The following is a 132,351-nucleotide window of genomic DNA, read 5'->3' on the forward strand; positions in this document are numbered from 1 at the left end:
GTTAACATCGTGCGTAACAACTGCAGCTACAAACATTTCCAATGCAATTGATTTGATTATTTCAAACCATCTAAAAAGCAGCAGCAAAATCGACTACTGCAGACTATGCAAACTTGAAAGCAATCCACCTAGAGTGTTCAGCAAGAAGTGTGGGCACGGGTTTTGTTGTCTAAATTGCTTTCCAAAGTACATGGAATTTGTAAGTGCTAACACTGGTGAACAAATTGTTTGTTTGAAATGCAAAATACCATATGATTGTCACACTGGTTGTTTTGGACCAGGTTATGTCATTTTTGGCTAGCAATGTATCAATAAAATCTATGTTACACCTTACATTTGTGTTTTTGTGTTATATGATTATACATAGAGTTGTGAGTGAAAGAATCTGAAAATACTGAAAACTGCCATTTCACACAATCAGACAAGTAGAAGGTTGTGCTTGCTAGCAGTAATAGGCTCTCGGAATGGCAATCTCTTTTTGAACCAGACCAGTTATGTAAGCCGAGTATGAAAATTCTCATCTTCTTATTCATATAGACGACTAAAACAAATCTGCACAAAAAATTGACTTGTGGTTGTGCTTGCAAGGTCACACACACACTGTAATATGCGCTCGGAATGGCAATCTCTTTTTGTATGAGACCAGTTATGTAAGCCGAGTATCAAAATTATTGTATTCTTAATCATATAGACGACTAAAACAAATCTGCACAAAAAATTGACTTGTGGTTGTGCTTGCTAGCTCAAGCAGACACTGTAAATTGCATTCAGTGATTTCTCAAATCATATCAGAGCTAGGACTTGAACCTAGATTTCCTTCTGCGAAAGAAGGCGTTCTTCATTGAACCACTCTGAGAATATGAACTGAACATCACTTCACACATAACACACACAATGAGTTTTGTGGACAGACATGAATGTGCTGACAGAAAACCATATTTTTCTAAATTGCATTTATATACTTTTTTTCTCATCATTTGCATCAGAAATCTTATGAGAGCCATGTATAAAAATTCTCATATTCTTATCCATATGCATGAATAAACCAAATCTGAACCAAAACATGGCTTGTGGTTGTGCTCGCTAGCTCAAGCAAACACTGTATGATGCGCTCAGTGAATCACAGTATCACGGCACAACAAACACACACAATGAGTTTTGTGGACAGACATGAATGTGCTGACAAAAAACCATATTTTTCTAAAAAGCATTTATATACTTTTTTTCTAAGCATTTGAATTAGACCAGTTATGAGAGCCATGTATCAAAATGTTCAAATATTCTCTTATGGACCTCAATAAAACAAATCTGAACCAAAACATGGCTTGTGGTTGTGCTTGCTAGCTCAAGCAGACACTGTTAGATGCGCTAAGTGAATGACTGAATCACTGCACAACAAACACACACAATGAGTTTTGTGGACAGACATGAATGTGCTGACAAAAAACCATATTTTTCTAAATAGCATTCATATACTTTTTTTTCATCCACTTTCATCTGAAATTGTTATGCGTGCTTGCTTGAAAAATTTGCAAATACATACACTATAGGCAATGATAATAAAAACTGACTCGGGACAGACTTACAAATGGGTTTGCTTGTTGATACACACATTTGTGTTGACTTGAAAGAAAGATTGTTGTGACCAAACATTCACATGTTGGCAAAAAGCAGAATTTGCATTTTGGTGTGTATATAGATTTTTTTGCAGTTTTAGACATCAAATATTTTTGTGAAGAAGACTTTGAAATGGACAATTATGCATTCTATGGATAAAATATGAAAAGTGAGCCTACATAGAAATATGAAAACAAATCAGTGCACATGTTTTCTTCACATAAACTGTCATACTCAAATGTAAATTCTGGTAAGAAATTATTCAACATATGACAAATGTTTTACACAGTCAATACAACATGATAAAATATCTGTGTCCAATACAGTTACTGTACTGACCAACATGCAAAATTTTCATTTTTTGTGTTACTAACTTTTTTTAACTTGCAAAACCCACAAATGTTATGCCATTTTTGCTTCTAGATACTTACAAATCCATACCATAGGAACTTCTTAAAAAAAATAACTCAAACAGGCAACCATTGGGTTTTGCTTGTTGAAATTGAATCAAATATTGTTGTGACCTTGAACATTCACATGTTGGTAAAAGAAGCAGAATTTGTAGTTTTGTGTGTTAACAGATTCTATTTGCAGTTTTTGACAGAAATGGTACTTGCGGTATAGATTCAAAAATTGTTGAATATGTTTGATATGATTCAAAAATGAAAAAAACTGACCCTTGAAGTTTAATGACAAATATTCTGACAAATTAGTGCACATGTTTACTTTCACATAAAATATCATATTGAAATGTAAGTTCTGGTGAGAAATTGTTCAACTTATGACAAATGTGACATTATTCAATCACAGTGTTAACAACACACAGTTACAAATAAATACTGATTGTTCATTCATTCTAGAAATCAACTTTGTATGGCAGATTTTGATGTGTACAAATAACATTCAAGTCAAAAAAGTCTGATGCAGCTAAGAAAACAAAACAACACAAATCAAGTTCTAAACTGACTGACTTTGTATAAATCAGAAGTTTTCACAATAATCTGAATTGCAAAACACATTTTGTAAAGAGCATATAACTTTTGGTACCAAAATCTACACAATATGATTTATCATGTACTTCATTTTTCTTTGTTTACATTTGAGATGTGTTGACATTTCAACAATACACGGTTTTGTCTTTCACAAAAAAACAAAACCATTTTCGTGGTACTTGCTTGTCATATCATCCATGTTTTGACAGAATTCATCGTTTCTTGAACTCTCAATCCAAGAAAGAAAGCCTTAACATGCCTCACATAGATGTATCGATACTGTACATAGAACAACACCCATTTTTCGGAAGGTTCGGATGAAACTCATATCTTTGAACGTTGTATTTCTCCAAAAAGCAAAGTAAACTACAAACTTTTTGTCAAGCATGAATTAAAACTATCTTTTCTAGAACTAATGACACCGCATATTCCGCAAAATTCGGCTTGTTGATAAAAATACTCGTCGATGAAAACATAAAACACTTTGTTTACATACAATTGGGGCTGTTGTCGACTTTGTGAAATTTCATGTTCTGGGGAAGGGACATGCATTTCGAGTTTTATGCTGTTGAGTTGAATAACGGCATACTATAAAAGGGCGAATTGCTTGTGTTTGAATCATTTCGATTTTTGAAACCGAACGAACAACACGCATAATGAGTGACAGAAAAGCTTGCGAGCAATGGATGTCAGGTGTGGAGAAAAGTGGAGGTTTCCAGGCATGGTTAGAGAGGCAGAATAAGCATCGTGAGAATGAGTCGTTAGCTGGAAACAACAAAGCAGCTTGTGACAAATGGATTAAGAGCATGGGCGAAATGCTGCCAACTGTTTATGACACTACGTTAGTGATTGTGTGTCATAGGTGCAAAAACTTTTTTTCGATGGTGAACTTTTGCCGTAGATGCGAGGCCCTCAGCTGTGTGTCATGTACGCGGATCGACGATCGCTGCGAATGGTGTGGCGAAATTCAGGGCTACGGTCAAAACAGAGGAGCGAGGCTTTTGCATTTGTGATGGACTGATCGAGTGGACTATGTGGGCTGATCTAGTGGACTATGTAAACTGTTGTACGTTGTTGTTGCGAAAGATTGAATGTTTGAAATATTGATTGTTGCAGAATAAAATCGTTTGAAACTACATATACATAGTTGTTTGTATTTGATTTTAGTAGAGTTGGGTAATATAGATATGAGAAAACATACGACACTGGGTTATATCAATAACTAACGCAATAGAGAAATCAAACATTCGTGCACACAATAGTAGTTTTTCAACTTTGCGTTTGGTAGTTGCATGAATAAGTATATGTTACTACAAGAATAAGAACAAAACGAATTGAACGGTTCATGATATTTATTTACAACACGATCATACAAAACCTACTCATGTGTCTATCAATAGTCTTGTTCCTGGACCCACCATTCGCAAAAACTGGCAATTCGGTGAATGTTTATGGTGTTCCAAGAACGCATCGTCTGTAGATTTCCAATGATACAACACAATGCCACAACGAAAACATTTGCAACGGTCGTGTTGTCCCAAGTAGTACAACCCGCAAGAAGCAAGCTGGTATTTGTTTGGTTGTATTTGGGGAGACCAATGCTCAAAAGTTTTCAGTCTATCGATATAGTTGTCCATGTAAATACTTGTTCGATACATGCACACAGCGTCGGTATCATCCATGATATGATATGATATTATATTACACATGCAATTGGTTATTTCAACATCTTTATACATTTTTTGTCTCAAAAATACTCTTGGTCAAACGTTACGAGTTTTGTTCTCTTGGCTTTTGAGCTCAACAAAATCCCATTTATGGTTTGAAGTCGTTTTGTGGGATCTTGGTGTGTCCAGCACAAATCATATTTCGGATTGATCAGAATAACCTCAATATCGACATAGTACACAATTTCCGTATCTGTCGCTTTCCAACATTGATCTCGCTGCGAAAATGTAAACTTAGCATCTGGATAGAGATCCATGATGTACATTTCGACAGCTTTGTTCCACTGTTCGAGGTTTAAACGTAACATGTGTCGAAAAAAACCTAAATCTTTGAGTTCGACGGCTAGCATTGTTTTGTGTGAAGTGTACTAAGTCAAATTACTGCTATATAACATTTTTCTACAAAACAAACAAACACCTGTGAACGTTTCAACAATTTTATTCAATACTTTGAACATGTACAATTGACCGGCACGCAGCGACAGGTCCAGCATCGGTTTAGTCTGTTAATTTGTCTCTGCGTCATTTTGCCCACGCTGAGAAAGAATGGAGGACGTTTCGCCACCGCAATTTCGGCATCCCAGTCCTCAGTTTTTGGAGTGACGGTTTCTGAAACAGAACAAGCAAAAGTTAGTTACAGCATTCAACGTTTACAATCAAACCTCCAACACTAACATATGAAATTCTTAACAACATACTTTTTATCTCAGACAGCCTAATCTCCATATCCCAGTCCTCAGTTTTTGGAACCCGGAATGTAGTTGCTGGCACAGACATGTTATCGCTTTGAAGGTTAGATCAAGAATGATTTGATCTACCAGTCATGTAGCGCCTTTTATTTGCAGCGACTCTTTGACAACCACTAACCCAAAGCTGTTGTCACTTGTGTTCGTGTACAGAATATTGAGAATTTTGTTTGCAGTATTGTATTGACAAGAAACAAAGTTGTACTTTGTTTGCACCAAACGCTCAATTTCATCACGAAGTGTTGTTGAGTCATCTTGTTGTGAGACCTTATCTATTTTATCACGAATGTTTTTTGTGCGAAATGAGTCAAGTTGTTTGTTCCAAAACTCAGTAGTGCATTTGGGTACGAGTGTTTGACCGTAACGTTTGATTAGACACGAAGCCAGTTTGTCATGCGTATTCTTTGAAAATGTTAGTACTCCAATCATACTTAAGGCTTGTGTCAAGTAATAGCTCGTAGCTGCCATATCTTTGGTACATGTTCTTGAAAAATAAAGGTGACACTGATGAACCTCATTGCCGTAGTTATCTTCGTAATCGGTTTGTTCGCAAAGCAGAAAATCAAACCCATTGCTGTGTGAATCACTAAACCTGAGCTTCACAAACTGTATGTATTCAGGTTTAGATATATGAATGACAACTTGTTCTAGGTCTGTTTGTGTGAAATCAACAGGCAAAACATGTTTTTCTTTGATAACAATGTAACACGATGAATCGAAACCAAAGTTTTGATTAATGTGTGTAGCTAGCAACTCGGGTTGGTTTGCTTTGATGAGTGTATTCAATTTGCTTTCGCCTTTCCTTTCGATGCAACGAGCCATTTCTGTTATTCAAATTCAACAATTTAGGTTTTTATCATGGAATTTGTAATACGACGACTTGTATAAATACTGCAACAAAAACTGAATGTGTCTCATTTACAATCTGACAACAGAAGCGACAACATGTCGGTCCAAACATTGTGCGAAAAATTCATTCGTGAGAAAAGAAATTTCAATGCGAATGGTCACCAAAAGAAGTACATGTTTAGCGTTACATGTCCTTTCACAGATGTCGAGGGACTGCGTTTTACGTCGATAACTAACAGTCCGTATGACTACTTGAACTACAAGCCAACGCTGGACCATGTGTTTCTCGATGAACCGACACTAGCTGCGTTTGAACGATATGTTGACTTGATGTTTTCTGTTGCCGATGAAAAGATTGATATGTGCTACTTCAAAATATTGAAAACATTAGTACCAGAACATTTCGCAACTCTAACCGAGCGCATAAAGAAGGGTAGATACATGCAGTCGAATCCCACGTTAAACTACAGACTGCCGATATGCATAATACCAGTGTTGGAGTTGCACGGAATCGAGGAGTTTAGCAAAGTCTATTCGGTGAAATCCACTTGCCTATCTTTGGAAAGGACACAGATACGATTGAAGCTGAACACCTACTTTCGAGCAGTCATGACATTACTCGATTGTTCGGAAAATGATATCGTGGAAATATTGGTGAAAAAAGGAGTGCTACCGAGTAAAAACTTTCAGCTTGTCAGTACACAGAAAGAGCTCACAATAGGTCTGAAAATTGTGAGAAGCTGTGGTGAAATATACGAAGCGTTGCAAACTGGCATCGAAATGAGAGATATGAATGCTAACGTATACTCACTACAACCAAAATATGGATATCCAAATACAAATTTGTTTCAGGCGTTAGAGGTTTTGTTTGTGATGCATCCTTTGTACCGCAAGCACATCAACAGTCTTCACATTGAAACGGAGCTGATCGATGGGGGAAAAGGTAGACTAGTCAATGCTATTCCTAATCGTAAACGCAAATTTGCTGAACATTCAAAGGATCAGTCCAGTCTCCCCAAAAAGATGCTTTGCAAAATTTGCAAAACAAATGACTTGCCTTGTTCTGATAAGAAGGCGTGTTCGGAGCAAAACGAGATAATCAGTATGCCGGTCGATTTGGCAGTCGTGAAAGAAGAAATCGTGGAAACGTTCACCCCAGAACAAGAGGTACAAGAAAACCCGATGCCCGTAAGCGATATGTTGCCCGAAGAAGACCCATGTAAAGTTTACTTCATCAATCAGTGTCAAAACGAAGAACACGAAGATATGCTCTCTCAAGCGGTTAGAACATGCATTCCCAACATTCACATCCCACCGAACTTTGTCGCATTTTGTGTGTCGAAGGAATTGCTGACAAACGGCCTCGTTTTGTACATTCCTGCAGATTTTGTGTTGTAGTCTGTTGTGTGCAAATTTTTTGTTATATAGCTATTACATGTGTTTTGTTAGATGAATGAAATAAAAACCAGCTATGTTGCGCTTCATACTATTTGTCTTGTTTGTGTCTCTATGTAGCTGTAACGATAACTGCTTCAAGAAATCGCCAGAGCGCGATCTGGGTATATACAATGGTGCATTCTCGATCGTTTCCTATGATGATGCGCTAGACAAGTTACGCAAAATTGTATATATTCCTGAGAGAATGTACACAACGCAATATGATATTCTCGAGGCCATACGAAAAGTCATAAATCAAAATTTGGGCGTGAAAGACAATTATTTGACCATTGATAATCACAGGGACAGGTTTTGTTTCCAAATCAAAGGCACACTCTTTTTGATTTTGACCCCGAATATAGGTAGGATGCTAGCTACTGATTCTCTATGGCGATTCTTGGTACCAGACAATACATCTAATCATGTTGCAGACATCGAAAAACGCAGTAGCGATAATGATTTTGTTACATCGACAGTTTCAAACGAAATTGACACACACACAAACAGCGAAATGGAAAACACAACGCTTGCTTATATCCCCAACAATGGTTCGACAACCACAAAGGTTAACAAAAAAAGCACGCAAGCAACACTGAGAGTTGCACACGAAAATACCACTAAAACATTAAGTAAAAAACATAACACATCAGTTGTCAATGCCCTTAGCGATGGTTCAACAACCACAAAGGTTGAAGAAAATAGCGATCTTGGCACATCGATAGTTGCAAACGAAACTAGCACACAACAAAACTACAGTAAAATCCATAACATAACGAGTGGTAATATCACAAATAATGGCTCAACAACCACAAAGGCTAACGAAAATAGCGAAACAGGATCTGTCCTTGTTATAATCGAAGTTGTGTTTTGCATTCTAGCCGTGTTTGCAATCGTTCTTGGACTTATAGGATTTGTGTATAACGTTATAAAAAAAACACAGGAACTAAAATAAATATAAAACACACTTATACAAACGGATCTTGTCATTCTTGATGTTCTAAGCCAACCATGCGGTCGTTTATCATTTTGTGTTTTTTCATTGTTGTCCGCGCAGACACAACAGTTCAAAGCGTTTCTTCTTACGGTTTACAAAACTGTTATTGCAATGTGTGTGATCCGACTAAAAGTATTGGTAAAATATATGATGGATCTTGCTACTTTATCAGTATTGAGCAACAGTTCAAAGTTGGAAACCAGTTTTCAACGAACGTCAATGTACGTAAAACTGTAAACAGCGCCGACTATAATGCATACGATGTGGTCATTTTTGGACATAAAAACATTCATCTAAAAACGGTTTTCACTCAAGTAAGCAACGAATTTATTTTAAACAACATCCAAGGTTCTATCAAGATAGCGCTGTTCAACAACAAAGATAGGCCTGCTCAATGCGTTCATTTGTTCAAACGAAAATATTTGGGCATTTCATGCGAAACGGCTAACGTAGCGCTGCTAAAAGCGGATCGAGGAGAGTTTGTGACTGTGTCACCTTTCAATCCGCGTGCGTACAAGACATGTTCATTTGACGAAAACGCAGCAGCGTCGATCACATCACCTAAAACTTGTTTCGTGGTGAGTGAAGATGGCCAGTGCTTACCAGCAGTGCTGCAAACAGAAGAAGAGTTTCAAAACGCTTTTGACTATCTGATTAACAGAACGCACGACCCGAAGGTGAATGCAATATCTCAAAATTTGATGTTCAAAATTGACAGTCTGAACGAAACGCTCGAATTAAACGATTACGCGATAGTCTATTCGCGAGTGTCATATGATGAGAACAATACGTGCTTGTATATCGACGTGAATGAAAAATCTATTTCGTATGAAGATTGTACAACAAAACGAACTCTGTGTCAGATTAGAATTCCTGGTATGGGACTGGATTCACCGAGTGACGATGATTCCAAAATAAACAGCTTTTGGGTCTTATTTATTGCACTAACATTTGTGGTTGTTTCTTTGGTTATAGTTATAGTTATTGCGTATGTGTTGCAAGGATTTCAATCTAGACGTTTACAAACTACTACAACAGTTCAAATAACAAGCGCCTAACTCGAGTATAAAACCATTCACGCAAAGTCAGTAGTTGTCATAACGTAAAAAAATGTTCAGCTGTGAGTTTGTGGCTGCGATGGTAGCAAATTACTTGGAATGCAAGCAGTTTGAGGACTCAAATGACACTCTTTGTGACATCGTCGAATGTGTGATTTTGCTTGTAAATAGCACTGTTACGATGCATGTTCTTACAAAAGATGAACTGACCATAGCTTGTTTTGATGAAGACTATTTCGCCGAGTTGCTTGAACAAAAGCTGAACAATGGTTTGAGCTGGGATGTGTTTGTGACAGCATTTGTTTTGTTTGCGGCCGTCGTACGTGAAATATCGAATTACAACGCTGAAGGCTTCTACCACCTGAATAAACTACAGAACGTGTTCCGTAAATATAGACTTACTGACTGGGTTGCAAATCAACCTGGTAAATGGACATCGTTTGTACAGTATTGTAAGCGAGTTTGTTGAATAAAAAGTAGAAAACAGACAAATTTGTGTTAAGTTGTTTTATTCAGTATTACATTCACATTCAACTTCACTTTCTATAGATAGCGATATGTTTGAAATCAAATTTTCGAATAATTCATACTCATCGATAATGTCTTTGAGACCAATCATATCGATGATTTCTTTGCACATATCAGCACCATTGGTTTTAAGCAAACCGTGTTTCTTCTCAACCACACCATCGCGGTCAAAAATGTTGAAAAATAGTTTTGTATCGTCTGGTCTGTCCATAACAAGCATCAAGTCGTCCTCGTCGTCATCTTCACCCAATCTTACATACACAGTCAAATGAACTGTAAGTCCAAAGCATGTGATTTTGACCTGATAATCGAATTCGGGTGTAGGTTCATAGTCCGGAGAAAACAATGCATATGGTTCAAATGTTTCAGATTTTGACATGCGAAACAATTTCACCCTAGGCTCGTCTGTGGATATTATGCTCATATGCTTTGATATGATGTCCCACAACTTATTCGCAGCAGATTGAGATTTGATTTTCCATTTTCTTTTCTGTATACGTTTCTGCTCTGGTGTTTTCGAACGAGCATTGAAGCATATGCATTGAACGTTCTCCATGTTCTAAAATGTGACCAATGTGGCAACGTTTACAGACAAAGTGAAACGGTTTGTGAAATAGATCGTTACAAAATTTGCATATAAAAGCTCTGCACAAAAAGTAAGCTTCATTTCATTTGTTGATGTTTGCGACTATATTTCTTGGCATTTTGCTTATTCGATTCATCATCGAAGAACGAAACCCCGATTTTTGGGATCGCAAAACGACTAAACTTGACAACAACAAGAAGCCATGATCGGTGTTACAATGCTTGCGATGATCTGTATTCAAGACTTACGATGGTGGTTTTCTGTTAGAAAAATACGAAAAGAATGCATACAGGTTATGAAAGAACTTCGTGAACGCTTTCAAGCAAATAGTTGCTGTGATTGCAAAGACTGCAAAAAACGTATGGCTCAACTTCACCTGGAAAAAGAACAAGCAGTGAAAGACTCGCGTACTTGTATAATTTGCTGCAATGAAGAGAAAACCTTTGCCGTAACACCATGCATGCACCTTTTCTGCGTACACTGTTGCTGGCACATGCATATATATGGGAACAAATGCGCTGTTTGTAGATCTGAAATATTTGATTGGAAGCGGATTCATTGGACTGATTAGTGTTATGACTTTTAGTGCATGCTTGTGTGTGTATTTGTTTGAATAGTATCGTCAAATAAAATGTTGAAATGCATTTTATGTTTTGGTTGTTAGTTTGGTAGAGAAGATGCAAGTATATTGACGTTTTGGGTTTTATCTTCTTTCATGAAGAAAACAAACACACAAGTTTACTGTTTTTGCTCTTTATTTTCAACATACAACAAACAACATACAACATTTAGTTCATAACATTTTCTTCTCTGCGCTTTCGACTCAGACTACGACTGAACACTTTTGTAAAGCTTCTCTTTCTAGTTCTCGACCGCTTTTCATCGTTTTCGCTAGGTTCGTTGACAGACTTCGGTTGAAGGTTTTCCTTAGACTCGTTTTCTCTTCTGAGCAATTCGTTATCATACGCGGTTTTGTTGTGAAATGTAAGAAGTTGTGGAATGCGTTTAAGAAACATCACCACTTCTGTCATGCCTAGGTGCTCAGCGAGTTCGATCATGTTTACCAGACTAGAGATTGACTGCCAATCCGAGTAATCTAGCGTGAGACCGTTACATTGGTACTCAGACAGGTTCATGAGAATTTCAAACACGTTCATCAATTCTTGAACACTGTACTTCGGCTGAATCTTGACATGATTTGTCTTAACGTTAGTGAACATTTTCACAATTGCTGCTGGGTATGATTTTTGTTCTTTGCCCACATAAAATACAACCCTGTCTTTGCTTTGTTTAAGCGACTGAATGAGCTTTGAAGAGATTTCAATACCAATATCGTACTTCAGTTTAGTGAACAAGCGATTAGTGGCTTCGGTGTCAGTGACCCGTTTAATATCTTTAACGTTTATGGTTGACATGGTTGACATGGTTGTGTGTGGTTTGAGTGTTTCTATAGAAAAACTAACCTTAAATAGATTTTTATCGCAGTTTTCCAAACCGTAATTTGTGATTGTATAGACAGTTGAACATCCACAAAAAGTCATGTTTTTTCTTGAGCTGGGAATCACATCCTATAGTGTTAATCATAACAAGAAAAACATAAACTCCTAAAAGCGAATAAGGACAGAGTGAAGTGTTTCTCGAAGTTTTGTATGTATCGTAAATAAACTTTATGTATGTGGAATTGTTAACCGTACTTTCGTCAAACAGAGAGAAAAAATTGTAAGCTTTAAGTCGGTTGTATCCACAAATAGGATCGCCAAATACTGAATCAAAATGGCTTGTAATTTCGCTAGTTGTCAATTTTTTGAACAACGACATGCGTTCATCGTCTTTGAACTCATTGAGAACCATTGTGACACACGTTTGAATTCCACACCCGAGTTTTGAGTTCATTTCTACTAGCTTGCTTTCGAATATTCGTATTGGTTCTTCATATTCTGTTATGTATTGAAAAATGCATAGCGAGCATTCGTGGTGATGTCTAGAGTACATGGGTGAAAGCAAGTAGGTGTTTTGTGCTAACTGTTCGTCTTCGTCAACAATCAAAACCTCGTCGATATCCATTGATAAGGCAACAAATGTTTACAGTTCATTGATACAATTTATTTACAACATATACAAAAAATGTAACACACACAAGTCAACATAATCATACAATATTGCAACAACGTAGTCATTCGTCATCATCGCTCAATTCTAGATCACTGAGTATAGTCTTTTCCTTTTTCGGTTTCTTTGCAGCTTTCGTTTCACCAGATTTGCGCATTCTTTTAACAGCCAGACCGTTCATAATTTCCTTTTCATCATCGTTTAGCGTATCTGAGATTTCTGTATCGGAGATGTCGATATCGGCATATTTGCGTTTTTCCTCAACATTGGAAGATTTTATTCGCTCTATTAGCGCAAACATGTTTTCGTCTTCCCCAGAACCGAGTATTTTGTTAATCACATCAATTGGAATTCGATCGAAAACGTTAGAGCTCACAGTCTTCACAACATCGTTCTGCAGGTTTTTTGTTTTCTTGATGCCCTTTATCAGATTCTGCGTTCTTACTTTGAGGCTTTTGTACTGCGCTAGTTTGGCATCAATCTGTTTTAGTTTCTCTGAAAGTTCTTCTATCTTCAAATAATCGTTAGGCGACAAGAAGACACCTGACTCGACTTCAGACACCAAATTCCTTTTCACGCCGTGATTCAGTACAGTGTTCGCAAACTGCTGTATTCGTTCTCGGTTGTTCGTTTTTATAGCATAGCTCGAGGTCAACATTGCTTGTGCCATCGTAGAAAGTGATTGCGAGTGTGCTTATTTTGTTAACTGCAGCTATATATATACGCTTGAAAAATAATGCACGCCTTACTTGTTCATCATTGGCTTGAATAATCGAATGTAGTACGCCTCTTTGGCTTTACGCACGTGCTTGTCTCGCTCTGTCTCCAAAACGAATACAGTGTACCGTTCCTTAACATCGCACAAGTGTTTCCCACATTCTATCAAATGGTCAGTAGCTCGACACAAATGCTGCTCTGTTCGAATATGAGAGTTGTGTGTATGAATGCGTTTTCTCAGATTAATGGTCTCTCCAATGTACTCACCGCCGCAAGTGTTGCACTTCAGAACATATATAACATCTTTTGATTTACAAGTCAAGTTCTCTCCATCTTCAACAATGTATACAAAACCACAATTGAACTGAAAACTGTTTCCACTCTTTATTTGAGAACATAGAGTGCAGCGCTCACCGTTACATGGTTTAACTTTGTAGTCCATCAACAACTCAAAATAGTGAAATTATGACTGAAAATGTGTTTATGCGTTTTTTGTTACAAAAACATGAAGATCAGCTGGTACCGTGAAATTTATTCCTTGTTCCTGCATAGCACAAGTAATGTCAAAACACGAACAGTTTTGCGAATTTAGCTGACTGATATGTAGAGTTTTACTAATTGTTGTGAAACAAAACTCGATTGTCAAGTCGAATATGAACACGTTTTCGTCTCCAATATCGTCTAGTATGGTTTCAAAAATGCTTTCGAGCAGTTCTTGTTTATTGATCAAAACGCTGATGCATTTAAAAACGTGGATGGAAAATTCTTGAGTGTTTCCAATGCTCTCGCGTTCAATGGTATACATGTTGTCATACGAAGTCATTGTGAGTTATGACAATAGCGGATACAAACGCTTTGATATCTGTTAACTCTTTACAAAAGTTTCGTTATGCCGAGCTATGCTGTGTAGTACAATTATGAAGCAAATAGCAGCTATCACAAGCACAATGAATCCACCAACACAAACAGCGACAGTTTCCCAAAACGTTAATTTTTTTAGTCCCGGTTCGTCATTCAATGTACTTTTACCCAACAAAACCTCGCAAATCGTGGGACTGTGTTTGCATTTTTCGATTGAAATGGTCTTTGATCGCATATCGACATACGTGCATTCTTGTCCACTGTTCGTCCTTTTGTTGTACACAATGAAGTGATCGCTGGTTACAGAAGTGTCATCTATATTTTTTATTTGAAACTTTGCCTCACTCATATTGTGTGCCGTGTTCTGAGTAATGCTAACCAAATATGAAACAACCGTATTATCCAAATCGTAAACACTCGCAATACTTGAGTGCGAACAATTTTCATCAATCCGAAAACATTTGCCATCATTCGCTTTCACAGCACCAATATCGCAGTATGTGAAATTAGCCAATTGTATGTGTGGTACGCGAATGAAATGACCATTTCTCGCTATAAGCACAGCATTCGTGCTCTCGGTACAATTCTCAATTTGATACGTATTTCTATATAACGACATACAAATCTTATCAACAGCTGTGCCATCTTTGGTGCTGAAGACAGTAAGTCGATATGATGAAGCCTTTTTCGCGAGAATAACTTCGTTACTCACTTGTTTCACTATTTGACTTAGCATCGCACGTAAAGCATGATTACGTTCGTTGATAATCAAGAGTGTGTATTCACGAAACGGAGAAAAATGCGTATTAGAGGAAATCTTGAATGATGAATCCAAGTTGATGAAATAGCAACGATTGTTATGTACTTTACCGATTGTAGTTGAACGATTACATGTTAGGCAGTAACAATTTTGCAATCCATACGTAGATACTTCTGCAACGGTCTGCTTGTGGTGCTTAATTCCCATTTTATGCTTGTTGATAGCATCTTGCATATTTTGAAATTGTTGGTTAACGATGTTATCGTTTTTAACTGGCAGACTAACGGTGAGTTTTGGCTTGGTAAGAGCATTTTGAATTTTGTGAGAAGTTTGGTTAACAACAGTATTTTTTTTAACTGGCGGACTTATTTTGTTTTTTGGCTTGTTGGTAGAAGTTTGAATATCGTAAAATGTTTGGCTAACGAAAGTATTGGCATTTTGAATATCGTGAATTTTTTGGCTTACGATAGGGTCAACGATAGGTTTGTTTGTTACTGACAGAACTTTAGTGTTTTTGAAAAAAAAGTTAGAAAAATCGATAATTGGTACATTTTCAGCGCTTTGCTTTTCATCCAAATTATCGTCAGAGTAATCCTCATCAAAGTTATCCTCGTCAGAGTAATCCTCGTCAGATTGATCATAGTCAAAGTCAAACTTATCATCGATTTTTAAGCGGATCTCACTCATTTCCTGCTCTATTTGTGTAATTGTGTCTCGCAATTCTTTGGACTTAGAAGGGATTATTTCCAAACCTAGATCATATTCTTTGATATACTTGGCGACTGACAAATCATTCATTTTTCTCTTCAATAACGCATTTTTGATTCGTGTTAACGCATGATCCTGTTTCTCGGGACTAGCACCTTCTAAATTCACATCGCACCATGTTCCGAACGTTTTACACAGTTCAGTATTAAATCTGATGAAGGCATGACCGTGCATCCCATTTGCACAAATTTCACTTCCATCATAGGTCAATGAAAAATTGTATGGAAACAAAGGTATCCAAGCGTGTGTGTAAATCTCAGTAAACACAGATTCCACAAACTCACTGATAGAGTACGTTTTCGGCTCAATTTGCAATCTAACTAAAAGACTGGGTAAGTCGTAAGTGATAAACATTGATCCCGCTACAAAACCATCAACTACACTGTATACCGGTTTCGAAAACGCTTTTTTCTTGTTCGGACATCTAGATAGACCTATGGATTTGCATTGTTGCTCATGACCTTCTAAACTAAACTCTGGGTTTTTCATCCATTTGTTGAAAAATTGTAAATTTTCTTTGACATCGTCGTATAATGACAAATACTCATAGGTTACGTTTATCAACACATAAAATAAACCATTCGTAACGTCAATCGGTTTGTCCTGTATATGCTTGAAACAAGACGGTTCATAAAAATTTGGTTTAGGACGTCCTAACGCATTTGTTTGTAAAACTAAGGGACAAAACAGGGCAACTATATGCACAAACATATACATGACGAGTTTTTGATGCATTGTCATTTTGGAAAGTTCCTATATAAGTATTTTCTACAAACAAATTGAAGTTATTTGTCTTCCAGTCATTCACATGGATTACACCACAAATAGCATTCCTATGTGTCTGTGGACAGATTTCCAGCATGTAGAAATAAATACAAGAGAACATTTTGCACATCGATTCGAAACGTACGCAAGACTCAAAGCTTCTCTACAACCAACGAAGTTGATAATGTGTCTATTTGATGAAATTGTTGAATTCGTTTGCAGCAAAACAGACATAAGCAAAATCAAGATTCAACATGCGCTGATGGACTCTTGTACTTCAAGGAAAACCTTTTCAGTTTGGTCGTTTCTGATCAAAGATGTGACAAAAGAAACCTTGAACGTTCTTGCTACGAAAGCGAACCTGTGTAGATTCGATTTATTGTATGGTTTCATTCATGCCGAAAACTGGATATGTGGTGCAATTGATTTTCGAGGTGCTGAAAAGTCAAAAGATATTGCCAAAGATATTCTTGAAACAGAGCACGTTTTTGAAATGTTTAGCGCGAATGCGATGACAAGATATTCCAATAAAATGTCCATGAAGAATATTCAATAAAACGTATTGTATCATAGCTTGTGTTTTCGTGATTTGTTCAGAACATACTCAAATAACAAACAACACGCACAATTGTTTCAAGGTTTTTTATTAACATATACAATCGAACACAACAAAACAAACATGCATAAAATTTGGGTCGTTGATTAGCATGTGTTGATTTTCATATCCATCCTTGTGCTACGTACTGATGGTATAAATCTTTTGGTTCGTTGATTAGCATGTGTTGATATACATATTCATCCATGTATCGATCGTATGCCTCATCGAATGCCTCATAATCAGAAAAATAAATATGGTGGGCCTCTTCATCCACCTTTTTATCAATCAAATATTCATATGGCGATTGAACATAGGGTACACGTTCAATTTGATTTTGTTCTTCATCATCGACGCCACCGATTTCGTCGTTTCTGTCCTGGCAATATATTTGTTTTTGATTTCGCTTTGCATTGCGTATTTTTGTTCTTCGTTTAGAAAGTTGCCTTTGCAAACGCCTTTGTTCAGCCTTTTTACGTTGCTTTTCAGTTTGTTTTTTATAGGAATTGGGGCGGGTACGAGTACAAGTCTTTTCAATTTTCGCCGTAAGCAGGTCATCGAAATCACTGTAATTATCGTATTCGTCATCATTTTGGTTATCTTTGGTTTGAAGGATATCAACCGATTTCGTTGAACATCGTTGGTTATTGCTTTCTGTTTTCGCAATTCCATTGTTTGCTTTTTGATATAGCTTGGAAAACTCATTTTGTAAGTACCGACCGAATGATTCATTGTCAAAAGGACAAGCACGGCTAAACCGTCGCTGACTAAGTTTCACTTCTTCTTCTGTGTTCATGACCCAATCGAACACAAAAGGGCAAACGGGGCACAGCTGTCGATGCCTCAGTTTTACATCTTCTTTATCCATGTTCCAAATGGAAATGTGCACATGGCAAAACACGCATCGAACGCACTCAATAGTTTCGGAGATTACACAAGTGTCGTAGATGAACCCTTGGCTAGCCAGGTCTTCCTTTGACACGCCGTAACGACCATAGCCGCTTATATGCGGATTAATGCTTCGTTTTGATGGCCTGTTTTCGTAAGATTGAAGTCTTTGATACAACGACATGTTTGCAAACGAACGTTCTTAGACTGAGTAAAGCATTCATCTGCTATTTATACAAAAAATTGTAATGTAAATTTTATGTCCATCCATGTAGCGATCAAATGCCTTATTGTCAGAAAAATAAAACGCCCGGCAAAATTAGCGGGGGGGTCTTTTTTAAAACCCCACCCCCCTTATTAAACCGTCAGAACATTTTCCGGGCATATCATATAGCGCCGCATCCCGCACCAAAAATGCACACAAGAAAAAAGTGGCTGTGGTTATATTAATAACGGTATCTACACATGTGCAGACATGTGATGACACCAATGAACGCTTTTAATTCACCTTTGAGATCGAATGCCTAGTTCTCCTTTTTTCAACGAGTTTCGTTTGATTTGTTCGAAAAAAAAGCGGAAATGAAATAAGGCAAAAACGGTGTGAATAGGTTTTATGTGACTCTGACATTCGGTATCCATAAGTTAGATTAATTAAATATATACCATTTCAAACGCGGAAATGCGGTCTTGACAAGAGCAAGTGGAAGCTTCAATGTGTAGAATTACCGAGATCACCCTTATGGAGCATTTATTTATTTAAAAAACTGGAAATGTTATGTTAGAAATAACTACGCATTATTAAGTATAAATAATGTCATGTGTGCTTGTAAAATAATAGAGAAGATTGGTACCAACTGTGCGTAACTTAACGAAATCCCTAGAAACTACAATTCATTTTCAGAAAAATATAATGTTTCTAGCCATCGTTTCTTCGACCAATTGAACACTTAAAAACACAATGAGATGTGCATTATACCCAAACACAAGCACACAACAAACACTGCTTAACACCACTTGTCTTCGACCGCATGGGACAACTTAAAAACAATTCGAGATGTGCATTCTTCCCCAAAACAAGCACACAGCAAACGCTGCTTGACACAATATACTTTAGACTGAGCGCTTTTACAAATTGCGCACTGTGATATATTGGATTTCGTATTTTCCTTTCATGTCGCCATTCATGAGAAGTTGCTACTAGGAATCCCGTCGGATTGACTAATGACCACTATGCTGTAATTGCAGCTTCAGAGGACAACTTGTCAATGCGTATTGTGATGAATTCGGATTGTACAAATGTTTGATTGTAATCATACAGAAATACTACGAATATACATAATACGTTTAGTGTGTTATGCATCAAGAACCTTTTCCCACAACAATATGTTTAAGGTATATGAATCGCTATAAGCAATCATACTGAACAAACACACTTAAAAGTGCATCATTTTTGGTATTTATTCGTCTTTATTGTAGAATGAAGACCTATCTCCTTACCTTTGCTAAGATATACAGTTTTGAAACCTTTATTCAGTTTGGGGATAAATTTGGATTCAACTTGATACTTACGCTTATGTTGCTTGGATTGCCTGGAAGAACATTATAGTATCAGGTGTTGGCCTATTCATGGTTTTCTTACAATAAATAGGTATCAAGAGAATATGTAGGAGTGCGACATCTTGATTGGAGGACTCTTACAAAACGGGGATAAAAATACTGTAGTTTGAGTCGGTGTAGTTAATTTCACAGGTGATTGTAAAAGGTGATGGATGGTTTAAAACGTATGGCATAAACCGTTATTGAATATTCAGGAAAAAATCCTATGCTAGTTGTTTACGTTTTAAAATCCGAATCAAGAAGCGATCATGGCGAACATAATACGACTTCTTTATTAAATGTGAAGTTAAGAATTGCTTGTTTAATCATGGCAAGAGTAAATACCTAATTTCACTTTCAACGTAATGGGGACATATAATACCGGTACGATATCGCACTAATTCGCACTAATGTTATGCGCGGTTGTGTTTAAAAGCGCAGATAAAATAGGATACTCATTGCTTTACTCCAAACAAACGCACACATGTTGAATGAAGTCTCATTTGCATATTATTGTCAACAGCTTTCAGGTATACAATAAATGCCCACATAACAATGTATACAGCTGAGCAAATCTCTGTACTGCAATTTCATTTGAAGACGTATCTACAAGCATGATTTCGTTGACTAGTGTGTGTATAGCGTATTAACTTTATGCGGACAACACATGGATGATGGTTTAACTGGATTTCAGGTTCAAACAAACAGTGGACTGTAAACGTCAACATGGTTCAAATATCTATGGAGTGTTACATTGTAATGGTGCGGAATAGTGTTTGTGTGTGTAGTTTTCACTTCACTTCGCAGTAAAAAAAATGGTCATTAAAATGTGTTGTGATTGCGATTAAATGAAATAGTAACTCGACTCATAATTTAAAATCGTGACCATTTGTTTGTTCATGAAAAGTTTCTGGATACACGGATTCCGCATTAGTGGCTATTCTGCTGCTGATCTGCCGCGAAGTAAAGCTGTAGCAGTAATGTATTGAAGTTTCATCCATGTTATTCCTTCGAAAGCATAAGTGTGTTTGTGTGTTTTAACATCTATAGCATTGGTGTTCAACATGCACGGTTTTATTTTTTCGTCATGTGTTAAATTAATTTGTGAGTATTTCTTTAAATAAATCTTTATTGTCTAGTTCTGAATGGTCGCGTATGACTTTATAAATGGTGCAGGTAATTATAGTATAGTGTGTAATTATATTATAGTATCATAACAATTGTTAATGTAAAATAGAAGATAGTTTTACAGATTTGAATACTCATGATTAGCTTAACTCATGTACGGTGCATGCATATTGTTTGAATCAATTAAAATACGTGTGTGTGTTGGTGAACAACGCTGTACCAGTAAACAACCGATATTGAAATTCATGGCCAAAAAATGAAGAAAGTATTATATGATTGACATATTTTGAGACATTAATTGAAAATCAAATGGTTTTGGATTACGTTTTAAGTCGAGATTTAACGTATTAATGACAAGTGGAACAATGGAACAATGATAAACAACTTGGTACCTAATACATGCAGTGGGTGTAAAAAGGTGCAGCAAGTAGCAGTCTTCCTATGTATGAGAAATCGAAATACACACACACTGCTTATATAACTACTTATACATTAGTTAGTATGCAAAACGATATTATGTTTAGAAAGCTAATTCAACGTAAAATCAGTACTACGTTTTTGAGACAATTTAATATATTAATTATACGTTAGCGCTTAAACCATAATTTAAGCAATATTTTCCATCCATGTTTCTTTTGTACAGTATAGGTTAATGGTTATATGTGTATAATATATGTTGATATACGTTTCTTTATCCAACCACACGGTATTTGAACAGAAAACTTGTATTCACCGCTAAATCGCCTTGGTTTGCAACCTTTCAAAAGTAAACCAATAATTCAAAATATTAAAAATACATTTGTATTCCCCACAAAAATCAATGCTGCATACTATTTCATTTTTATGGAGGACAGCCACTTATTTATAAATATCTGCTGGTATCTGTTTAATGTAAATCTTTGATAGAGTTTATGTAGTCGGAAGGAAAACTTGCGAATTTATCAAGCTTTTGAACGTGCCAGCTAAATTAGGTCTACGTTTTATATTTTCAGAATCTGAAGCTGAAAATTATAATTATTTTAATTTTCAAATAAGTAAAGCTCAATAGTGCAGTTATTTATCACATGTTTATAAATTTTACTCGTCGTAGGTAAACTCGCCAAACGCGCGCTTGGTTGGGAAATTCATTAATGACATGATTCCCATTGTATACTAGTATATATACATCTTGTTTTTATTTTCATAACGGGCCTTTTTGTATTGCCGGTTTGAATAGCACTGCGGCGGGCTTTTAATCATTTGCAAGATGACTTTTGTTAACAGTTTTTACTATTTATGTAAATATTTTTTATTGTGAAACGTTCTGTGTCATAAACATGTTTGAAGCGATAAAAAGTTTTATTAATGTTAATGATAAACATTCGACCTTTATCAGTATTCCGTTATCGCAAAGATAAGAGCAAAGACAAAACATGCTTCCAAGCCTCAATTTTCATATGTTGTATCGCTTTAAAATGTTTTCCTTTGATAGCTCTGTCTGCTCACAAGGCCATGTAGATACATTTCCAATAAATGTAGAGCTGTGTCTTACTAGTTGGCGTTTCATTCTAGGATTGAATGTTTGACCGACGAATAATGCGGCTTTGAGATGCTTTCATGTCTGAATAACGTGCAAATAGATATTCCATTAATGCGTTGTGAATATGAAAGCAAAATTTTGTTAACTACGATATTGTTATTTTTTACATTATAAATTGAGACAAAAAATGCACATGCATTGTTTGAAACTAAAGATTGAAGTTTCACACAGTCATAACAAATATTGGTAAGTTACTTTTATTTATTCATGAACTTGATATTAACTTTTATTTAAAAAAGTTATGTAACGTTTATTATAATATGTGTGAGTATGCAGGGTTTATCACGCACCACATGTGTATTTTATTTGCAATACAATGTTTTTGCGCAATATAAACCAGTATAAAACCGACTGTTAAAGTACACATATATTTCAGAGAAAACATATTTGCACTGCCTTATTACATATCGATAGTTTATTTATTAGTTTCATAATATATTTACATGGTTTCTTCATTTATTCGTAATAGCAAGTCAATGGGTGAAAAAAAAAGAATTGTGTAATATTATATTTAAAACTGAAGAAGAATACGACAGTGTCATTTACATTTAATCGATAAAAAGACGCATCGGCGTAATGTTCGTACTTTATGTTCCCTTAAACAGTGTATGACCGCTTCTGCTTAATTTTACTTGTTTACATTAAGCAACTACAACGCTAACTTTAAAAAATTAATTTTTAAATGCACCCAAACCTGCACGTATAATAAATAAATACGAAATATAAAAATCTGACTTCTTAAAAAGTTTCTAAGAAACAGATATTTATAATATGTCAAACACTTAAGGTATCCCTTATTATAAATCTAGGAATGTTAGTAACGAAAAATATAACGGTATTACTTTAACAGATTCGTTCCACGAGATTCTGTGTCGAAATGAGTGTCAGCGTTCAAACGTTTGTTAACATTACAGTCCCATTTAACAACTTGTTTTATGATTACTTGTTTTCGATCAATTGCTAATCGAGGAAAACTGTAGAAACAATTCCTTTGTATCAAGTACCATCGTTTATCTTTACAACTTACACTTAGCAAACGTAGAGATTTCTCTTCTGAAGTTCTGAGATGGACCTTAATGTTTACATACTCTGACTTTAACACTCAAAACATGTTTTTATTGGTGGGTTTGTTTGAGAATCAATGTTTACCATATGAACGATGCATTATTACTTTCCATATTATCATGTGCACAATTTGTTCGACGAGTTGCTATTTTTGATGAATAACAGAGTTTGTTTCATTATCTTTCCTCAATTCAATACACCTTTTCAGATCATTAAAAAGCGTCTGGCGCGATGATTGAAAAGAAACCGGAAAAGGTGTACGAGTCGTTTTGTAAATATTTTAGTCGTGTTTTATTTAAGCGATTAGAAAAGCTAAAATAGTTTTATTTATGTGGAAACAACTACCAGTTGGCTTGTCTATGGTTATTTTTGTACATGCATTATGGACATGTGAAACTAAAAAAGATATTCATATTTTGAACGTGTTTATGCTATAGTGGTCGATTTGTATAATAATTCGAACTGATATGCAATATGCAATATATATTACTGCGAGAAAAACGAAACGCAATTACACTGTAGTCTAGCTCATCTCCGGTAACAAAACAGCAGCAAGCCATAGGACGAGCGAGAGTTTTTGTGTGTGTGCAAAAGCATGTGTTGTTTTTCGTATTTAATACAATCAATACTGGAAATGTGGTGTGCAGTTTGAATCAAGATACAGACAGATCGTGTTTGAAAATGGAATAGATTAACTCATACGGGCATGGATAATAGCAGTATTTTTTGGTCAAAGAAGATAGATAGATGTAAATAACTCCATATATATGGTGTGTGTCAATGTCTATCACTCCGTGTTTAAAACATATAATCGGACTACGTTATAGTTAAAGACCATTGATGTCTTTGCATTTGATAATTTAGAAAATCCATTATATTCGGATAAAAGTTCATACAAAGATTTTTTGTTTTGTAAAGGAATTTCTTATTTGCAAATTATATGTTACATATATCTTATTTTAATTCAAAATGTTTGCGTGTAGACACACACAAAATCAATGTAATAACTTTGTATAAAAATCGTTGTTAAATACTCCGAAATGGGGCTAATTTCAAATACTAGTCGATGTTGTTGAGAATAGTGGTGTTCGATTACAAGCGCAAAGCTAACATTGTTACTGCTCCTTCTTGTAATCTATGCTGAGGTGTGGTTGAATTATATTACCAAGAAATAGTTCCCTGATAGTGATTTATAATGTAGTGGTTAATATCAACATGAAATTATCTTTTTTATACTACTGTAACAATTCAGTTATAGTATTTTTAGATTTTCCATTGTAAGTAAAAAAGATTAAATTATCATAATTATATAAGTTCCGAACTTAAGTTGTTAAGAAGTTATACGAGTTAGGCGTTCCCATTGGTGAAAACCATTTGTTACGTAATAATAAGTGTAAATGTAATTTTAATTGAAACGTTTTCATTTCAAATGTACATTTTTTTCCCCGCCCCAGGGTAAAATTTATGAATGAATACATTGAAATAGAATTAAATGCGCGAATAATGTCGAGTGTCCAAATTAACGATTCGATGACCGTCAGCAAACCGTCCCATAAATGAAAGGAATAATACCAAGCGTTTTACTTACAAACAGTACAATTGTTAAAATCATGCATTATTGGATGTAACGTCAGTACCCAATGTATGTATTTAATCATTTACAGTAAGGCATGGATAGAAATATACAAAATATAACTTCACATATGCATTTTTAATTTGGAATACACAGTTTCGTTTTTTATCTATATATACCACATTTTGACATTTCTTATAAGACAATACTGTTGCAAGAAGATAGATTAAATGGTTTTATTATAGAATGTACGATAACTTAAATACAAGCCTCCTTTTCTCATACAATTGTATTGAGAATCTAGGTACATTTAAGGGTCAACACGGCACAACTTGTTAACAATAGGGTCGGGATACAAAATTGTTATTATAAAAATTCAAATTCAAACTACGCATAAATACTCTTTACTGTAAGAAGACAATATATGACTTTCCTATAAACTTTCAATCTAAATTCGAAGCAAGATTGGTAGTTATTATATTATCAACTGTTTTTGTTGATGTTAAAATACACTTAATAAGTAACTACAGTTCATTTTCAGAAAATATTATGTTTCCAGCCATCGTTTCTTCGACCAACGGAACACTTTAAAAACGCAATGAGATATGCATTCAACCCAAACACAAGCACCCAGCAAACACTGCTTAACACCACGTTTCTTCGACCGCATGGGACAACTTAAAAACAATTTGAGATGTGCATTCTACCCCAAAACAAGCACACAGCAAAAGATGCTTGACACAATAGACTTAAGACAGAGCGCTTTCACAAATTGCGCACTATGATATATTGGATTTCGCATTTCCCTTTCATGTCGCCATTCATGAGAAGTTGCTACTAAGAATCATGTCGGATTGACTAATGACCATTCTGCTGTAATTGCAGCTTCAGAGGACAACTTGTCAATGTGTATTTTTATGAATTCAGATTTCATGTACAAATGTTTGATTGTAATCAAATAGGATTACTACGAATAGACATAATTCGTTTAGTTTAGTATGTATCAAGAACTGTTTTCCACAACAATATGTTTAAGCTACATGAATCGCTATAAGCAATCTTACTAAACAAACACACTTTAAAGTGAATATTCATATCATTTTGGTATTTATGATTTAAGTTCGTCTTTATTATCAAATAGCCTACCTCTTTACCTTTGCAAAGCTATATAGTTTTAAACCTTTATTCAGTTGGGGAATACATTTGGATTCAACTTGATTCGTACGCTTATGTTGCTTGAAGTGCCTGCAAGAATATTATTGTATTGAGTGTTGGTTTATTCACGGTTTTCTTACAATAAATCGGTATAAAGAGAAGAGGTAGAAGTGTTATATCTGATTGGATGACTTTCGCAAAAGAAAATCACAGTAGTTGTTGTCTGTTGTTAATTCGACATGTGGTTGTAAAAGGTGATGGATGATTTAAAACATTTTGCTATTGCAAATACCGTAGGTTTACTTTTTATTTCCATTTTTTTCTGTTTCGAATAATACATATTGATCTAACGAGTAGTGTTAAATGTATTATTGTTGCCAAAGGCTGTTAGAAAACGTTTCGAGACTGTTTCAGCAAAATATATCAAAGTGCAATTTTATAGTTTGCCTACAGCACCAAATTTTAACATACATATGTTTCAGAGAGTTATAAATTTAAATATGTATACATTAAGTAGGTTTCCAATAAGTGCTCTAACGAGGATGGCATTAGAGTTTTGAAGGCGATTTATATTAATCAATTTATGACATCATCTAAAAGTGTAACACCTGACTATCAGACCTCCATATCCCATAAAACAAGCAGAGCTATTTGAGTATTTTGTATTTTTTTATTTTCAAATTGCTGTAACATACTGTGGTAGATTCTTTGAAAAGAAACTTAAAACTGTATTTATGATTGTAAACAACCAGGTGGTATCTTAATAATATTTAACATTGTAACGATTGATTACTTAACACTGATGGTATATGCATGTTTGTGTTTTAAATTTATTTGAACCTGCTTGTACTGCGTTTTTCGTATTTGCGTTTACTATCATATAAACTATAAATCAAACAGATAAGTATCTTACACTTATATTTAATGAAAATTACTGAGAACCTCTTATCAAAAATCTTTAAATGCTGACTAATTGATATATAGGATCTGGCACGACTTGTCATATCATACTATATTTTATTAAACCAGTTCAGGAATTCTGTTAGTAAGTGAGCCTTTGTCGAGCTTATTAACGAATTTCCTGGACGAATTTAATAAAATATGGTATGAAATGACAACGAGTGTCAGATCGTTTTTATCACATGCTTTTAAATGAGCAAATTAAATAAATATTAACGTAAACATAATGATAAATCCCGAATGTTGTTTACAAATTTGTGACGTCATTTGACGTTGCAACGTCATTTCAGCAAATTAACAAAATGCGATTGGACAATCGAACAAAAACTAAGCCAATGAAAACGCTTAAAAAGTATATTACACATGTGTAAGATAAAAAATATTCGTTATGGTAATATTACATGGGAAACAGGGTATGGTATATGATGAATTAGATTATTCATCCACGAAAGCGAGTTTTGTTCTTGTTTCCATTCCACAATGTCATTCGAAGTTAGACAGTCGTTCATTAAATTTTATTAAAATGATGTTTTAGCGATTTTTAATGAGTTACAGTCGTGTCAAGTTGTTGTATTTGCGAATAATGAGAGTTCTTTGCTACTGATGGACTGTTTGAAGTCGAAAGAACTGTAATATAAATTAATTTTATGATTTGAATATTGTATCTTCCTCATGGAAGCTGGTGTGTAAAATATATGATTTACTATATTATATTAAAATAAGAATAGCATAATGTATATTTCTTAAGGATAGAACCAATTATGTGGTAGTTGTGTATCGACCATCCGACAGTATTACATAAGCAAGTCATTTTACATTGGTTTAATTAAGCAGCTGTAGTAAAGATAATTCAATATATTAACAAATGTAAAATTGTTCAATATAAATGTGAGGGCTTTCTTAACGTTTTCACAATCTGTTATTGTGTTAAACACATTGTGTTCAACGGGTGTAGTTCTTTTATTTTGATAAAAAAATAATTTGATTGCTTCATTTATATATCGCATATTTAACAGAGATTTTGCCACCGTGTAACAAAACGACGCCTATCATCTTTTAACATTTTTAAGATACGTGTATACAAGTACTCAATGTAATTCATAATGTTGCTTTTTAAACCATTATTGAGCCACGCTGTGTGAAAATGGTTTTTTAAGAATGTTCGTTAAAAGTCGTCCCAGATAAGCCTGTGCAGACCGCATAGGCTAATCAGGGACGACACTTTGCGCCTTTACTTGATTTTTGTTAAGAAGATAATTTCTGTAAACGATATATACCACAAAAGCGGAAAGTGTCGTCCCGGATTAGCCAGTGCGGACTGCACAAGTTAATCTGGGACGATACTTTACGCACATTCATTTAAACCCCTTTTAAAAAAGCAGGCACCATATTCAAAAAGATTAGTTCGTTTCAAACGCTTTTGCGAAAATGAATTTAAAAAATATGTTTGGGGAAAGTACACGGATACTACAAAATCCTTTTCTAACTTATGCATTAAACACAGCTTGGACGAAATCTTGTTTATTCAATGTCAGGGAAAGTCGCGTTATTTTATGAGTTTAATTACTCCCATAGGTGTTGTTAGTTACATAAAGCTCAGTTTTAGACAATTTGAAATGCGTTCGCCATTTTGTTGTCATTGATACGTTACCATCTAATAATACTTTATATAAATATGGAGGAATACATCGGTAAACGAAGCGGCATAAAACATTAATTCAGAATATTAACAGTTCGACGTGACACTGAATTATTGAATCTTCAGGAATAAAACATCCTATGCTAGTTGTTTACTTTTTTAAATCCGAATAAAGAAGCGATAATGGCGAACAGAATACGACTTCTTTATTAAATGTGAAGTAAATTATTGCTTGTATAATCTTGACATGAGTAAATACCTAATTTCAATTGAACTTAATGGGGAGATATAATACCGATACGATATCGCACTAATGTTATGCGCGGGTCGTGTTAAAAACACGCAGATAAAATTGGATACTAATTGCTTTACTTTGCTAAAAAAAAAACGCACAAATGTTGAATGGAGATTTTAGCTATCTCATTTGCGTATTTATTGTCAACAGCTTTCAAGTATACAATACATGTCCACATAACAATGTATACAGCTGAACAGATCCCTGCACTGCAATTTCATTCGAAGACGTGTTCACAATCATGGTTTCGTTGACAATTAGGTGTATAGCGTATTAACTTAATGCGGATGACAAATGGATGATGGTTTAAATGGATTCAGGTTCAAACAAACAGTGGACTGTTAAATGTCAACATGGTTCAAAGAGTGTTACTCAGTGATGGGGCAGAATAGTGTTTGTGTGTGTAGTTTTCACTTCACTTCACAGTAAAAAATGGACATAAAAATGTGTTGTTATTGTGATTAAATGAAATAGTTCCTTGACTAATAATTAAAAACATTGGCCAATTGTTTGTTAACTAACAGTTTCTGGATACACGGATTACGCATTATTGACCATTTACGTCATTTTGCTGCTGATCTGCCGCGAAGTAAAGCTGTAGCAGTAATGTATTTATATTTCAATTACGTTATTCCTTCGTAAGCATAAACTTGTGTGTTTGTGTGTTTTTGTTGAGGAGACATAACATACAAACATCTGGCATTGGCGTTCAACAGGCATGGTTTAATTGTGTCAAAAAATCATCATTACTTGAGTGTGAGTATTTCTTTAAATAAATGTTTATTTTCTAGCTCTGTATGGTCGCATATAACTTTATAAGTGGTGCTGGTAATTATATTATAGTATCATAACAATTGTTAATGTACAATAGAAGATAGTTTACCATATTTAAATACTCATGATAAGCCAAACTCATATACGGTGCATGCATATGGTTTGAATCAATTGAAATACGTGTGTGTTGGTGTACAACGCTGTATCAGTAAACAACCGATATTGAAATTCATGGCCATACATTAAATGAAAAGCAAATGGTTTTGGATTACGTTTAAAATCGAGAGTTAACGTATTAATGACAAGTTATGGAACAATGATTTACAACTTGGTACCTAATACATGCAGTGGATGTAAAAAGGTGCAGCAAGTAGGAGTCTTCCTATGTATGAGCAATCGAAATATGCACACACTGCTTATATAACTACTTATACATTAGTTAGTATGCAAAACGATATTATGTTTAGAAAGCTAATTCAACGTTAAATCAATATGTACTACGTTTTGGAGACAATTAAATAGATTAATTACGGTATACGTTAGCGCTTGACCCATAATTTAAGTAATATTTTCCATCCATGTATCTTTTGTACAGTATTGGTTATATGTGTATAATATATGTCGAGATACGTTACTTTATCCAAACACACGGTATTTGAACAGAAAAATGTATTCACCGCTTAATCGTCTTTGATTACAACCTTGCAAAAGTAAACCAATAATTCAAAATAAACTGTATTCCCCACAAAAATCAATGCTGCATACTATTTCAGTTTTATGGAGGACAGCCACTATTTTTATAGATGCCTGCTGGTATCTGTTCAGTGTAAATCTTTGATAGAGTTTATGTAGTCGAAAGGAAAACTTGCGAATTTATCTAGCTTTTAAACGTGCCAGCTAAATAAGGGCTACGTTTTATATTTTCAGAATCTGAAGCTGAAAATTATTATTATTTTAATTTTCAAACAGGTAAAGCGCAATATTGCAGTTATTTATCACATGGTTAGAAATTTTACTCGTCGTAGGTAAACTCGCCAAACGCGCGCTTGGTTGGGAAATTCATTAATGACATGATTCTCATTGTATACTAGTATATATACACCTTGTTTTTATTTTCATAACGGGCCTTTTTGTATTGCCGGTTTGAATAGTACTGCGGAAGGCTTTTATTCATTTGCATGATGACTTTTGTTAACTATGTATGTAAATATTTTTTTATTGTGAAACGTTCGAACAAAGACAAAAACATGCTTCTAAGCTTCAATTTTCATATGTTTTATCGCTTTAATATGTTTTCCTTTGATAGCCCTGTCTGCTCACAAGGCCATGGGGATACATTTCCAATAAATGTAGAGTTGTGTCTTACTAGTTGGCGTTTCATTCTAGGATGGAATGTTTGACCGACGACTAATGCGGCTTTGAGATGCTTTCATGTCTGAATAACCTGCAAATACAAATTCCATTGATGCGTTGTGAATATGGAAGCAAAGTGTTGTTAACTACTACATCGTTATATTTTACATTATGAATTGAGACAAAAAAATGCACATGCAGTGTTTGAAACTAAAAAGTTTCACAGAGTCATAACAAATATTGGTAAGTTAGTCTTATTTATTCACGAACTTGATATTAACTTTTATTTAACAATTATGTCACGTTTATCATAATATGCGTGAGTATTCAGGGTATACCACGCACCACGTGTGTAGTTTATTTGCTATACAATGTGTTTGCGCAATATAAACCAGTATAAAACCGACTGTTAAAGTACACAAATATTTCAGAGAAAACATACTTGCACTGCCTTATTACATATCGATAGTTTAATTGTATAGTTTCATAATATATTTACATTATTTCTTCATTTATTCGTAATAGCAAGTCAAGGTGGTGAAAAAATTAATTGTGCAACATTTAAGAATTGAATAGCATTTTTCTTCATTTCACCGGTGTATGAACTGACGGGAAAATTATGCCTAATTTGCATAAACGCCGACAAAATGTTCTTAAAGCTGAAATTCTATCGTGGTAAGGGTCATTCAAGTCCTTTTTAATCTAGCGTATGAATCTATTTTCAGTTTCGGTTTTATCTCCGTAAACGGGTATATCACAATCGCACATTCTCGGCCCTTTCCGTCAAACATCGGATAAGTACCTCGAAGGAGATAGTATGAATACACATTTCGGAAGCGGTATTGCGGTCTACCTACGCGGGCCTACGCGAATCAAAATTACATAGTAAAAACAAACATGGCCCGTTTTGCGAGTTGTTTACATTTTGCAAAGATGAAAATGGGGATTTTCTATGCTCTGAAGCCAGAGCAAGTTCAAACTCTACAGGAATTATGGACGCCGTCGTTGTTATTGTTTTTGTTGTTGTAACATTCATAGAATGGTATCACGTGGGCGGACTACTTTCAACCCGTATTTCTCCCGAGTCCGATTATGATAATCTGCGAGGGGTACCGAATGGGGTATATCAGTGAAGTTCGCGCAAAAAATATAACGTCATTTCGCTATTGACCAATAAAAAGCAACGCCATTAAGTTTCGCGCAAAACATTACGTCATTTTGGCAGCTTGTTTATGACCAGAAAGTAGCGCTATGAATATTCATGTTTAAATTTGCATACGAAGTGGGTTCATCGGAAAATGAAAAACCAGTCACGTGAACAAATTATCCAATCAGAATGCAGCATTCATATGAAAGTGACAGAAGTTGTAATTATTATATATTAAAATGAAGTAGAATACGACAGTGTCATTTAAATTTAATCGATAAAAAAACGCATCGGCGTAATGTTCGTACTTTATGTTCCCTTACACAGTGTATGACCGTTTCTGCTTTATTTTACTTTACATTAAGCAACTACAGCGCTAACTTTTAACAATAATTTTGAAATGCACCCAAACCTGCACATATAATTAATAAATAAGAAATATAAACATCCGACATCTTAAAAAGCTTCTAAAGAATCAGATATTTTTAATATGTCAAATGTTGTTAAAGCACTTAAGATATCCCTCATTATAAATCTCGGAATGATAGTGACGAAAAATATAACGGTATTACTTTAACAGATTCGTTCCACGAGATTCTGTATCGAAATGAGTGTCAGCGTTCAAACGTTTGTTAACATTTCAGTCTCATTTAACAACTTGTTTTATGATCGCTTGTTTTCGATCAATTGCTAATCGAGGAAAACTGTCGAAACAATTCCTTTGTATCAAGTACCATCGTTTATCTTTACAACTAAAACTTTGCAAACGTAGAGATTTCTGTTCTGAGATGGACCTTAATGTTTACATACTCTGACTTTAACACTCAAAACATTTATTTATTTGGTGGATTTGTTTGAGAATCAATGTTTACCATATGAACGATGCATTATTTCTTTCCATACTGTTATTTGCACAATTTGTTCAACGAGTTGCTATCTTTGATGTATAACCGAGTTTGTTTCATTATATTTCCTCAATTCAATACACCTTTTCCGATCATTAACAAGCGTCTGGCGCGATGATTGAAAAAAAACGGAAAGGGGTGTACGAGTCGTTTAGTCTGTTTTTTTATTTGTAAAAAATCAATTACATCTAGAACATGGTATTTTTTTTAAGCAAATAGCAACTACAAATTGCATACATTTATATGCAAAATATGTTATTTTAATGTATCATTAATTATGACTGGTAATGTTTGAACCTTTGTTGGCTGTTGACGCGTACAATTCCGTTGAAAGAAACTGATTTCCGAAATAAAAAGATTTCAGTCTTTATTCATGCAAAACGAAGTACTGGTTCACAATGCACAAAACGTTAGAAACAGATTCAAAGCCGTCTATTATACAGTATGACTGCTCTGTATGCGTTTATTACCTCGTTCGAGCATAAAGATATGTAAAAACAGAAATTCATCAGTCTATCGTCAAAACACAACTTATAAATAGTGCAATAATTATTAAATAAGGTATTACCGCGCTTCCAGATGGAGATAAATTAGTGTTGAAAAGGGCATCGCAATTAAAAGTAATTTGCAACTATGCAGCTGTTGCTTGTCTAAGAGTTATAGCAGATATCCTTTATTGCCACCCCTAGCTTATAACAACGACGCTGGTTTTGTAAATATTTTAGTCCTGTTTTATTTGAGCGACTTGAATGACTAGAATAAATTTATTTATGTGGAAACAAAACTACCATTGGGCTTTCCTATGTTTTTTTTCATAAATTATGGACATGTAAGACTATAAAAGCTCTTCAAATTTTAAACGTGGTTATGCTATAGTGGTCAAATTGTATAATAATTCGAACAGATATGAAATATACAATGTGAAATTCTAGTATTATAAACGTCATATTATATTTATATAATCAAGCGATTACTGCGAGAAGAACGACGCGTCATTACATTGTGGTCTAGCTCATCTCCGGTAAGAAACAGCAGCAAGCCAGAGGGCGAGCGAGAGTTTGTGTGTGTGTCTTCAAAAGCATGTGTTGTTTTTCGTATTTAAAACAATTAACACTGGAAATGTGGTGTGCAGTTTGTATCAAGAAACAGACAGATCGTGTTTAAAAATGGAATAGTTTAAATAATACGGGTCTGGATAATAGCAGTATTTTTTGGTCAAAGAAGATAGATAGATGTAGATATCTCCATATATATGGTGTGTGTCAATGTCTATCACTCCGTGTTTAAAACATATAATCGGACTACGTTATAGTTAGAGACCAATGATTTCTTTGCATTTGATAATTTAGAAAATCCATTATATTCGGCTAAAAGTACATACAAACGTTTTTTGTTGTGTAAAGGAATTTCTTATTTGCGAATTATTTGTCACATATATCTTATTTTAATTCAGATTGTTTGCTTGTAGACACACACAAAATCAATGTAATAACTTTGTGTAAAATTTTTTGTTAAATACTCCGAAATGAGGCTAATTTCAAATACTAGTCAATGTTGTTGAGGATAGTGGTGTTCGATTACAAGCGCAAAGCTTACATTGTTACTGCTCCTTCTTGTAATCTATGCTCAGGTGTGGTTGAATTATATTACCAAGAAATAGTTCCCTGATAGTGATTTATAATGTAGTGGTTAATATCAACATGAAATTATTTTTTCATACTACTGTAACAATTCAGTTATAGTATTTTTAGATTTTCCATTGTAAGTAAAAACGATTTAATTATCATAATTATATAAGTTCCGAGCTTAAGTCGTTCAGAAGTTTTACGAGTTTGGCGTTCCCATTGGTGAAAAACATATGTTACGTAATAATAAGTGTAAATGTAATTTTAATCGAAACGTTTTCATTTCAACTGTACATTTTTTCCCCGTCCCTGTGTAAAATTAATGAATGAATACATTCAAATAGAATTCAGTGCGCGAATAATGTCGAATGTCCCAATTAACGAGTCGATGACCGTCAGCAAACCGCCCCATAAATGAAAGGAATAATACATAGCGTTTGACTTGCAAACAGTACACTTGTTAAAATCATGCATAATTGGGAGTAACGTAAGTACCCAATGTATGTGTTTAATCATTTACAGTGAGGCATGGATAGAAATATAAAAAATATAATTTCACATATGCATTTTAATTTGGAATACACAGTTTCGTTTTTTACCTATATATACCACATTTTGACATTTCTTATAAGACAATACTGTTGCTAGAAGATTGATTAAATGGTTTTATTATAGAATGTACGATAACTTAAATACAAGCATCTTTTTCTTATAGAATTGTATTGAGAATCTAGGTACATTTAAGGGTCAACACGACACAACTTGTTAACAATAGGGTCGGGATACAAAATTGTTATTGTAAAAATTCAAATTCAAACAACGCATAAATACTCTTTTTTTAAGAAGACAGTATATCACTTTCCTATAAACTTACAATCTAAATTTGATGCAAGATTGGTAGTTATAACAATATCAACTGTTTTTGTTGATGTTAAAATACACTTAATAAGTAACTACAATTCATTTTCAGAAAATATTATGTTTCCAGCCATCGTTTTTTCGACCAATGGAACACTTTAAAAACACAATGAGATGTGCATTCAACCCAAACACAAGCACACAGCAAACACTGCTTAACACCACTTGTCTTCGACCGCATGGGACAACTTAAAAACAATTTGAGATATGCATTCTACCCCAAAACAAGCTTACAACAAAAGGTGCTTGACACAATAGACTTTAGACTGAGCGCTTTCACAAATTGCGCACTATGATATATTGGATTTCGTATTTCCCTTTCATGTCGCCATTCATGAGAAGTTGCTACTAGGAATCCCGTCGGATTGACTAATGACCATTCTGCTGTAATTGCAGCTTCAGAGGACAAATTGTCAATGTGTATTTTGATGAATTCGGATTTCATGTACAAATGTTTGATTGTAATCATACAGGAATACTACGAACAGACATGATTCGTTTAGTTTAATCTGTATCAAGAACTTTTTTTCCACAACAATATGTTGAAGCTATATGAATCGCTATAAGCAATCTTACTAAACAAACACACTACCTCTTTACCTTTGCAAAGCTATATAGTTTTAAACCTTTATTCAGTTAGGGAATACATTTGGATTAAACTTGATTCGTACGCTTATATTGCTTGAAGTGCCTGCAAGAATATTACTGTATTAAGTATTGGTTTATATACGGTTTTCTTACAATATATCGGTATCAAGAGAATATGAAGGAGTGCTTCATCTTGCTTGGAGGACTCTCACACAACGGGAAAACATCACAATAGTTGGAGTCGGTGTAGTTAATTTCACAGGTGATTGTGAAAGGTGATGGATGATTTAAAACATATTGCTATGGCAAATACCGTAGGTTTTCTTTTTATTTCCATTTTTTTCTGTTTCGAATAATAAAGATTAATAAAACGAGTAGTGTTAAATGTATTATTGTTGCCAAAGGCTGTTAGAAAACGTTTCGAGACTGTTTCAGCTAAATATATCAAAGTGTAATTTCATAGTTTGCCTACCGCACCAAATTTAAACATACATATGTTTTCAATTTAGATATGTATACATAAAGTAGGTTTCCAATAAGTGCTCTAACGAGGATGGCATTAGAGTTTTGAAGGCGATTGATATCAATCAATATATGGCATCGTATAAAAGTGTAATACCTGACTCTCAGACCTTTATATCTCTAAAGCAAACAGAGCTCTTTGAATATTATGTATTTGTTTATTTTCAAATTACTGTAAAATACTGTGGTACATTCTTTAAAAAAAACTTAATTAAAACTGTATTTATGTTTTTAAACAACCAGGTGGTATCTTTATAATACTTAACATGGTAACGATTGATAACTTAACACTGATGGTATATGCATTTTTTTAAAAATGTATTTAAACCTGCTTGTACTGCGTTTACTATCATATTAGCTATAAATCAAACAGATACGTATATTACACTTATTTTTAAAGAAAATTATTGAGAACCTCTTATCAAAATCTTTAAATGCTGACTAATTGATATATAGGATCCGGCACGAGTTGTTATATCATACCCTATTTTATTAAACTAGTTCAGGAATTTTGTTAGTAAGCGAGAATGTTCTGGACGAGTTTAATAAAAATATTGTGTGAAATGACAACGAGTGTCAGATCTTTTTTATCACATGCTTTTAAATGAGCAAATCAAATAAATATTTACGCAAACATAATGATAAATCCCTAATATTGTTTACAATTCGTGACGTCATTTGACGTTACAACGTCTATTCATCAAAATAACAAAATGCGATTGGATAATCGAACGAAAACTAAGCCAATGTTGACGCTTTAAAAGTATATTACAGATGTGTAAGATAAAAATATTTGTAATGGTAATATTACATGGGCAACAGGGTATGGCATACAATAAATTAAATTATGCATCCACGAAAGCAAGTTTTGGTTCTTATTTCCATTCCACAATGTAATTCCACGTTAGACAGGCGTTCATTAAATTGAATAAAAATGCTTTGTTTAGCGATTTCTAATGACTTAAAGTCGTGTCAAGTTTTTGTTTTCGCGAATAATGAGAGTTCTTTGCTACTGAGGGACTGTCGAAAGAACTGTAATATAAATTATTTTTATGATTTGAATATTGTATCTTCCTCATGGAAGCTGGTGTTTAAAATATATGATTTACTATATTATATTAAAATAAGAATAGCATAATGTATATTACTTAAGGATAGAACCAATTATGTGGTAGTTGTGTATCGACCATCCGACAGTAGTACATAAGCAAGTCATTTTACATTGGTTTAAGCAGCTGTAGTAAAGATAATTCAATATATTAACAAATGTAAAATTGTTCAATATAAATGTGAGGGCTTTCTTAACGTTTTCACAATCTGTTATTGTGTTAAACACATTGTGTTCAACGGGTGTAGTTCTTTTATTTTGATAAAAAAAATAAATTTGATTGCTTCATTTATATATCGCATATTTAACAGAGATTTTGCCACCGTGTAACAAAACGACGCCTATCATTTTTTTTACATGTTTAAGATACGTGTAAACAAGTACTCATTGTAATTCATAATGTTGCTTTTTAAACCATTATTGAGCCACGCTGTGTGAAAATGGTTTTTTAAGAATGTTCGTTAAAAGTCGTCCCAGATAAGCCTGTGCAGACCGCATAGGCTAATCAGGGACGACACTTTCCGCCTTTACTTGATTTTTGTTAAGAAGAGACTTTCTGTAAACGATATATACCACAAAAGCGGAAAGTGTCGTCCCGGATTAGCCAGTGCGGACTGCACAAGTTAATCTGGGACGATACTTTACGCACATTCATTTAAACCCCTTTAAAAAAGCAGGCACCATATTCAAACAGATTAGTTCGTTTCAAACGCTTTTGCGAAAATGAATTAAAAAAATATGTTTGGGGAAAGTACACGGATACTACAAAATCCTTTTCTAACTAATGCATTAAACACAGCTTGGACGAAATCTTGTTTATTCAATGTCAGGTTGTTAGTTACATAAAGCTCAGTTTTAGACAATTTGAAATGCGTTCGCCATTTTGTTGTCATTGATACGTTACCATCTAATAATACTTTATATAAATATGGAGGAATACATCGGTAAACGAAGCGGCATAACACATTAATTCAGAATATTAACAGTTCGACGTGACACTGAATTATTGAATCTTCAGGAATAAAACATCCTATGCTAGTTGTTTACTTTTTTAATCCGAATAAAGAAGCGATAATGGCGAACAGAATACGACTTCTTTATTAAATGTTAAGTGAAGTATTGCTTGTATAATCTTGACATGAGTAAATACCTAATTTCACTTTGAACTTAATGGGGAGATATAATACCGATACGATATCGCACTAATGTTATGCGCGGGTCGTGTTAATAACACGCAGATAAAATTGGATACTCATTGCTTTACTTTGCTCCAAAAAAACGCACAAATGTTGAATGGAGATTTTATCTCATTTGCGTATTTATTGTCAACAGCTTTCCGGTATACAATAACGTTACATGTCCACATAGCAATGTATACAGCTGAACAGATCCCTGCACTGCAATTTCATTCGAAGACGTGTTCACAATCATGGTTTCGTTGACAATTAGGTGTATAGCGTATTCTCTATAACTTAATGCGGATGACAAATGGATGATGGTTTAAATGGATTCAGGTTCAAACAAACAGTGGACTGTTAAATGTCAACATGGTTCAAAGGACAGTGATGGGGCAGAATAGTGTTTGTGTGTGTAGTTTTCACTTCACTTCACAGTAAAAAATGGACATAAAAATGTGTTGTTATTGTGATTAAATGAAATAGTTCCTTGACTAATAATTAAAAACATTGGCCAATTGTTTGTTAACTTACAGTTTCTGGATACACGGATTACGCATTATTGACCATTTACGTCATTTTGCTGCTGATCTGCCGCGAAGTAAAGCTGTAGCAGTAATGTATTTATATTTCATTTATGTTATTCCTTCGTAAGCATAAACGTGTGTGTTTGTGTGTTTTTGTTGAGGAGACATAGCATACAAACATCTGGCATTGGCGTTCAACAGGCATGGTTAAATTGTGTCAAAAAATCATCACTACTTGAGTGTGAGTATTTCTTTAAATAAATGTTTATTTTCTAGCTCTGTATGGTCGCATATAACTTTATAAGTGGTGCTGGTAATTATATTATAGTATCATAACAATTGTTAATGTACAGTAGAAAATAGTTTTACAGATTTAAATACTCATGATAAGCCTAACTCATATACGGTGCATGCATATTGTTTGAATGAACTTAAATACGTGTGTGTGTTGGGGTACAACGCTGTATCAGTAAACAACCGATATTAAAATTCATGGCCAAAAATGAAGATAGTATTTATATGATTGACATATTTTGAGATATTAATTGAAGATCAAATGGTTTTGGATTACGTTTAAAATCGAGAGTTCAAGTATTAATGACCAGGTATTGAAAAGCTAATTCAGAGTAATATCAATATGTACTACGTTTTTGAGACAATTTAATAGATTAATTAAACGTTAGCGCTTGGCCAATAATTTAAGCTGTATTTTCCATACATGTTGCTTTTGTTCAGTATTAGTTATATGTGTATAATACAAAATGTATATGTCGATATAAGTTACTTTATCCTAACACACGCTATTTGAACAGAAAACTTGTATTCACCGCTTAATCGTCTTGGATTACAACCTTTCAAAAGTAAACCAATAATTCAAAATATTAAAAATACATTTGTATTCCCCACAAAAATCAATGCTGCATACTATTTCATTTTTATGGAGGACAGTCACTTATTTATAGATGCCTGCTGGTATCTGTTTAATGTAAATCTTTGATAGAGTTTATGTAGTCGAAAGGAAAACTTGCGAATTTATCTAGCTTTTAAACGTGCCAGCTAAATTAGGGCTACGTTTTATATTTTCAGAATCTGAAGCTGAAAATGATTTTTGTTTAATTTCCAAATGAATAAAGCTCAATACAGCAGTTATTTATCACATGGTTAGAAATTTTACTCGTCGTAGGTAAACTCGCCAGACGCGCGCTTGGTTGGGAAAGTCATTAATGACAGTCTAATTGTACATGTATACTAGTTTATCCCACTTTATTTACACAACGGGCCTTTTAGTATTGCCGGTTTGAATAGCACTGCAGTGGCAGTCCGCACAGGCTAATCAGGGACGACACTTAACGCTTTTTGGTATGTTTCGTTTCAAAAGGAAGTCCCTTCTTACCGAAAATCTTGTTAAGGCGGAAAGTGTCGTCCCTGATTAGCCTGTGCGAACTGCACAGGCTAATATGGGACGACACTTAACGCACAAGCATTATGCCCAGTGTTCTCAGAACGCGACTCATATGTTTTCCTTTTATAGCCCTGTTTGCTCACAAGGCCATTGTGATACATTTCCAATTTATGTAAAGTTGTGTCAAGTTCTTCTTGAATGTTCTGAGCTTTTATGAGTACATACGTACAGATCATAGGACCTGGAGGGTCAATAGCTGGGTGTTGGACCCGGAGGGTCAATAGCTGGGAGTTGGATTGTTGCAACTAGAGTTGTGTCTTACTAGTTGGCGTTTTATTCTAGGATTGAACGTTTGACCGACGACTAACGCGGCTTTATGATGTTTTCATGTCCTAAGATTGAGAGTCTCTGCACATCCGTTGAGTATACAAACTGGCAGATACGCCCGAAATAACATACCACGTAATGAACGTTATTGTTTATGTTGTAATGTCTTGGATTTAGAAGACGAATACCATTTTATATGTATATGCCGCTGTTACACTGATTTAAGGAAAAAATATATTAGTCGCATATTTTATATTAACCCATCTGTATATAAATTCCACAAGTTATTAGCCTCATGTGACAAACCAGTCATTTCAAATGTATGTAAATATATGAAAGAAGCTTTTGCTATAAGAAATGCAATTCTTAATAATGCTGTTTAATAAATTTCATTACCGCTTTGATAGAATTTACGTATTCATGCAATTTGATTGTGTTTATTTATATTTGAATTCTTAAATGACCATTTATGTTATGTAATGTTATGTTGTTATACCTATTCATGTGACAGAAAATAATGTGTATATTTGTGTATTAAGACGATGTACTTATGTATAAGTCTGAATAAACTGTCTGTCTGTCTGTCTGTCTGTCTGTCCGAATAATGTGCCCAATACGATTTCCATGTGAATTATTGCGTTGTCAATGTTTGGAGGCAAAGTGTTGTTTACCACGATATAATTATTGTGATGTTATTGTACATTGAGACAAAACATACACATGAAGGGTTTGAAACTAAAATGAAGTTTCATACAGGCATACCAAATATGGGTAAATTAGTCTTATTTATACACGAACTACATCTTAACTGTTTTAATTAATTATGTATTTTTTTGTAAAATGTGTGCGAGTATGCAGGGTATACCACGTAACATATCTTGATTTTATTTGCAATAAAATGTGTTTCCGCAATATAAGTAATTCAGACGAATTTAATTGCGTATCTTTTTACTGTTTTTTAATATATCGATAGTTTACTTTACTACTTTCATATTATATTTAAATTGTTTCTTCATTTATTCTTTATAACACGTTTAGGTGGTAATACATGAATGTATTTATGTTCAGATTATATTGTGTAACATCAGATTTTAAACTAAAGTAAAATATGATATTTTCGTTTACATTTATACAGACGTATTGGCCTCGTTTCCATAGTTTATTTTCTTATAAACAGTTTATGAACGTTTCTGCTTCATGTTACTTGCTTTACATTGACTAACTAACTTACAACGATAACTTATAAAAATCAAAATGAAATGCACTCTGCACATATAATTAAAGGGGCCTTTTCACGTTTGGGTAAATTGACGAAATTGCAAAAAAGTTGTCTCAGATTCGCAAATTTTCGTTTTAGTTATGTTCTTTGTGAGGAAACAGTAAAACTTAACATTTACCATGCTCTAAAAGAGCCATTATATGAATCTTTTGACGATTTAAAAACCCGAAAATTATAAATCGTTTTAACGCGAAACGAATTCATAATTTGGAGAGTTCTGTTGTTGTCGTTATATTTTGTGAAACTACATGGATTGCTTATAAAAAGTATAAAATACATCTGGCATTGTATCCGGAAGTATGGCCGAGTGGTCTAAGTGTTAGACTTACTTTTAAGGACTCCAGGGGTCAGTGGTTCAAGCCCTGCTGAGGGTTACCTTTTTTTCTTTTCTTTTCTTTTATTCTTGATTTTTTACTGGAGCTTTTTATATCCAATGCTAACATTGATCAATACAAAGAGCATTTAATTACAAACTTCAAAACATGCCAAAATCTGTGAAAAGGCCCCTTTAATATATATTTAAAAGAAAGAAAATCAGATATCCGGAATACTCTTTACAGAACAGATACTGTAAAAAAAATGTCAATTGTTGTGTAAGTTTATCTATCACTTGTTATATATCTCAGCACGTAAGTGACGGAAAATATAACGGACTTTCTGAACAGATACGTGCGACGAGATTATGTATCGAAATGAGCGTTCAAACGTATGTTAAAGCGTCAGCCTCAATTATCAACTAGTTTTATGATTGCTTGGCTTCGATAAATTGTTAATCAATATCTAATCAACAAAAACTGTCGAAACAATCCCTTTGTATCAAACACGATCGTTTATCTTTACAACTAACAATTTGCGCACGTAGAAATGTCTCTAGTGAGAAGGACCTTCATGTTTACATACTCTAACATTTGAACTCAAAGCAACTTTTATCTATGTCATATTTGTTGACGGATTAATATTTGAGAATCCATGTTTACAATATGAACGATGCGTTATTTCTTTATATAGTGCCTTTTATACATTTTGTTGAACGAGTTGTTATCTTTGAAGTATAACAGCGTTTGTTTCATTTTCTTTTCTGCATGAATGAGGATCCAATTCACCTTTTGAGATCGTGAATAAGCATCTTTCGTGATGACGTTAAACGAGTCGTTTTGCCACTTTTAGGCGAAAAAATATTGACATCTTGAACCTAGTTTTTCTGTAGTATATAGTAACCAAAAATCGCTCAAAGTCTTTTTATGCCAGGCAGTATCAGATCATACAATACGAAACGATGATTTAAATGGCATAAAACGCTACAATCGGTTGATTGACTTCTCTTATACGGTTGCGTGTCAAGCAATAGTTATATGGCGGCAATACAAGGAACACTTAAATAAACTGTCTTGTAGCCAATATTACCCGAGCATCGAATTTTTGAACATACATAGGACCTGACATCGTCATCATCTTCATCATCATCATCATCATCATCATCATCATCATCATCATCATCATCATCATCATCATCATCATCATCATCATCATCATCATCACCATCATCATCATCATCATCATCATCATCATCTTCTTCATCATCATCATCTTCATCATCATCATAATGACAACTACAGCAACATCATCATCTTAATGACAACAACAACAACTACAGCAACATCATCATCGTGTTACTGCCATAAATGCGTTTACAACCTCGTTCGAGTATGACGATATGTAAAACGAACATTTATGCCATCATCTATACATAACTTATAAAAAGTGCAGACGAGTATTTCATATGGTTTTACCGAGCTTCCAGATAGATGTTTATAAGTGTTGAAATAGGCCTCGTAATTGAAAGTAATTTGCAATGATGCAGCTGGTGCCCGTCTAGATTTAATACAAATTATCCTGGTTTTGCAACTCTTGGCTTTTAATAACTACGTAGGCTTTCTATTTATTCCAGGCGTGTTTTTGTTGGCGCGACAAGAATTAATTTATTAATGAGAAAACAACTCCAATTGTACTACCGTAAATTATTTTTCCTATATGCACAATGGACATACAAAACTGGAAAAGAAATTCATATCTTGAACATATTTATGCTAAAGAGGTTACAGTGTATGATAATTCAAACATATGTGCAGTATGCTCCACTCGTGTTATAAACGCTATCATATTTAATGTTATAATTAAGTGTTTACTGCGAGAACGGATAGGGTGTCATTAAATGTCCGGTAAGGAAGAAGCAAGCCAGCCTGGCATGTAAGGGTTTGTATGTGTGTTTTATAGCATGTTTTACTTTTCTTACTGAATGTCTTTAACAGACAGGCAGTTGATGTTGACTTGTACAATGCACATCGTCAACAACACATAATAAAAACAGTACAATGTCGATTGTAATAGCAACACAATTTTACACATATTTACAAATCATTTACTTAGCTAAAAAAAGTGGCGTGAGCACACATTAAATATAACAGCAACAACAAAAAAAGGAAAAAAACAAAACAAAAACACTTTAAATGGGATGTTCATATGAATCGGAATACAGTCAGATCGTGTTTGCAATTGGAATAGATGAGTCGCGTTCTGAGAAAACTGGGCATAATGCATGAGCGTAAAATGTCCTCCAGATTAGCCTGTGCAGTCCGCACAGGCTAATCAGAGACAACACTTTCCGCTTTTATGGTATTTTTAGTTTCAAGGAAGTCCCTCCTTACCGAAAATCAAGTTTAGGCGGAAAGTGTCGTCCCTGATTAGCCTATGCGGACTGCAGTTTTCTCAGAACAAGGCTCAGATAAACTCATACGAGCGTGGGATGAAAGATGTATTAGTTTTTGTTTGGTAAAAACTATGATCAGTATACAATGTGTGTTTATTCTGTGTTATTTTTAAATCAAAATGACATATTAATGGTGTATGTTAATATGAAGAACAAAATTATATAATATTTGCATACGAATGTATTCGCAGCAGTAAGATATAAGTAAATATATCAACATATGTGGTATGTGTCAAATTTTAACATTCTGCTTTTAAAAGTGCCATAATCCAGTTTCAGTACAGACACCTTGATTTTACGAATTAGACTGAATTGAAAAGTGCTGTTATACAAAAGCTTGTGTTTTCTAGAGGAATTTCTTATTTGCCAATTCTATGGCACATAGATCTTGATTTTAATTAATATTATTTGCGTGTAGACACATTATAAAAAATTATTAAATGGCGGTATATAAAAGTAATCGGCGTGTAGACACATTATAAAAAATAATCAAATGGCGTTATATAAAAGTAATCTTTGTAAAATATTCTGCTAAATCATGCTTATTTCAAATAAGTGTTGTTCAAGATTATACACGCAAAGCTTATATTGTGACTCCCCCTTGGCTTATACTATGCTCAGATGTGATTGAATTATATTACTAAGAAATTAAGTCCATTCGGCTAACAATTTATTGTCGTTACAAAAAAACACTATTTTTTAAGAGATATCCATCGAATCTATTTAATATATGATAACGGACTCTATAGATTCGGACAATTACAACTGTACAACATCGTTAAAAACCAACTAGCAGCAATTAGCGATGCCGAAAAATACAAATTAACAAAATATTTTCAACGTTATAAAAAAAGTGAACTTGAACAATGACATGGGCCACTGAAACTATCATTTGCTTGTTTAAATTACCACGTATTGACCTATTTTTATAGTACACTATTGATTCAGTAATAGTTGAGTTGACTTGTTTTATCCATCCTATTAATTGCTTTCGTTCGTTAGTGAAAAACGGACAAATCATTCGGATTATATAAGTTCCGGACTTGTGTCGTTATGGAGTTTTACGACTTGGTATACCCCATCGGTGCAAATTATTTGTGACACAATACATAGTTAACACCCGAGTCTTGTGAAAACGTTGTCACTGTGGTCAGTCCCAGGGGAAATTGATGAGTGAATATATACCAATATACACGAATGTGAGTGGATGCGCGGTTAATGTCGAGCATCCCTGGTAACAAGCCAATGACCGCCAGCAATGTTCCTAAAATGACAGGATATGACCCATAGTGTTTTACTTGCAAAAGTACATTTGTTTTCATCATTTATAATGATGAATAACATCAGCACACAATTCCTTTGCACAATCATTTACAATTTTGTATAACTAAAAAATAAACAAAATATGTGTTGACGAATGCATTTCAACTTGGAAAAAAAATCGATGTTGTTCCGTAGACTACGACTGTTCGTTCAGTCGCAAATTATTAAAGAGAGCGAACTATAATAATATTTCCAAACTATCGTTACCTCCCTTTGCTCGTGAGCTGTTACTGTGTACTGTATGGGGACACTTGTTTGTGTACAAAATGTGTGACTTGTGGCAAGCGTTATACACTGCATAAATAACAATTATGATCTTGTATAAAATATGTGCCCTAGGCAAAATGGATAGTTTTAGCTATGGCTGTCACAAAAAAATGACGTTGAAATCTACGCTTAATGAACGTTGTGAACGTGTCGATTGTTTCCTTACAACATTGTGCACGTTTACTAGAGTTAAACGCTGAATTATTCTTCTTCAATTTTGATGTAGCGCATGTGTACGTGTTTTAAAAAAAAGATTTATTGAGGAAACTCTTTCGACAGGTAGGGCAAGATGTATTGCTGTGCTTAATGAACATACGCTTTGAACTTTGCTAGTATGTGTTATTACAGTTTATGTATTAAATGGAATTTATAATGCGTGTTTTCGGAATCTGGGCATTAAACTAGGCTTCATGGACTGTTATTGTTCGAATGTTTAACTTACTTTAATAGAAACGGAGTGTTTTATGCGTGTTTCTTTTAATTCTTTCTTATTTGTGTTGACTGTGTGGTTGTTAGTAACATATTAGTGTCAAAGATCACAGGAAATAATGCGTGTGTTGATAAAATAAAGTTCGTAGTTAATGGCTGTATCATATTTTTTGCTTAGTGGCATGTGGTTCAGTCAAATTAAATCTCTGAAATACATTCGTCGAAGGTTCCTTTGCTAAAAATGTTAGTTTCATAATGATTAAAGGGTTATAACCTCTTAATATTTGGGAGAGCTGCTGTGAAAATGTTATATTTTTTTTAAGATGGGAGATTACCACGGCATTCTACAATTGGTATTGTTTACTTCCCTTAGACTACGTATTTAGCTAACTTTTTATTGTTCTGAGATATAAGGGAAGGAATGACGATTGCATCGTATTAAAATGTAATCTCTAGTGTGTAAATAAACATGATATTGAATGTTTAACCAGCAATAAACTTAAAGTTTGTGTGCATTTTTCACAATGATTTTTTATTTCATTAATGAGTCAACAAGAATCCACAAGCGGCTACACTTTAATAGTACATAATTATATGAACAGCAACTTGCGAAAATGGATCTTATGTTAAATGCATTCGCAAGGGCTGGTCACGCGCTACACTGTCCGCTTATGAGACCACTAAACCTTCCATGGCTGTTAAGCGGACAGCGTAGCTCCTGGCCGGACTGAGCACCTGGCAAGACTGCGCGATTGCCGCGCTGGTCGCATATGCCATAATACCGATTTTCGCATGACGCGACTCATATACGCTGTTGGCAGTATGAGTGAAGTCACGTGAATGGACTGATCATGGCCATAAGCATAACGTCTTGTGAATTTGCCATCATTGAGTAATTGTGTCAAGCTAAATTGACGTATACCTCTTAAACAGTTGACAATATTTCGGTATTGAATTCGGCGTTGAATTCACACAGCTTTTTTGAAAAATGAAAGTTTTTCCATCAATTTTCAATATATATATATATATATATATATATATATATATATATATATATATATATATATATATATATATATACATAGTGGTAATACAATTTCTGTTCTGTTCTGTAAACGGACTCGACAAATACGCATGTCTGTATTTATACAAAGATTCCGTTCAATTAAAACTCGACGAATGTAATGATTTCAATAAATTACTATATATATATATATATATATATATATATATATATATATATATATATATATATATATATATATAGTAATTTATTGAAATCATTACATTCAATTTATTGAAATCATTACATTCGTCGAATACATGCGTATTTGTCGAGTCCGTTTACAGAACAGAACAGAAATTTTATTACCACTTGTACATAGTACATCGTCAGTCAAAACCATGTAAAAATAAACATATCAACAGGAAAGAAAACTAGCAGTCGCAATTGTCAAGTGTATGTGCGTGCTTATGTGCGTGCATACGAGGTTTTCCGGACAGTAAACTTTTTATTTAAAGCAATTTTAAATAGCCTATCACAAATGTTCACAATAATAGGGCGATGTATCGCTTGTAATACCCGTGTCATTTCCACAAATGTCAAGGTCACGAATTGAGGTTAGCGGTCAAATTTTACACTAAAACGGCTTGTCAAAACTGAAACTGTGTGATTCATCTTGCGATTTTTAAAACAACTGGGCACAAAAGACCACCATGTTGACTCGTCATGTCACGTGATACACCAGTCTCCCTACCTCAAAATCAATGTCATATTTAACCCATGTATGCCTAGTGGACTCTCCCATCCTTCTAATTTGGATCAATTTATTTCCAAAATTAGGGATGTCTAGTATATTATTTCTATATTTAGAATATTTCTTACAGAATTTCCTCTAAGCAAACAGCGCAGACCCGGATGAGACGCCGCATCATGCTAAGTTTGCTAAGGCTTTTTTTCCTAAACGCTAGGCATAAATGGGTTAATGATCAAATATCAAATTTAGCCATAAACAGCATGTCCGGAGTGTAAAATTGTCATTCATCTTGCAGTTAAGAAATAACTTACCAAAAATGACCACCATATAGAGACGGCGTGTCGCGTATAACACCCGTAAACCTAACTCAAAGGTAAATGTTGCACTTCAGAGTACAGAGTTAAATGGCAAATTCCGCCATAAAACATCTTGTTCTGACCGTAACTTTTTCTCTAATCGGACAGTCATATAATAATATGCCATAAGGTCACACTTAGAGGTCAGCTGTCGAAATCGGCGATGAAACATCTTGCCCGTTCCGTAAATGCGTCATTCATAATGTTACTTTAAAGGGGCCTTTTCACAGATTTTGGCATTTTTTAACGTATTCATTAAATGCTTTATATCGATAAATGTAAACATTGGATCGTAAAAGCTCCAGTAAAAAATCAAGAATAAAATTAAAAAAAGGAAAAGAACATTGCCCGGACCAGGTTTCGAACCAGTGACCCCTGGAGTCCTGCCAGAGTCCTGAAGTAAAAACTCTTTAGCCTACTGAGCTATTCCGCCAAGTACACACACTTGACGTATTTTATACTTTATATAAGCAATCTTCGTAGTTTCACAAAATTTAACGACAAAAACAGAACTCTCCAAATTATTCAATCGTTTCGCGTTGCAACGCTTTATAATTTTTAGGTTTTAAAATCGTCAAAAGATGCATATAATGGCTATATTAGACCATGGTAAATGTTCAGTATTACTGTTTCCTCACAAATATCATAACTAAAACGAAAATTTGCGAATCTGAAACAACTTTTTTCAATTTTGTCAATTTACCAAAGCGTGAAAAGATCCCTTTAAAATAACTTACACTATACTACCGACATCGGGGAGACCGCGTGTTATGCGTACCACCCGTTTCCATACCCCAATGGTCTATTTCAAACTTTGAGGTCAAATGTCAAATTAGGCCATACAAAAACACGTCGGATTTGTCATTCATCATGCAAATTGAATATTATGTAACCCAAATGTTCATCATTTAAAGACTGTCTGCAATGTGAAACAACCGTCTCCTTACGGCAAACTTCTGTCACACTTAAACTTCAAACGTCGAATTTTTGCCGTAAACAGCTTGTTTGGACGGTTATTCCACCATGCATCATGCAGTTTAAAAATAATTTACCACAAACATGTATCCTGTGGAGGTGTGTCAGCCCATCGGCAAATGTCAATGTAACATCTAACGACCAACGGTCAAATATGTGTTAAATCAAGCATTAGTAGCAATGGACTCGAAAAGTTGCCGGCAGGTATCTTGCTAGTTGTAAGTATATGCTTTATGTATGTAAACACGGGAAGCTGTACAGCTCTAATATAGTTTGTATAAATTCTAGAATGTTTCTATTTAAACAATCCGAGTACAGGCATCCACTCTACCCACTAGTGCTATGCCGTCTCCGAGCATCTTAAGTATTCTTGTAGGGGAACGCGCGTCTTGATCTGCTGTTTGTCTATTTGCGAATAAGTGTCATGCTAAGCGATGTGAGAACGTTGATAAAGGCACTATATTTTATTAATTGCAATCTATGAACGGGCTCGACAATAGTTTTCTGTCCTTTATTAAAATTAGTTTCAAGTGCAAAGTATTGTGTTTGTATTTCTTTCTGCATCTATTTTTAGTGATATTGTGCAAAGCGATATTAACTGGTAGGTTTTTCATATGTTCCAAATTTACGGCATTGCGTTGTAAGTATCAATTTAGTTAAATGGCGTCAGGCTGACTGTTGTGAAGGTAACAACACTTTGTCAATTACTGTAATCGTCATGCAAAATATTTCTATTTTCAGGTGTACAGGCCAATCGTCTTAAACAACCAACTTCTCGATGATGCTTGTGTGTGACAATCATCTCAGATAGTTACTGTTGAGAGAAACAACGCAATCGAAACGCTGCGTCGTGATGCTTAGCAACAGATCGTGCGATATTTAAACCAATCAGAATCTCAGAATCTCAGAATATTGTGACGTAATCAAAATGCCTCCTCCGAATAGCCCGCCGTCACAGCAGACGTCTGCTCGACCGCTGCTCGGCGTAAAAGCCCGAAGCATTCCGACTCCGGCTAATCTAACCAATACCACTCGCAATGTACTACACTCACCATTCGCAAGTGTGTCCGCGAACATGGGCAACGGAGCGAGCGCTACAAAGATTATCATAGATGGGGAAACTTTAGATCTAGTGAAAATAAAACAAATCATACCGGAGCTTCGTAAGGAATTAAAACAAAAGGATGCGCAAATACAGCATTATGAACAGGAATTATTTGAAAAGAATAAACTTCTTGAAGAAAAGATTGCCGATGTATCGAGACTTAAAGAGGAAGTACATAAACTCAAATCGGTGTTGCAATTAAAGGTACACAAGGATGGAAAACCGGATATCCTCGCTACTATACAAGAGGATGGTGGTACTCAGGGGCACGAAAGGGCCAAGAAACAGGGAGTCTCGGGCGAGAGCCCCATGTCTGTTGGAGACGGCGAAATTGAGATTAAACACTTCGACAAAGACTTCAGGTATGTGTATCTGTTCTTTTTTAGCAGGAAATGCATGTGTTGCACGTGTGATTCGTTGACGCTTTGATTTAAACGCAATGCGTTTCATCTTGGCAGTTGTTTAAAACGATGTGATTACTTAATTAAGCAAAACCTCGTAATTGGAATACATGTTGACTTGTTTAAGATGCACTAAAGGTTATAAAATAAGTAAAAATAAGTAAGTGTGTTAAAAAAGAGGTATCAACATACTGGTTTGAACATTTGCTTAAAGAACATTTAGGCATCCATAAGCATTTTTGGTGTGATATTTAAACAAAACTTGTAACAAACTTACTTGGGGAAACAGCATTCAATAAACATTTATTATATGCATAAACAATCTTAATGTGTTACACTGGTGGTAAAGAAATACCAGGATATTCCAAACTATTGACTATAATTACGACCATCATAGAAAAGCATGATGGATACATTGATACTGAGACATTTTCGTCTAAAAGTGTGACAAACAATTGCCCACATGAAAGCTGGTTTGATGTATAGCTGTTTCACCAGTCTTTGACATTTAATGTCAAATAGGTAAAACAACAAAGTTAACTTAGAAGCACTTTATAAGAAATAGCTATGCCTGCAGGCTTTAAGGTAATTTTATCGCCAAAGTATATGAGCCAAATTTGTGAAAACTGGGCTTAATCCATGTTGGAAAGTGTCGCCCCAGATTAGCCTGTGCAGTCCACACAGTCTAATCAGGTAAGACACACTGGTTTTGTGGAATTTCGGGTTTGAAGGAAGTCTCTTCTTAATGAAAAAATCCAGTCAAGGGGGAAAGTTTCGTTCATACTGCACAGGCTAATGTGAGATAATACTTTACGCAAATGTATTTAGCCCATTTTTTCCAGACCGCTCATATGTCCATGCCATTATTGAAGAACTTTTGATCAAATGCTGAACAATCATTGATCAGGGCAAGAATACTTGATAATGATGTTGCGCAGGTGCTTTATGTGTGAATGTTTAGCATGCTTCAGCATACACCTGGTATAAGTATCACATGCTATTGGAAATGTGACTTATTTTTACTATATATTGCTCATAGCTATGGGCAAAGTCTCTGTAACTTATTGCTTTAAAGCATGCCTTCATCCTAGTTTCCAGGTGGTGTGCTATTCATGTACAGACAAATGTAACAAGACTATATTGCTTGAAGGGGTTCTTTGATTGTGTCTTTCCTAAGGCAGTCACATAATTTAACTATTGTTTTTGTGTGTGACTGCAGAGATGCCAGCATAAATATTGAATCTTGGTAAAGAACGTTGTGGATCTTTCCTCACAGCTGTCAATGACTTTTTATAAGATGAGAATTACGTGAAATACATTAATATTTATTATGTATTTTTTAACTAATTTCCTTCTTTTTGTTGTTTTGTTTACCTTTTGAACAATGATATGGTATAAGTTTACAATGCCTTTTTTGTTCTTTTTCTAAAAGATCAGTGAATATTGTGTTAGAATTTGTGAAAGGTAAAATTGTCTTTACACGTACATGTATATTATCATTTATTACTTGTGGACCCTATGGTTTACTATTATAAACTGTATTGCTTTATTTTTGTGTTAATTACATCAGACATCACATGCACATGGACAATAAGATGAATTGACGTTCATCATGAATTTGTTCCTGTTTGATTGAGTGTTTTTAAATAAGTTTAAAATGTAGGTTTGTTTAAATATAATTTATGCTAAAGTGAATGGCTGTCAAGTGCAAGTATTTTACTACATCAGCTCATTTAGCAATAATAAATCATGGTAGTATTAGTCTGTATTGCCCCACTTTATTTCAGATAGGAATGTTCCCGTATATATAATATATGTGAAACCCTTTCTCACTGAGAAGCAAAGTGGAAGTGGCTATGTGCAAACAGCATAAAACCGGAACAGCCTGCTAGCAACTCTCAGTTTGTTCATGTTTTATGCTGTTTGCTGCTCATCTGAGTATCTAAGGTTGGAGTTGAAGCCTTAAAAACTGGAATCCAGTAAGAAAGGTCTAAAATTCAATGTAACTTTCTTAGGGACTTCAAATGCGTGAAAATAGGTATCTAAGTGGTACAGGGTTAAGTCAGATATTAAATATTGAACATAGACATGGAATAGTATGCGGCTTAAGATGATTTAGTCACTGCTGAAAAAGTTTTAAAACAATTCTTCTCTAATAATGTATTGCCATGGTTTGCCACTCAATTATCCTATGTTTTCAAATATCATATAATCAGACTTTCATGGTGATTAATGACAATTCTGAACAAACATTAATCAAAACCATTTATTAAAATTATTTTTTATTTGTTTTATCTTTTTAACCTTAATAATTAGTTCAAATTTGTTTAATATGCTCAAAGTAAAATGCATCTGACGGCATCTGATGCCGGAAAATACCAACACTGCTATATTAATCTAGATGAATGCCTGTATATTTTGGCATGCTTGTTTAGTTAATTCAAGCCACTTTATGTCCATTAGATTTTTCTACTGATAAAATTATGGCTGTTTTGATTCTGTAGTACGTTGGTCATGTAATTATATATATCAATTCTCCTTTGGGTTAATGACTTAAAGATAAATAAACATCAATAGTCAAGGATGATTAGTTGACAGGACAGACACATACACAATAGCAATAGTGCATCTACCCATATTTACTCTGACATACAAAGTTGAGATGGATTATTATCTATTAAGTTATAGATGCTTGATTATCTAAAGCAAATATTAGCTTACCTTTCTAATACAAATACACAACTTTTACTTATTTCAGAACAAGAAGATGAAGTGTAAAATTATTTATTTATAACACTTCCTGGACCTCCATTATTGAGTTGATTGTAAACTGCTTTTGGAGTATTTCAGGTTAAGTTTTCGTTAATTTTTGCTACATTTGATAATATTGACATAATTAATTTTAAGATATGAAGGCAGAATATCAAGAGGGTATAGATGTGTATTTTAGATGTAAGTTAATGATAAAAAATAAGTTAAGCGAACCTAACAACCCTTTTTTTGGCGATATCGAAGTGGGAACTAAAAAAACTTGTTTCCCCTGATGATTTAACCAAATGCGTTGTTATACCAAATTATATATTTATAATTATATACCAAATTATTATACCAAAATGAAAAAAGATACATTTGAAAGTTTAAACATTTGTTTTTAGCTCATCTATTTTTTGAAAAAAAATTATGAGCTATTGTCATCACCTTGGCGTCGGCGTCGGCGTCTGCGTCGGCGTCGGCGTCCGGTTAAGTTTTGCGTTTAGGTCCACTTTTCTCAGAAAGTATCAATGCTATTGCATTCAAACTTGGTACACTTACTTACTATCATGAGGGGACTGGGCAGGCAAAGTTAGATAACTCTGGCGTGCATTTTGACTGAATTATGTGCCCTTTTTATACTTAGAAAATTGAAAATTTTGGTTAAGTTTTGCGTTTAGGTCCACTTTTTTCAGAAAGTATCAATGCTATTGCATTCAAACTTGGTACACTTACTTACTATCATGAGGGGACTGGGCAGGCAAAGTTAGATAACTCTGGCGTGCATTTTGACAGAATTATGTGCCCTTTTTATACTTAGAAAATTGAAAATTTTGGTTAAGTTTTGTGTTAAGGTCCATTTTATTCCTTAAGTATCAAAGCTATTGCTTTCATACTTGCAACACTTACTAACTACCGTAAGGGGACTGTGCAGGCAAAGTTATGTAACTCTGACTGGCATTTGGACGGAATTATGGGCCCTTTATACTTAGAAAATTGAAAGTTTGGTTAAGTTTTGTGTTTTGGTCCACTTTACCCCTAAAGTATCATAGATATTGCTTTCATACTTGGAACACTCGCAAACTATCATAAGGGTACAGTAAAAGGACAAGTTGCATAACTCTGGATGTCATTTTTACGGAATTATGGCCCTTTTTTGACTTAGTAACTTTGAATATATGGTTAAATTTTGTGTTTCGATCCACTTTACTTCTTAAGTATCAAGGCTATTGCTTTCAAACTTCAAATACTTTCATGCTATCATGAGGTTACTGTACCTGGCAAGTTGAATTTTACCTTGACCTTTGAATGACCTTGACTCTCAAGGTCAAATTATTAAATTTCTCTAAAATTGCCATAACTTCTTTATTTATGATTAGATTTGATTGATACTTTGACAAAACTACTCTTACCTGACATACCACAATAGACTCCACCCAAACCATCGCCCGTGCCCCCCCCCCAACCCCCCCCCTATTTTTTTTTTTTTTTTTTTTTTAAGATCATCTCACAAATGACCACCACACCCTCACACTATACCCCCCCCCACCCCACCCCCTCCCCAATTTTTTTTTTAAACGGTTAAAAAACAAAACTATTTATTTTGATTATTTTATGTTTGAAATACCGTCCAACCATCGCACCCAATAATCCCCCCCCCCACCCCCCCTCCCCCCCACCCGAATCGCCCCCCTATTTTTTTTTTTTTTTTTTTTTAAGATCATCTCACAAATTACCACCACACCCTCACACTATACCCCCCCACCTCACCCCCCCCCCCAATTTTTTTTTATGAAACGGTTAAAAAACACAAATATTTATTTTTATTATTTTATGTTTGAAATACCGTCCAAACCATCGCACCCAAGATCCCCCCCCACCCCCCCACCCCCCCACCCCCCCCCCCCCCCGATTTTTTTTTTCCTTTTTTTCGCATTTTTGGAAGAAAATGTAATAAATGTCCACACCCCCACACAATGCACCGCTCTTCACTCCACCCCTCCCTCCTTTGTGATTGAAAATGAGAGTCCCTTCACCTTTAAAAAGAAAATAGATGAGCGGTCTGCACCCGCAAGGCGGTGCTCTTGTTAAGAGTGTAGGAATTCAAGCTCCAAAGAAAAACAGATATAATTAAGTGAATTTAAATAAATAAATACCATTTTAAGCAGACATATTTTCTCATTTTGATTGTCAAAAAGTGCACATACAAATCATTATGGCTCAAATTAACTTTTAAGCGACATGCCCGCAATTTCAACATATTTCGACTATAACCTCTCCCAGTGAAAAATATAGTGCTAAACAACCCCTATTTTAACCTGAAATAATTAACATCACTTATATTCTGAAACCAACAAATTTATTGTTACAAAAAAACGCTTACTTATTGGCACTATCAATAGTTCAATGCTACCAATATTTTTGTTTTATCATGCAATTGCCCTTCTAATGGAAAATTGTAAGTCAGAGTAATTAACCTGAGGTTCTATTGTTTTGCTATTGTTCCATGGACTGTAAAGAAGTGAGGTCAATAGGAATTAAATAAACATTGTTTAATATATTTTAATGTTTTTAGGCACTATTTTGACCCTTTTAACTTGATATTTGTAGGAAGGGAATTTCGAAATAGAAAATTTTACCAACTTTTATTTGACATTTCATCATGTTTCCCTTTAAAAATGACATATTGTCCTTTTTGTATACACCAGTTTTGAAAAAACTGGACGTATAATAGTTTCACCCTTGGCGGCGGCGGCCGGGCATTGAGCGGGCAGCGGCATCCACAGCAGTGTCCGCTCTCTAATTCAAAAAGTTTTCATCCGAACTTCACCAAACTTGGTCAGAAGTTGTTTCTAGACAATATCTAGGTCAAGTATGAATATGGGTCATGCCGGGTCAAAAACTAGGTCATGGGATCACTTAGTGAATTTCAAAGATTTAGCATGGTCTCCGCTCTCTAATTGAAGAAGTTTTCATCTGATCTTCACCAAATTTGGTCAGAAGTTGTATCTTGATAATATCTTGGTCAAGTTTGAATATGGGTCATGCCGGGTCAAAAACTAGGTCACGGGGTCACTTAGTGAATTTCAAGGATTTAGCATGGTGTCTGCTCTCTGAATGAAGTAGTTTTCATCTGATCTTCAACAAATTTGGTCTGAAGTTGTGTCTAAATGATATCTAGGTCAAATATGGGTCATGCCGGGTCAAAAATTAGGTCACGAGGTCACTTAGTGCATTTCAAGCATTTAGCATGGTGTCCGCTCTCTAATTGAAGTAGTTTTCATTCGATCTTCACCAAATTTGGTCAGAAGTTGTATCTTGATAACATCTAGGTCAAGTTTAAATATGTGTCATGCCGGGTCAAAAACTAGGTCATTTGGTCACTTAGTGCATTTGAAGGATTTAGCATGTCTGCTCTCTAATTGAAGTAGTTTTCATCCGATCTTCACCAAATTTGGTCGGAAATTGTATTTTTAACAATATTTAGGTCAAGTTCGAATATGGGTCATGCTTGGTCAAAAACTAGGTCATGGGGTCACTTAGTGCATTTCAAGGATTTAGCATGGTGTCCGCTCTCTAATTGAAGAAGTTTTCATCCGATCTTCACCAAATTTGGTCAGAAGTTGTGTCTTTATGATATCTAGGTCAGTTTTAAATATCGGTCAGTCCGGGTAATAAACAAGGTCACTTAGTGCATTTTAAGTATTAAGCATGGTGTCCACTCTCTTATTGAAGTAGTTTTCATCCGATCTTCACCAAATTTGGTCAGAAGTTGTATCTAGACAATATCTAGGTCAAGTTTGAATATGGGTCATGCCGGGTCAAAAACTAGGTCATGGGGTCACTTAGTGCATTTCAAGGATTTAGCATGGTGTCCGCTCTCTAATTGAAGTAGTTTTCATCCGATCTTCATCAAATTTGGTCAGAAGTTGTGTCTAAATGATATCTAGGTCAAGTTCAAATATGGGTCATGCCGGGTAAAAAACTAGGTCACTAGTTCACTTAGTGCATTTCAAGCATTTAGCATGGTGTCCAAAACCTTCAAACAGGCGTATCTTGTGACAGTTTGGCACTCTTGTTTGTTAATAGCAGATTTAAATAGGCAGAGGCAAACTTTATTGTGTATTACCTCCCCCCTCCCATATGCAAATTACTTCAGTTTGTACAGTATACCTGTAGTGCAGGCAAGGGTGTGTTGTTAATTGTTTGTCTTGGAATACATAGACTACATTGTTTACTAGCCTTACATAAAAAGCTAGCTATTGGTAAGAAGAATTTCTCTCCAGAAATAGTTATTTTCTTATCATTAAAGAAGAAAGCACCAATACAATAACAATTGCACCAATCAGTTACAAGACCTTTGCCGAGAGTTGATCCCATGCAGAAAATATTACAAATAAAAAGTACTGTGAAACCTCACTATTAAGACCACCTGTGGGACTATTGAATGTTGGTCCTAATATTGAGGTGATCTTAATGCTGAGTTTTCCTGAATGTTGATGGACACATTAAACAAATGGTAAATATTCATGAACTTTAATCTTTGTGCATGCAATATTACAGTAATCAATCAATACATTGTACAAAGATAGTATTTCAAGCTTTTCAAACAAGAACTGAAACATAATTTTCATCATGACACTATCCTTTTAAAAATCAAATAAATGTACTGTGTTTTTTGCTAGTGAGCCTCAGATTTCTAGAAACAGGTAACCCATTTATGCCTAGTGGATTCTCCCATCCTTCTAAATTGGATCAATTTACTTCCAAAATTAGAGATGTCTAGTATATTTATTTCTATGTTTAGAATATTTCTTACAGAAATTCCTTTAAGCAAACAGCGCAGACCCTGATGAGATGCAGCATCATGCGGCGTCTCATCTGGGTCTACACTGTTAGCCAAGGCCTTTTTTCTAGAGGCTAGGCATAAATGGGTTATTTTCTAAGCAGAGCTTTTTACTTTAACCACTATTGTTAAAATCAATCTTTTATTTTAAACACAACTATCTTACTCAGTTATCTGTACTTTTAAACTATTCACATTGTTTAATCTTTAAAGTGTGTACCAAACAATCACCAGTTTTACGATCAAAGACTCCATCATATAAGCTAATTACCAATCAAGAATCAAGGGTTACAAAGAGAAACAAGGGCAAAATATGTGACACCTTGCAGTCGATGTAAATGCATTAAATGGGTCACAATGACTCCGTACACAAACCAGATCAAACCAAAAAACCCAAACAAGTAAGGTGTGAAAGTTACTGGTCATTTAGCGGATGTCAATTTTTACATGTTTGAATGTCGTTGATTGGTACTGATTTAAGTGGTCGAAGTAGCTGTTAGCTGGTTGCTTGTGTCAGCGATCACTGAAATATAGAAGGAAAATTGCAGGACTGAAATATGGTGGTGGTTAAAGCAATTTTGTCTTAATGACTGGGTTGTCGTTTAGAGAGTTGTTACGGTACTTAATTGAGGTAACACCTGATGAAAACATGGCCATAGTGACTCTTGGATGGAGGTGACACCTGATGAAAACATGGCCATAGTGACTCTTGGATGTATGGGACACCTGATGAAAACATGGCCATAGTAACTCTTGGATGGAGGGGACACCTGATGAAAACATGGCCATAGTATCTCTTGGATTTAGGGGACACCTCATGAAAACATGGCCATAGTAACTCTTGGATGGAGGTGACACCTGATGAAAACATGGCCATAGTAACTCTTGGATTTAGGGGACACCTGATGAAAACATGGCCATAGTAACTCTTGGATGGAGGTGACACCTGATGAAAACATGGCCATAGTAACTCTTGGATTTAGGGGACACCTGATGAAAACATGGCCATAGTAACTCTTGGATGTAGGGGACACCTGATGAAAACATGGCCATAGTAACTCTTGGATAAAGGTGACACCTGATGAAAACATGGCCATAGTGACTCTTGGATTTAGGGGACACCTGATGAAAACATTGCCATAGTAACTCTTGGATGGAGGTGACACCTGATAAAAACATGGACATAGTGACTCTTGGATTGAGGTGACACCTGATGAAAACATGGCCATAGTGACTCTTGGATGGAGGGGACACCTGATGAAAACATGGCCATAGTGACTCTTGGATGGAGGGGACACCTTATGAAAACATGGCCATATTGACTCTTGTATGTAGGGGACACCTGATGAAACCATAGCCATAGTGACTCTTGGATGTAGGGGACACCTGATGAAAACATGGCCATAGTGACTCTTGAATGGAGGGGACACCTGATGAAAACATGGCCATGGTGACTCTTGGATGTAGGGGACACCTGATGAAAACATGGCCATAGTAACTCTTGGATGGAGGTGACACCTGATAAAACATGGTCATAGTGACTCTTGGATGTAGGGGACACCTGATAAAAACATGGTCATAGTGACTCTTGGATGTAGGGGACACCTGATGAAAACATGGCTATAGTGACTCTTGGATGTAGGGTACACCGGATGAAAACATGGCCATAGTGACTCTTTGATGGAGCTGACACCTGATAAAAACATGGCCATAGTGACTCTTGGATGTAGGGGACACCTGATAAAACATGGCCATAGTAAATCTTGGATGAAGGTGACACCTGATGAAAACATGGCCATAGTGACTCATGGATGGAGGGGACACCTGATGACAACATGGCCATAGTAGCTCTTGTATGGAGGGGACACCTGATGAAAACATGGCCATAGTAACTATTGGATGTAGGGGACACCTGATGAAAACATGGCCATAGTGACTCTTGGATGGAGGTGACACCTGATGAAAACATGGCCATATAGACTCTTGGATGGAGGTGACACCTGATGAAAACATGGCCATAGTGACTCTTGGATGGAGGTGACACCTGATGAAAACATGGCCATATAGACTCTTGGATGGAGGTGACACCTGATGAAAACATGGCCATAGTAACTCTTGGATGGAGGTGACACCTGATGAAAACATGGCCATAGTAACTCTTGGATGGAGGTGACACCTGATGAAAACATGGCCATAGTAACTCTTGGATGGAGGTGACACCTGATGAAAACATGGCCATATAGACTCTTGGATGGAGGTGACACCTGATGAAAACATGGCCAAAGTGACTCTTGGATGTAGGGGACACCTGATGAAAACATGGCCATATTAACTCTTATATGGAGGTTACACCTGATGAAAACATGGCCATAGTAACTCTTGGATGGAGGTGACACCTGATGAAAACATGGCCATAGTAACTCTTGGATGGAGGTGACAACTGATGAAAACATGGCCATAGTGACTCTTGAATGGAGGTGACACCTGATGAAAACATGGCTATAGTGACTCTTGGATGTAGGGGACACCTGATGAAAACATGGCCATAGTGACTCTTGGATGTAGGGGACACCTGATGAAAAAATGGCCATATTTACTCTTGGATGGAGGGGACACCTGATGAAAACATGGCCATAGTGACTCTTGGATGGAGGGGACACCTGATGAAAACATGGCCATAGTGACTCTTGGATGTAGGGGACACCTGATGAAAACAAGGCCATAGTGACTCTTGGATGGAGGGGACACCTGATGAAAACATGGCCATAGTGACTCTTGGATGTAGGGGACACCTGTTGAAAACATGGCCATAGTGACTCTTGGATGTAGGGGACACCTGTTGAAAACATGGCCATAGTGACTATTGGATGGAGGTGACACCTGATGAAAACATGGCCATTGTCACTCTTGAATGGAGGTGACACCTGATGAAAACATGGCCATAGTAACGTTTGGATGGAGGTGACACCTGATGAAAACATGGCCATAGTGACTCTTGGATGTAGGGGACACTTGATGAAAACATGGCCATAGTGACTCTTGGATGTAGGGGACACCTGATGAAAACATGGCAATAGTGACTCTTGAATGGAGGTGACACCTGATGAAAACATGGCCATAGTGACTCTTGGATGTAGGGGACACCTGATGAAAACATGGCCATAGTAACTCTTGTATGTAGGGGACACCTGATTGATGAAACCATAGCCATAGTGACTCATGGATGGAGGGGACACCTGATGACAACATGGCCATGGTGACTCTTGGATGGAGGGGACACCTGATGAAAACATGGCCAAAGTGACTCTTGGATGGAGGGGACACCTGATTGATGAAACCATAGCCATAGTGACTCATGAATGGAGGGGACACCTGATGACAACATGGCCATGGTGACTCTTGGATGGAGGGGACACCTGATGAAAACATGGCCATAGTAACTCTTGGATGGAGGGGACACCTGAAGAAAACATGGCCATAGTTACTCTTGGATGGAGGGGACACCTGATGAAAACATGGCCATAGTGACTCTTGTATGTAGGGGACACCTGATGAAAACATGGCCATAGTAACTCTTGGATGGGGGTGACATCTGATGAAAACATGGCCATAGTGACTCTTGGATGTAGGGGACACCTGATAAAACCATAGCTATAGTGACTCTTGGATGGAGGGGACACCTGATGAAAACATGGCCATAGTGACTCTTGTATGTAGGGGACACCTGATGAAACCATAGCCATAGTGACTCTTGGATGGAGGGGACACCTGATGAAAACATGGCCATAGTGACTCTTGGATGTAGGTGACACCTGATGAAAACATGGCTATAGTGACTCTTGGATGTAGGGGACACCTGATGAAAACATGGCCATAGTTACTCTTGAATGTAGGTGACACCTCATGAAAACATGGCCATAGTAACCCTTGGATGAAGGTGACACCTGATGAAAACATGGCCATAGTAACTCTTGGATGTAGGTGACACCTGATGAAAATATGGCCATAGTGACTCTTGGATGTAGCGGACACCTGATGAAAACAAGGCCATAGTGACTCTTGGATGTAGGGGACACCTGATGAAAACATGGCCATAGTTACTCTTGTATGGAGGGGACACCTGATGAACCCATAGCCATAGTGACTCTTGGATGGAGGGGACACCTGATGAAAACATGGTCATAGTGACTCTTGTATGGAGGGAACACCTGATGAAAACATGGCCATAGTGACCCTTGAATGGAGGTGACACCTGATAAAAACATGGCCATAGTGACTCTTGGATGTAGGGGACACCTGATGAAAACATGGCCATATAGACTCTTGGATGTAGGTGACACCTGATGAAAACATGGCCATAGTGACTCTTGGATGAAGGGGACACCTGATGAAAACATGGACATAGTGACTCTTGGATGTAGGGGACACCTGATGAAAACATGGCCATAGTGACTATTTGATGTAGGTGACACCTCATAGAAACATGGCCATAGTGATTCTTGGATGGAGGTGACACCTGATTAAAACATGGCCATAGTGACTCTTGGATGGAGAAGACACCTAATGAAAACATGGCCATAGTGACTCTTGGATGAGGGGACACCTGATGAAAACAATGCCATAGTGACTCTTGGATGTAGGGGACACCTGATGAAAACATGGCCATAGTGACTCTTGGATGTAGGGGACACCTGATAAAACATGGCCATAGTGACTCTTGGATGTAGGTGACACCTGATGAAAACATGGCCATAGTGACTCTTGGATGGAGGGGACACCTGATGAAAACATGGACATAGTGACTCTTGGATGTAGGGGACACCTAATGAAAACATGGCCATAGTGACTATTTGATGTAGGTGACACCTCATAGAAACATGGCCATAGTGACTCTTGGATGGAGAAGACACCTAATGAAAACATGGCCATAGTGACTCTTGGATGAGGGGACACCTGATGAAAACAATGCCATAGTGACTCTTGGATGTAGGGGACACCTGATGAAAACATGGCCATAGTGACTCTTGGATGTAGGGGACACCTGATAAAACATGGCCATAGTGACTCTTGGATGTAGGTGACACCTGATGAAAACATGGCCATAGTGACTCTTGGATGGAGGGGACACCTGATGAAAACATGGACATAGTGACTCTTGGATGTAGGGGACACCTAATGAAAACATGGCCATAGTGACTATTTGATGTAGGTGACACCTCATAGAAACATGGCCATAGTGACTATTGGATGTAGGTGACACCTAATGAAAACATGGCACTAGTGACTCTTGGATGTAGGGGACACCTGATGAAAACATGGCCATAGTGACTCTTGGATGTAGGGGACACCTGATGAAAACATAGCCATAGTGACTCTTGGATATAGGGGACACCTGATGAAAACATGGCCATAGCAACTCTTGGATGTAGGGGACACCTGATGAAAACATGTCCATAGTGACTATTGGATGTAGGGGACACCTGATGAAAACATGGCCATAGTGACTCTTAGATGGAGGGGACACCTGATTAAAACATGGCCATAGTGACTATTGGATGGAGGGGACACCTGATGAAAACATGGCCATAGTGACTATTGGATGGAGGGGACACCTGATGAAAACATGGCCATAGTGACTATTGGATGGAGGGGACACCTGATGAAAACATGGCCATAGTGACTATTGGATGGAGGAGACACCTGATGAAAACATGGCCATAGTGACTATTGGATGGAGGGGACATCTGATGAAATCATGGCCATAGTGACTATTGGATTGAGGGGACAACTGATGAAAACATGGCCATAGTGACTCTTGGATGGAGGGGACACCTGATGAAAACATGGCCATATTGACTCTTGGATGGAGGGGACACCTGATGAAAACATGGCCATAGTGACTATTGGATGGAGGGGACACCTGATGAAAACATGGCCATAGTGACTATTGGATGGAGGGGACACCGGATGAAAACATGGCCATAGTGACTATTGGATGGAGGGGACACCTGATGAAAACATGGCCATAGTGACTATTGGATGGAGGGGACACCTGATGACAACATGGACATAGTGACTATTGGATGGAGGGGACACCTGATGAAAACATGGCCATAGTGACTATTGGATGGAGGGGACACCTGATGAAAACATGGCCATAGTAACTCTTGGATGGTCACGGGAGCTGCTGAATGTGACAATGAGCCACGATACTGAGGCTTAATGCATGTGAATTATAAGTCATTGCAGATTAGCAATTGAAATCTGTTCAAACCGCATAGGCTTATCTGGGACAACACGTTTTGCAATTGCATTTAGCCAGTTATTCCAGACCAAAATTCATAATAATGACTGATGATGATATATCTGTATTTACTGTTTGCCAATTAACTTTAGAAATTAGGTAATTTTGCTCTATTACAGACATTTCAACATCAGTTTAAATTCCCAACTTTCCCCTACTGTACGATCCCTTGGGCATATGCTAATGGTGGCTGTATAGTTGTTTTTAAAATTCAGCCATAGGTTGGGGAATATTTTAATGTGTACATATTGATCAGGGAAAGGAATTCTTGTATCACCATGTTTAGAATATTGGTTTGTGTTCATGACATTTCGATAACCACCTGCTTTTCAGCACAAAATGTTTATGGGTTTCGTTTTTGCAGAAATAACTTGTGATACAAAATCCATGTATTGAAAACTTTGGAAATTTACTAGAAAAATTAACAACACATTTCCATAAAATGTGGCAGAACAATGGACATCAAACGTGTTGAACTCTGTTACCATTTATTTGTTGAATATGATTTGTTCCTTGTGTTTTTTTTATGGTATTTGTAAAACCTTTTATTGGTTGTTTTAACTTCTAACTTGTGCTGAATAGCAGGTGGTAATCAAAATGTAATCAGTGTTCCGTGGTACATGTTTTTTTATACACAATGTAAAGGATTTATAAATGAATGTTTTGCCAAATGTTTGTTGCTGAAAAAAACACTAACACAATAACTATAGCCAATATAAATATATTTCCAATGTTTATTTTTTTACATTAGCATTACAGTTCATGTAGGAAAAAACATAATGTGATTCTGTACACTGCCCAGATACATTATTTATTCATACTAAACCACTAACTGTGGTTACACTGGCTATATTTCGTACAGGGCTTGCCAAGTAACCACCAACATACCTGGTATAAAGGACCAGACAGTTTCCCTAACTTCCATGGCATCATGGTCATAATATTCTACATTTGTAATTGATCATCTTGGCAAAATAAATGTTTATACATATTCTGTCTTCCTCCAACTGGGGCATTTAATATTCCTGGCTTTCTGATTATCTTTTATGTGAAGAATACCAAGTGAGTGTTACCAACAGTGTTGACAGCCTTGTAGTTTAGATGTTGTGAATAACAAGAGCTTTGTCACACATAAAACAGCAGTTCCTTCCAGTTTCAGAGTAAGATCACCATTGGTTTCATTGACCTAGCCTATAGTGTTTTTAACCAGGTTTTCCGAAGGAAAAAACTGGTTATTAGATTGGCGAATGTCATTGGGCTGGCGGGCTGGCGGGCAGAACAAGCTTGTCTGGGCCATAACTTTGTCGTTCATTGTGAGATTTTAAAATCATTTTGCACATTTGTTCACCATCATTAGACGGTGTGTCGCGCAAAAGAATTACGTCAATATCTCCAAGGTCAAGGTCACACTTTGAGTTCAAAGGTAAAAAATGGCCATAAATGAGCTTTTCCGGGCCATAACTATGTCATTCATTGTGAGATTTTAAAATCATGTGGCACATTTGTTCACCATCATTGGAAGGTGTGCTGCACGAAAGAATTACGTCACTATCTCCAAGGTCAAGGTCGCCACAACTAAAAATAGATTTATTTTAAAAGAAGGGGGGTAACTATGAACTATCAGTTCAGTTTGAATTGTCTCCCTTTATCAGACTTTTTTTTTTCAAATTAAAAACCTGGTTTTGTGACAATTTTGTCCCTTGTTTGTGTAATGGCAGGGCACAGATTTTAGTTTTCACTTTCTGTTACCATAGCAACTACCATTTTGGTATTTAATTTAAAATAAAAGACTGAAAAATGCTACTTATTCAGCATTAGGCCCCTTTTTCCTATACCAAGTTTCATTAACAAATTTGGCAAATATTTAATATTTCCATACTTCATTTGACATTATATCAACCTGAATTGCCATTCTGCTAACATGCGCCAGTGGCAGGCTTTTGAATTTATCAGTTTGCCTTATATATGCTTATATTGTTGAATATTTTATGTAAAGCACACTTTTTGTTTATTCTACCTGAATTCTCGATTGATTCATTTTTCCCGTAGCGTTTGTATGTTATCAGCAGTGGATGCAAATTTTCTCCCGCACTTCGTGGAACAGTTCTTCCTTAAGTAGGCTGTTTGGTATGCATGAATGTAGATGGCCAACAATAAAATCCCAGCAGAGGGGGATGAACAAGTTCACAAGTTGCAAGGATGTCATGCTGCATGTATACATCATTTATATAATGCAATACTGGTGACTGTAAGAAGGCGATGTGACACGATTTAAGGAAGCAACCTCAGCAGATCTTTCCAGAGTCCAGACTAATCCCATTAAAGAGGGCATCAGTGTGTATTGTGGACGAATGTTTATGGTTTGCTACAATTGTCATTGTGTCAAATCAAATTGATACATCAACACACAAAGCTGAAGAAATATTTCATTTACTTAACCCTTTCCCATTATTCAGAAGCAAAGTGAATATGGCTATGTGCATACAGCATAAAACCGGGGCCCGTATTCACCAAACAATTTTTAGACTTAAGTCTAAGAATAAAGAAAATTCCTTAAATTAGAATATTCAAGAATTTCTTTAACTTTGAGTCAAACGTGGTATTAACCACCTCTATCTACATCATTATTCTTGTCGAACATTTTGTTAATGACATATTCATCAGTGGGGGTCTGTATATATTCAAACCCTGGACATATTTTTCTTGGTTCTAGTTCTATTCTTTATTTTTAAGTCTAAAAATGGGTTGGTGAATACAGGCCCAACAGCTTTTGATTAACTCAGGCAGTCTGTTCAGGTTTTTTGCTGTTTGCTTCGCATCAGTATCTAGGGGTTGGAAATAGAAAGGTATTTAGTTAAATGTAACTTTCTTAGGGACTGCAAATGCATCAAAATAATGTCTAAGTGGTAAAGGGTTAAGAAATTGCAGAGGCTTATCCATGGAAACAGTTTGATTGTTTACAGAGAATTGATCAAGAAAAACTATTTCTTTGAGTATTATTCAACTACAGCTGTGGTGACATGTTCAATTAGTTCTAACAAGTGAAAGTAATCTCCAGCTATTGTAATTGGACATAGTGTTATGCTACTGAACAGTCTCATATATGATTCTATAGATTACCTACGTTTTTACTTCTTTTATGTTGTTAGTAAATTGTTTCAATTTGCACTTCAGGGAGATTAGTGTCTTTAATATAGAAGCAAAAATTTGCAGAAATGTTTGTTTGTTAAGAAAACATTGAGAAATCTTTCAACTGGATGTTTGATTAATATTTACAATAATATTTGCCATATGTTTTATATATGTTACAGGAGAAAATGAAAACTAAACAAATATAGTGTATATGTCTACATTTGCTCTCAAGCTGAATGGTAAATCATTATTTAAATCACCAGGATTATTTTTTGTTTCTTACAAGATAAACCCCTTTTTATAAAATCTCTAAATTTATCATAATTTGAAAAGTTTGTGACTGTGTGTATGCTGAGTAGGAACAACTTTGATGGCTATCACAATCTCATAATGATGAAAACAACCAGTAAATAGGTTCTGTATTCATTATATTTAGGTTAGTTCCTTCAAATGTTTTGTTTATTCTTTATATCACCTTCACAAACAAAATGAAATGCATATTTAGACATATTTTATTTATCGCTTCTTCCCTAACATGGAATTTTAAATTCAAATAACTCCTGATATAAACCAAGTACACAATGTATTTACATGTACACAATTAGGATTATTGATGTCAATATTCTCTTGATATCATTACAGGTATTGATTTTAAAAGAATTTCTATCAGTATTATATGTAAAGAATATTCATTTATTGTCTTTGATAGTCAAAGTTATTATTTTTTTCTAAATTCATGAGTGAAATTTATATGATATTTCTGATGCTAAAGTGTCTTTTATATCAAATAGTATGCCATATTGTTTTTGTTTAAGCATAAAAATATATTAATGTATTGCCGGTGAATTGATTTGTCAGTGAGGTATGATCTGTATCACCAGTGAAAGCGTTGAATTAACTTTGTCTGCCCATGCTTGCATGCAATTCTTCATCAAGACAAACCAATAAATTTCCAGTGATTGATAGAAACCATTTTATTTCCCTATTATCTGAAAGAATACTTCAACCTTTTGTTCTCTCATTTCTTTAAGATAAATTGGGAAAAAAACAATTACAAAGTAAAGCCAATTCCTATGTCTTCAATGTCTGTTAAATTGACAGATATGGTTCTTCAGTTCTTCATTACCACTTACTTGGTATCCTTAAGCTTAACCCATAAATCTTGTGGAATTGCATGGAAATACAGTGGAATGACTTGACACTAACATGGCCTCAAAGTAAAATAGCCATGCTGGAAAGTCAAGACTGGAACACTAAAATTGTCATTTAACTTGGAGAACAGGCGGTAAAATGCAAATTGTTTCAGAATGAACAGCTGCCAGCCTGGTTTCTTTTTATTTGCATACGATTTCTTTGTTCTTATGCTACATTAATGTTACATTTTAAATGAATACTATTTGCATTGTATCTTTCAAATCCTTCTTTTTTGTATGCAAAACAGATGAATATATAACTTACAATATGGAATTGCAGGGTATTTGTCTTAGTATTTGGGAATTCTTTGCATCAATCATGAAGAAGTGTTATATTGTTGCTCAAATGATTAATGAACATGTTTTGTCGCCTATATTGCGCACCTGTGAAATGTTTAACAAAAGTAAAATTTAATTGCAGTCGATCTGTTATACTTTATAATCTCCTTCTTCTGTTTCCAGATCAAAACAGCTGATTAAAGATGCAATTCTGGACAACGATTTCCTCAAGAAGCTAGACTCTGCTCAGATTCGTGAGGTGGTAGAGTGCATGTACGAGAAACAGGTCAAGCAGGGACATTTCATCATACGGGAAGGGGACCCGGGCCAGCACTTGTATGTGGCCGCAGGTACGTGGTTGTGATGGTCACCTGTCTGATGAACATGTTGTTGTACTTTAGCTGTGTACAAACTGTAGTACCTAAAAGTTATTTCCATAAGGCTACTATTCCATCTGTCCGCATCCGTATCCGCATCCGTATCCGCAAAATCATAATACAGACGCTATATTTCATTTATCCGCATACGTCGAATGTATCTTTCTTTTTTGGAAAAACTTCTGAACTGAAAACATGTACATGTATGCAGAAGAAGAGTTTTCCCATTTTTTATTAATTGTTGCTGCTGTTGCTCACGCGAAGAAGTGTAAACGTAAATGAAAGCACAGGTGGTGGGCACGTGCAATAGTAAGAAATCGCCAAACATTTGGAACTTACAACCATTTAGTTAAAGAACTTGAATTTGCTGATGAGGAGTTTAAAGGTTACTTTAGACTAAACAAACAACAATTTGGATACATTCTCTCTCTAGTTGAAGAGGTTTATTTAAAAAAAATCGGTTACAAGACAGACCATTGGGGCCAAACAACGCCTAGCTATTTGCTTGCGGTAACTATAAGTATTTTGTTTGAGTCAATAATTTGAATTTTATATACGTTTATTCAACTTTAATGTACTTACATATTGGCAACGTAAACTTAATCAACAATCATAAGCATAAAACAATATCAAATGATGCATATAATGTATTTAGAAATAAAATGTTCTCGAAAAGACCTGTGTTTCACTGTACTTGAGACATTAAACGAACAAGGAAAATATGTCACTTTAATTTGTAACAAAATTGTGGACATCGCTCGTTTTACTGTAAGGTTTCCATAGCAGCGCTTAAAATGTAAAGTCCTGTTTGTTGGCCGCCGGTCTGATTGTCCTATGCCTGTGCCACAGGGTAGGCCACATAACTAGCTGTGGACATATGCTGGAAACCATGCTCTTGGTTAACAGATGACAATAAAGATTGTTGTAATCTATGCTCAGGCACGGGCTGGCTGTAATTGTTTAGACCTGTAGGATATGTAGGCAGTGACAAAATAACGTTCGACTCCGCGTTATACAAGTCCATAGAAATCTGGAACTGGAGCCATGATTGCCTTTCTTTGGACAACTGTTTGGCACGAAGTGCACACTTTTTATTATATGGATAAAACTGAAAATTATAATTGAGATAATTGTTATGAAGGACAAGCATGAATTTTAGTAGATATAAGGTACAAATCATCATTCTGTCTGTAAAAGAATACAAATGGTAAATACCTGAAACATCTTCTTCTAGCGCCTTTGCTTTACTTTTCGAAACATTTGAGGTAAAATCTGAGTCACCATATGAAGAACTGCATTGATTAATTTTTCCCCAATTTGATAAGTTTTTCGGTTGATTTTTGAGATGACAGGGCTTGAATTACTTTTTTTTTTCAACTCGCAAAAAATTGCTAGTTGTTAATATTTCAACTCGCATTTTTTATTTCCAACTCGCAATACAAGTTTTCATAATAATGCATCCTTTGGTTGATAAAAAGTGATTGGCGATGTTCACTAAGCACTGAAAGGATGGACCTATGTTTATTTTAACTAAAAACTTCAAAGCAACATTGTAACACAATTGAGTGTAAAGAGTATTTTTTTTTATATCAGTTATATCATCCAAAGTTAATGCCTCGGTCCATATGGGGCGACATCTGGCCTTTTGCTACTGTTGCCACTGATCCACCACCTATTCACAGCTCTGCGTGGCTGGAACCCCTCATTATCTCTGATAGAGATTCGCATTAATTGGTCCATCCTTTCAGTGCTTAGTGAACATCGCCAATCACTTTTTATCCTTTTCATAACAGAAAAGCATCTTTCACACTCAGCATTGCTGAGGGGGTAGAGACCAATCAGATGAATCGCAGAACATCTTACACACATTGCCGTCTTGGTCTCTCTCCGTGTTCAAAGTTATTTTTAGCTCGTCTTCCCATTTCTTAACTGTTTTGGCATTTCTTTTTATCTGGTTCGGCCTCGGCTTTTTTGTCTTCCACAGAGGAGACGGAGGAATTCGCCACAAAAAAGCTAGTTATTTTTTTAGTAGACGACATTTTTGAGTTTTTAAATCGTCTGCTAAACGTGTTCCGTCTATTTATAAGAATGAGGAATTAACGAAATGAGCTTCGTTTTAAAAAAAACTTCATACTGAATAACTATCGCCAATTTTCACTTAAGAAGGGAATAACATACTTTCAATTGCAATAATATAATTTTCAATGTTCTTTACTAACTATATCGGCAGAAAGATACAGTGCAGAGCGTAAATATATTTTAAAAAATATTTCGTAAAATTATTTCTGCTAGAACGGAAGTAACCGCTGAAATACATTATGCAAATTAGGGTAATTCCAATTTTCAGATCTATTTTTAGATCGAAACTAGACGGGGTTTAATTATTTTCGTACTTGGTCGGAAGACTTTCGATCGGCGAACAAATCTTGTATTTAATCCAAGATCTTTAAGCACCTTGTTTGTTTTTTCCCCAACTCGCAAAAAATGGCGAGTATCTAAATGTTGCACTCGCATTTTAGACGTGTTTTTTAAAATGTACTCGCAAATGGCCTGTTTGCGAGTGCTTAATTCGAGCCCTGGATGACAGCTTTCTCCTCATCATGCTAAATGCCGTCCGTATCTCGTCCACATTCGCATAAGAATGCTCACTTGAGCGTTCTGTTGCGGATGCGGATATGGGGATGCGGATACGGATGCATTTCAACTGGTTCTATTTTTTTGCGGATGCGGATATGCGGATGCGGAATAAATGGCTCTCGGGAAAACGCAGTTTAATTCATGTGCTTAAAGTGTAGGGACAACACTTGGCTAAACTTGATTTTTCATTAAAAGAGACTTCATTTTAAAGGGCCTTTTCACGTTTTGATAAATTGACAAAATTTTAAAAAGTTGTTTCAGATTCGCAAATTTTCATATAATTATGATATTTGTGAGGAAACAGTAATACTGAACATTTACTATGCTCTAAAATAGCCAATATATGCATCTTTTGACGATTTAAAAACCCGAAAATTATAAAGCGTTGCAACACGAAACGATTGAAGAATTTAGAAAGTTTTGTTGTTGTTATATTTTGTGAAACAACGAGGATTGCTTATATAAAGTATAACATACTTTTTACTTTGCGTGAGCGCGGAGTGGTCTATATGGTTCATACTTTTACTCCAGGACTCCAGGGGTCAGTGGTTCGAGCCCAGTTGAGGGTTACTTTTTTGTCTTTTTTAAAAATTTCATTCTCGATTTTTCACTAGTGCTAATTATTTCCAATGTTTACAATTATCAATATAAAGCATTAAATGACATACTTCAAAACATGCAAAAAAACGTGAAAAGGCCCCTTTAAATGAAAAATACAATAAAAGCGGAAAGTGTTGTCCCTGATTGGCCTGTGGAGACTATATGGGTTTTTCTGCAATGACACTGTATGCACATGCATTAAGCTACGTTTTCTCAAATTGAGGTTCAAATGTTGAGCCCAAGACAACATGTGTGATTTAATTCCATTAAGTGAGCAGTTTATTAGCTTTATACACAGCAAAAAGGAGCAATTGCTAAATAGGGATCAATATTGATCCCATTAGTGGGACATTGGCAGAGGGTATTTTCTTGCAATACTGTCACTCTGTATCAGACAGGTTTTCTATCACCAGTACAGCTTTTTCAATAATATCTGAGAGAAGTTTCTGTAGATTCTTAGGACAATTTTGCTTTATGTATTTACATTTTATAAGCAGTATATGAGACATTTTAAAACAGCAGTTGAATTTGACATTTTGAAAAATTTGATCATAGCAATTACATTAGTCTTAAGTGTTTATTGTTATATTTCCATTATTCACTTGTAGAAGCCCATTACAAAAAATATAAACAATAGGATTTTTCTGTTTAAAAGACGCACATAACATTTATAAGATATTCATTTTACTTAATGTTTGGATTGAGTTCAACTCATTGGCACATACCAGTAGAACATTTCGCAGCTGTTTGATTTTTTTCTCCAGTTACCATAGCAACATCTAGGTGGACATGATGTTTGAAATATGTGGCAGTTTTTAATAACCCATGTGATAATTAGTGTCTGAACATACCATAAGTCTCTGCATGCTATATTTTCATTGCGTGACCTTTAACAAAAGCAAGGCGCAATGATCAGGTACAAACAAATATGTCCATGCAAAGAACATTATTTTTGCAGTCTTTTCTGACATAGGTCATCTAATTTCACTTTGCTTAATTCTTCTTGGAAATTGAACCAAAAACAACATACAAGATATAAGTGCTCTTCATGTAAAATAAACACATGCACAAATATTCACGAAACTTTGTTTAAGTAACTATTTGACGTTTTTGATCATTTGTAAAACTGCTTTCATAAAAAATAAACAATTTTTTATTAAAAAATTAACAATTTTTTACGGTGATAAAACCCATGGTCAACTTTTTGACAAATTATTTGTGTTATATTTCTTTCACTAGCTGACTGTTCAAAAACCATTATTTAGTTGATTTAATGACTGTGATTTGCTTGTGATATTGCTTTGATAAGTTGTTTATTGATCATCAAATCATCATTAAACTGAATCCATTTTTTAGAGGGAGAATTTGAAGTGCTCAAGGAGACTAATGTACTTGGCAAGATGGCTGCTGGGAGGGCGTTCGGTGAACTGGCAATCCTGTACAACTGCACCCGCACTGCTTCAGTACGAGGTATTACCTTCATCCTAGAAATGACTTTGACCGTTGACTTTTTTCTTTAAATCGAACAAAAATGTTGACCGCTAGGACTATAGTTAAAATGTAAAATATTTGCATTCAGCTCAGTTTTTTTGTGAGAGAAGGCAATATAATTCTGATAATATTCTTTGAACATAATTATGTCTGAATATGCATGGAACTTGCAATGTATTTCATTCAGCATTTCCATACAGGGAAACTATATTCTGTTGGTTATGAAGTCCAGACATTGTAATTATAACCGTTGTCGTGGAATTACTAGTTTCCCTATTCTGGACAATTGCTGCTTTCATCATAATACTTTTTAATGTCCTATTTCCAATATAGTGTAAAGTGCTGGTTAAATCCCTCGTAGGTGGAAGGTCATTTGTGTATTAAGCAACTACTTAACCAAAAAAAAGTCAAAACATTTTATAAAATTCAATTTTTTGTGTCAATTGTCCTTTTTGGAAAAAATATGAAACAGTATGTTAAAGCAAGGAGTCATTGTGATTTTTTTTTTTTTTTAAATGGTTATTTTTTAGAGCATAGTGCTGTTTGAAAGCTTTTGAAATTCTCTGTTTATGTAAATGCTCCTTGACATTACAAATTACGAATGCTTAAAGAAGATATTTGCTTTGTGCTTGAAGGTGCACATAATTTCTCACAGTTTATTACTTGATTTGTCGTTGTATGCACTGTAATAACATTTCTGAGACTTAAGCTGAGCAATAATTTCTAGCAAAATGTACAACTGAACTGCAGGTGTTTGTTCAATTATTTAAGGTATGAACATTAATATGTTCTAAATGCCATCCAAATAATGACTTCTCAGGGCAATAATATTGTTCTTTTATATCTGTGGTCGTTATTGAAATATCTGAATCCTAAATTGAAAAAAAAAATGTTGACAATTATTGAAAGTGATCAAAATAAATAACCTTACAATCTGCATTATTTATAGATTTGTTTTGAATAATATTTAAATTAACATCTCAAATTGGTGGTATGATTCGTACCAAACAATTCGAAGCATTTCTTTTATGTCTTGGTTGCTAGCGGTTACGGATGTCAGAGTATGGGTGCTGGACCGACGCATTTTCCAGGCCATTATGATGAAAACAGGAATTCAAAGACAAGAAGAAAACATTAATTTTCTCAAAAGGTAAATATTGACACTATGATGAAACCAAACCTGTTATTACCCACATACAGTGGCTGGTATTCATGTAGGGAAGTAATTACATGTTTGTTTAATTTTCCCAAGGGGGGATTTAATACATGTCCACTAATTTTGGAATATTATGGTGGCAAAAGTTCATATGATAAGATGTAATGACTTGACTTTCTATTATGAGAATGTTCTTCTAACATCTTCATGCATCCCAAAATGATAGCAAAATTAAATCTACAATTTTTTCGCTCAATAACAATCACAACCATCTTACCTGTTAATTACAAACAATCCGGTTCAGTGTCAAGGATCGAGCCAATAAATATATATTATCTGGATAGGAAATTGAATATGAAGAAGTTTATCATAGAATTTGCCGTCATTATATTCAAATAATTTCTGGTCTGTAATTAAGATTACAAGATGATGATAAACCGTTATTTAATACAATATGTACTGTATTCCTAGAAATTTTGTATCAACTTTATTTAATGTTTAATAATTGCTGTGATATCAAATAATATGTTATATTTTGAGAACTGATGATTGTTATCAAATACAAAGCAGCATACGAAAATGATAGCATAGCTTTACAGTATGAAGTTTTTATCAATAAAAAAATTGTCATTTTTGACAACTGAAATGCTGGTTACACGCTTATAATCTGTTCACATGGATAAATGTCAACCTCTGCCAGATACGTTTTTAATGTCAATGTCAATGTTAACAAAATCAATTGTCTGGGCTGAACGATTTTATTTCTTGAAAGTAAAGTCTCTGCCGCTGTTGTCCATCATTTGAGAGCTCTTTTATGGTAAAGTTAAGAGCATTTTGTGGGGATTAAAATTCCATAGGTTCCTAGAGATACATGTATTCAGAATCTACAAATTGGTCAGGTTGACAGGGGCAATCTTTGACCTCTTGTACTGCTCAATTGGTTAAACTTTGGGGAAGGGGGATGAAGGTTAAATGATCCAACTGAATGGCCGGGATTTTCTACAAAAGAGACATAGAAGCGGTGAAAAGGCAATTTTTAAACAGCTAACTATAAGATATTTTAAAATAATACAATTATTCCTACATGCATTTACTGTTTCTTACATGTAATTTAGGATTCTAACACGGCACACGACTTGTTTTCTATAGACAAAGAAGGAAATCAAGTGTGGGTTATTCTGCAATAAATTATGGGCAGAGCTTAATGTTTCGAAAATAGTTCTGAATAAATAAATAAAATATTGCAGTAAAATGCACGTGCTAAAACCTGCTCTAAAAGAAATGTAATACATGTAGCATGCATATAAATGCATATAAATGTTATGAAAAAAAAATGTATATTTGGTGATAAGTGGCATAACCAGGCCTGCAAAGAATGTTATTTGTTAAGAAACGTATTTAGAAAACATTTATAGCATGTCAGCTTTTCAGTAGCATCAGTAAACGTGACGTCATTTTGTTTCTACAATTGTTGTTCTCAATGAAAGTGACTTCATTTGCAAAATATTTATGAATGAAAATGACGTCATAAAATTATGTTTGTACAATTCAATGACGTCACTAAAAAGTGAACTTTGTACTAAGAAGGGTGGAGTATTGAAAAATATAGTTCACATCCAAAAGCTTAAACCAAATCAATCAGACCCGTGTTAGAATTGAAAATATATTTTTCTATGATGGTTTGTTTTCAAATAACCCACAGTAAGGAGTATAGATGCGTGTTATCAAATCACTCATGCTTCGCTCTCGTGATTTAATTCCTACGCATCTATACTCCTTACTGTGGGTTATTCGACAACAAACCATGATAGAAAAATATTTTTTCTTAAACATAACACAAGTTTATAATAGAAAATTGTGTTGGTTTATGATTGGAATCAATAATTATCTATTAGCTCAATACCCATGTTATTTTTATAGAAAATGTATCAATCCAGCACATCCGTTATCTTTCTGGTATATTCCATGGGTATGATAAATTGATTGCAGACTTATTTCATAAAGCCCCATTTTTGTACGGCTTTAAAGCTACTATTTGCATTTTCGTTAACCGCTCAATCTAACAGTCAGTTTTCTGTTATCATTGGAGAGAGCACATCATGATTTTCATATATTTCACAATATCATTTGATGTATCAGCATTCTTTTATGTGCATTAAATGTAACACTCAAGAATGCTGTTCGAATTAGAATGTTGCAAAAACTGTAGTTCTAAGTGCTATTCTCGTTCCATGTAATGTCATGTTATAGTTTTTAAAAAAGCAACCATATGCAAACAAATTAACATATTACAATTAAAAAACAACACGGACAACAGTTGGGAAACTTACATTACAACTAACACATTGAAACCAACTAGGACAATTAGGGAAACTTACATTACAACTAACATATTTAACTCAAAACTACTAAAGTGTAAACAACAACATGAAAAGAATATGTTATCATACAAATATTCCACTCTTTGCATGGTTATTTAAAGAGAAGATAATGTTCTTTCCAGTGTCAGTAATACAATGCATGGTATGTAAACTAAAGATAAACTTAAGATCATTTAAGTAGGATACAAATTCAGATTAGTACCAATTTTTTACTAGTGGTTTAATGTAGAATTCTGTCCTCCAGTCTTGCAACTGTGAATTTAAGAGATGCAGGACGCTCCCTCCAGACTTCCTGTCATCACGCTCTTTGTGTTAATTTCTCAGCTGAATGCAAGGTGTTGATCATTGGCCATTCCAAGAAGGCAATAACCAATGTCCATTTTGAATTATTGCTTTGTCATTGTGACTGGTTGTTTTGGAAACAATCTTGCTGACTTTTTGCTTCATTGAAGAGAATAATGAAACATGTGTACCCAGTATTCATACTTTATAGACATGATTTGCAAATTGTTATCTAATTCAATGCTGTATTTAGCTAAGTATTCATGCAAAAGTATGATTTAAAGTATGATAATTTAGTTACAATTAACTCTAAAAATAAGCAGTGCAAATTGATACAAATCTCTCTATATCTTGAACTGTAAGTAACTGATGGTTTTATTAACCCTTTCAGTGCTGGAACCGAATTTTGAAGGCCTTTGCAAACAGTTTGGATCCAGATGAGACGCCACAGAACGTGGCGTCTCATCAGGATCCAAACTGTTTGCTATTCTGATAGTATTCTTTGAAAAAAATCAAAGAACATGCTAATTTTAGAAATTCAGCAGAAGACATTTTAGCAGACGACAAAGTTCCCAGCATGCAAAGGGTTAAATGAGCTATGAAAATGAGCCGCGCTCTGCAAAAACAAGCCTTATGCACGTGATTTAAGTGTTGTCACAGATTTAAGTTTAGAGGAGACTTCCTTTAAACAAATAATTCCATACAAGTGGAATTTGTCATGCTTAAAAAACGTATGTGGACTACACAGGCTAATCTGGGAAAAACTTAACGTAGATATGAGCCGTGCTCTGTGAATAAGGGGTTTAATGCATGTGCGTAAAGTGTCATCCCAGATTAGCCTGTGCAGTCAGCACAGGCTAATCAGGGACGACACTTTCCGCTTAAACTAGATTTTTGCTAAGAAGAGACTTTCTTTAAACAGAAAATATCATAATAGCGGAAAGTGTCGTCCCTGATTAGCCTGTGCGGATTGCACAGGCTAATCTGGGCCGACACTTTACCCACATACATTAAGCCCCGTTTTCTCATATATAAACTCATGTTTTCGCTGTATAAACCCTGGTGTTCCCAGAGCCCAGCTCCAAAGTTTTCTTGTTTCATTTGTTCAGTGTGCCTTTGCTGCGATCCTTGCCTGCTGAGAAGCTCTCCAAGCTTGCTGATGTCCTGGAAGTGGTATGTATGTAGCATACAAAGCAAACTCTACGCAGAGGGGGTTTGGAGTGAAAGAGGCTTACGCCCCGAGTGAATTTAACTGAGATTCATTTGTTAACCCATTTAATTGCATGTTGATGTTTTATCACATTTTTAGCTTGGCTGTTTTCGGAGAAAACTCCGATGTATTGTCATAGCCTCTTCGTCGTCCGCCGTCCGGGCGTCGTGCTAAAACCTTTACATTGGCTCTAAAATTAAAGTGCTTCAACCTACAATTTTGAAACTTCATATGTACATGCACCTTGATGAGTTCTACACGCCACACCCATTTTTGGGTCACTAGGTCAAAGGTCAAGGTCACTGTGACCTCTAATATAAAACTTTAACTTTGCCTCTAACATCATACTGCTTCCACCTACAACTTTGAAACTTCATATGTACATGCACCTTGATGAGTTCTACATGCCACACCCATTTTTGGGTCACTAGGTCAAAGGTCAAGGTCACTGTGACCTCTGATATAAAATTTTAACTTTGCCTCTGACATCACAGTGCTTCCACCTACAACTTTGAAACTTCATATGTAGATGCACCTTGATGAGTTCTACACGCCACACCCATTTTGGGTCACTAGGTCAAAGGTCAAGGTCACTGTGACCTGTATTTTTTTTTAAATATTCTGACAAGCTTTCGCAGCTGAGCGTGGCTCCCGTTATGCGGTGCTCTTGTTTGTTAATTGGTTTATCAGCTTCTTTGTCATGTTATTTGGCACACAATGTATATAATTTATATAATTAATTATTGTGTTGTTTTTTTGGTACTAAATTGCTTCCACCCCCTCTGACTCCACACCTTTATCTGTTTATTGAAAGATCTCGTCCATTTAGGTTTATTTTTACAAAAGATCAATACAATTCTTCAACGAAAAAACAACAATTGAATAATAAGAGCGTAAAATGATGTTTTTCTATGGTTGAGTTTATAGTTAATATTGAACAGGCGTGAAGGTCACATTTATGCAATATTTTTGATGCTTTAAAGACTCATTCAATTTAAGTAAATATAGGAATATTTTCTAGGGAAGTTATGACATTGCTCGTGTTAGTATATGTTCTATACCAGGTACATTTGCTCAAAATATGGTGTTTTTGTACCCTATTTGTTTCTAATGCACACTTATATTCAGAAAAAAATACTGATTGCCCATGATTGCTGAATGCAATAATTTTGGTAAAATGAATAAAACCTTTTACAATGCTTAGATAATTTAAGTAAATTAATAAGAATTTCATCATGAAAATTATAAATTTTCCGACTTTTATTTATATAATGAAATAAAGGGTCAATGTGGAACATGTTTTCCACAATCTTGTAATAATGTTTTTTTTGTATTTCTGGAAGACTGATACAAAACAGCATTATTATTATTATTCGCCTATTTTCTGTAGACTGTTGTCAGAATGGTAACAGTTCTTGACGATGACAATCATGAGCAAGGGCACCATAAGAAGAGTTTTTTACTTGTACTGTAGATTTTACCCAATAGGTCAGCAATTATCAATGTAATCCTCAGATCCCTGTCCTTGACAGAGTGTGTATACTTGATAAGTCAGTGGAGCAATATAGGCACCGACTTGTGCACTATGTTGTCTCCTTAAGAATCAACAAGAGAATTTTTTTCTGTCCCTGTAACTTTTGCTGTAAGCAAAAGCAGTGTATAACACAATACAGATCAAAAACAGGAGTAATAAAGCTACAGAAACATTATCAGGAGAAACTCTTGTTACAATATTCTAGAACTTGACAGAAGGCAAGTGACAGAAAACGTTTTAAGAACATGGCAATACATAAAACAGAAAGCATCAAGAAAGACTTTTAAGTTGATTTTAGTATTTTTCATTCTTTACGACAGACTTGCTACAATGGAATAAAGGAAATTTTTTACCAACACACTCACAGTGCACTATTAGAATGTGATTGCTCCTGTCACCGTACCAACTGTTGATATTGAATGGTGGCACAATACGGGAGCTCTGCGTTTTCTTGGTTGACAGGCTTTCTTGATGAATGAAACCTTATTGGAATAATGTGATTGAACCTGCAAGCATCTTTGCTTAAATTACAGTTTAGTCCCAAATTTCTTCATTTATTTAATATTGTTATGGTGAAAGATTCCAAGTGCGCATGTGCAATAGCTGTATGCTGATATATTCTATTGCATTTGAGCTTTTGACTATTGCAATATTTAATTGTGGTAGTGATCATTTGGTTTCTATATCATGTTTTCTAGTTTCCATAGAAATTTCCTGTTGGTGTGTTCTTGTCTATAAGCACGTTAGGGCAAACTAATAAAATCAAGAATTTCTAAGAAAATTAATGAAAAGGCTGCTGTTGATGGCATTAATTAAAATTAAATTGTTTATTGCCTCATTATGAAAGAAAGATTATCAGCTGAGTTTGAAGTAAGGTACTTAATTAATAACATGAAAAGCAACCATTCCTGTTCCCAACCCAAGCATGTCATCACTGGCTATTAATAATGTGGATAGTGTATAATCACTGGCAATCATTAGGTTGATGGCTGTCTATGAGAATTGATTAACTTTGGAAGAACTGTATATGATACCTGTGAAATACAATTTTTCGGTAACATTTTGGAAAAGTAATATTGCCTGTGGATTAATGGATTTTTAATAATTGCACAGTACTTTCCATAACATTTTGGTAAATTAATATTGCCTGTGGATTAATGGATTTTTAATAATTGCACAGCATTTTCCATAACATTTTGGTAAATTAATTTACCTGTGGATTCATGGGTTTTTAATAATTGCACATGGGATGCATCTGCAATTAATCTTAAAAAAATAGTGTACATGTAGGTAATTATATCCATATGGAAATATTGCTACAAATTCTTGCCCTTTTAAGATTGATGAAATTTCAATAATATCTTCATCTCTTAACTCAACATCAGGGATCAAGCCACCTCAGGACAAATTTAGAGCGAAAGTGGGGCTTATAACATGTCTTGGTGACAACTCACCTGGGAACTGCAGTTGGGTGTCTGGGATTATTTCTCTAGATACTGTTTACCTAAATTAAAAATTACTTTTTTAGCTCATCTATTTTTTGAAAAAAAATTATGAGCTATTGTCATCACCTTGGCGTCGGCGTTGGCGTTGGCGTTGGCGTTGGCGTTGGCGTCGGCGTCCGGTTAAGTTTTGCGTTTAGGTCCACTTTTCTCAGAAAGTATCAATGCTATTGCATTCAAACTTGGTACACTTACTTACTATCATGAGGGGACTAGGCAGGCAAAGTTAGATAACTCTGGCGTGCATTTTGACAGAATTATGTGCCCTTTTTGTACTTAAAAAATTGCAAATTTTGGTTAAGTTTTGCGTTTAGTTCCACTTTTCTCAGTAAGTATCAATGCTATTGCATTCAAACTTGGTACACTTACTTACTATCATGAGGGGACTGGGCAGGCAAAGTTAGATAACTCTGGCATGCATTTTGACAGAATTATGTGCCCTTTTTATACTTAGAAAATTGACAATTTTGGTTAAGTTTTGTGTTTAGGTCCATTTTATTCCTTAAGCATCAAAGCTATTGCTTTCATACTTGCAACACTTACTAACTATCATAAGGGGACTGTGCAGGCAAAGTAATGTAACTCTGACTGGCATTTTGACAGAATTATGTGCCCTTTTTATACTTAGAAAATTGAAAATTTGATTAAGTTTTGTGTTTAGGTCCACTTTATTCCTACAGTATCAAAGCTATTGCTTTCATACTTGCAAGATTTATGAACTATCATAAGGGGACGGTGCAGGCAAAGTTATGTAACTCTGACTGGCATTTGGACGGAATTATGGGCCCTTTATACTTAGAAAATTGAAAATTTGGTTAAGATTTATGTTTTGGTCACTTTACCCCTAAAGTATCATAGATATTGCTTTCATACTTGGAACACTCACAAACTATCATAAGGGTACAGTAAAAGGACAAGTTGCATAACTCTGGTTGTCATTGTTACGGAATTATGGCCCTTTTTTGACTTAGTAACTTTTAATATATGGTTAAATTTTGTGTTTCGATCCACTCGAAGTATCAAGGCTATTGCTTTCAAACTTCAAATACTTACATGCTATCATGAGGTTACTGTACCTGGCAACTTGAATTTTACTTTGACCTTTGAATGACCTTGACTCTCAAGGTCAAATTATTAAATTTTGCTAAAATTGCCATAACTTCTTTATTTATGATTAGATTTGATTGATACTTTGATGAAACTACTCTTACCTGACATACCACAATAGACTTCACCCAAACCATCCCCCGTGCCCTCCCCCCCTCCCCCCCTCCCCCCCCCCCCCTAATTTTTTTTTTTTTTTTTTTTTTTATAAGATCATCTCACAAATGACCACCACACCCTCACACTATACCCCCACCCCACCCCCCACCCACCCCCCCCAAATTTTTTTTTTGATTTTTTTTTTTTTTTTTTTTTTTTTTTTTTAAGATCATCTCACAAATTATCACCACACCCTCACACTATACCCCCCCCCCCCCGATTTTTTTTTTTTTTTTTTTTTTTTCGCTTTTTTGGAAGATAATGTAATAAATGTCCACAACCCCACACTATACACCCCTCTTCACTCCACTCCTCCCTCCTTTGTGATTGAAAATGAGAGTCCCTTCACCTTTAAAAAGAAAATAGATGAGCGGTCTGCACCCGCAAGGCGGTGCTCTTGTTTAATTCTTAACTGAATGGTTTTATACCCCACTGAACTGTAACTGTAGGTATTTGAACAGTTGTGATAATTTGATTTAATAAGTCTTTCTGTTGTAGAATAGCATGCCAATTTCTTTTGCTCCACATATCAGTATTTTAGCTCATATTTTCTATATGAGTGATCTCATAAGTATGTTATACATGTGTGAGCTCATATTTTCTACATGTGTGTTCTCATAATTATGTTCTACGTGTCTGAGCTCATATTTTCTATATGAATGATCTCATAATTATGTTCCACATGTGTGAGCTCATGTTTTCTATATGAGTGATCTCATAATTATGTTCTACATGTGTGAGCTCAAATTTTCTACATGAGTGATCTCATAATTATGTTCTACATGTGTGAGCTCATATGTTCTAAATGTGTGAGTTAATAATATGTTCCACACGTCCAGTTCCAGTCCATATTAAGTTCTTTATGTTCTTGCAAATAGCTTATACATACTCTAAACCAAGTTTTTGAAAGCTCAGAAATTATTATTTAAATGTTTTTATGTCCCCCACTATAGTAGTGGGGGACATATTGTTTTTGCCCTGTCTGTCTGTTGGTCTGTTGGTCTGTTTGCGCCAACTTTAACATTTTGCAATAACTTTTGCTATATTGAAGATAGCAACTTCATATTTGGCATGCATGTGTATCTCATGAAGCTGCACATTTTGAGTGGTGAAAGGTCAAGGTCATCCTTCAAGGTCAGAGGTCAAATATATGTTGCCAAAATCGCTCATTTTATGAATACTTTTGCAATATTGAAGATAGCGACTTGATATTTGGCATGCATGTGTATCTCATGGAGCTGCACATTTTGAGTGGTGAAAGGTCAAGGTCATCCTTCAAGGTCAGAGGTCAAATATATGTGGTCCAAATCGCTTATTTTATAAATACTTTTGCAATATTGAAGATAGCAACTTGATATTTGGCATGCATGTGCATCTCATAAAGCTGCACATTTTGAGTGGTGAAAGGTCAAGGTCATCCTTCAAGGTCAGAGGTCAAATATATGTGGCCCAAATCGCTTATTTTATGAATACTTTTGCAATATTGAAGATAGCAACTTGATATTTGGCATGCATGTGTATCTCATGGAGCTGCACATTTTGAGTGGTGAAAGGTCAAGGTCAAGGTCATCCTTCACAAGGTCAAGGTCATCCTTCAAGGTCAAACATCATATAGGAGGACATTGTGTTTCACAAACACATCTTGTTTCCCTTAATAACCTTTTTTTTTACGATGGCATTGTGTGTGGAGGTAGCTAATTACATCCTGACCCAGCTTAGCATTCTTCAATAACCTAATAATATACAAATAAATAAATGAGTAAAACTTTTAAATACTATGTTGTTTTTTTTGCATTCCCATGTCGCTTGTTACTGTTTCGTTTTATTGTGTTATAACTGTTCACATTATATTATTCAATGTGTTATGACTGTATGTGTGATTGTGTATATGTCAGGATTTCTTCCACGAAGGAGAGTATATCATCCGAGAAGGAGCCACTGGGGACACATTCTTCATTCTCAACAAAGGCGAGGTAGGCTATTAGCTGTCCAGTGCAAAAAAGTAGGGGAAAACAGGGCTTAATGCATGTGTGTTTAAGTATATTTCTGCTTTCATTGAATTTTCCATTTAACTGAAGGCTGTTCTAAACGAAAATCCTGTAGGCAGAAAGTGTCCCTAATCTGGGACAACCCTTTATGCATATTCATTAAACCCCCTTTTCTCAGGCATGTCTCATTTGCGTCTATAGGCATTTCATGCCATAGGAGGCAACATACAGTTGGCAGTTAAAAAGCACAAACTAATAATTCAAACGCTGGTGAAGTTTGCACCAGATTTGCTCTGATTCTCAGAGTTATATAGGCGGTCCGTATTACATTTCTGTGCTGTCAATTAATTGTAGCAATTTAAGAATTATGGTTTGTTGGGCCATTATTGCTAATTGCGATGTCCATGTTGATGATATATAGGGCAGCTGAGTATGTGTTCTCGTATATTGATCAGATCTTTGAATGTCAGTCTTACAATGAATTAGGAATTATCTCTAGTGGTTACAGGTTTATGAAGTTTGTTGATGTATTACTGCAGATTTAAGGTGTAAACATGTAGAATTAATTGTATGATAATTAACAAAATTCCTGATTTAGAGAAGAATGAAAGAAACTAAATGTTCTTGATCATATTTGGTAAACATTTGCTCTTAAATCTCAGGAGGACATTGATTAATCACTGTAAGTATTTGTCAGCTCTTTATACACATTCACTCACATGTAATGAAAATGAAGTAGAAATCAACATTGGAGATAAGAAAATGACAGGAGATTATTTCCATATCATATTATGCACTAAACTATCTACCCATATACACTAAACTATCTACCCCACTGAATGAACATGTATTTACAGTATAAGATATACTGTGCCACACCAAAGGCATGTTGATTATTACAATTTTTTACCAAGCCTCGATTATAGTTCTATATTTAATTATGCCCCCCTTCGAAGAAGAGAGGGTATATTGTTTTGCTCATGTCGGTCTGTCCATCCGTCGGTATGTATGTCTGTGTACCAGATGGTTTCCGGATGATAACTCAAGGACGCTTAGGCCTAGGATCATGAAACTTCATAGGTACATTGATCATGGCTCGCAGATGACCCCTATTGATTTTGAGGTCAAAGGTCAAGGTCACGGTGACCCGAAATAGTAAAATGGTTTCCGGATGATAACTCAAGAACGCTTATGCCTAGGATCATGAAACTTGATAGGTAGATTGATCATGACTCGCAGATGACTCCTATTGATTTTCAGGTCACTATGTCAAAGGTCAAGATCACGGTGACCCGAAATAGTAAAATGGTTTCCGAATGATAACTCAAGAACACTTATGCCTAGGATCATGAAACTTCATAGGTAGATTGATCATGACTGGCAGATGACTCCTATTGATTTTCAGGTCGCCCTGTTATGAAATAGCTTTCTATTGGCTTTCAATAGATAAAAGTTGTGTGTTCGTTTTGTATTGATTTTACGATCCACACATAACACAAATGCTTGAATACTATTATGACATTTTTTACATTTATTTACTTTGATTTTTCGAAATTGAAACATTATTACTCTAAGTTGTTGCTGTCTGTTTTCAAGGTCAAGGTCACTCAAACTATTGCTGGCTTTGATGATCCTCAAGAAGTGCGCAAGCTCAATCGGGGAGACTACTTTGGTGAAAAGTCATTGCTGAGGTAAGAATAGTTGTGATTTCTAGGGGAGGCCACTTTGTTGAAAAGTAGTAGCTAGGGTAAGAATAGTTGTGATTTCCAGGGGAGACTACTTTGGTGAAAAGACATTGCTGAGGTAAAAATAGTTGTGATTTCTAGGGGCCTACTACTTTGGTGAAAGTTGTAGCTAGGGTAAGAATAGTTGTGATATCCAGGGGAGACTACTTGAGTGAAAAGTGGTTGCTGAGGTTAGAAAAGTCGTAGCAAGGGTAAGAATAGTTGTGATAACAAGGGGAGACGACTTTGGTGAAAAGTGGTTGCTGAGGTTAGTATAGTTGTGATATCCAGGGGAGACGATTTTGGTGAAAAGTTGTTGCTGAGATAAGAATAGCTGTGATTTCTAGGAGAGGCAACTTTAATAAAAAATTGTTGCAGAGGTAAGGATAGTTGTGATTTCTAGGGAAGACTACTTTGGTGAAAAGTCATTGTGCGGTAAGAATAGTTGTGATTTCTAGTGCAGGATACTTTGGTGGAAAGTTGCAGCTGAGGTAAGAATAGTTGTGATATCTAGGGGAGACAACTTTGGTGAAAAGACGTTGCTGAGTAAGAATAGTTGTGATTTCCAGGGGAGACTACCTTGGTGAAAAGTCTTTGCTGAGTTAAAAATAGTTGTGATATCCAGGGGAGACTACCTTGGTGAAAAGTCGTTGCTGAGTTAAGAATAGTTGTGATATCCAGGGGAGACTACCTAGGTGAAAAGTGGTTGCTGAGGTAAGAATAGTTGTGATTTCCAGGGGAGACTACTTTGGTGAAAAGTCGTTGCTGAGGTAAAAATAGTTGTGATTTCCAGGGGAGGCTACTTTGGTGAAAAGTTGTAGCTAGGGTTAGAATAGTTGTGATTTCTAGGGGAGATGACTCTGGTAGAGAGTTGTTGCTAAGGTTAGAAAAGTTGTGATTTCCAAGGAAGACTTTTTTGGTGAAACCCTATACACATTCAACTGTTTGTAATAAATACTTTTAAACAAAAGTTATTTTATTTATGCTCATTAATTTGCAACCTTTTTTTTCAGATATAGAAACATTTGTTTTGAAGTGACTTAAACGGTGATTCTTGTATATGCCTGTTGTTTGTAACAGCATTTTGCATGTTTAACAAAACACTTGCTGTTTGTTTAATCACGGCAGCTACAATTTGTAGTATACCGGTAATTATCTGATGGGAAAATTTGCTCTCAAATATTTTCTTGATTATAATTTTGTTTTTTATTTCAGTGAAGACAGAAGGACTGCTAATGTGATTGCGCTGCCTCCTGGGGTGGAATGCCTCACTGTGGATAGGAAGTATGTGATTTTGCAATTAACTTTTAGGTGACCTTAGCAGTAAATTGCAGTGTAAACTTAAATTTGTGTTTACCACGCTAGAAGCCATAATTTTCATCACATCTGCTAAAACTTGGTCAGAATGTTAACTCTTTCAGTGCGGGGACCGAATTTTGAAGGCCTTTGCAAACAGTTTGGATCCAGATGAGACGCCACAGAACGTGGCGTCTCGTCTGGATCCAAACTGTTTGCTATTCGGATAGTATTCTTTGAAAAAAAATGAAGAAAATGCTTTTTTTAGAAATTGAGCAGACAACATTTTAGCAGACAACAAATTTCCCAGCATGCAAAGGGTTAATCATGATAGCATCAAGGCCAGTTTGAATCTTGAGTCATATGAGTCTGAAAGAAGGGCATCTGGTCAAATCCTAGAAAACCCTTGTAACCATCCTTGAAGCCACATTTATGAGTCAATCATGATCAAACTTGGTCAGAATTTTTACCATGACAATATCTAGGCCAAGTTTGAATCTGGGTCTGATGCGATCTAAAACAATGTCATGAGATGAAATAGTAGAAGAACCTAGGTGTCATCTAAAAGTCTTATATATGACTCAATCTTGATTGATACATGGTCCAAAGGTTTGTTTTGAAAAAATTAAGGCCATGTTTGAATATGGGTCAATGATTATATAGAAGCCAGGTCACTATATCGAGTCAATTTGTGTACCTTTTACTCATGTTCGTGCTTTATGGCCATCTCAGCCCTTTTGTTTTTCTATTCATCTGGAAACAATGGGAAAGTGAATTTGTTAGTTTCATTTACTAGTAAACTTTGGGTCTGATATAATTTCTAAGGCTTAGGCAATAATCTTTGGGGCCCATGGATATTTCATTTATATATCATGTCAATTAGTTGATGAACTGATATTTACATAAAGGAATTTAAGAGCAGAATGAAATTTAGATGAAACCAAATTTATTTGCATATGAAAGGTTTTACTTTTTGATACTCCCATGATGCTATGCTAGTGAAATATTTCAAGATATTTGTGATAATGCATAGAATAACACATAGTCTGAAGTGATGTATTAATCATTCCATTTTTGGTAAGTTGCGACAAAATGTCTGACAGATCCAGTTGTCTTGAATACATTGATAAATGAAATGTAGAACTAAGGTTAAGTCTGTATGCATAATTCTTCTGTATTCAATTCAAGAAACATTTCTGCTATGTTCTTCTCCATCTTTTATTTGTCTCCATACAGTGATACCTTTATTGTCTGAAAGAATAATTGCTGATACTTGATCAGCCAAGAGCTAGATCAGTGTGGAAAGAATTCGTTTTCCCAGAAGAATCTTCCTTGTAGACAGACATCATGCATTGTGTACAAACATTGCAAGACATAATTCCTTGACTGTTTAATTATTCATATAGAACAATGCTATGTCTGGAAAATGCTATTGGTTTATTGTTTTCAATTATCATATATTGCCTTTGTAATATACTGATCAGTATTATATTCCTCTAAGGCAAGATACCCCATCAAATTAAATCAAATGTCAATGAAATCATGTGTATTAATGTGCTTTTTTCCAGAATTACATTTGGTACTTGAACAATTCAAAATTGTAGAAATGTAAAAGCTTAAGCCTATCCTGTTAAACAGATTAAACTTGTTTGTTTGTGTTGCAATAACACATGACAATGGTACTTTATTAAAAATGTTTTATTGATGAAGGTCATAGGTATTTTTAACATAGAAAAGTATTTCTCCACAATGAGTGATATAAGGATGTTTCATACTCACTCATATGTTTCTAAATAATATAAAGAAGTGAAACTCCAGCTGCTGCAGCAGTATTGCATTCTTTTTATAAACAATTTTGTGGTCCTTTATTTAAGACAAGTGACCAATCGCCAAAACAGTATGGCGCAATACACAATAACTTACTTATGTAACCGGACCAGGGGGAAATCTATGCCCTTGTTATTAATGGCATAACATAACTCGCTTTCTGCGTTTACTCTTTTATTCATTTATAGTTCACATAATTTTCAACAAATTCCATCTTCTTATATTGCATTCTTAAGCATTCCTTCTTAACTCTATTACATTCTTATCAGATCTTATTTAACAAATTCCATCCTCCTATTTCCAACTGTCTCTCTCTAACTTGTAACTCACTTTCTAACTTTTTCTTACTGACCTCTACTTCCTTCCTTCATAAAACCAACTTGTCACTCTATTGAAACCCTTTCATCCCTAGAACCAAGTCACACCCACACATCTCACTGACCAATCATATCTCTCATTCATCCATGATCATACAGATCCTTAATGCCAAGTCACACCCACACATCTCACTGACCAATCATATCTATCTCTCATCCAACATACAGTACCTTACTTCCTTACTTATATAAGACTGTAATTAATTAGCACCTAGTCTAAGAATCTTTAGTCACAGTCATTATTTATAGCTTGAGCTGATAAGCATACATTCAGCATACAGTCTGCATATTGAGTGTGAATTTAACATGAGAAGACTTCCAAGACTGTAACTAACACAATGTAATCAATATCAAGTTAAACATGTGGTTCCAAGCAACCTTCTACTGCAATTCAGTAGACAAAGAAATCATATTCAAACATATTCACAGAAATCAATTCAATATCTTTAAAACTGTAACTATTGTATTGTATGAATTTATAATGTACTCAATCAAAAATGAAATAATAATATAATAATATTTGTAACTCTGAGACACATCCTCACTCTCCCAAACAATTTGCTCCGCAAATTAACAAAGCAAAGCTATATGAAAATCACAATTATTCAAAGTAAATTACATAAACAAATAAAGTCATTGTTTATAATATACAAACATACTCACAGAAGTTATTTCTTGAATTTCAAAGTTCATCAATAGGCAAAGTCATACATTAAAATTGAACATTCTTTAGTACATATGTTTATAACAACAAATCAATAATCATTCATATGTCTGTCAAATTAATGTCATTAAAATCATACAACAAAGAACAAATATTCAAACATATTTGTCACTTCATATGAGCATTTTTCACTTTTCACTTTTACACAGTTTGTAAGTACAACCACCCTATTGGTTGCAAGCATAATAGTGCCTTTTTTTTTAAATAGTCATGATAAAACATGATTTTCTAAATGGATTGAGACAATATATTATATTTTAAACGATGTCCATATAGCAAGGCCACACACATTCTTGTATTAAAGACTTTCCCAGTTTGAACTCAATACATTCATCATTACAGTACCCTTATTAATTCTGTAACCATCTATAGGTTTACCTTAATTAAGAATTATGATATGCCATAATAGTCATATTGTAATTAAGACCTACATCATCACATTTCTCCATTGCGCCTATATATATGTCTACCTACATACATCATGAAAATGCGCCTTCATTAAGTCGGTGATCACCCTTTGTACACCTTGATCATATATACCTTGTATATATCTTCTAACCTTATAGATATCAATGGTTAACAGAACACCATATTACACAAGTAACTTAAATAATATTGTTGAAAATATAAAAGTTAAGCATTAGTTTACTTATAAAACTAGTACCATATTTCCCATTCTCCCCAAAAATAACCAAATCATTACCGCGGTTGAATTTTGAATTTACGCACAGTACATAGTAATATAATAATAAAACTTAACTTAGACATTAAACACAACATTACAGGTTAATTGCTATGGTAAGGTAGCTTACATGGTAAGTAACTGGCTTTTGAATTGTCTTTCTACTTCAAGTGCCTACTTCATTGGAGAAGTGTTCACCCCAGTACATTTCTTATATTGACATCAGTTAAAATTGTAAAAACATGCTACATTGAATATGTGTACATTATTTTAACTGATTTTACTTTATAATTGCAACACCTAAAGGAGGTTCACAATTCAATAACACTCTGACAGCATCTCAATTGCGGTTTTTGTAGTAAAATTATGGATTGTCAATCAACGTTTAAACAACTTTAAACCGTATCCACACAAAAAGACTTAACAAATGTAATTTCATTTCACACAAAAAATCTTTGTATATACATGTAGTAGGTAAATTAAACTTTTTAGAATAACAATTTATGTAAACATTTAATTTTTGATTTTGTTTGGTAACTTAAAATGACTTTCTATAAACAAATAAAATTGGTATAAAACTGATAAACCATAAGTCTCTGATCCTAGCTCTCTGTTCTGAAACCTTTCGGGTTATTGGACTGCCAGCACCATAAGTCTTCACACATCTTTGCAAGATCAAGGTTTGCCTTCCATCCAAGCTCCTTCTCAGCCAAAGAGGCATCAGCGTAACACGAAGCTATATCACCTTCACGACGACCGGCTATCTGGTAAGGCACACGTTTTCCAGAAGCAGTTTCAAAGGCTTTGGCCATGCCAATCTCAGAAAAACCTTTCCCTGTTCCCAAGTTTAACACCTTGCAGCCACAGTCCTTCTCGATGTACTTCAAGGCAGCCACATGTCCCTGAGCCAGGTCCACTACATGGATGTAATCAAGCACCTCTGTTTCATCAGGTGTATCATAGTTGTCTCCATACACTGTGAGCTCCTTAAGCCTTCCTACGGCCACATGTGATACGTAGGGTATCAGGTCACTGGGGATTCCTTGAGGGTCTTCCCCTAACTTGCCAGTCACGTGGGCCCCCACTGGGTTGAAGTAGCGCAGCAGCACAACATTCCATTGCTTTTCTGAAGTGCAATTATCTTTGAGGATTTCCTCAATGAAGTACTTGGTCTTGCAATAGGTGTTGATGCAGCCCCCTGCAGGGTTTTTCTCATCTATGGGCAGGTAACTGGGTGAGCCGTACACAGCTGCAGAACTGAAGAAGATAATGTTGTACACACCGAACTCCTTCATCACCTCAAGAAGACTGATTGTTCCGCCTATATTTGTCTTGTAATAGAGAAGAGGTTTGTTACAGGACTCCTCTACTGTCTTCAGGCCAGCAAATTGCATCACACAGAGGATCTTGTGCTTTTTGAATAGATCCCTGAGGGCATCCTTGTCCAACATGTCGATACTGAATGTGGGCACCTGCTTGCCTGTGATTTCATTCAACCGCCTCATGCGCTCCATACTTGCTTTTGGGAGATTGTCCATGACAACCACATCATAACCAGCCTTTATGAGTTCCACAACCGTGTTGGTCCCAACATACCCTGATTCTCCACCATTATGTAACCGGACCAGGGGGAAATCTATGCCCTACTTATTAATGGCTTAACATAACTCGCTTTCTGCGTTTACTCTTTTATTCATTTATATTTCACATAATTTTCAACAAATTCCATCTTCTTATATTGCATTCTTAAGCATTCCTTCTTAACTCTATTACATTCTTATCAGATCTTATTTAACAAATTCCATCCTCCTATTTCCAACTGTCTCTCTCTAACTTGTAACTCACTTTCTAACTTTTTCTTACTGACCTCTACTTCCTTCCTTCATAAAACCAACTTGTCACTCTATTGAAACCCTTTCATCCCTAGAACCAAGTCACACCCACACATCTCACTAACCAATCATATCTCTCATTCATCCATGATCATACAGATCCTTAATGCCAAGTCACACCCACACATCTCACTGACCAATCATATCTATCTCTCATCCAACATACAGTACCTTACTTCCTTACTTCTATAAGACTGTAATTAATTAGCACCTTGTCTAAGAATCTTTAGTCACAGTCCTTATTGATAGCTAGAGCTGATAAGCATACATTCAGCATACAGTCTGCATATTGAGTGTGAATTTAACATGAGAAGACTTCCAAGACTGTAACTAACACAATGTAATCAATATCAAGTTAAACATGTGGTTCCAAGCAACCTTCTACTGCAATTCAGTAGACAAAGAAATCATATTCAAACATATTCACAGAAATCAATTCAATATCTTTAAAACTGTAACTATTGTATTGTATGAATTTATAATGTACTCAATTAAAAATCAAATAATAATATAATAATATTTGTAACTCTGTGACACACACATAATATAATTAAGCTGGGTTTACTGCCTTGAAACAGTCAATGCAAAGCACTCAGGGTTTAAACCGGTTTTAAATTCTAAAATTCTCTACAAAGTATTTAAATAATTTATAATAAACATGCTTACGTATTTTACATGATGTTATTGATGATTTCAGTTCCTTCAATAAGCTCATTGGGACACTCAGTGAGCTGCGGGAGAAGGATTATGGGGATGCTGAACGTGGAGTCCAGAGGTAGGAGGCGTTTGATTGGTTTAATGCATGTGCGTAATGAGTCGTCCCAGATTAGCTTGTGCAGTCCACAAAGGCTCATCGGGGATGAAACTTGCCACTTTTATGGTATTGTTCATTTACAGACAGTTTTTTCTAAATGAATATCGAGATTCGGTGGAAAATATATCCCTGATAAGCATATGGGGAATTCACATTCATTAAGCCCAGTTTTCTCAGAACGAGGCACTTATTAAATATGCTTAAAATGAAGCGAGTTTTTGGAAGCTTTAAAAAAATATTTTATATGGAATATTTGCAAAATCCAAAGCTACATTATTTTTTAATTTAATACTTTATGAACTTGTGATTGTAAAGTGCACCCACCATGATACTGGCAGAGTTGAGTATGAAAAGATAGCTGGTGCATGTATATATTTGAAAATAGTATACTATGCTATTGAATACCTTATCATACTTTTTATTTTATCAATTATTTGTATCTTTTATTTTTGTCTTTTTTTCTGCAGTAATTAATACTGAAGATGTTTTATTGATTGTTTGCTATTATGGCAGGAAGACAGACAGGTGACATGCCAGTTAACAGCTTTACTGTATATAATAAAACAATTATATTTTCACACATTGAAGAGTTCTCAATAAACTATTTATTGAACATTTTACAAGTTTATTGTGAAGATGATTGTCACACCTTTTGTTGTCTTATTTTAGCACTTAATTGGAAATGCTTTTTATCAAAAACATAATCAGCAACTTCTGAAAACTATAAAACATCCAAGTAAGCCCTGGTCAGTGGAATCATACAGACCTAGTCTTTGTGATAACATCATAGCAATGTTTTTTATATTTTGGATGGTTTCAGTTTCATTTAAAAAGTTTTAAAAGAACATTTTAACATTCTGTCCGTATAAATTATAATAGTTTTGAAAGTTTTGATTGTATTATTTTACTTGAAAATGATTTATTGGATTTGTGCATTAATTTTGCGTGTACTAACAGATCAAGTAACAACACTCAGAAAATTGTAGGTTATTTTTTAAAACATTAATTGTTTTGTGTAAAATTAAGGATAAGATATGCTATTGTGAACCTTTTATTGAATCAGGAAAAAGGTTTAAAAATAATTTTCTTATAATTATTTATTAATAAGTTTGTTTTTTTGTTTAAAAAGAATTAAAATAGAAGCATACAAAACTTTTTTACACATATAAAATGCTTTTAAAATGAGTTTGCTTATTAACTTATGTAAGTTCATATCAGTATTGCACCTTTTAAGCATTTATTACATTTCTTGTTGTTGTAGAACAAGTACGGGTGCGCCTGCTGATGGCATGGTATCGCCAACTGTGGAGCGTATCGACCCAGAATACCAGTTCATACGTCTTGAAGACATGGAGATTGTTGCCACTCTTGGAATGGGAGGCTTTGGCAGGGTAGAACTGGTAAGGTTTTATTATAAATAATGCTGGGCCTTGCTCTGGGAAAACTGGGCTTAATGCATGTGTGTAAAGTATGTTCTTAACCCTTTCAGTGCTGGAATCGAATTTTGAAGGCCTTTGCAAACAGTTTGGATCCAGATGAGACGCCACAGAACGTTGCGTCTCATCAGGATCCAAACTGTTGGCTATTCTGATAGTATTCTTTGAAAAAAATCGAAGAAAATGCTAATTAAAAAAAATCAGCAGACAACATTTTAGCAGACGACAAATTTCCCAGCATTCAAAGGGTTAAATAAGCTTGTGCAGTTTGCATAAGCAAGGCTATTCTATAACACTGTACGAACATGCATTAAGCCCTATTTTCCCAGAGTGCAGGACAATTATATCATTCTTTAAAATCCATGTAAGCATATCAGCATATGTACAATGAAGGCTGAAAGGCCCATCTGACTTTGGGTTATCAATTTATTTGGATCAGAGATTAATGGCTTTCAATGTTCTACATTTAAGTTTATTTATGTTTGTTCCTTTTCAGCGTGATTATACTATTATAAATATGTCGAAGTCAATATGCTGAAAACTGATGACAGTGTGTGGATGCTTAAAAAGTACATGTGTATACAGATCACTTACATTTTTATAAGTTATTAAAACTACAAGTTAAAATACCAGTTTAGTTATTAGAAAAATGAGACTATTGGCAAATAGTTTATGGTAAGATTAGATTCTCTCTGATATTGGCAAAATCAAGTCTTTGCTGAGATAAACCAGCCCAAGGTTGACAGCTGAGTGATTCCGTTCTGATTTTACAGGCTTCTCATGTTAGATGTCAGATTACACTGATGAGTTATAGCAGATCTTAGCAAAGAATGGGAATTATGGTCAGCATTTTACATTATGTGGATGAAAGATAGCAAAAGCATCATACTTTCTTCTTATTTTCTTATTGTATGATGGCTTTTTTCAAGGATATTTATTTCATTGATATCCTCAACAGCTCAATAAGCTAAGGTATTACAGTGGGGACTGACTTGGTATTTTAGGCTTTGATTCATATGAGATGGTCTTCGTTACTGATTGTTTCAAATGAACTTCCAGTAAACATAGGGTCTTACCATTTCTGTCCACAATTCTTGAGAAATCTAAGTTCATAAGGCAAAAAGACTATTTTTCTTAGCATAGGATCATTGACTTATTTAAGAGATTAAGAGACTGTGGCAGTTTGACTGCCCCTCACAATCAGTTGCTACAAGTAGGCAGTCACTTTGAAAGTGTTTTGCACTGCCAGGATTTCACATTAATACAATATTCCATTCACCATGACAACTACAAAACAGAAAGCTTACAAAGCATCATCATTTTAGTATTGATCTTTGCACAGTTATTGTCTATAAGCAATTACAACCCACACATCAGTGTCAGCAAATCATGTCTGAATTTCCACATGCAAAAATGGAAATTGTTTTTATTTCTCCTCTTCCTAATTGTTTGGCCTCTGTGTCCAGACAAAAGTCACGGATTTGATTACATTAGAAATGCTACCGTAATTTCACCTAGTGACCTTTTCTGTAAGGTGATCAAAGGGAGAAATTCATAATGCTTTTAGTGCAGTCAAAAAGCTTTTCTCAGTAGTTGTGCAATTTACCTTCAATTATATAGCTGTGCTCTATCAGCCAACATGAACCGCAAATTACCTTCCTGTGCTTAATTAATGCAGGATCTTGAAGTTGGTTAGGTTGCTGGAAAAGTCGGCATAATTAAATGGTTATTGGTTTACACAAAGATTTAGAAATATAGATTTGAATATACTTTATGATATCTTTATATATTATGTCATTTTTGTTAAATGAATGTGGAAATGTATATTTGTATTGCCAGATGGCATTTTTTTCTCTGGAGGCTTGGCATTACTCATATTTATTCCCATTTTCATGACCTGCATTTGAATATTAGTCTGTCATGGTGTGATGTAGGCACAATTTTGTGCTCAGTCATGCAAACACATTACTGCAAAAATGCTTAAACGTTTTTTGTGAGCTGTATGTCTAGAATCCGTTAAGAGTGTTGTTGCAATGAAGCCCCGGTGATATTTGCTTAGATTTGGGTAGACATGCCCAGGGATTATTCCTTGCCACTTAGGGAAAGGTTATTTCCATAAGGAACGTCATAGCGTCAATCCCAGCGTGAATGTTGCCTTCAGCTGAAGAGTAAAGGCATAATTAGTATTGATTGAAAGATCAAACAAGATTGCTCCATTCATGGTCAACGATTTATGATTTCCCAAGATGATGATTGCAATCAAATCCATGCAGTTATTTCTTTTATATAAACAAAGAGAAATTATTTTAAAATGATTTTCTTCTTCAGTTACTCAGCACTTTTGAGCGATCCATAAGATCCAATGATTTATATTGTTATTGATCTTGGTCTTGTACCGATTTCAGCTCTTTCTGCCGTATGATTGTAATGGATTCTTCCATGGTTTTGTGTGATAATGACAAGTTATGTGGTGATTGGTCATTATATTATTTCTATGCCCATTCTCCCCCTACCTCCAATGCAAGTTACATGCAGTTGTGAGTTACTTGCATAAGTATGTGTGTACTTGTTCTAATGTTAATGTATTGTAGTGTAGAGGTTTGTAATACAAATGTATATAAGTCAGATGACATAATAACAACACAAGTGTGAGGTTATATATTTTATAGCATTCTAATGAAGCTTAACTCTACAACTACTAATTATCATGTTACCCCAAGCAATACATGTACATACAAGAGACTGAATGTGCGGGCTGTCTGCATCTATGTTATGAGTAACCCTTGGGTATTTAAATAAGCTAATAGCCTGTATCTATGTATCTGGATCATGGAACAGTACTGTTAAACCAGCTTACTAAGGAAATGAGTGGATTAAATAACACAGTTATATGACTAAAAGTTATGTTAAAAATGACAAAAAATCCAACCAAAAAGCTAAGAAATAAAATTGTACTGGATTGGGTCACATTGTATTCACAGGTGCAGCTGGCAGCGGACCGTGGCAAGACATTTGCACTGAAGTGCCTCAAGAAGAAACACATTGTGGAGACGAGACAGCAGGAACACATCTACTCGGAGAAGAAGATCATGATGGAATGCCATTCTCCATTCATCACCAGGTCAGATCTCGGATACTTATGCCATAACTAACAGATTTAATTAATTGGAACCTCATTCTGGGAAAACAGGGCTTAATGCATAAGCCTTAAGTGTTGTCCCAGATTAGCCTGCACAGACCTCACAGGCTTATCAGGGATGACACTGTCCAACACCACTGGTTTCTAATTTGAAAGAGACTTCCTTTAAACCAAACATTCCATTAATACAGATGGAGTAATCCCTGATTAGCCTGTGTGGACTGCACAGGCTATTAAAACTAGGATGACACTACGCACATGCATTAAGTGCAGTTTTCCCAGAACATCAATCTTGAAGCAGTTCGAAAAAGTTTCCGTTTGGTTGAAAAACATGGCCGCAAGGGGGCGGGGCATTTTTCTGTATAAGTCTATAGTTAATCTTTGTAAATACTATAGAGGCCACATTTATTGTCCAATCATCATGAAACTTGGTCAGAACATTTGTCCCAATGATATCTTGAATGAATTTAAAAATGGTTCTGGTTGGTTGAAAAACATAGCCACCAGGGGGCAGGCATTTTTCGTTATATGGCTATAATCAATCCTTGTTAACACTCTACATTCAACATTTATTTCTCGATCTTCATGAAACTTGGTGAGAAGATTTGGCCCGATGATATTGTGGACGAGACATGGCCACAAGGTTGGGGGGTTCATTTTTCCTTTTATGGCTTTAGTAAAAATTGTCAACACTGTAAAAGTCACATTTATTGTCCAATCTTTATGAGACTTAGTCAGAATATTTGTTTGAATAATATCTTGTATGACTTTTAAAATGGTTCCGTTTGGTTGAAAAACGTGGCCGCCAGAGGGCGGGGAAGTTTTCTTTATATGGCTATAGTAAAACCTTGTTAGCACTCTAAATTTTACTTTTGTAGTTCACTCTTTATGAAACTTGATCAGAACATTTGTTCTAATGATATCTTGGGATGCACAGAACAGGTTAGTTCCTTTTCATCTCAGGTTAGCGACCTTGGACCCTTTAGGCCCTCTTGTTTCTTTAAACACACCTTGTCCTTTTCAATTCAAAATGGGTGACCATTTTTTTTTTAACATTACTAAATAAATTTGAAAGTGAAAAGTCTTGATGAATCCACCACAAGTGTACAAATGGTATCTTCCTCCCTTGCGATCTCATTCATTAGTGCAATATCAGAGTCTTGAGTACATGTATAAGAAGGCTGTTGTTTTATAATGCTTACTTCAATACCACTTCATAGGATTACTTAAGTATTGCCATGGTTTCTGAGTACCTCACTGTTATTTCATTGACTATGGTTCTCAGGTTTTATAAACTTGATACAGTTTTAATCAAGAATGCAGGACGGAGATGGAAATTAGCAATTTTTTCTGAACATAAAGATATAGGTCTGGGCAAGTAAATTTCAAAAGTTGTTAGTTGGTCTGGTAAACTAGCTTTTTAGGAAAGCTTGAGTCAGTTCTCCCGCAGTTTATAAGTTTATTTAAAAAAACACACACACACAAAGATAGTTAAATATGGGTATTATATTATAGTTATGTGTACTTGGCTCTGGACTACTTACTCTATGAGCAGATTACCAAATTACTAGAGATAGTTGCCTGTCTTAGCATTCTTATGTTATGTGTATCCCTGAAAGGTTATTGTTGTTGTTCAGGTTGTTCAAGACCTTCAAGGACCGCAAGTTTGTGTACATGATGTTGGAGGTGTGCCTGGGGGGTGAGGTGTGGACAATTCTCCGAGACCATGGCTGCTTCGACGAGACCACCTCGCGATTTGTGGTTGCCTGTGTTCTAGAGGCATTCCAGTACCTTCATTCTAAGGGCATCATTTACAGAGATCTGAAACCAGAGAATCTGCTTCTTGATAATAAGGGATATATTAAACTGGTATGTGGTGAATGAATTCTCCTAACCCTTGCCCAATCCTTATCATTTGATTTTTTGTTTAATTTTAAATCACTTTTAACAGCTGTTGTTTTATTTTCGTTGCCCTATTTGAATAAAGACAACTATAAATTTATATTTATTATATACGTTTCAGTGGTTTATTTTGATATCAGTGAATACACAAATTGCTAAGTCACTGAGTCAAACAAGGGAAAAACAGTGACAATTGTCACTGTTTTACAGTAATTTCTTGTCCATGTTCGTGACACTAATGCAATAAATTATATGGAGCCGTAAGGTGCCTTCAAGTTGCTTTAAATTTGTGAAACTACATCATAATATTCACATCATGGTGTAATGATTCTCAGAGAAATATCCTTTTTTCATTCATCTACACAGGACAAGCTTTAGGGTATTTGTATAAAAAAGGTTAACCATTTACCACACGATATTCCAGTACACTTTTTGAGGAAACACTAGAAACCAGATAGTGAAACTTGTGGTAACATCTTTTGTAGGTTGACTTTGGTTTTGCCAAGAAGATTGGTTTTGGCCGCAAGACTTGGACGTTCTGTGGTACACCAGAGTATGTGGCCCCAGAGATTATTCTGAACAAAGGTCACGACTACGCGGCGGACTACTGGTCTCTAGGAATACTCATGTTTGAATTGCTCACTGGGAGGTAGGTGAAGCTAAGGGTGCAATCACCACTAGAGTGAAACTATCATTAAATGTGTTCTGAGAAAACTGGGCATAATGCATGTGCGTAAAGTGTCATCCCAGATTAACCTGCGTAACCCGCATAGGCTAATCAGGGACGACACTTTCCGCTTTTATGACATTTTTCGTTTAAATGAAGTCTCTTCTTAGCAAAAATTCAATTTAGTCAAAAAGTGTCGTCCCTGATTAGCCTGTGCGGACTGCACAGGCTAATCTGGGACGACACTTTACGCACATGCATTCAGACCAGTTTTCTCAGAACAGGACCCATATGCATAAAATGTCCACAAGGATCAGTCTGTGCAGTTGGCACATGCTTTATCGGGAAGAAACTTTAAAGGTGAATGGTGTTTATGTATGATGTCTCATCTGAACATGAGTCCACTGAGTGAGGAATGTACTGTCCTGGAATTGCATGTGCAGACAAGATGATCTGGGTCAGCACTATACACACATGTCTTAGGTCCTCCAATGGCGTCGGTAAAGATGACTAAGAGTGGAATTTGTTAACCCTTTGCATGCTGGGAAATTGTCGTCTGCTAAAATGTTGTCTGCTGAATTTCTAAAATTAGCATTTTCTTAGATTTTTTTCAAAGAATACTATCAGAATAGCAAACAGTTTGAATCCAGATGAGACGCCACGTTCTGTGGCGTCTCATCTGGATCCAAACTGTTTGCAAAGGCCTTCAAAATTTGGTTCCAGCACTGAAAGAGTTAAGAGATTACTTGATGCATCCAGCCTGCGTTGCTTTGCAGAGGTCTTCAAAGCTGTAAAGATGGATATATTTACAATAGATTGTAAAATACCTTCCTCAGCTGCCTTTCTGCAGCATATTATGCTTGTTGCATGGACATGTAGGGGTACTTTTGATTTTATTGACTGCATTGCCTGATTCAGTGCAGGTTTTAGGTTTCATTATGCAAAATTGAATGTGTAATCAATAGAACTGTTTTATTATTAACTACCCCATGTAAAGAGAAAATGAAAATGCAATTTATCTTGAATAAATTGTGGAAAATAATGCAACATCACCATGTTTTATTGAATTTCCTGTCATTTCCTGCTCAGACATTTTCTAATTTCCTCTCTTAAGGAATAACTTCACTTTGAAAGTTTCAGTTCTAGCCTCAGTAGCCTGGTAATTGTTGTCAACGCAAAAGGAGATTAGTGTGAATATTTAACTGTATTTACAACTCTGCATGTTATAATCAATAGCTAATAACAGTTTAACAAAAAGTTTAACAATGCTGACGCTGATATATCATTGAAGAATTAATAGTAACTTCCTAATACCGGTAAATCCTTGTAAAATTGATATTATTAAGAGGTACATAGCAGTCAGACCTTGACATAATCTTTATAATCCATATGTCAAGTAATGAAGTCTAATGCCATTAAATTCCACATTGTTTTACCAAACATTTTATAAGCTGCGGTCTGTGAAAATGGACTTTACTGCATGTGCGTAAAGTGTCATTTCAGATTAACATGTGCAGTCTGCACAAGCTAGTCAGGGAAGACACTTTCTGTCTAAACTTGATTTTTGCTTAGAAGAGACATTTTTTTTTAAACAAAACATATCACAAATAAAGTGTCGTCCCTGATAAGCCTGTGTTGATTGCAGAGGCTAATCTGGGACGAAACTTTACACACATGCATTTAACCCCCTTTAAACAGAGGACGACTCATTTACTTTTCCTAAACTTTCAGTGAAACTTTATATACTATGTATATTTTAACCCTTTGCATGCTGGGAAATTTGTCGCCTGCTAAAATGTCTTCGGCTGAATTTCTAAAATTAGCATTTTCTTCGATTTTTTTTCAAAGAATACTATCAGAATAGCAAACAGTTTGGATCCTGATGAGACGCCACGTTCTGTGGCGTCTCATCTGGATCCAAACTGTTTGCAAAGGCCTTCAAAATTTGGTTCCCACACTGAAAGGGTTAATTCTACTACAGACTATCCTGTGTCTGCTAAAAGCGTCACCAATGACAACTTGACATAATGTACAAATAAATATTTAGTTGCTGGTTTATAAAAATAAGAAGTACGTGTTTATGAAACATATGATACAGACTAATTAGAGTATTATCTTATTTTTGAAAAATGGCTTGCCATATTAACGGTCACTATGCTCCTTTAATAGCTTATTATTGTGCATAACAAACATATAAACAAACACATATTACTAGAACTTCAGAATGTGGAGAATGTTTTTATTAGATCTGGAGTACATAAACTGCAGGTGATAATAAAGTTGCAAGAAAGATACGAGGGAACTATCACAACCGTTTTTTAAATAGAACTATGTGCATCATTTCCATTGTTAAAAGTATTGAATAGTTTTTAAGAGTTTGTATCTTTTGATCTTTATCATTTCAATGTCAAAACCATATTTATAGTTAAAAAAACAAACAAAAAAATTATAGAAAAGAAGTTCTTGAAGATTATTACTTGTCTTGTTTGACTGGCAAATAATTTTAAGCTGTTCCGACTTCTGCTTCAGTTCTTGTGGTTCAAGCTGTTTGGACTTCTGCTTCAGTTCTTGTGGTTCTTGTGTTAAGCTGTTCAGACTTCTGCTTCAGTTCTTGTGGTCTTGTGTTAAGCTGTTCGGACTTATGCTTCAGTTCTTGTGGTTCTTGTGTTAAGCTGTTCGGACTTCTGCTTCAGTTCTTGTGGTTCTTGTGTTAAGCTGTTCAGACTTCTGCTTCAGTTCTTGTGGTTCTTGTGGACAATCAGACTAATGGTAATGTGGAGCCTGAAGAATAGTTTGATGCATATCTCCCAAACACATTGTCAGGTCCACAAAGCAATCATTTCTCATGTCAATTGAAGCCTGGCCAAATTTTATGTATCTAATTACGTTACTTGTCAAGGCAAGATAAAAGATGGTAATTTAACATGAGTGTGACAATTTGATGGCATCTGCTCTGAATACTAGTAATTGACAGCCATTCTGGTCAATGAAATTGTTCCTCAGCAAGGCTGGAAATCCATTAGAGAGCCCTTTTATAAGATACCGGTATATAAAGCCTTCATTTGCAAATTCTCAAGCAGTTTTCATAATTCTGTCATGGAGAATAAAGGTTAGCTAATATACTTAGCTTGCAATAAGTTTTGAATGTGTGGCATACCCCTGGTGTATGTTAACCCATTTATGCTTACCGTCTAGAAAAAAGGCATTAGCAAACAGCGTAGACCCAGATGAGACGCCGCATGATGTGGCATCTCATCTGGGTCTACGCTGTTTGTTTTAAGGAATTTCTGTAAGAAATATTCTAAATATAAGAATAAATATACTAGACATCCCTAATTTTATAAATAAATTGATCCAATTAAGAAGGATGGGAGAGTCCACTAGGCATAAATGGGTTAAGTTGATCAGCGTTTACATGACGTAATTGCAAGTTGACTCTGACATCCCCTTGAAGGTTACACATTTACATTTAATATTGGAAGCTATTAGGTTATTAGATTGATTGATTGTTGCCTGGCACTATGTGGCAAGGCAAAATGACATTGAAGATGAAGCTGAATATTCCTGCGTTCCTAGCTTGATTTGACTGTCTACACAGCGAGTGTATCACTTTTGTCATATGCTTTTTTTTCAGTTGAGTTTTATTCAAATTATTTAGTCTTTAGTCTGCTTCGTATTTCATTTGAACTTCTATCAATATTGAGATATAGCTGCTGTTCACCCATGTTATTCAAAGGCTACACATTATATTACACTGAACACTTACTTTGCAGGCTTCAAGTAACTACTGTTATTATCAGATCAGGCTCTCGTAATCTCATATATTAGATTATCTATAGCTAGCATATATGAGCCACGTTCTGGGACAACAGGGCTTAATGCATGCACGTTTAAAGTGTCATCCCAGATTAGCCTGCACAGTCCACACAAGCAGATCAGGGAAAACCCTTTATGCTTTCATGGAATTTTTCATTTATAGGAAGTTTCTTCTGAACGTTAATCCAGTCTTGGCAGGAAGTATTTTCCCACATTACCTTGTACCCAGATTGGTATTCTTCTGTCTTCCAGCCCACCGTTTTCTGGTTCTGATCCCATGAGGACGTACAACATCATCTTGAAGGGTATCGATGTCATCGAATTTCCGAAGAAAATTTCACGCAATGCTCATGTGCTCATTAAGAAGCTGTGCCGAGACAACCCAACTGAACGTCTGGGATACGGCAAGAACGGGATAATAGATATTAAGAAAAACAAGTGAGTAATACATGCTTGCATTACAAAATGTCGAAACCAGAATATTGACTGCTAGCTGCTGTACTAATATTCAATATTAATCAACAATATTAAGCTAATAGAATTTGATCTCAGAATTAGTGTAGTATGTTTAAGAAGTTGTTTTATTAGCTCTACTGGCCAAAGGTAAGAAGAGCTTATGGGATGGCGTGGTTTTCGTCCGTCCGTGCGTTAGACTTTTTCTTGTTTACGCGATAAAGTCCACAGTTTTCATCCGATTCTTTTCTTGTCTTTATATTAATGAGGACTTGAACCCTATTGAAAATGGATTACATCAGAGTAAAAAGTCCAGAATTACTCCCCTTGAATTTGAGAAAATTGTGAAATAAGGTTTGTTTACACAATTAAGTCCACAGTTTTCATCCAATCATTTCCCAACTTGCACAGTGTCTTTATCTAAATGATGAATCAAACCCTATTGAAAATGAGCAATATCAGAGTTATAAGTCCAGAATTATCTCCCCTTGAATTTGAGAAAAAAATCAAAATTCAGTTTTTTTATGTGCTAAAACCCATAATTTTCATCCAATTCTTGGCAAACTTGCACAGTCCCTTGACATATTGCTTTCATATTTTGCAAACTAATTTACCAACATGACCCCAATCTATAAACAAGAGCAGACAACTGTATCAAGCATTTTGTAAGAATTATGGCCTTTTTTCCATTTACAATATGCATATTACTTTAGTTACATTGCCATAACTTCTTTATTTATGATCAGATTTTATTAAGTCAAGAATGACTTCCCCTTGAATATGAGAAAATTTTGAAGTCCCACTTGTTTACGCAATTAATTCTACAGTTTTCATGCAATTATTTCTAAATTTGCACAGTATCTTTATATCAATGAGGACTTGAACCCTATTGAATATGAGCAGTATCAGAGAAATAAGTAAACAATAATCTTTCCTTGTTTGCGCGATTAAGTACACAGTTTCCATCTTATTCTTTCCAAACTTGCACAGTGTTTATAGCAGTAGAGCAGGGATCATATTTTCCCGCAACATCAATCGGTCTGGATATAAATGGGGAAAAAGTATCCGAAAATTTATGTCCGAAATTGACAAATTACGTTAAAATATATACCATTGATTTTGCCATTCATGAAGGTGGTATAATAAATGTACCAGTAAAATTCCCTTAGTCATTTTTTTAACGGAACAAACTATAAAGTACACGAATTATTTTGATTCTAATGCGGTTTTTACTAAAGATTTATACAATGTATATTATTTTTCTTGTGTACTGTCTTATGTGAAGTTCCGCCCATAAAAATAACTTTCGGCTGTCCTGTCGATCAGATCCGTGACTTTCATTCATAATAATATTACCGGATTATTACGCTGGTGGAAAATGTATCGGCATGTTTTGTTTAGTTACAGCGCGTGCTTTCAGTGTATAAGGTGCACAATTTTCGACCACCCTCGTTAATTTCGGACGCGTCTTTAATCCGCTGTTCACAAATTTTTTATTCTTTGTCTGACGTGCAATAAACCGGTCCTGACTGGTTTAGAGACTGCAGCGAATGGTTTATCACACCTAATCGAGATAATAATGTCATGAGGGGGGTGTTAGCATGTGCACTGTGTAATTGATTTTCACAGGAATTTTAGCAAACAGAATCAGACCGACTGTTTATGATTTTCAATCGGTCTTTCATGACCGCAATCGGTCTAGGACCGACAAAACCGAAAAAAACATGATCCCTGCAGTAGAGCGATTAAGGCCCTCATGGGCCTCTTGTTAATTCTTATTCCGAAATGAACTAATGATTGATGGCACAAACATGTTTAGGTGTTCTAGAAAAAATGATCTTTTGCCTTTCTTTGTCTTTTCCTTCATATATCTTCATGTGTCTTGTTGGTTTTCAGATGGTTCCAAGGCTTTGACTGGACTGGACTTGCAAACAGAGCTATGGTTCCACCTCTTGTACCAAAGGTAAAGGACTGTCTCCATTTTGTTTGTCATACACAGTTATATTTCAATAGCTCTTCTTTCTGCCCTATAAGACATAATCACCTTTCAGAGTTGACAAAGCACTTATTACTTTGTATGGATTTCAGAACCTGAACTGTTAAAATGCTCTCATTCTATCAGATTTTTATTATGAATTGCAACATATTTGGTATGCTTCAAAATGATTAAAATAAACAACTCCAAAATCAGGAATACCGTTTTTCCATGTATTGTTAGATCAGCTTCGTACAGAATCCCTGGAGTTAATGAAGGCATTGGTAGTTTGGCTATAAATTGGAAAAATGGTGTGAGTAAAGCACCTTGAGAATCAGGTTAGCAAAAAATAAGGCGTTTTTCTTTGTCACAATTTCCTTAGAAAATAGGTTAATTAGATAAAAGTTTGACAGATTACGAGTGGAGTGTTTTTGTCACCATTTTCACTATCATTTTCCGTTTCTTGCTCTCTCGTTACTTAAAATTTGACATTAATCTGTGTTATTTATTGTTGTTTGCAATGCCTAACTTATTTTATTTCTGTTTGTTTTTTTAGCTTTCTGTAAATATATGCTTTCATTTTCCCTTGTGGTGATTTAATGTGTTGCATTTTATTCTTGCCAATAACTTCCTAATTATTTATTTGTAAGTGTTCAAATTATATAAGGAATACAAAGCAAACCTATAAAGCATTTTGCAACTATTTGTTGGTGGCTTTGTTTTCTTTTTGAAATGTTATCAATTATTTGGTCAATAAGACAGCTAAGACTAATGCATTTCATGAAACAGGATATGCACAAATGTATTTAATGCCTGTATGTTGGCAAGAATAACTTGAGATGTTCTTGTTTATCTAGGGTAGCTAACTAATGTATATATATATAATGGTATATTGATGTAGCTTAGAATGTTTCCCAGTTTTACATTAGTGTATTAAACTTTAAACAGCTGCTCAACAATTAGAATTAAGACTTTTTATGTAACTAAATAAAAGATGGTAAAAGAATTTCCATAAGATGACTAACCAATAAGAAATTTTAATTTCGAAAAACGGAACAAAATGTTGGTACATTTGTTTGCAATAAATAATGCATTATTAATTGCTTCAAGAGCCTTATTGAAAAATGAATGCAACAATCATGATAACTCACACTAGTCTGGTTATTATTGCTCAGTTTATTTCATGATTGAAGCAACATGCTACAAACCAGTTCCAGGCAAGTTTCTTGACAATATTTACATCCAGGAAACTCCCAGTATAGACAATATTCATATGTTAATTCATTCCCTTGAGTCAGTGGTTGAAATTTGAACAAATATAAAGAGACATATGCATGCAGCAAATGGATAAATCTTGTATTAAATCAATACATCAACAGACTTTAAAGGTACGGTTTGCTTCAAAATAGGAACAAACATTACATGACTGGAAAAAGGTGAGGATTGTATTTGTGTGGCCTTCCTTACCTTCATGTTTGGAAACATTACTTGAATGCATTTCTGTAATTCAATTTCCTAGTATAATTGATGTAAACTTTAACACGGATAATCAAATGAACTAATACATGTAACATGGCCATCCTTTAAACATAGCTTGTTTGGAATATTCTGACCGACTCACTAACATTTTTCCCTGACCCTAACAATTTGTTAGAGGTTCGGATTTTTTTATTTATTTTAAGCCATCTTCATGAGAAACTATGAGCCAATGGGAGGGAGGAGGGGAGATAGGATACTTTAGTCCTCCCTATGCTTTACTTTTAGCGGCAAATGTCAAATTAAGTTTGAACTTTAGATGTTCGAATTTAGGAAAAAAGATAAATTTATGGATGACGTTTAAAAAAATTCAAATCAAACACACAAAACATAGCCATCTAATTAGTTTGCAATGGGCATCAGCTTCGTTTAAAATTCACTTTTAAGGGACACTTTGTTCGAATTTGTGTTGAGTGTTTAAAAAAATATAGAACATATAAACGTATGGTTGAATGTGTCAATTTACTGTTCTTTGATACACATATTATATAGGTATTGCATGTTTTTTTAAAGTACAAAAACAAGATAGTTATGTCTGCACTAAGCATGAATAAAGCTTTCTTTCAACACAAAGTTTGCAAATTACCAGAAGCAAAATGGGTAGTGCCGATGTACTTGTTCAATTGTTTAACCCATTCCTTCTGCATCCACCCCATACTGATAAGACACAGGAGTTTGAAATTCTATCAATATAGCTAATCTAATGGCTAAATATTTTTTTTTATACCCCTATATAGTATAAAGACTATAGTATAAGACTACTAGTCTTTATACTATATAGGGGTATACATTTTTTTTATTAAGCCATTAGATTAGCTATATTGATAGAATTTCAAACTCCTGTGGATAAGATATCCCCAATATTTTAAACCTATGGCGTACCATTTGGGTCAAAAGCCAACAAGAACTACTATGTAAAAAGAAAAATGTACTTCGACGTACAATATGTACGTCGAAGTACATTTTTTCGTACTTCGACATACAAAATTGTACTTCGTCGTACAGTTTTTACTGACCCATATGAGTGTTAGCCAATCAGAAGACGCCTGACATCTCTTGCTTTTAGAGGTATTTGACATTGAACATTATTATTATTATTATTTATACCAAATTATGCAACTATTGACCGCTAACTCATATATATTGAGCGTATTTATTGAACATTATTATTATTATTATTATTTATAACAAATTATGCGACTATCGACCGCTAACTCATAGATATTGGGCCTATTTTTTTGCCTGGTGTGGCGGAATTAACCTCTGACTTATGCAAATAATGGTTATCACAAAATACGACCAAACCAGGGAGGTTATTGTACAATTTTAAACCCATAATCATTTGGTAACTGTTTGGTTACCGTTGGAAATTTCCTACACAGTAATGTGCTTGACCGTGATACTCCGCCCTTCATGGTCAATAAATACTCACAATATGCTTGATAATTTTAATTTTGAAAAAGGTAACCTTGAATCTTCTTCAAGTTGGTATATAATCTATTTCCATGCATTAAATACTTCTTTGTAAAATGTTTTTTTTTCAATTTTGATATTTTTATTCATTTTGTCCTTAATTTAAAAAAAAGAGATTTTAAACATTAATTATGAATAAATCTGAAGGAAAAGCGGCTCAAGAGACGTGTTTTGATTGGCTGTTAAAAAAATTTGTACGTCGAAGTACAAACATGTACGTCGAAGTACAAATTGTTCTTCGACGTACAAATATTTACTTCAAAGTGTATTTCATATTTGTACGTCGAAGTGACGTACATATTGTACGTCGAAGTACATTTCTCTTGTTACCTAGTAGGTCTTGTTGACTTTCGACCCAAATGGTACGCCATAGAAACCTGATCGACAACTGATAAGCCACTTCAGACACTTGAGGGTACTCTGTTAGGATAAAGATTTTAAAGTACAACATTTATCATGGACTTAATGTTTATATATGCATACATTTTTAGAAAGAAGACAAAATTCTGAATACAGTAATATATAATTATTTTTTTATTTAATTGTGTTCAGAATTAAATAAAATATAAGGCTGTAAACCCGGTCAGATAAAACAAAAAATATTATAAAAAATGGAGGCAACATTTTCAACTAAATAAATCAATATGGTCTAAAGTTTCAAGTGGGAAGGCATATTTACAGATTTATTGTTCATTATTCTTGTAACCTACAACAAAGTATATAAGAAAGGTAATGAATTGCCCTAAAAGCTAATGCATGACAATAATAATTTATATATAAATAAATGAAATTAACATTCAGGACAAGAAATAATGATAATGCATTAAATTGTACATATTATGAAGAAAATAATATGAATTAAATGCAAATAGTTTAACAGTTAAGGATGGCCTTGTGCATGCAATGTCTGGTATAACACTTGTACTGTGCTCTTAGAATGTGATTTACTTATTACATGTACTAGTAATATATGATGTGATTGATTGTTTTCTAAAACAGACACCATAGGATGTGATTGGTTGATCCTTTTATGTAACTGAAAGAATGGGTTTGATTTATACAATATTCTTTCTATAATATTATTAATTACTAAAATGGTCAATTGTTGTCTCATTATGTGATTGATTTCTTAGATGGATCACCTAAATTGTGATTCATTTCCAGAGCTCTTTATAAAATGTGGTTCAATTAACAATGTACCATTTAGAATGAAATTGACATCTAATGATTTCAAAATCTGAACCATGATCAGTAATTGGTAATGAACCTCTGGTAATGTGTTTTATTACTCAAACACAACTTAATCCTTGTAGAATGTGACAGCTACTTGAATGTAACTGTTGGGTGTTATTTTATAGTGGTCTTAATTGTTGAAAATCAGTTAATTTTAAACAAATTTAACCCTGCAAGATATAATGTTAAACTTTTTTACCTAATAAGACGTTCACAGATGATGATGTCTCGTTTTTGCACTAAAAGGCAAAGGTATATTACCCTGTCTCAAAACATTCCTACAATTTTCATAACCAAATAATTGTTTCAACTTATATATATTGTATACCAATTAGTTTTAATTTTTAAATTAAATTAAATGTTCAATGTGTGTAATTCATGCAGTTTCACATTTTAAAATATATTAATTGGTATACCATTACATGTATTAAATATAACCCACAGACATTAACCATCAAGCAATATTTTATCTGTAGCAAAGAATAAAAAAGTTTAAAAAGTGGGAAGTTAAAATCTTCAACATCTTATTGTCGAATTTGAACAAAATGAATATTTCCATGCATAGATATTATCCGACAATCTATGGCTATGATAAAATAAAGAGCAAAATGCACTGTGCTCTCTTTTCACATTATAGAGACAGCAGTCGAGCAAGTGCAGTAGCAAACAAGTAAAGTAACTCTTGCAAGGTTTATATGATTGCTTTCAAAGTTTACATGATCATTTGCAAGGTTTACAAGATTGCTTTCAAAGTATACATGATTGATTGCAAGGTTTACATGATTGCTTTCAATGTTAACATGATCATTTGCAAGGTTTACACGATTGCTTTCAAAGTTAACATGATCGATTGCAAGCTTTACATGATTGCTTTCAAAGTTTCCATGATCAACTGCAAGGTTTACATAATTATTGCTTTCAAGAATTACAGGATTGCTTTCAGGGTTAACATGATTGCTTACAAGAATTTCATGATTGCTTGCAAGGTTTACATGATTGCTTGCAATGTTTACATGATTGCTTGCAAGGTTTACATGATGGCTTTCAAAGTTTACATGATTGATTGCAAGGTTTACATGATTGCTTTCAAAGTTTACATGATTGCTTGCAAGGTTTACATGATTGCTTGTGGTTTACAAGATGGCTTGCAAGGTTTACATGATGACTTGCAAGGTTTACATGATTGATTGCAAGGTTTACATGATGACTTGCAAGGTTTACATGATTGATTGCAAGGTTTACTCAATTGCTTTGTCTGGGTATCAAGAAATAGGTGAACGTAATATAAAATATACATGTAACTCCTTAAACTCAATCATTTTAACACTTCTTAACGTGTATCTTCTTGACTTTGGTTATGAAATAAAGTTGCAATACTTTATTATGTATTATATAAATTCAGCTATACAATATTTTTGTTTTATAGCCATCATCTTCAATAAACAAATATTGTAATCTGTGTATGCCATATTAAAATTATGAAAATTAATTTATTGAAAAGCATTGTAGCTATCTTTCTCTATTTATTGATGATTGATTGATTGTACGGATGAATTTAGAAGTATTTTGCGAGTACATTCTTGTATGTATAATTTTTTTGTTCAGAACATACAAATTATACGTACAAGTATTGCTCTTATGTAATCTAAATAATGCTGCTGCACTTGCATCCATTGCTCTTCTTATAAATGTGTACTTCACTATGAACACCAATGACCCTGACCTGTGCCCTTTATAATTTAAAGTGCGACCTCTCGCCATTTTACTAATAGATTCAAAGGTGTTCTACAAATTACATTAATAAATGTCTTAATTTGGAATTTAATAGTAAAGAACATAGAAATTGTCTGCAAGCATTTCAAACTGTTCAAGTGTTTGCAAACTGAAGTATTGGCACATATTCTTGAGAATAAAGAATGGTATCGCTAATAAATGTGCCTGGTTGGAAAACAGGGCTTCATGCATGTCCGATAAGTTTCTTCCCAGATTTACCTGTGATTCCTTAATTCTTAACTGGATTGCTGCTTAGAAGAGACGTCCCATAAACTGGAAATCCCATTAAAGTGGAAAGAGTAACAAACTGCACAAGTTAATTTGGATTGACCATTTAACACACATGCATTAAGCCCAGTTTACCCCCAAAAAGTGGTTCAAATACATCCATTTATAAATATTTTAAGTAATAAAAAAGCATAAGTCATTCTGTCATTCCAAGACACTATCATTATTTAATATTCTTCATGATGTGTCAATATTTAGTTTCAAAAGATGTGATTTGTGTTAATATATGTTTTGATATGTAAATGTAATCAGACATTTTCCAATTTTCCCACCCAAGGTATCCACATTTAATCACTAGATGCCAAACCTTAAGCAGTAGTTTTAGATTACTGGTTGCATGTTGCAAATTAAAAATGTGCATAGACTCAAGCTGTTAATTTTGCTTGCAATTCTTGGTATTTGAGCATGAACTAATTTTCTTATAACATAAAACATATATAGTTTAAGATTATTATTACATGTATATGTTTTTGGTTATTATTACATGTATATATTGAAAGGGTTTTCATCCATTAATAACAGTTTTGAACTAGATTACTCAGTGAGCTGTTTTTGTTCTTAAAGATGCTGTAATTTTCACAATGACTGTCATGCAGTTTATTTTCATGTTAATTATACCCCAAACAAATTAATTTGGGGGTTATACTGGAATCACCTGGTCTAAGGGTTAGTCTGTCATGCGGCTAATGTATAATTTGTATTGCGAAGTAGTCTCTCAGATTTCTGACTATCAACATGAAACTTTATAGGTTTGGGGTTGTGCGGAAAGCACAGGCTAATCTGGGACAACACTTTATGCACATGCTTTCAGACTGGTGTTCCCATAGACTGGCTCATTTATATCTCTGTTTGCAGGTTAAAGGCCCAGCGGACTACAGTAACTTTGACCACTATCCAAAGTCTTTGGAAGTGCCACCTGACGAGCTTTCTGGCTGGGATGCGGACTTCTGAAAATCTTGACAGTGTGCTGCAGTCTGTGATATGGTGTTAGTGGTAGGCAACATTTAACACTCCAGGGAAATCATTTATATGAATAAGGTTGACCCTTATGTGCATGGATGCAAATAAAATAAGAACAAAAATGTTTGTGCATATAATGCAGTTGTGGCTTGAATGATTGTGAACATCATCAACTTGTATTTTCATAGAGTATTTGAGTAATCTCTTGAAACATAAGTTGGTAACTATTTCATAATTGTGCCATGCTCTTTGAAAACGGGGATAACTGCAATTGCATGCGCACATGCACATAATTAGGGGCGACACTTTCCGCCTTAACTGGATTTTCTTTGAGAAGAGACTTCCTTGAAATAAAAAAAACAGTTCAAAGTTTTGTCCCTGTTTAGCCTGTGGGAACTACACAGGCTTATCTGGCATGACACTTTACACAAATTTATTGAAGACCATTTTCCTAGAGTGATTCTCAATTATATCATAATATGTCTACCTAAATTATATAAGACTTGTTTTCATAGATCAACAAATAAGCAGCATAAAGCAGCCATTTCCTAAATTGGCATGTATTGGTTATTGTAGAGGGTTCACCTTAGTTTTGCATTCATAGATCAACAAATAAGCAGCATTAAGCAGCCATTTCCTAAATTGGCATGTATTGGTTATTGTAGAGGGTTCACCTTAGTTTTGCATTCATTGATCAACAAATAAGCAGCATTAAGCAGCCATTTCCTAAATTGGTGTGTATTGGTTATTGTAGAGGGTTCACCTTAGTTTTGTTCAAATACTTATCTTTGGATATCATATACTTCCTGTACAATACCTACAATACATTTCAGGTGAAGCCTGTTGGCTCATGTTGCCTGAAACTGGACATCAGTGCTGCTAAGGAAGAATTGGGTTACTTAGCAAAAGCCATGAATAGAAACAACACATTGGCTGAAGTTTATTTTTATGTGAAAAGACAGAACATTCCAGATTTAATTCAAGACATACTAGTTTTTTAATTAAATCACAAATGATCAGGAAAACAGTGAAAAATGCTGCCTTGGCAAAGACATTATTCAAATTTAGTGGTGTATTTGTTTTATGTGTTTTATATGTACCGGCAGTTAGTCAACAACATCACATGTTTTGGTAACAAGGCAATCAAGTCACATGCACTGGTAACTAGAGATCCAAAGCATATGCACTCGTAACTAGACAACCAAATCTTATGATCTGGTAACTTGGCAACCAAATCACATGTACCGGTGACAAGGCAACCAATTCACATGTGCTGGTATCAAAGCAATCAAATCACATGTACTGGTAACTAGGCAACCAATTCACAAGTTTGCTTAGCCAGGAATAGGGAACAGGTAACCTGGACTGTTTAACTTGGAGACTTTGAGGCAGCCTTAGCTGGGAATGTATTCTTCATGGTTGCATCTCCACCAACTGCCTTGAGAATTTTATTTCACTTAATAACGCAATTCATTACAACTATTCTGAAGGACAGTTGTATTCATGAGTAAATATTAAGAAATATAGATACGTGTTTGTTTGATACTGTTTATAATTAACATACATATATAAGTTCTGATTATATTAAACTTGTTTTTGTGGAAAATCATTATTTTGTGTTAAGATTTACCATTGGCTATCTTTTTGTTAAGTTTGTTAAAATGTGTATGATATATATACATGTTTGCATGGATGATATATTTGTACATGTGCATTCCAGAATACAGCATTGTAATTTGCCGATTCTGTATACTTGTTACAACATTGGAATATTTGCAATACTTTTGTTGTTTAACAAGACTTTTTTCTGTCTTGATTCTTGTTTTTTTTAATTGAAGATTTCAACTTTTTAAAATAATAATTCAGTTTGTTTATTTCATTAATTTATTAAGACACATAGAAAACATAATAAAATGTAAGAAATTAATTTTAATTTGGAATTTAGTTGTTGTTTATGTTAAAGTTGTAATTTTCATCAACGCATCAATTGTCATAGTCCATATGCCAAAATATCATAAAATGAAGCCAAAATACATTGCAAAATAACAAACATGTCAGCTATATGCAAAATGCATGATGTTGAAAAAGACTACCTTTCTTTTTAGTAATCTTTATATGAAGAAATCTAGTGTACTTTGTATGTGCATTTTCTCAAAATAATGGTAATAGTTATTTATTTTTTTGAACTTCTATAAAATCCTGAAGAAGATTGATTTAGAATTTTGCATTGTGTCGCATTTAATGTATACTAACTAATTATTATGTGTACTTGCCCTAGAACTCGTGTATTGATAGGACAGCGTTATTTTCAATAATGAAAGAAGTATCCATTTTATGCTTTCCAGTGGTTTATATAGAAATATCAGTCAAATCAAACTTATAATTCACTGTTTCAAACAGTGAAAATAACAGTGAAAATTATTGATAATTTTCACTGTTTTACAGTGAAATGACTACATTTTTTGACGAAATGATGTCAATATTGCAGCAAATTTCTCTAGTTAAACTATCTTACAATGTAAATAAAGAGAAAATGTGAGAAAAGCATCAAATAAAAAGAAAATTGGTTGGATTCTATGGAATATCAATTTTAATTCACTCGTGATCATAGAAAAAATGTTTTATTATTTAAATATTATTTTCTATGATCACTTGTGAATTAAAATCGATATTCCACCAAATCCAACAAATATCTTTCATGTTATTGCTTGATCTCTGTTTGTAAAACATTAATTAACAATTCAAAGTAATTGAGCCTCGTTCTTCACATTTGTGTAGTGTGGTCCCAGATTAGCCGGGGCCCGTATTCACCAAACAATTCTTAGACTTAAGTCTAAGAATAAAGAATATTCTTTAAATTGATATATTCAATAATTACTTGAATTTTGAGTAAAACTTGTTATTAACCACCTCTATCTGTGGCATTCTTCATGTAGAACAGTTTGTTAATGACACAAGTATCAGTGGAGGCCTCTATATATTCAAACAATGAATGCATTTTTCTTGGTTCCAAGTCTTTACTTTATTCTCAAGTCTAAGAATGGGTTGGTGAATACGGGCCCTGTACAGACCACACAGGATAATCAGGAAGAGTATTCGCGCCCTATACTGAATTCTTATTTAGAAGAGACTTAGTTTAAAAGCAAAATTCCAAATGTGAAGAAAGTGTTGTCCGTGATCAGCCTATGCGGACTGCTCATGCATTATAATAAAGCCCCCTTTCCTTAGAGTAAGGCTCAAGTGAATTTTAACCCTTTACATGCTGGGAAATTTGTTGTCTGCTAAAATGTCGTCTGCTGAATTTCTAAAATGAGCATTTTCTTTGATTTTTTTCAAAGAATACTATCAGAATAGCAAACAGTTTGGATCCGGATGAGACGCCACGTTTTGTGGCGTCTCATCTGGATCCAAACTGTTTGCAAAGGCCTTCAAAATTCGGTTCCAGCACTGAAAGGGTTAAGGCAATGGGCATAAGTATCTGTAGCCAAGGAATAATCCAATATATCTGTAGTTAATTATGATAAACAAGTAGTATTTGTTCTATACATGTGCATACATGGTGGTTAAACTGTTATCCATTTCATTTCTCTGTCTAGCAAAGGTAAGCAGATACTACCTCAGTAGTTGACACTAATACTAGTCAAATATTCATAGCTAGTCTATCCATTATATTTAATTAGAAACATTTCTAATGGATACCTTATTTCTGTTTTTACATGCTTTAAAAATCATGTATGGTAACCTTTGCATTGAACAGAGGTCTTATGTACAGTATTTATGTTGTTGTACTCATTTGTGTTATTTTGTTTGAATGTACAACCATTCCTTGATTTTTGTTGAAAATATAGTAAAAACAAACTCAAGGTTTACAATTATAATCAAGTCATATAAAGCTTTTGATAGCTTCTTTAGAACAAAACATAATTTTTTACAATACATATATGATAACATCATTACACAACATCAAATTATAAAAACATAAAATATGCAATACAAGTACGTAAAGTCATCTAAGCTAGGAAAAACATGCACTTCATATTATTTCATGATTTTTTACAAAAGCAGGAAAACGGAAGAACTAAGGATTTAAATAAAATGTCCATTAGTTTACTAGTTAAATAAAGATCGTTTGTTATTCTACGGACTGAATTCATGGAATCTTGTTCTACAACTGTCTCAACAAATAGATTATATCACCATTAGTTGTTGTGTTTCCAAGTATTGATTGATTGTTTACACAAACTATTCTTTGTTTTCAAATTATGTAGTTCAAGATTGTAATTTAAAATGGTATTGTTATGAATGTTTTACCCATGTTTTGTAAGCAAATGATATAGAATCATTTATTATTTCATATATGTGTATATTCTGTATCCAGTTCTGCTATTTGGATACTTTAATTTGTTAACATTTCGTTATTGGATAGCTTAGTATAATGTTATGATTTAGATCTTAATTGTTACTCTCTTGTTATGTTCTATTTTTATATTATATTGGATGAATATTGCACAGGGGTCATTTTTAAGAAAAACAGAAATATAAGACAGTTTAAAATACAAAAACATGTTCCGTGTTATAAAACAAAACATTATGATGGTGATCTCAAAAACCGCTTTGGACACAAAGATAAAAACAGATGCAACTAGAGCTTTGTCACAGACATGACGTATACCCCCACATGCTGCATTGACACAGAATATTTTGCATGTTGTCGTCACAAAACAAGAGAAGTTAATTTATGGCGATTTTTAAGAATTATTATGCCATTATCATTAATGGCCATTTTGACCTTTGAACTCTTAAATTCTTTCGCATGACACGCTGTCCAATGACTGTGAACAAAATTAATGTACAGAGTCATTTTAAAATCCTTAATGAATGACATAGTTATGGCCCGGACAAGATCATTTATGGCCAAATTTGACCTTTAAACTCAAAGTGTGACCTTGACCTTGGAAATATCGACTTAATTCTTTCACATGACACCGTCCAATGATTGTGAAACAAAAGGGCCTGAAAGGCCCAAAGTCGCTCACCTGAGATAACAAGATATTATTGGGATAAATCTTGTGACCAAGTTTCACGAAGATCGGAAAATAAATGTGGCCTCTAGAGTGTTAACAAGGTTTTACTATAGCCATATAAGGAAAAATGCCCCGCCCCCTGGCAGCCATGTTTTTCAACCAACCTGCATCATTTTTTAACTCTTCCAAGATATTATCGGGATGAATCTTCTGACCAAGTTTCATTAAGATCGGACAGTGAATGTGGCCTCTAGAGTGTTAACAAGATTTTACCATAACCAAATAAGGAAAACAGCCCCGCCCCCGTGGTGGCCATGTTTTTTAACCAACCGGCATCATTTTTGAACTCTTCCAAGATATTATTGGGATGAATTTTCTGACCGAGTTTCATGAAGATCGCACTATAAATGTGGCCTCTAGAGTGTTAACAAGATTTTACTATAGCCTTATATAGCCATATAAGGAAAAATGCCCCGCCCCTTGGCGGCCATGTTTTTCAAGCAAACATTACCATTTTCGAACTCATCCAAGATATCATTAAGACAAAGATTGGACAATAAATGTGGCCTCTAGAGTGTTAACAAGGTTTTACTATAGCCATTTAAGGAAAAATGCCCCGCACCCTGGCGGCCATGTTTTTCAACCAACCTGCATCATTTTCGAACACGTCCAAGATATTATTGGGATGAATCTTCTGACCAAGTTTCATGAAGATTGGACAATAAATGTGGCCTCTAGAGTGTTAACAAGATTTTACTATAGTCATATATAACCATATAAGGAAAAATGCCCCGCCCCTTGGCAGCCATGTTTTTCAAGCAAAGGTTACCATTTCTGAACTCATCCAAGATATCAGTGGGACAAATCTTCTGAGCAAGTTTCATGAAGATCGGAAAATAAATGTTGCCTCTATAGAGTGTTAACAAGGTTTTACTATAGCCATATAAGGAAAAATGCCCCGCCCCCTGGCGGCCATGATTTTCAACCAACCGACATCATTTTCGAACTCGTCCAAGATATTATTGGGATGAATTTTCTGACCAAGTTTTATGTGGATCAAACAATAAATGTGGCCTCTAGAGTGTTAACAAGATTTTGCTATAGCCATATGTAGCCATATAAGAAAAAATGCCATGCCCCTTGGCAGCCATGTTTTTCAAGCAAACGTCACCATTTTCGAACTCGTCCAAGATATCAATGAAAGCAATCATCTGACCAAATTTCATGAAGATTGAACAATAATTGTGGCCTCTAGAGAGTGAACAAGGAAAATGTTGACGTCGCATGACGGACAACGGACAAAAGGCGATCACAAAAGCTCACTATGAGCACGTTGTGCTCAGGTGAGCTTAAAATGAACAGAGTAATTTTGAAGTAACATTACTACTCAAAATGAACGAAAATTTCTTACAATATTTTGTAAAATAAAGCTAAACAATTAAAAATCATTGTTCGTTATGGCAATTGCCGAAATTTCAACACCAGATGTGGTCTGGTAAAATAGATGTTTGTGGATACAAAATGCTCTTTTTTATTATGGTTTTAACATGGTACCATTTTAGTGTTTGTGTGTCGTATGAATAGATATATTCGAAGGAAATTAGCATGGAATTTATTGTGGTCACAAATAAATAAAAACGAGCATTTTGTATCTACAAACGTCTTTGTAATCATACCACATCTAGCGTTGAAATTGTGGCTATTGCTATAAGGAACACTGATTGTTTAGGTGTAAACTTTATTTTACGAAATTTTTGTTGATTTTGAGCGTTATAGAGACTTTAAAATCTCACAATGAAGGACATAGTTATGGCCTGGACAAGATCATTTATGGCCGTTTTTTTATCTTTGAACTCAAAGTGTGACATTGACATTGCAGATATCGACGTTATTATTTTGCATGAAAAACCGTCAGATGATGGTGAACAAATGTGCCAAATGATTTTAAAATCTCAAAATGAACGACATAGTCATGGCCCGGACAAGCTCATTTATGGCCATTTTTGACCTTTGAACTCAAAGTGTGACCTTGACCTTGGAGTATCGACGTAATTCTTTCGCATGACACACCGTCCAATGATGGTGAACAAATGTGCCAAATGATTTTCTCACAATAAATGACAAAGTTATGGCCTGGACAAGCTCATTTATGGGCAACTCCAAGTGTGACCTTGACCTTGGAGATATCGATGTACTTCTTTCGCATGACACACAGTCCAATGATGGTGAACAAATGTAACAATTCATTTTAAAATCTTACGATAAATAACATAGTTATGGTCCGGAAAACTGAGGTTAAAACGCACTTAGTGACCCGTGACCTAGTTTTTGACTCGGCATGTTCCATATTCAAACTTGACATACTGACATCATCTAGATACAACTTCTGACCAAGTTTGGTGAAGATCGGATGAAATTTTAGGGACAGACAGATGGACCGACAAAGTGACTCCTATATAGCCCCCATTACCAATGGTAATGGAGGTATAATAAGAATTACAGTGAAAATTGTGATAATTAGCAGATAAACAGATCTTTTTATGGTGTGAAACTTGCATTATCACAATATTGTATTTTCAGAAAGACTATTTTGAGAAAAAGTCACTGACAGTTCATTATAAGTTTGTTGCCTTCTGCAGAATGCAAACTGTTGTATGTGTGTGAAAATGGTTTCACACATGTCACAGGATTGTTTGCAGAAGTTGCTACAAGTAATTGACTGCATCTTCCCATAATTTGTGGCACATGGTGTAGTCATTCATTCTGTAGAAATCCGATTTTGGTGCGCAACTATCAATGAACTTAAAATAATAAGTCACATTACATGTTTTTTATCAAGTCAAAGAAACTGTCAGAAGGTATTGTGATTAACCAGCAAGTTTTGTATATTAATTGGCACATTTAAGAGTGGGCATGAGAAACAATTACCTACAAACACCTAGGAATATACATGTAGCCTTTCAGCTCACCTGAGCAGTAAGTTTGCATGGTAATCTATTGTGAGAATTTCCTGTCATGGGCTCCTGATGTAGTGCTTTGAGTGGTGTGTATTTCAAACTATTAGATTGTTACCACACTCGAGACCACAATTGTAATCCAAGCAATATCAAGGCTTATTAGTGGACAGAATGTTAATCTTGAAAATATATTTGATTCTATGAAACATCCAAAACTTAAGCCAAAAGGTCTAAGAAACACCTTTATACTATGCTATAAAAATTATATTCAGCACTCAATCTTGATGAAATTGGGTCCGAATTATTAATGTGAAAATATCTAGGCCAAATTCAAATTGTGTCAAATGCTACCAGAAACTAGGGCAACAAGATAAAAGCTAAGTAAAACATTGTTACCATGTACTCTATAAGCCACCATTTATGACTCCGTCTTGATTGAACTTGGTCTGAATGTATTTCTTGACAATATCAATCTATAATTGAATCTTGGTCAACTGAGTACAAAAACAAGGTCACAAGGTAAAGTCTGTCATTTTGTGTCACTTGAACTTTGAGATCACTGCTTCATTGCCATCATCACTCTTTTATTGTATTTTTAAAAAGGTACACCAAATGGCAACCAAGTAAAATAAAGTAAAAGTTATCCTGACATACGTTTATAAAGTCGTTGAAATATCAGTGAAACACTAGAGGAACACTAAAGGACACTGGTCACCCTTAATGGTCATCTTAAATATTGGAAATAACCCATATTAGAATCTTTAATCAATGAGATAAATGTTATCAACTACAAAACCTTTAGACTGACCAGTCTACTTCTGTTAATTAACTGACCATTGACAGGTGCAATACAGCTGGCTGACCAGGCTACATGTGTTAGTCAATTGACACAAGAAATACAGATGGTTGATCAATATACTTCTGTTAATTCAACTGACAACAGAAACAAGAAATACAACTGGCTGATCAATACAGTAAACTCTTCCAATACCGGACTCTCTGAATACCGGAACTCTCCCAATTCCGAACGGTCGGGCCAGTCCCGTATTTTCTCCTATTTCTTTGTTAAAAAATGTTGAATAAACCGAACTCTTTCAAAACCGGAAACGGAACGGATATCCCCGTGAATTTGGTCATTTTCAACGTAAAATACATTGAGTACACCGGACGGTCCAAATTCTCAAGATGCCCGAGGCGTGAAAATTACAATACCTAGTCAGCACAGCGCGTGCGGTGTCACACATGTTGCTCTCGCAATCATCGATAATCGGATTAAACATACCATAAAGGTGTCAAGTCGTTGCCGCGCTAAAGAAGTCCAATTAAATAATGTAAAACAAACTGTGAATGTCTAAAATAGACGTGCGGTAACACCAAAAAGTGATTGACTCGACTGTTTTATTTAGCTTATGATAAACAATTTAATTAATGCATGCCATTGCGATGATCACTTTCTTGTGATCTTCTCTGGTAGTTTAAAATATCTTATAGCCTTGTTTTTAACGCTTAAATGGTTGTTTGTTTGTTTTTCAGATAAAACTTCGAGAAATATGACCATTAAATATCCATCCATCTGTCATTAATTCAGAGCTATTTATAGCGAACTCGAACACAACTCACTCGCCTATATGACAAATGTCACGTATGTACATGTAAAAAGCACCACACTCACTTTGGGATTAATCAAAACAAGTCGGTATGGAATGTTTTTTGCTATTAATCGAATTAAAACACATTTTTTGAAGAATGCTTAAAACATAAACCTTACATGAGTACAGTTATTACATGGTACATGTAAATGCATATGGTTTGTTTTATTCTTATATGATTTTGTACACATTTCATACAATGTATATTTCGGCAATATGCATACTCTTGGTAAACCGGAACTCTCTGAAAACCGGACAATCAGGCCGGTCCCCAAACCGTCCGGTTTAAGAGTGTACTGTATACTTAGTCAACTGACAATCTACAGGTGCAAATTAAAACAGATGGCTGATTAGACTACTTCTGTTAGTCAACTCACGATATACAGGGAACTTACTCTCGTGTTCCTGATTCTATATGGCTCATTTATGCACCTTGAATTAACTGTTTACCTCATAGATACATATTTTGATGCATTTGTAGTCCCTTAGCGATTCAATTTAATTAAAAACCTTCTTACTAGATTCAAGATTTAAAGGCTTCATTTCCAACCCTTAGATACTGATAAGCATCAAACAGCATAAAATCTGAACAGGCTGCGAGTTACTCACAGGCTGTTCTGGTTTAATGCTGTTTGCACATAGCAATGTTCACTTGACTCTGAGTGGGTAAGGGTTAATAAACACCATCTAAGTAAAATTAAGACTATTCTGTATGGGACTGAAATAAATTGTTGACTTGTATTTTTTTTTCATGAACAAGCGGCAATTACTTCAACTGAGACCTTATGTTCATACACACACTTTGGAAGTTAGATTAAGATTAGATCGTTAATTAATCACCAATCTAGGTCATTTTTAGCTCATGGTGAGATTTTGTGATCGCCTTTTGTTTGTGTGCGTCATGCGGCGTCAACATTTGCCTTGTTAACACTCAAGAGGCCACATTTATTGTCCAATATTCATGAACTTTGGTCTAAAGATTTGTGCCAATGATATCTTGGATAAGTACGAAAATGATTAAGGTTGTTTGAAAAACATGGCGGGGCATTTTTGCTTATGGCTATTGTAAAACCTTTTTAACACTCTAGAGGCCACATTTATTTTCCGATAATCATGGAACTTGTTTAGAAGATTTTTCCCAATGATATATTGGAGCAGTTTGAAAATGGTTCTGGTTGCTTGAAAAACATGGTCACCAGGGGGGGGGGGGGGGGGGGCGTGGCATTTTTCCTTATATGGCTAAATATTGCTATAGTAAAACCTTTTTAACACTCTACATTCCAAATTAATTGTCCGATCTTCATGAAACTTGCTCTGAAGATTTGTCCCAATGATATCCTGGATGAGTTCAAAAATAGTTCCAGTCGTTTGAAAAACATGTCCGTCAGGGGGGGCAAGGATTTTTTCCTTATATGGCTATAGTAAAAAACTTGTTAACACTCTAAGTCACATTTATAGTCTGATTTCATGACACTTGGTCAAAACTTTTGTTCTATGATATCTTGGATGTGTTCGAAAATGGCTCTAGTCTGTTTAAAAACTTGGCCGCCAAGGGACGGGGCATTTTTCCTAATATGGCTATAGTAAACCATTTTAACACTATAGAGTCCACATTTATTGCCCAATCATCATGAAACTTGGTCTGAAGAGTTGTCCAAATGATATCTTGGACTATTTCCAAAATGGTTTCAGTTGCTTGGAAAGCATGGCCCCAGGGGGCGCAGTATTTTTCTTTAAATGGCTATAGGAAAACTTAACAACACTCTTAAAGTCACATTTATTGTCAAATCATCATGAAACTTGGTCAGAACCATTTGTTTTAAATATATCTTTGATGACTTCGAAAATAGTAATGGTCTGTAGAAAACCAGGGAAGTAACCCTTATATGGCTATTATAAAACCTTGTAAGGAAAGGACTCGAAAAGTTACATTTATAGTTCACTCTATATGACACTTCGTCAGAACATTTGTTCTTATGATAACTTGGGCTGCCCAGACCTGGTCAGTTTACTTTGTATCTCAGGTGAGCAACTTTGGGCTTATCATGCCCTTTTGTTTATTATACTATGAATGTCCATTCACAGGATTAGGTGAAAAAGTAAGCCTATATGATGGATTAAGTCCATTTTGGAGTGGTTGGTCTCATGAAAAATGAGATATAACATTGATAGTCTAAATCTGGCTACCAAACTGGGCCAAGTTTGAATGAAAGTGAAGCAAGTTTAATACTGTATTACGGATGATACGGGACAGAGTCCTTTAATAAAAAGCTTATGGTGTGCTCTGGTTACCCTCAAAACGGTTTTTCCTCTGTCAGATTACAAACCAATGGATGAGTTGATGACAAAGTTTTATTAGACATTTTAAGGTTTTTTATAATACTGGAGTAATAGGACTATTGAACCAAACTTGTTATCTGAAATTATATACATGACAAAACCTTTGAGAGAAAATGCACTTACTATGCAACTTACTTACATGATAACAGCTTATCAACAGATACATATGCAGAGCTACAGAATTATCAAACTGCACTCATTATATGCAGATTGTCAAACAATACTGTCTGATATCAAGAACAATCGCCCCCTGACAACATCACTATGATGGATAGGACAGAAGTTTTAAGCATGATTTACAATCATGCTTTGATCATAAGTACAAACTGATGTATAATGCAAATTCGTACAAACATAAGTAGAATGAAAGAATGAACTAAAACATTGAAAAATATTTTGATCTTACTATATGCATATTGATGTACACCATGCAACTTATTAAGTAACTAACACAAACAAATTGTATTTTGTATGTCTTTAGAATAATAGCAAACAAATACACGCAAATGTGTAAAAAAACACAACATCTCTGATATAGATCTAAAGTATTGCACATACTTGCGAAACAGTTCTTTTAAATCACTTGTTATACAATAAGAAATTTAACCAAAGGGTACTAGCACATGTAAGTTAATACAAGATATAAAGTCTCGAACACTTATAGCTACAAAACAAGTTCATGAAGTTTTTGTGAATACACTTATAGCAACTATCATTAAAGATATTTAATTACATTGGCACATTTATTTCAAGATTAAAAAAAGTTAATAATAAAAAAAAAATTGTAAATAAGAATGTGTAATTTGTAACTCTTAAGTCAATTATTATAAAATTTATTATTTTAATTAATTCATATGCCCAATGAGATACTCACAAAGATTGCAACTAAGCAACACTGACACAAGAATGAAAAGTATGCATGGGTTCCAATCCCTTGATACACTGTATAATCCTAAAAAATATAATTAAGTGTAGGGTAATTGTATTTAAGAATCCTAATTCTCCTTATATCCACCTATGACGCTCCATTTTGAAATCTCCTGTCTGAGAAATAGCCCTGAAGTACGGTAGTATCATACAAAATCAACAATGGCAATAACTCTTATTTAAGAAAGTGAATGATTATGGTCCTGGTTCTTAAGCATGGCACTTCTCCTCATTGATATCATGAAGTTTCATGTTGAAGCATTGTATGTATATGAGATATAGCCCTGAAAATTTAGATGATACACATCAAGAAAGGGCAATAACTCTTATTTAAAAAAAAAGTGTAGGGTTATGGTTCTTAGCATAGCGCTTCTCCTCATTGATATCCATGCACCCATGAATTTGCATGTTGATATCTTATTTACCGGTAGTTTCTGAGATAATGGCTGAACAGTTTTGTGACCGACAGCAGACGGAACACACCAATTCTATCTCCCTCCGCCTTTGGGGAAGATAATAATAAAATCTGCTTTATGGAATACCAGTATATAGGTTGCAGATTTCTTAATGGTCTGAAACTGTATAAACAAACAAAGATAGTCCTTTTAAATAAGCTGTGCATATTTAGTGACAACATTGACTTGTTCCTCTTAAATACTCCGTTTTGGAATTACATGGTATATACCCTGAAAAAAGCCATGGCAACTTATACTAGAACACTTATAGCATTGCTATCATAATATGGCAACATACATGTATAATAAACAAAAAGAGTAAAATAAACTCATAAATAAATGAAGCACCTGATACACATTGCTAGCTTGAAATGGTACACTTCTCAAATAGTAAGACTAGATTGCTAAAATTATTGTAAATAAAAATATCTACAGAAATTAAAAGTAAATAAATACAAAAATAAAATTACACAATATGAATACAAATACAGATTGCTATAAGAGACATAACTAATAAAAGTCTAAATGAATTACATATTGGACAGCATTAAAATAATGAAACACATAGTGGTAAGCATTAATTTTTTACATAACACAAATACTATGAGGAAAATTAAAATGGACACAATACATTGGCACCGATTAGCTAAAACAACAGACATCACTAAAATGTATTCCAATTCTATATCCTTAAGAAGACACAAAAGTATATATTCGTATTTATTTTCAGAAGAAACAATCAATGGCAGATATAAATGAAATATGTATTTTTATTATTTTTATATATTTTCTAATATTTAACATGAACAGGGACCCAATAATTGTTAGGCCCACTGCCTAGATGTGAGAACCTTGGTGGGGTCGCCCAAAATACTATATTCCATACCAATTGCTAATGAGACGGTGTCATTTTGAGAAACATTTCATCAAAAGATTCCTATAAATACCCTAAATATATACCCTTTTGTTTTATTGTAAGGTTCATGTACCCTGACACAAATGAGCCACTCCTGGAAAAACTGAATATGCGCAAAGTGTCTTCCCAAACAAGCCTGTGCAGTCCGCACAGCATAACTTGGGACGACACTTTCCACCCACACTGGATATCCATGTTGAAGAGACTTCCTTTAAACAAAAAATACCATATTAAAGCGGGAAAGTGTCGTCCTTGATTAGCCTGTGCAGACTGCACAAGCTAATCGCCTGTGCGGACTGTACTGGCTATTTGTGATGACATTTTATGAACATATTTTAAAACAAAGTGCTCCCAGAATGTAACTGTAATACATGCAGAGGTCAGTTTGGCAAGAAAGGATAAATAATGTACAAAATGAACATATATATAAACATATGCTGGCAAGGTAAAACGGAGTAAAAGTAATACAAATATGTTTTAAAAACACTTCATATATCTTCAAATATTCAAAATTCTGCATGGCACTATCACAGTAAACTTGGTGCTTGCAGCAATATTCTAATAACTTGAAAAATAAACAAGAACAATTAAAATCAGTAAATCAGAAAAGCATAGTGTGGTCCATCTGGCAACCTTGTAAACAAATATTAACATAACACAAAGAACATACATTGATTTGTAGCTAATGATGGCATTAAAACGAACAGCATAAAACAAGAGCACAGCATAACGGGTGCCACGCTCCGCTGCGGGTGCAGTTTTGAATAGTTAAAAGCTTGTCAGAATTTTTAATTTTTTTTAGAGGTCAAAATGACCTGACCTTTGACCTAGTGACCCAAAAATGGGTGTGGCATGTAGAACTCATCAATGTGCTACATAAGAAGTTTCAAAGTTGTAGGTTGCAGCACTTTGATTTTAGAGCCAATGTTCAAAACCTTGACAAAATGTTAAGGTTTTCGCACGACAGGACGGCGAATACGACGACGGACACGACACGACGAGCTGGCTATGACAATACCGGGTTTTCTCCGAAAAACAGCTGATTTAATAACTGTAAAGGCTGAAATAAAACAAACTATTTATAAAAAGCGGGGCCATATTTCAATTTCCTTTGAAATAAATTTCTTTAGTCAACATAGATGGAAACAAGGGG

General features: G+C 34.9%; 1 protein-coding gene across 4 annotated transcripts; it reads left to right on the plus strand.

Moving 5' to 3' along the window:
- The first annotated feature begins 29,190 nt into the window (after positions 1 to 29,190).
- Positions 29,191 to 121,486, plus strand: LOC127857618 (cGMP-dependent protein kinase, isozyme 1-like). Of its 4 annotated transcripts, none has more exons than XM_052394129.1 (18): positions 29,191 to 29,743; positions 51,253 to 51,978; positions 70,706 to 70,872; positions 75,493 to 75,606; positions 76,672 to 76,777; positions 80,556 to 80,619; positions 86,851 to 86,928; positions 88,540 to 88,634; positions 89,883 to 89,951; positions 96,163 to 96,240; positions 97,541 to 97,679; positions 100,697 to 100,836; positions 102,492 to 102,723; positions 103,242 to 103,405; positions 107,492 to 107,677; positions 109,589 to 109,655; positions 116,826 to 116,963; positions 117,764 to 121,486. In XM_052394129.1, the coding sequence occupies exons 2-17, from the start codon at positions 51,440 to 51,442 to the stop codon at positions 116,919 to 116,921; spliced, it is 2,334 nt and encodes a 777-aa protein (XP_052250089.1). In that variant the 5' UTR covers positions 29,191 to 29,743; positions 51,253 to 51,439; the 3' UTR covers positions 116,922 to 116,963; positions 117,764 to 121,486. The 4 variants fall into 4 exon arrangements, with proteins under 4 accessions (XP_052250089.1, XP_052250078.1, XP_052250100.1 ...); XM_052394118.1 differs by lacking the exon at positions 29,191 to 29,743 and adding an exon at positions 39,165 to 39,870; XM_052394140.1 differs by lacking the exon at positions 29,191 to 29,743 and adding an exon at positions 50,993 to 51,112.
- The last annotated feature ends 10,865 nt before the right edge of the window (positions 121,487 to 132,351 follow it).

This window comes from Dreissena polymorpha, chromosome 1 (assembly GCF_020536995.1).
Source record: "Dreissena polymorpha isolate Duluth1 chromosome 1, UMN_Dpol_1.0, whole genome shotgun sequence".
Lineage (NCBI taxonomy): Eukaryota > Metazoa > Mollusca > Bivalvia > Myida > Dreissenidae > Dreissena > Dreissena polymorpha.

What these genes read in the sequence shown, in the direction of transcription:
- LOC127857618 (XM_052394129.1), top strand. Translation starts at nt 51,440, where the DNA reads ATGCCTCCTCCGAATAGCCCGCCGTCACAGCAGACGTCTGCTCGACCG. An exon ending in TTGCTGATGTCCTGGAAGTG is followed by an intron (nt 80,620 to 86,850) that starts GTATGTATGTAG and finishes TGTATATGTCAG; the next exon opens with GATTTCTTCCACGAAGGAGA. An exon ending in TGCCTCACTGTGGATAGGAA is followed by an intron (nt 89,952 to 96,162) that starts GTATGTGATTTT and finishes TGATGATTTCAG; the next exon opens with TTCCTTCAATAAGCTCATTG.